This window comes from Anastrepha ludens, chromosome 3 (assembly GCF_028408465.1).
Source record: "Anastrepha ludens isolate Willacy chromosome 3, idAnaLude1.1, whole genome shotgun sequence".
In the NCBI taxonomy this organism is placed as follows: domain Eukaryota; kingdom Metazoa; phylum Arthropoda; class Insecta; order Diptera; family Tephritidae; genus Anastrepha; species Anastrepha ludens.
The window spans coordinates 68746285-68890463 of record NC_071499.1 but is presented as its reverse complement, the minus strand read 5'-3'; the positions used below and the strand labels follow the sequence as shown (position 1 = coordinate 68890463).

At 35.6% G+C, this 144179-nt stretch overlaps 1 protein-coding gene across 2 annotated transcripts; it reads right to left on the bottom strand.

The window, feature by feature from the left end:
• Positions 1-61906: 61906 nt before the first annotated feature.
• On the bottom strand, positions 61907-126740 carry LOC128858178 (putative cyclin-dependent serine/threonine-protein kinase DDB_G0272797/DDB_G0274007). 2 transcript variants are annotated; one of them, XM_054094232.1, is made up of 5 exons: positions 126028-126740; positions 108038-108121; positions 65931-66028; positions 65323-65688; positions 61907-64909 (listed from the first exon to the last, which is right to left on the bottom strand). In XM_054094232.1, exons 1-5 carry the CDS (start codon positions 126095-126097, stop codon positions 64685-64687), a joined length of 843 nt encoding a protein of 280 aa, XP_053950207.1. In that variant the 5' UTR covers positions 126098-126740; the 3' UTR covers positions 61907-64684. The 2 variants fall into 2 exon arrangements, with proteins under 2 accessions (XP_053950207.1, XP_053950206.1); XM_054094231.1 differs by lacking the exons at positions 108038-108121; positions 126028-126740 and adding an exon at positions 80201-80960.
• Positions 126741-144179: the final 17439 nt, after the last annotated feature.

The following is a 144179-nucleotide window of genomic DNA, read 5'->3' as shown; positions in this document are numbered from 1 at the left end:
GACAGCCAAAAATATAATACAATATAATATAAAAATTTGCACATACATACGTTTCGTAAGCTTATGAAATATACATCATAAATATATTTTAGGAAAAAGGGGAAATGAAATAAGTACTACAATTTAGGCAGAAAATGGTTTACCGAAAAAATTTGTATTAAAAATAATTAATAACTCTGTCTTTATATCTGTCAGATATTTTTTAATATGCAAAAATAATACTTTATAAAGCTTCGATTACAAAGTATTTTTTTTTTTTTTTTTGGGAAAGACAAACAAATTGTTCAAAGTGAAACTCATTTGGGGACTCACCACACGTATTTGGATGTTTGTAAAATTTTTAATATAAATATATGCACTTGAGAATACTTTTATAAAAATTTAAATTTTAGTCCTTAGTTTTTAAGAATAATGCACGCTTCGAAAGCTCTTATCCTGCCGAACTCACACAGGGAGCGCTGCCGGCTTCACAAAAGGTAATTTTTGTTTTGTTGCCGGGCCAAGGAAAGATAGAGTCTGTTAAACGTCGAGATTTAAAAATATTCAGCAATAGAAAATATTCATTGGCTCAATGAAAATTTAGAGATACATCAACGTCAATCATCTATTTAAGGAGGATAGTATCTTTGTTTTCGGTGAAAATCGCGTTTGATGTATCAAGAATGAGTGTTTAAATTTTGATATAAGGTCCGAAATGGTCCGCTAAGTTCGTAATTTGTTTTCCATTGTCTTCAAAAAAGAGGTCTAAAGGGATTTGTTGATACACGAGAGTAAGTATTAAAGTTAATTTTTTTTCAGAAGAAACGACCTTGAAATCGACTTTGTAAGTCGCTTAGCCATAAAATCTTGTGCTAGCATTTTTCGAAGGGCGGCAAGATTGGAAACAGTACTCTGTTTTACACGACAAAAACATATCGAAAACCAGATAAGCTATTGTAGATTTGGAAAAACGTAGTCTAGTTCAAATTTTGTACCGGTCTGTGTCGTGCTCTCTGTAAAAGAAGAATCAACGGCCAGAAAAGGAGAAAGCTGTATCTGATATCGTTTTTAACAATAATAATTATAGTAATTATTTATATGGGGGTCCAGCATCCACCTAAGCTTTTGGATTTTCAACGTAGCAAAATATTCTTTTGAATTTTTATCCAGGTATACTTTTTACAAAATGTATTTACGATGGCAAATTTAATTCGCCCGAGCTAATCGGACTGAGAGTTTCGGGCTACAAGCTAGACTGAAGCACTCCACTATCCATAGAAACTGTGAGTTCATTCCCGTGGTGACTGATCAATTCACACCCACATGACGACTCTTAATTCGATGCAATAGTTGGTGGAGCAGTATTCTGTGAGGAGCTCGCTATCCATCGCAAATTCAGTTTATCACACCATAACACTATGTTCCAAGCAGATGTAGTCGTTGATTTACTATTGTTTGTGATTCCCTTTAAAATATGTGGTATGCTCCTATAAAGATGGATTTCGTCTCAACTCATCAAGCAAGTACACCCAAAACTACGAGCACCAAATATTTTACCGTTGACGTATTTCAGACAGAAAAAAATAATTTGGGTAATAGCTCATATGAAGGTTGTTTTATTCCATTTCGACTCATTGAAAAACTCTAAAATGCACGCTTTTTTCTCTAAATGATTTATATTTTCGCAACTCACATAAATTTTAGATATGTATGAGCAAATTCAGAACAAATTAATTTGTTTACAAGTATATTGACTACAGCGCCACTTAGTGGGTAAATTTTGGTCAAAAATGCTTTCTTTTTAGGCAGTTCAGATCCACTTCGGACATGAACCACATTGATTTATTTATTCATTTAATGAGCAAGAAGCAAGGATACACCTTATAATTATTCGTGCTAGTCCCAATACGTTACAATTTTCAAGGTGAAATTTACAAAAAAAAAAACAATAAACAATTAACATTAAATATGAATTAGTCATGATTACATTTAAAATTATCTTTCTTAGTACTAATACATCTCTGAAGTTTCGTCTGGCTCATAGCTGGTATCTTCGGACACGCCTTTCTAAAAGTACGAATTGTGTATGGACTGAATTTTAAAATTTACGAAGATCAGAAATCCAAACAGAGTTGCTAAGTAATAAAATATGATTTGATATTCAATTTCTGCTTGCTGTTACGTTCTAGACTGAGGCGATTTTAATTTTCCAGTAACAGTATAATAAGTAACAAAAAGATAAATCTTGCAGAAAGTAATACCAAATGAAAGAAATGACAAACTATGAAATTATGTAATAACACAAAGGCACTTGTGCACACAAATACATACACGCTTGTAGTCATAAGTGCACATACAGCTTTAAAAGCTGAAAAGTAAAGGCAAACAAGCACCAGCTCGACTACCACCTTATTTCTACACCCTTTTTTTACTACTACTTTTTGGCATTTGGATGGCAGCTGTTCGAAGAAAAAGAAAGTATATGGCCTTTTTCTAACACATATACATATATAGAGAAAAATAAATATTATGACAACAAAAGTATCTTAAGTATGCAGTATATGTTTTGAAACTGAATGAAAGCCAAGCTATAAATATATAAAAATTTAAAAGAAACGAAAATAATGTGAAAGTCGTCAAAATGGCACAGATGCAGTGCTATAAATATGTAATATAATATATAATATAAATGTGTACTTTTGTATCTGCACTCTTAGAGTACATTTGAGCGCAATAATTATAGACAATATACGTACACCTGTGTGCACAATAATAGCAGCGCGACGTTTTGCAAAGTTTTGACTTTTTATTTTATTAAAATTTATTTTTTGTTATGAAATATGGTTCACACATCAACAACAACAATCACAGCAACGGGATGTATTGCAAAGTTTTGATTATTTATTTAGGTTTTTATTTTATTTTTTATTAACAAATTTTTTATTGACAAAAACAACAAAGTTTCAAATTTTATACAAAATTAAAAAAAAAAAAACTAAAAAGAAAGAATTTCGAACTTATTAGACAGAATTTTTAGTAGAAGCAGCTTGGCAACTCATTCAATTTTGTACAATATAATATTGTATCCCTGATTTTTAATGATTTTCTTAATTGACGGTTCTATGCATTTCCTTCCATTTAACGAATGCTCAGCAATTTTTATATTGGAGAAAATTCACCGCCCGAAAAAGCTGGTCAAAAATCAACGCGATCTTAAGGTATTTCAAACTTGAACTTTATAATGCCAAAATTCAATAAGCTATAAACAGCATCCTCGAAATTATTATCAAAATCTTGATGATAGCGTTTCAATATTGAATTTTATGAAAATTTGTTAAATGTTTTACAATTTTGTACAAAGTTCGAAACTTGAAGTTCTATAGATTTTGTCGTCGTATAAACCATTTTTTTATACAAAACAAATTAAAAAAAAAAAATAATAAAAAAAATTAAAAATAAAAAAACTGTCCAATATGTCGCGCTGCTATTATTGTGAACACAGATGTATGTGTGCATATATCTATCAAATAAGTTATATACATATACAATAATAAAGACATATGCACACATAAGTATTGCATAAGAGAAAAGTACTTTAAAAAATCTTTCATTTAGTAAAGTCCACTCACTGTCTTTTTGTAGCTCTGCCAGCAAATGTTACGTATACGCCTAATGGTACCACTTGGACTGATGACACATTAAAGTGTTACTATTTTTGTGCTTTCTGTTTTAACAGAGAAGTACATCTTAGAAATACATAGAAAGGCTACATCAGAGAAGCTATCGTACAAGTGGTACGCATGTGCGCAATTTAAAATGTCGCCACTTCGTGTTGCACTGTTTGAATCAGAGAAATGTTTTTTTTACACTTCCTTTTGTTCTAAGGAAAATTTAGCACATATTAAGCTGGCGTTTCAGTGCTGACAGATAAGAATGTCTTTAATAAATAATCTTTAGTTCGACCCGCAGAAGTGTGGACGCTGCGACACATCATATACATATATATAGCTGGTGCATGTTTTTAACAGACTTTTAATAATTTTTTAAAGTTCTTATGGACAGCAAGAGGCAGGCTTAGACAATGCATTCGCTCTATCACTTTCTATAATTTTCCCTTATTCAAGAGCATAATCAATTATGGCATATCGATTTCTGAGAATTTCTGGTATCCTCGTATGTTATTTGGGTATCATAGCAGAGCTACTGCAGAACTGGGCCGTTCAAAACCAAAAGCAAATATATCAGAATACTCATCTACCAATGACTTGTTTGGCTCTCATAAAGAAGACGGAAGATATCATTGGCCACCAGTATTAGGGACGGAGTACGGGAACACAAAATACGTTTTTATCTCACTGCTACACCCTAATTATATTCTTCTTCTCCTTGATTGGCGCGATAACCGGTTACGCGATTTTGGCCAAGTTTAACAAGGCTCTTTCTTTCTCGTGCTGACCGGCGTCTGTTGGAAACTCCAAGTGAAACCAAGTCCTTATGTACCTGATCTTTCCAGTACAGTGAAGGCCATCCTTTTCCTGCTAGCTCTAACTGGTAACGCATCGAATACTTTCAAAGGCGGAACGTTTGTTTTTTATCTCCGGATTTCAATGTACACCACGGCTAATATGCAGACGATGTAACCATGAGCTGTATAAGCTTTACAGAAAATTCTGAGAATCCCGCGCTCACATAATTACGTCATTCAGCCATTTACAATACTTGTAATATTTTTCATGCCCATTATTTTCATTACATTTTTATAAAAATATACATACATTGTACAAGTATAACAAAAACTTTCCAGATCAATACTCTCAACTATATACAAAAATCACAAAAATGTAATAAATTAAAATAAAAAAACAAGAAGTGATCATCATAATTTAAAATTTGTAAATCAGAAATTTTAGAATCTTCTGGGTATGCAATTTTTTAGCCTTTTCAATTTCAATTTAATAAAGAGTAATTGCGTATTCGCTCAAAAATCGTGATGATTTTTGACAGGATTTTGCATACGACGTTGAACATTTCGAAAGATATGAACGAGTATCTGTCATTTATGGCATTTGCATTTGCTCCTTTCTGCAACAGATATGACATAATGTCATTTCAAAGAATTTGCTTGCTATTTGATATAGTTAAATAGCTGGAGCATACAGTACAATGCTAATGTAAAATTAACCTTCTCCTCTTTGGTCCGTAATTATGAACGAAATGATTTGGTATCCTTTCGACAGTCGCGTAGAAACTGGAGTTCCGAAGCCTCCTTGGTAGTGCTGAATGCATGAATTCACAGCAAACCAAATACATGTTCTTCATTGGTAGGCTGCTGCTTCATGTTATCTTTATCGTGACACTCAAAGTGCATCTCTGTCATGAACAAATTTCTCATACGAACGCTGCAGCCTAATGTAACGCTGACTGCATTTGACGTGGTACCTATTAACGGTAGCGGCGGCCGCCATAGTCGAATGGATTGGTGCGTGACTGCCATTACGAAGCGCGTATATTTGAATCTCCATGTATGAAACACGAAAATGTTAAGAAAAAAGAAAGGAAAAAAGAAAAATAAGAAGAACTAGCCGTCGAGCCCATACTTTAAATGGCATACCATACTTTAAATGCCATAAGTAATAACAAGTAAAACCTCTGCTAAACCTATGCAAAATAATACTAAACAATTTTACAATAAAAAAAAACTATTTTACAAAAAATTGTAATTGCAAGCGAAAAGTAATTATTGTAAAATAAGATGAGAAGTTTCAATGGCTATATCTTTGGTTTTCTCCCGTCACGGCATACTATTTTATACTTATCATGCGCGTATTAAGCAAACATTTGTAGAGCCAGATTAATTTTCGTATACTCATCAACATTCTTTTCAAAATTACTATCATGGTTTCAATATTTCATTTTTTGAATTATTTTTTATGCTTTTGCTGCCATTTTCACACACTTTCATATTTCACATTTCGCTCTGCTATTCATTACTTTACTGGCTATGAACTTTATGTGCCAGCTTAATGAATGTTGACACGCGAATGCGATGAAATTTAATCACTGCAAAAATTTATGATGTAGCACAAAATCGACAGAAAAAATGTAATTCAAACCAGGGTGATGATAAATGGTTGATTGCTCGACATATTTTGTGAAAGAAAATACACAAGACACCAATAAAATTAAAAAAATCAACGCTAATTTAAGCCAATGGACTCTAAATCGCATACTGGAAATCTTTCTTAAAACATTGTTTGAAAAATGTAAAATTTTGATAAAAATTTTTTTAGAATTATATTTAAATTCGCAAAAAGTTTGAAATTTTAATTTGTATAAATTTTCTTATAGAGTTTTATTTCCATAAAAAAATTACGCTATACGGTAAAATCAACTTTTTTTCTGAGTTTTGGACCAGATATTGGGTTAAATGTAAGTAAAAAGTAATTTCTACGAGTTTCGAAGTCGACATATGCTTGTTCGACCTATTTTGAAATCTGTCAAATTCATACATTGATTTCAAGCTAAGGCAGTTCCCCAAACTGCCCAATCTGCACGGTGAGAGAAAAAGATGTTAATCACGTCTTATTCCAAAGCCCACGCTATGCTCATGAAACTTTTAAAATCTTAAACCGAGAAAATATTGTGGATCTTATGCTGAAATCAGCTGATAATTAGAGGGGAAGTCATAATGATTTACAGCGCGAGGAGCTTCGTACACGTCATGACAGCATGTTAGCTAACCAGTAAAATGAGGTAGTAACTTCTTAGGAAGTGCCACGTGGAGAGGTGTTTAGTATGGAGGTCTAGCTGAAGGCTGCAAATCCTGCCGCAGTACTCATGACAGTTTCCTTTTCATGTAAGTGAATGTCATTCAGGAAAAAAAGCTGAGGAATTATAACTGCATACTTTAAAACCAGCAGAAGTAATACATATATTTAATTTGTTGTATACTGGTTATAGTTCATTTACCGTGAGAGAGAAAGAAAAAACAACAGCTGCTTCTAAATCTAGAGTGTGGAAAATGGCAAACCAAAGCGCCTTTAAGTCCCACTGTTGCGTTAGTTTTTACATTCGCAGCGCTTTGTGTGTGAAATTGCCTTTAACTTTTCACAACTGTCACGCAACTGAATGCGTGCTAGTAATCCTTATATTTCCTTATCCTCCTGCAGCTAATCATCATTGTCATATCCTGCACAAAATGTGTGCAATTTTTAATAAATTTTTGTTTATATTTTATTTATAAGTTTTTTATTTATTCACTCGCTGGGTTGTTATATGACGTGGCAGAATCATCATTGACGACTGCAGCCCTGAACATGTGAAAAGGCCAAAGAAAATCGTTAAAGCAACAAAAACAGGTTGACGATGTGGTCGTTGGTTCTCAAAGAAGCAGTTATGGACAGAGTTGTGGCCTCACATTCTACTAAGTAAATATGTAAATATAGATGTATACTCATATGTATCCGTATTATAATTGTTTGAGTATGTGTGAGTGTATCTATGTGTAGTAAAATCGTTTGCATGCATGCTTATTGATTTTTCTGTAACTTTTGCGCCACTTTCCGGTTTTATGTTTTCTTTCCACTGTTGTTGAGGTGAAGTTGACCATCCCCATCACGATGCGTGTTTTACCTGTTTTCACGAAACCTTCATTTGATACTTAACATAAAACTCCTGCATAATACTGGCGCCTATAAATGAAATGTTTAGTGCTATGCCTATTTAAGCCTATTTTTTGTTTGTTTATTTCTCATTCATATTGCCCTGCAGCGATTTTGAAAGGTGTCGATGAGTCGTTTCTGTATAGAAAGTTTATTCTTTTTCTTTATTTATTTATTTATTTATTTACTACCAAATATGAATAATCATATTACAAAATTAAGGCTGGCAGCAAGGCTATCGGAGTGGATACACAGTTTAATTGAGGAATGTTTGCCTTTATATTTAGACGATCCACTCTGATTGCCGCAATGAGTATAAGCTGAACTGGAGCATAGAATTAGATTTGTCTTTCCTCTACTTTTATTTTAGCGTTGCTATGTCTTCCAACTCTGCTGCTGAGATTAGAGATTGGGCCATAAAAACTCTCAACAAGGGACGTGCATCATTTATGTTCTAGCAGTTTTGTTCTTTCCACCACTCAGACTTGCTGAAGGTGTGTTTTCCACAAACTCCAAAAAATTTATATATTTTACCAAAAAACTAAAAAAACAATTCAACCAAAATCCAAAAAAAAAAAACAATTACCAAGTAATTATCAGAAAAAAATTTCCCAAAACAATTTGATTTAAAAAGTGTATTTTATCCTAAAAAAGTAACAAAGATAATATTAAATACTATATGTTAAAAGAACTGAAGATATTTACTTCACTTAAATAGTTTTTTTAACATTAAACAAATTTCAAGATTCTAATTCTTTTTTTTAATTTTTTCCAACATATATATATATATATATTATAATTGGCGCGTACACCCTTTTTGGGTGTTTGGCCGAGCTCCTCCTCCTATTTGTGGTGTGCGTCTTCATGTTGTTCCGCAAATGGAGGGACCTACGTTTCAAGCCAGTTTCCAACATACCTCTTATTATTATATTCAAGTCAACAAATAAACTAATATTTGGAATAATTTACAATGTCCAAAATACTTGGATCTCACTTCACATGAAGCGCTCCCAGGTGTTACTTGCACTAATTTCGTTTTAATGATTGTATCGATTTTATTCGTATGCTGCTTTATTTTATTGCCTTGCCTTTAAATTTAAGTATTAATCATTGCCTTTGCACGTTTTGCTAATAAAACAGATTCCCATATCTTATTGCACTAATATTTACATTTTTATTTGTGTTCCTTGAGTATATCACACAAATTTGCATTGGGTACAACAAATATAGTCAGCTCTCAAATCTCTTTTGTATTTTACACGATTTTATTGTTACCAGTCCTTTCGTTACCCTTTTTCATGGTTAATTTTTGATATGAAATACTTTATGAAATATTGCCAACGCTTGAATGGCATGGCATTGTGGCGTGACATGGTCAAGTATGCGAAAAACAGAAAAACAAAAACCAAAAAAAAATTGTTACATTGTATGTTGTGTTTTTTTTTTTGCCTCCGCGCCTTTCATCGGAGCGCAGTCTCGACATTTAAAGTCAAAATTTAATTAAGAAGAAAGTCCAAAGTGGCAACAACACACAAAACACAATAGCGCCATAATGAGTAGCACGCTATATTATATTTGTATGTAGTAGTGGAGAAAGGTACGTTGGCAAACACAACAAAAAAACCAAAATAGTGAAAAAGACGCAGCCATATTTTAGGCGCTTTAATTGTGACCAGGTGCGGCCGTCAACAAAACTATTGTTTCTAATGCCCCTTTTGCCCTTTGGGTTTTTTCCCCCACTACCACAAATTGTTCCTTTGGCAATCGCACGAAATATCGCGAGATTGCGGACATAGCGTTTTGTCATTTGTCATTTGCATTGTTCGTTTTCATTGCTCTACTTGCAGCATGACACACACACAATTACAATAACAATTACAACATTACAATAACATCAGTTAACAAGCCCAGTGCATCAGTTTTATACCAGTTAAGCAACTAGTTCATAATCGACAAAAGAAAACTAGTCCGAGTTTGGACGAAAATCACCAGTTTTGGACGAGTTGAAAAAGTAAACAATAATCGATAAATAAAATATTAGTAAATACATATATTGCTCGCCTTAATATGATGAAAAAAATTATAATTGTAAAAAAAAATATAAATTATACAATATTTTATAAATTAAAATTTTTTTTCTGTTCTGAAACTAAATTAAACCAATTTCAAATACTTATTGTTAAATATCGCTATCTAAAAACATTGCAGCAATAAAAGCAACGTCATGTGTTGAGCTCATCTCTAATTGCACATTTTAGAACTGGTCCACTTCAAACCACTCTCCAACTAGTATGATTTTCAGTCAAATACCATTTTATGAACTGGAATGTCTGCCAAGAAGTTAGTCTTTTCAATGAAGGAGAAATGGTGAACAATATTTATTTTGAACACAGGACTAATTGGTCTTTTTCCAGCTGGTCCACTTCTAGGCTCTCTCGAACTAGTACGACTTCATCCATCAATTACCAGTTATTGAACTAGAATGTTTGCTGAGCAGTGCGAGTTCTCCCTGCAACGTAATCGCATGACATTTACTCACGCACACACACATACATTTAACCAAACTATTTAGTAGCCTGCATATGGCGCATTGCAGCCACATCCATTGCCGTTACCATTAAGGCTGTCATTATCGTTACCACTACCGCTACAAACATTGTTGTTTGTCTTTGTCCGCGTACACGGTTGTGCTCTACATATAAATGCATGTTTTGTACATGTTTGTTATGTGTGTATGTATGTATGTATTGCTCTATATGCTCTTGGCAGCACGTGACTGCTTTGAGTAACTTTTTCACAAGCCTACTTTTCGTTATTTTCCCGGGCGCCTTACTTTCGCGATCTTTTGTTGCTTTTCCATTTTTTTTTTTTTTGTTGTTAGTTTTTGGTTTCACAGTCATTGTACTTTTGTTCGATCTGCTGGTTTAGTAGCAAACCATTTCTTCCTTTCTGAAAGAACTTGTGATTACTTTTATGCTCAGCAGTTTATTTTAATCGAATGGCAAGTAAACAATGGAAAACTGGCGGTGTCTTGACCTCTTGTCAATTCTTTGCAGCAACATACTACTTGAGATATTGCGCATAGATTTTCCACGCGTACTTTAATTTATATGGATTGCACGTATTGGCCTAGTTCTTATTTCTTGTTTCTTAATTTGATTGGAAGTCAAAGAACAAAGAGACTTGTACAAAAATCAAGTAATTTACATCAATTCGGAGATGATTTGATGGTTTCCTTAGTGCTTGGTACTAATGGACTCACTTTGTGGTGGAATAGGCCGCTCATGTTAAATAGAGAGTTGACAGTTTGCAGGAATTTTTGTTCCTTTAATTAATTTTGCTTGCTATCTGTTTGTATCTTCCTGATGCTGTATAAGATAGTTAGGGCTGCGGAAATAAATCGCAGAGAATAAAGCGTGTAATTTACTAGCACTAACTGATGCTGAGGATCTCATAGGCATCAGCAACTGCATCATTGATCTTGCCTTTTTCCGATTAATAAAACGAAACAAAAGAGTCCAGGTGTGAACGAGGTACTCCCGCTATTCCTAACAGTTATAATCTTGTAGCTTAACCATTTACTTGCGAACCATCATCAGCATCCTAATAATGTCAGCTTTGAAATCCAATTGGGAACCTCTCTAGCCAACAAAGGCCGCTTTGAACTAACAGCCATTTTCGAGAAAAATTCGCTATGGGCGAACAAACTCCACAATTTGTAAGTCATTCATCATACCCGTCCAAATGAATGACACAAAAGTATGACAACATCTCCAGAGGTGGTTCTTGAATGCTCGAGATCATGTTTCTGAGGAAGATTTCTAAACCTTTACATTTTGGCGACGGGGAATATCAGAGACCATGAATCCATGAGTTATAATAACTTTATGGTGACATAGACGTAGTGTAGGAAACTCTGCTGCCTAGGTTATGTCGAGATCTTGAAAATATTCAATGCGGTACCTGCTGATGGTGGTAGAAGAAATTTCAGCCCATTGTAGAATTTTTAATCAAAAACAGGACATTGGAAGAGCATAGAATTTATTTGAAGCCGGAACTTTTAGGTTGGGCCCAATCCATACAAAAAATTAAGTACTTAGAGAAAAAATTAAGTACTTATGAAAAATGAAGTACTTATAGATCCGATCCCGAGGTGCCGCTGACACCGACAGCACTAAAAATAAAAAGTTAAGCGTAGAACCTACTGATTTGAATGCTGTACAGTCGAAAATTCCTCTCCTTTTTTGTTTTGAAAAAATGTAGTGGAAAAGAACTTGGCTTTGCTTGATATTCTTCATTTTTGCCAGTTATCAAGAGGAAGAAATGATAGTCGCGCTTTGCTGAGCTCGGTCAAAATCGCTTAGCCGAGTCAATCCGTACGCAGTAATTACTTTCACTCTGATGTCATTCATTCTGCGTGCATTGGGAGATTGATGTAATAAACTAAATTGCTTGCGCGCCCTTCCTCAAGATCTAATGAATAGATTCCTAAATGTCTCTCGGACCGCTTTTAAGCTTTTGGCTCTGCAGGATAAAATTCTAAAAAGTTTTGAAGTTATTACATCTGACAAACTAGCAACATAACATTTTTTTATTGTAACTCACATCAGCTGTTTTTATTTCATCATGGTTTAGAGTTATTAATGCAAAAATTGCGCATCGGTTTTATAGACAAGGGAAAAAACAGAAAGTTTAATTGTGCTGCAGTGTCTCCCACTGTTGGATATTCCATTTTTTTCCTCAAAGTTTGTCAATGGGAGTTAAGTCCGGGCTGCAAGCTAGAAGGAAGCAGAGTGAATTACAGCAATGTCCTGTTGGAAAATCCACTAATTTCCACCCATTTTCGGTAATTTATGTGTCAGAACTCTACTAAAAAGTACATCATACAATTTTGCGTATATTTTTGTTACAACTCTGAGAGCCGAAGGCCATGCCACGGGCATATTTTTTATCCAGAGTGTCCTTAAATTCGGGTAGTGAAATTGGCAATCATCAAGTCCAGCTAAATTACATTTGTGTTATTTCGTTCACACTCACCTCTACTAGCGCTAAACAATGATTGTGAGTGAGAAAGGAAATTGTCAAAGTGAATATGTTGCATGAGAGGAAATTGCCAGTGGCACTTAAATATCAATTAACGGGTTCGCTACGTTTTGTTCATATATTAAACGCAGTTTTTATGTTTGTTTTTTGTCATTAAGCTCATAGAGTGGTACAGAGATATTTCGGTGGTAGAGAGATATTACACAGTGGTCGAATTTGATGATGTAATCAAAATAGAAACTTAAAAAGTCTCCAAAGTACTTCCAAAATGAGCTACAATCCAATGAGCTAAGACCTAATGTTGCCAAAAGATTGTTTAGAGATTTTGGCTTTACATCTTACTTTGTGCGCACAGTTTCAGAAAATCTAATTAGTAAATTATTCATATCCAGATCCAAATGAATCCTTCAATGAGGTGAAGAATGTAAAATCAAGCCGGGTGGGTTTCTGGTCTTTGTGACATGGTGACATGGTGATACAGGTGACATTATTCTCATTACATGCCATGCAGTACGTACTGAATTGTATGTGACGAATATAATTGCTAGCTGCCACACTTTATATCATTACTGTACTGTTGAAATATGGATGTATACATAAGTAATAAAAATAATTAAAAGTCCTTTTTTTGCTAGCAAATCGTACGAAGAATACGATAATTCTAGTCAAAACCCGCTACAAAGTGGAGCAATTGGCGAAAATCGATTTAAATTTATTAATAACTTTTACTAAAAATATAATTTTTTACTTACTTTTCCTACCCTCAAATGAAATATATAGAAAATGAAGAAGAGATTCTCTAACTTTTGATACTCTTAACTTTCCAAAAAGGCCAAACCAAAAATTTGTATGAAACTTTTGATGGCTCTCTGGAGTGAAAGATATCACACAGGCTCCTCATTTTTGTTTTACGAAACCTATTAGACTTAAATCAAACATTTCCTGTGCAACGTAATATAACAAACTATTGTTAACTCTCCCCATACACTACACCCACTTCATTTTTTAAAAGATTCCAAGTGTAACGATATAGAAATTAGTATCTCAAATTTAGTTGGAAACTAAGTATGAAGTAAATCTAGGTCTTCAAAGTCAAGCTAATTTTACGTGCTACCATATTTTGAGTTATCAGAGATTGCTACGAAGGTAAAGAAGAGCAAAATAAATAAATGTCTGGGCGCTGACCAAAACTAAGTGACAGAACCACATAAGCTCTGATGGCAAGTGCAAAAATCAACTTGGGCCAATCAACGAGGTGATTAGCATGACCATTTAGTATTTGCTGTACTTTGAAAATGGCACCGAATTTTAAAGGAAAAACAAACATTTCGCATCGGCTTCGTAAGTAAAAATTAACACATATCGCTACACAGGGTGATATAATACCAAAATGCTGCCGAGCAAGAATAATTAATCGGAGGAATTAAGCTAAAGTTCAAAGTAGTCGAAAAATCGTTAGATGATAAGAAAGCTTCGATACACACTGCGAAAAGTTTAAGAAAATGGTTCAACGAGTGATCTATAAATGTATTATTATATAGTTTTAAAATAAAATAAACTACTATTCAAAGAAGTTTTGTTTTTAATGGAATGGAATGGAATGGAATTGCCTGTTCTTCATCGGACACGTCCTCAGGCGGTGGATCGAGGAAGACTCGGCATCATACACGGTAAAGTAAAACTAGTGGACCACGTAGGTAGGTGAAATGGTGGAAGTGCGAGTATGGTACTCCTCAAGTAGCAAGAAGCGCCGTTTTGATACCATTATAAGACCTTCAACAGGCAGATATCTACAGCCAGCCAGAGCTGTTGACATAATGGAGAAGATTGATGGGATTTAGGTTGGCGCACTGCCCCAGGCTGTCGAAGAAAGAAGCACCCAGTGACCTTAGTCGTCTAGCTGCCAAACCCGGACATTTACAGAGAAAGTGCTAAACAGTCTCATTCTCTGAGTGAGCCTCACACCTTCTGCAATGGCCGTTAAATGGTAACCCTAGCTTTTCCGCGTGTGTGCCGATCGTCCAGTGACCGGTAAACACAGCTACGAGTTTGGAAATTGAGTGGCGAGGAGTCCAAAGGACTTTCTGAGTCCTCCGTATATTGTACTGGGGCCAAAGGGTTTTCGAAATAACACATGAAGAAATGGAGCTCCATCTTTTCTACGATTTCCTGAGAAATAATTTGTGCAGTTCCCCTTTAACAACTGTCAGGGGGATGCCGATGACCGGATAGGTAGTCTCTGATTCCAATTCAATCCCCTTCCTGGCAAGCATCAAAATTGTCATCTAAATCGAGAAAATCTTGTTAAAGAGTTATTTCGCTTAATGAATTTTCTCGCTTTTGTTGCAGCTTATCTAGTAAATCTACAGATAAATTCCTTCCCATGAAGAAGCCCCTCACGAAAACGATTCGCCGTTCCGAGGCGACATAGAACTCTAGGTTCCTCAATATGTGAAACGGAGCAGCAGCTCGGCCAAGCACCCAACCAAGGGGTGTAATTGTCAATTATATAATACATATATATGTATATGTATGTATATCCTAGCTATCTCAAGCCATGAACTACAGAATTCCTAGCTGCGTATTTACTTTTCATAGATTGACTAGAATGTGTACCACATCTGCACATCTAAAAGATAGATCAATGTCATTTAATGCAAAGCATTTGCCAAACTATAGTAAGTAAACCCTGATGCAACAAGGCGGCACGAGTACACACTAATACACTCATATATTATGCTGACGAATTCACATCTTGAAAAAACGATTTTAACTTTTATAAATGGTGCAATACAAATGCAAATGCAATGACCATAAATTTGCAGTCAAGAAATGAATTTTCGAGAACGAGTTTTATTTTCTAAATTAAAAAAAAAAAAGAATTAAAAAGTACATACATTATCCAGGGTCCAGCACTCGAAGTGTAACCAACTTCACACCGCTCGCGATTGTTCGTGAGCTCGAGCAACTTAAAGTAAATAAAGTTTTTGTTTATCGCACAATTATTCGTTACAATGATACTGGTAGCATCGCGAAACGTCATGGAGGTGGTTATCAAAAGACTGCAACGTCACGTGAATTGGTTCAGAAGTGACTTGAGCGAAATCCCCAACGATGTGCCAGTCAAATGGCGAAAGAACTGCAAATGCCTGACGGTAGCATCCGCCGCATACTGAAAAATTATTCCAAAGTCAAATCTTACAAGATCCAAAAGGCGCATGATCTCACACCAAAGCAGCAACAAGTCAGACTTGAGAGAGCGAAGAAGTTACTTCGCTTGGCCGAAAGCGGTAAAATTCCGAATATTGTATTTTCTGACAAAAATTTTTTCAAATTGAGCAATTCGTAAACTCCCAAAACGAAAGGGTTTATTTGACCCACCGTTCATAAGAGAATTTGATTCATCAATTAGCCACCAGGAGGCAGCACCCGCCACAGGTAATGATTTGGGGCGCTCGCCAATCGTTTTCTTCGAGCCTGGCGTCCAGGAAAATGCGACATATTATCGGGAAAGGGGTTGCTCTGAGGCCGTGGGCAGACAAACATTTCGGTGACAGACCATGGACGTTTCAACAGAAGAATGGCTCAAAAACAACGTTCTAATGTCCACACAATGACTCTCAAATTCACCAGACGCGAATCCGATGGATTATTCTCTTTGGGCCGTTTTGGAGAGCAAGATCCGAACTAAAAGATTCACCAGTCTCGGGGCACTGAAAAAAGCCATTGTCCGCATTCGGTTAGTTTGTGATTAGTTTCTGAACCGTTTTAAGGCCATAGTGAAGGCAAAAGGTGGTCATATCGAGCAATTTGATTCTTAATTTTGCATTATTTTCACACATTTTTTACTTTGAATTGAATAAAAGAAATTTTTGAAACTAAGTCCATAGTCTTTTTAATTCGTTACACTTCGACTGCCGGACCCTGTATGTAAAAACAAACATGTGTCTATTATTATATGCTCAGAAATATGTTTAATAAACAAATGGATATTGAAAAATACATTCATTATTTTGAATCAGAAGGGTTATATAAGTAATTGGTTAGGTAAGAAAGGATTTTAATTTACCAAGTAAATCAATTAATATACACACAAATTTGCATAGCGTATAAGTACATCGAATACTTAAAAAGTATTTCGAAATCCCAAGTTTGGTCTCGGAAAGCAAAATACTATTCAAGACTTGCTTGCATTTCGACTCCTTAAGAATAAAATAGGGATCCCGAATTCGTTATAGGAACTAACTTTTTTTTTTAGACTAATATATAAGTTGTAACAAGACACTATTCTGCGTTTTGAATCCGGGAAGTGTGCATTTATAGCGAAATACGGAAATTATTTGCTCTGCATTATTCAGAACTCAATAAATCTGTAGGAATAGTAGTACATAGTACTCATTAATTCCTACAGAAGATGTAAAAAATAAGTTTTCAAAATAATTCTAAAAATGACGATGGAAAGATTTTTCTGTTACCAACTATACAATACATTTTCCACATTGGCTTACGCTGTCTCTCGGTGTATCACAGTTAAAATACATTCTTAAAAAATGTAATTCTACAATGAGTAATGTGAAGCAGAAGTTTATCCCAGCACTCATTGACGCCGTTCATAACATTAATCACAATATTCTGATTCTTCTAATATGGATTTTCCAAAAATTTTTATTCTATACTCTCTTAGTACTGGGTAGCGCGCCAAAAAGTGTACTATATATTCAAGCTCTCCAGTATTGAACATTGTGAAAGTTTTGTTTCCCATTTCGAACTTATTATTATTGAAGATAAGTAGATAACTACTAGCTCTTATTATCAATAAGCGTAAGCACATAGCACATTTTTTTAAATAAATTTGTCTAACTTCTTGTATATTTTGGTGGTATTAGCAGCTGTTTGTTTATAATATATAGTGTAATATTCACTCTGACTTGCTGAAAACACATTTTTATGTCATCTATCCACATTTATGGAAAAATATCAAGATGCATACCAAAAATTGGAGGGGTATATATATACATATATATCCACATTTTGGATATCATGCTGTCTATTCGCCAGTTCATATTAGCATTATTCAATAATTTTCTTAGTTCTTTAACCCCCTAATACGCCTTTCCTTATTACCATTTGTGCCAAATAGTTAGGAAGCCGGTTTTCTAAAAAATCAAATAATGTTCTATAAATGTAGAGATGCAGTTCTATTGTGTACAAATGGCTATCTTGTATTCCTGTCTCAAGTTGGAGTAAATGTGGGCATATGGGCAGGCCATTTTCATAAGCGTTTTACAAAATCCTTTTGCAGAATGTCGACTTCGTCGAAGAACCCATAGCTCCACATTTGTGTAACATACGATTGTATCACACTGTTGAAATAGCCATTATATCGCTTTTACTAATATTTCCTTCTTGTTGTAAAAAGCGGTTCACGAAGCATGTACAGCATTCTTACACGTAATTCCTCTCTTTTCTAAATGGTTCCTAAAATTGAGCTGTGGCGTCACTTCAACGTCTAAATAAGAAAATTGTGATAAAATCTTTATTTCTTCACTACCACAACATCACTTCTCAGATTAACTAATTTTCTCCCCTCTTCTAAAAACCATTATTTAGGACTTAGCGCATTTATCTTCAAGGTTTTACAATTTGCAATACTTTCCAAGTTTATTTATCATTTACTCTAACCTGATAGGGCCATTCACCAGCAAGTTAATAACGTACGCGTACGTAAGAAGTCTGTTTTTTTTTCTTTCTATGCTTCAACTATCTTTCAGTCATTAAGGTCGCCACGGCCGCCGTAGCCCGGTTGGTAAGTGACTACCATTCAGAATTCAGAGAGAATATGGGTTCGAATCTCGGTGAAAGACCAAAATGAAGAAAACGTTTTTTCTAATAGCGCTCGCCCCTCGGCATACCATGGCAAACTTCCGAGTGTATTTCTGCCATGAAAAAACTCCTCATTCGGAGTCGCCTTGAAACTGTAGGTCCATTTGTGGAACAACATCAAGACGCACGCCACAAATAAGACGAGGAGCTCGGCCTAACACCCAAAAAGAGTGTACGCGCCAGTTATATGTATATATAACAGGTGGCGCAAAATTAATCAATTATGGAAAGATTTGTAATATTTGCAAATATCGTCCCACGGCAATCATATTTGACACTTGTGAGCTAGACAGCTGCTGCATAAAGATTTCCGTCATTCAAAATATTTTTTTTTTAGTAAAAAGTTGAATGGTTAATTTTGCGTCACCCATATATATATAGATGAAAGTCGTTTAAATACAACGTAAATAATATCGGCGATAGTAAACATCCCTGCTTAACTTCTGAGTAAGTCTTAAACACATCCGGAATTTCACTCCCATTCCATATGACTGAATTCGTATCACGGTAGATATTTTCTAAAACTCGTATAAGTTTTGTTGAAAGCTTAAATATTAACTTTTTAGCTTTTAATTAACTTTTTTGTTCCAGGAAATGTATGCTTATCACAAAACGACTTCGTTTCCAGAGTACTGTTGTTGATTAGAGTGAAAATAATCGATTTGGTTTTATTCAAAATTAGGAAAACCCAAAGCACTGGTAGTTGCAGTAGAGCAAAAACAGTGAGGGCAATGTATTTTGTTTTTGCTTTGGCCTCTAAAATGTTAAAATTCATAAGCAAAAATTTACAGTTTAAAGTGATTTAAACAAAATTTTACAAATCAAACCAGCTGCTCTACTGCGATTAGCTTTTAAATGTGCCTTCGGCAACCTTGCACATTTCTATTTTTCAAACCAAATGTCGTACAGGACTTTATTGTATTCCGATTACTATCAAAACAAGTGCGGGATTCCGAAGTTGTTGACGGGATTCACCATTTTTTTATTCTGTGAAATGAGTGACGCTCATTATGCATAAGATAAAATGTTTTGCTTTCAAAAAGATAAGACTTAGAGCTTTGGATGAAAATAATCGTTTCGGTTTTATTCGCAATTAGAAAAGCCAATACAAAAAGGCGGCAGATCTGTATTTTTACTTTTGAACCCAAGTTAGATTGCAGAAAAACCCGAATGTAGCAAAGTAATATGATTTCGTGAAAGCTTACATTTCCTCAAACACAAAAAGCCCTTGAATATGCAAGGAATCATTTGTTGTCAATAAAAGACATTTTTCTTACTGTAGCAAAATTAGTATTAAAAACAGCAGCACTAAAAGCAATAAACACAATTGATTGTGCAAAATAATGTATTGCTTTTACATAATAGAGTGGTACTTAAAACGCAAATTTGCGCATAAAGGCATGCCATTTTGCTGCTGTCATAGCCAAACATGTGGCCTACCACTTAATTTTTCGTAGATCTCCAGTTTTTATTGCTAGACATGTAGTCGTGCAAAGAGCTAAGAGAGACTTGCAAAAGGCAAAAATGAAAAAAAAAAAATTAATTGTGTTTTTGTAATATCAAACACGTCAATGTGATAGCCAACAAAGCGTACGACAACACACATACAAAAGGCACACCAAAGCACGTTGTGCACTTGTATTTTCAATGTAATACAAGTGTATATGTGTGCTCATAAAACAACTACTAATACTTTTTGTTTGTATACCATCTATACAAACACACCAACTATTCCGTCTATGACCTCTCAACGGCTATGCAAAAAATAAAAATAAAAAAGACCAAAAAAAGCAAACAAGGCATAAAGGACAAAGTGGCGTGGCGTGAATAAACATTTGACACACTTACACATGTACTTAAAATCAGAGAACAAATACTATAATAACAGCAAACACTTTTTGCCAGTAGTCGTTGCCAGACGTGCAATGAGATCGCGTAACGCTTTGTTTGTACAAACACTCGAGCCTGATGCGATAGCGATTATTTGAATTGATTTTCGATTTTTTTCCTTAATTTTGTTTTGTGCTTCTTTTAAAAATTCATATACAGAATACAAATGCAAATACAAATACTTATGCAAAAACATTTGTTAGTAGTATAAAAAGCACTACAAATACAATACACGTCAGTGCTGTGCCACTTAAAGGCCAAGTGAGTCACACATAAAGTGCGCGCTTAGAGAAATGCAAAAAAAGGTAGAAAATAACCGAAACACATCCTGCAATCTAGAAATAACAAATACATACATATATACGCAACCAACAACTTTTCGGCATGAAATGAAATATTTTGCTTTTTTTTTCTTTTCCTTTTTTTCTTTTTGTTTTTGTTAAGGCAAAGTAAGCACGCATCGTTGCCCTCCAAAGACGAGTATCCTGGCAAACGGCGTGGAAAACACAAACAACAAACTGCAGACGCTTAAATTTCCTACGTGTGTGTGTGCTTGATTTCCTTTTTTCTGCTTTGTAACGATTTAACGATTTTCCCATGCGTTTGAACGGCGCTTATTTGACGTTGAGTTGCGCTTTTATTGCAATAATTATGCCGAAATATTTATTATATGTTTTTTTTTTGCTTTTGAAGCACTTATTTTAATATTTTGCAAAATTTTGCGAATTGTAGAAACGTGCAGCTTTGGGCGAACTATTGCTTAGTTTTTTAGAAAATTTTTGATTGCTGATTTTATTAAAATTTCTTAATTTTTATAATTTTCAATTTTTTTTTTTTCATCATAAAGTTCAACATTTTATTTACATATCGCATTTGATTTCAAGTCACTGATTTTGAATTAACATTCTAGTTTTACCCCTTTCCAGGTTATAAATTTAATAATTATTTTATTTTTATACTATTTTATTTAAATCACAAAACACTGTTTGTTTTGCTGCTCTACGACGCCGCCACAACGTCTGACACACAAAACACGTAACACCGCAATGAGGCAGCGACGAGCCAGTTATAGTTGGCTCGGGCCAGTCCGCCAAACAGTCTCTGCAGTAGCAGCAGAGGCAGCAGCCGTGAAAAGACAAAATAGAACGAAAATGGAAAACAGAAAACGGCGAACGGCGAACAACAGAACACAACACAGCAAACCGCATGCTGACACATGCCAACACATACGCACATACCGAGAAGAAAATAGCGGCAGTCGGTCACACGCATACGAACGGCGACACTAATACTCTTACAAAGTAAGCGCGATTGCTCGAAAGGCGGCCAAGTTAGCTCCTTAATCGGTTAGTAGTGTTGGGTGCATCAGCGTGCACGTGCTTTTGCACTTTTCATTGTTGTTGTACAAGCGCGCGCGCGCATGTCCAAGCAGCGAAGAGCATGAGAAATTCAAAAGAGAGCGATTAAAAGAAAGGCGCAAAAATACAAAACCGAAACTGAAAGTCAAAGCAAAGTTTGAAATGGAATGTCGAATAGAATGCCGAAAATGGGGAGCGTGTGGAGAGTACGAGCGTGAAAGCGAAAGTCTCAGCAATGGTGAATCCAATGCCTTTGCGTAGAATGTTGAATAGTGGGCAACAGTGTTGAATAATATTAACAAGAGGCAATCGCTTCTATGTCGAATTCTAACATGTTGCAGCAAATAAAAGAACTGCCGACTGCTAAAAACGCCTGGATTTGTTTTTAGTTTTCAATGCAAATGCAAATGGAATGTGGACGCAGAAGCGGCAACCCGTGGCGCTGTATTACAGATTTTTCGCCAAATTTGTGTGTATTGTTGTTGGCACATTTCGCCACGTGGGAATTGACTAACATGTCGACTGTGTGCCGGAATAACAAAATAACAAATAACAAAAGCACACACATACACTCACAAGTATGTGTATATACAATATGTGTTTGCAAATGTGGCTACTAATTTACGCAAACTTACATATGTTGCCGCTGGGGGAGAGAGGGGCTCACTGACTGACTAAATGAATATAGATGCTATAATGAATGAGCTAAAATGAACCAAAAAGGGATTTAGTGCTATGAGCCGCGAGCTAAACCTTGGTTATGGGCTTGTTCATTACCCTTTACGTTAAGTATCTGCAAAAGCACATGAAAGTGTGGAGTTAAGTAGATAGGGGCATTTAAAATCTATTGGTACTTTGTTTTTGTAAAATATGTTTGTATAATTTATGGAAACATTACTTAGGCACATATTACTACTCTAAGCCTATATTTATATTGAACTGTACTGAAATTGGATAATTACTCATACGCAGTGGAGATCAATAATCGAAAATGGCTAAGCATTTCTTTAGTAGCGCGAGGTACAATGGTATTTTTTATATGTTTGGCTTGATTTCATAAATACTTCACTTACATTTTTTCAAATACTTGATTTAATGATTTTTTACTATTCACACATTTTTCTGCTTCTTACCATCAATTTCCTGTAATTTCCTTATTTTATGTATGTCCTTTCTTAAGACTTATAATAACTAATTAATGTAGTCTGGCAGGGAAATTTGTATCTTATTTGGTTCAGACCATGAAAGTGTATAGTTTGATGAAGATTTGAGACCGCAAAAAATATGCATAAAAAATTGATCTTTAAAAAAAGTAAAGACTGTAACTTGTTAGACATCCTTCCGCGAATTTTTATTATTATTATTTTTTAAATGCTAATTATAATTGAAAAACCACCAATTATACTACATAATATTCTGCATATATTTTATTTTGAACACTCAACAGATCAAATCATAATATTTTATATTTCCAAAGTGGTGAGTCTTCCACTCAAACTGTGAGAAATTTAAAAAAAAAAAATTCAAAAAAAAGATTTGCCAACAAGACAGTTTGTGGATCAATTTGTTAATCGTGTTCGTGAAAGTGGATCGTTAATAGATGAAACAACAACTAAACGTGCTCCTACAGTGCGTACACCCGAAAACATTGCTGCTGTAGCCGAAAATGTGCGTGAACATCCAACAACCTCACTCGTCATTGTTCTCAACAATTGAACATTTCACGCACTTCTTTGAGGAGTATTTTGCATAAAGACCTCGGTATGAAGACTTACAAAGTTCAACTGGTGCAAGAGCTGAAGCCTAATGACCATCCTATGCGTTTTCGGTTCGCTCAATAGGCAAAAAATCGGTTGGCCGAAGATGAGCATTTTTACCGAAAAATCATCTTTTCTGATGAAGCTAATTTTCACATCGGTTCAAACCCGTCGGACTATTTTCTGTGGGGAGCCGTTATGGACAAATGCTATGCAAACCATCCAGAGACGATTGATGCTTTAAAACACGAAATCGAAGTTGCCATTCGTGAAATTGGAGCCCAAACAATCGAAAATGTGCTTAAAAATTGGGTTGATCGAATGGCCTAGTGTAGAGCCAGTCGTGGCAGTCATTTGAACGATATTATTTTTCATTCATAAATGACAATGTTCAATCTTCAAAATTTAAAAAAAGTTTGAAAAAATATTGATTCGTTTTTTTTTTTGTTTATAGCCGATTCAAAAAGCAAATTTTACATGGCCCACCCTATACCAGAGGAGGAAATAAAACTCAATCATCATAGAAAAATACTAAACCTTATTGGGAAAGCCGGGCTCAAAGGGAGGGAGCACAATAGATCTTTCAGATCGCATTGCTTGATCTCCTATATGTATATATATACCGGTACCAGGTCAGGTACCAACTCATTTGGCTACGGCGACTGCCAAATTATAAAAGCACCACATATTGACAAATTTTGACGATGTATTTATTTATTAATTAATTTATATTATTTTTTTATAAAACTGTGGTTCATTCTATAATAAAAACTATAGTAGTCTAAGTTTCAAGCTTAGTATAGGGATTACAAAAATTCATTCAACATTTTTATCGAAATTTTTAATATTTTAATCAAAGTTAACAAACATATAAATACTCAGTTTCATACCCGTTTTTAGTATAATTAAGCCTCTATTTGAAGAATTTTTGACCCTGCCTTGGTAGCAGATGTTCTTCATATAAACAAAAACATGTCGTTCATTCGTTGTATGAAAGAAAATACATACCAGTAAGTAAAAAAATTGCCAAAAATTAACGTTAATTGAAATTTCTGAGCCAATCGAAATAAACTTGCACTTTGTTTGAATGGACTATAAAACTGCATAACTAAAATTAAAAAAAAAAATCAGAATAATCAGTGTGAAATTCTGATGGAGACTGGTTGATTGTTTAAAAACTTTACATAAAATTTCAACCTTGGTACCATGCGTTTTTTATAGAATTAAATAGTTTTTTATAAAAAAAATTACTAAAATTAATCAGAAAGAAAAAATTTTGTCAGAAATTATTAGTATGTAAAGATCTTATTGTTAGGTCCGCACCTATTTTATTGTAAAAAAGTGATATTTTCATTTTAATAATCAATTATGAATCGACTTCCATGAAACAGTCCAATATCATTTTTTGAATATTTTTGTTCTAATTAAAAACGGCAATTTGCTAAGCAGTTATTTTTTGTTAGTAAATCGATCATATTTTTTAAAATTTATTTAACAAAAGCATAAAGGCTTATAAAGCATAAAAATAAGAAAAACTACAAGTACAATATTTTGGCAGGTTTTAGTTAAAATAATATTTTTCATCAACATTTTTCTGATACAAGTCCAAAGTACGTCTTCAAAGACATTGAAAGATAAAAATCTAAAAAGACATTTTTCACATGCTCCAGTTTTTTATGGAATTTTATTTTGGAAATCAAAAAGAAAAGCAAAGTCGTAAGGGTAGCAACACCTTTGGCGCCTAGTGGTAGAGAGGACTACTGTGTAACCAAGCCTTGTTCTTCCTTGTCTTATGAGCAAGTGCGGTGTCATATTGAAGCACAAATTCTCTGTCATCAGCTTTGATAATGTTACAAGCTTGTAACTTATTGTTACGAAATCACTTTGTCTGCTTTGTCTGCGACCGCTGTTAGAAAAAAATGTTTATATTTACAATTTTATTTCCTGACTAGACTTTAAACCAGGCGAATGATAGTCCAGCACACGATCACTCAGCTACTTCACACTTCTCAATAAAAGTTGTACCAAAATTAAATTGGCAGACCTGTAACTTGAATTTATGAAAATTATTGCGTATTTCGTGAAATAAATGCTTTGTATACCTATTGCATGACCTATTTCGCTAGTTTCTTGCAGCGAAGGCGAGTCCATTAAAGTCATTCAATTGGCGATCAAAAACGTCAGCATTTACGCATCTATAACACTTTGCACTGGATGTAGCATTTTGGCCAGTATAAATTAAAAAAAATATATATTATATATTTATATATCTGGGAGTTTACCAGCCCATGAAACTTACAAAGCAGCTGGTTTCTGTGCATGTAACGGCATTTCAATAATGGTTTCTAGATTTTCGCCAGTCTGGATCTGACCATTTTATTTTTTTATCTAACCATTTCTGCAAAGATGATTCTAGTAGATGAACAACATTTTTTTAAACGAAATGAGGATTAAAAATAACCTACCATTCGAAATAAATTTCCTGAGTTTTTAAATGTTATTAAACACACAAAGCACAAACCAGCTGAAGATTCGTTATTTGGAAGGAAATTCATAATACCACCACGACAAATTACCAAATATCAAGGCATTTTTTTCCACTTTAAACTTTGACTATATTATATCAAACTTGAATGAGCTACAAATTCCATACCCAAAATTTTTCTAAAAAAATTAATGATGCAATTTTTTTTATTTCTCACTGCAAGTTTGTAGATTAGTGTGTACTATATTGTCATAAATGTGTTAAAAACAAAAACAAAATTGAGTACATAAAAAATAAATAAACAATGAGGACCTTTCTTATGCTGCACTTACATTATTGTGACCGCCACTGTACTCGTACATGCATACGTTCCTCTATATTTTTGTTAAGTAAACTATTTGAGTTCCAAAATACATACATATGCACAAATGTATGTATTTTTAAATAACTTCTGTATAAACATAAATTTTAAACTTGCTCCTACATTATCAAAGGTATTGCAGGAGTATAAGGGAGGCATGCTTGTAGTTCATCGGGCATTAATTTAATCAGACCTTTCTGGTTGCCAAAAGATGTGCGTAAAATATTTTTCCCAAACAAGTTCTTTTTAAGTTTATATTAATTGATAAATTTAACATTAAGCTATGAGTCCTGTAATATAAGAATATAAAAGGGAATACAGGTATCCCTTGTATAACGCGGTCTTATACAACGCGGTTTCGATATAACGCGATTTGTAAAAATTAGGTTTCAGTACAACGCGAAATTTAGGCTTATATAACGCGAAGGGGAAAATACATAATTATAAAATCTGGTAACACTAATTTGCGTACCACATATATATAATATGTAATGTATTTTTAATGTAAACCGGGAATTACCCTTTTTTGCCTTCACAACATGTGAGTATACCAGAAAAGGAGCTTAAAAAAACCACCCACCAAAAACTGATAACATATTTTGCAATTATAAAACCAGTAGAAGAACCACAAGGTCCCACAACTAGTTTCTTATCCAATAGCGAAAACTATGTTGAAGAAATATCTTCTGATGAAGCTATTGCTCCCCCAAAACGCCCACGTGCAAAGATCTTTGAAGACAGTGAAACAGATTAATTACCATAAGAAGTTTGAAGAATAACAAGTTTTTAATAAACCTTTAATTTGTTTTAGTTTGTTTTTAAATTTTTTAATGTGCACATAATTAGTTAAATTTTGTTTTTTGAATTTTGAAATATGTATGTACATATGTATTATTATTCATATCTTGTGTTTTTAATTGTATAAGAAAGTGTGAACTTTAGTATTGAGTTGAAATATATGTGCATCTGTTATTTTGTATGTATTTGATTTAAAAAAAAAACCTATTGGAACATAACCCCCAAATTTATATGAAAACTATGTTTTAGATAACGCGGAATTACATAACGCGCAATTCTTCTGGAACGTAACTATCGCGTTATACGAGAGATACCTGTATAATATATTCACTTTTAAAAGGGCTATTTTTCCAAGCTTTTAGAACTTTGTTCATAAGTTACTCATACGACACGGTGATGCTAATGTACCTATCTTCTATTTACAATATATATTTACTACAATAAAACTATAAGACCGTGCATTGAAAATATGTATAATGTAATAAGTGTGGCCGAAGTAGGGAGTGTAGTAGAATATATTGAAGTCATTTGCAAAGGGTTTGCCACTCTGTGAAGAAAGTTGAAGGGCTTTTCTAAGCATATTATAGACTTCATTTCACCAAAATTGGTTAGCCAAAAAAAGTTGCAGCTTAAAATAAGACTTAGCTGTTTAGCATGCTGTATTTCTAGATTTTTATTAAATAAATAATATAAATAATAAAAATATTACTTGCTACTAATCCTCTTTCTAGCACTGGTACTTGCCATACGAAATGAAATACTCTGAGCTGCTAGCTTCGATACTTTTCCGTTGAATTGGCAGAAATGATAGTTTAGATTAGATTTATTCCATTTGTGCACAAAAACCGAGACTTTTTTCATTTAAAATGTCAAATTTTTCAAAGTATCAGCGTCACTGCGTTGTTTTGTGCTGTTTTTTCGTTTTTGGTACAGGGAAAATTTCATTTAAAGAGCAATTCGGAGCAATTCATCAAAAACAAAAAAAATAAAAAAATAAAAAAAAAATAACAAAAAAAATAAACAAAACAAAAACAAAAAAAAATCAACCATAACAATGCTCACTGTACATATATAATAAGTTTAGAAAAATTGCACCTTGTGAACTGAAAACTAAACCGGAAAAACATTTTGGATACATATACCCGTATCCACTCAGACTTCAAATTATGTACGGATATTTTATTGTGATATTCCAAACAATTCGTTTTAGTAAATAAATGTTTAGATAATCTTAATTTCTTTTTAAGTGCTGCGTAATTTTACAACTTACAGGCTATTAATTTTATTGACTTAAGCGCTCAAATGTGACTTTCCAAACTTTTCGTCTGTTAAGTAACAGAATATTGCATTTTTCGCAGCTTTCTGTACTGCTGCAGAAACTTTGCGGATGCTGCAATTATACTTGCCACCGCTGCAATTGCCAGACTTCTGAGATGCATCTATTAAGCATCTAAAATAGACACAAACCCGCTATGTAGTGAGGACGCTTAGTTGCTCAGGTATCAAGAGGAAGCACCCTGTGCTGCAATTTAAAATAAGAAGCTTTGTGCACCTACTGAATATAACGCATTTATGTATATATGTATGTATGTACGCTTGTATGTATGCACAATTTTAAACTCATTTATTGAATAATTTGTGAACTTGTATATTTTTTATAATAATTTTCCGTAGCAAATACTTTCCATGTCTTATCATTTCACTTTACGAATGCAAATTTTGCTAGTCTGAATTTTTGCTTAAAATCGCATATCAATGCACTTAATTGCATTTGCATAAATGCTGACAATTGAGGCGTAAATTTATTTATGATTACAAGTTACATTTTTGAACTTCTGCAAAGCAGAGTTACTCATGCATACACGCACTACTTTGAACCAAAGTGAGCTGAAGTGAAAATGTACTTTGATTTAATTGAAATGACATTAGCTGAATATTCTGAATGCTAAATAATGCGTGAAAAGTGTCATACAAAAGAGAAAAGATAAAAAAATGTTAAGTGAAATGCGATGAATTTGATCGAAATTAATGTGATAAGTGCAGTGAACTTTAAAAAATTCGAATTTTAAAATGTAAGATATTCGGAGTGGAGTGCTTAAACTCAAAAACCAAACAAAAAGAGTAAAGAGTAAAAAGCAGAGAGCAAGGAACAAAGAAGTGCCAATATTCTATTACATGTAGAAGTCAAATTAATGGAGAAGTAATGGGTGTTTTCCTGTCAGTCTCAAAAGTCCAACCTATCATCACACTTCGCTGCGCTTTCTCAATAGTTTCGGACCTTATTTCAACAAGAATGTGTCAATAACACTGTCAAATAATTAAGGTCAGGTACTTATGCAAATTCGGACATAAAGAAAATTCTGAATAAGTAGTTAAAAGCAATCAAATCCTATTCTAAACCACAAAAAACTGCCATTAAGCTTTGTGTATTAGCAACGCAAATACCTATAAAAGAAAGAATAAACATTCTTGCATATTTTAAGATGAAATGGGTATTAGTTCCCATTTTAGTTCCCCTATACTTTTTTTTATATCGATTTTGTCTCAGAAGACTCGTAGTGAAATCTTCTGAAGAATAATTTACTTGAGCATTTTAACACTCTAGCGAACTTACAAATGAATTTTTTTATTTCAAACTCATCCATAGAAAAGTCATTTTAAGGAGGACAGTGGGTCTACGAGCGACTGCCGTAGGCGAATGGGTTTGTACGCCATTACCCAAGTTAGGGCCCGTTTTCGAAAACTACAGTGCAACAAACGCTAGAAAAGGGATTCTCGTAAAAGCGGTAGTGCCTCACATAAAAAATGATCTGCAACTCGCAGGCGGCTTTAAACAGTGCGTCCCTCCGTTGGGGAAACACATCCGGATAAATATCTCAAAGGTTTAGAGGAGCTCGTCAAAATAACTAATAAAGGGTGTGCGCGCTAATTATGTACCGAAAAAAAGGTCGTCGTACTCAGCTAGATTTAAATTACTTTTACAAGGTGATTTCGAATTGTTTACAATGTTTGACCTGTTTTGGGTGTGTGGCCGAGCTCCTTCTTCTATTTGTGACGTGTGTCTTGATGTTGTTCCAGAAATGGTGAGACCTACAGTTTCCAGCCGACTCCGAACGGCAGATTTTTTTATGAGGAGCTTTTCCATGGTCATTGCCTGCCGAGGGGCGACAGCTATTATAAAAAACTTTTTCTTCATTTTGATCTTTCATCGAGATTCGAACCTACGTTCTCTCTGAATTCCGCATGGTAGTCGCAACACATTCGGCTACGGCGGCCACCGTTATCGCTAGCATCCCGCCATCCCTACATTCGGCTATAAAAAAATTGTTTAACACACATCAGACCCAAGAAATCAAATTTAAACAATAAAAAAGAGGAAATTAAGGGGAGTATATACCTTTATTTATAGAAAAGAAATTTCAATACAGTGGAAAGTAAATATCCTCTGTGACTGTCCCGCTATTGCAGGAACGTGATGTAACTCTCTAAACTATTAGCTCATTGGATTTTTAGCAGACTTGGAATCAGCAACCATCCACGGTATTTTATAGTTTATCCGAGATACGAAGTCGTTTCACTACATTGAGAATTAGAGGAGGAACTTGAGTCCGAACCAATGGTATCACAATGGACATCATAAGCCTTAGGAGGCCCCACTATGTACTTATGGAGAGTGGCAGGGCCCGTAACCTAACCTAACCTTAATACAAAATAAAGAAATCTTCATTGGGCTTCTCATATTTCACACAAAATAAAGTGATGTTTTGGTCAAATTGGCATCAGTCGTGTTAAAACAGTTTTAGTGGATTAATCAAAATGCTTCCTTAGAAAAATGTTAATGATTTTTGGTGAGTTTTAATTCACTGACATCAGAGTGATGCGTTAAGATGATAGGAATGGTACGGTTTAATATTATTTTAGAAATATTATAATTAATTAAAAAGATTATAAAATTAATGTTCATGAAGGTTAAATTTGGTCTATTACAGTCTATCATGGCAGCCAAAATTCTTCTTCCAATTGTTTCGGATCCTATTTTAACAATATTGCATTCCAGTGTTTCAATAGTTTTTGGTTCGCTCCACAATATCGATCATTATCTGCGGGCCTTAAGCACAAGCCTAATTGTGTCAAAACGCAGCTTCCTCGAGTCAAACTGGATTTACCAAAACAGTTTGCTTCAAGATTATCGAACTACAAAAGTGTTCAATAAAGCAAATTTTTATGGGCAGAGTGGCGCACCATCCTGCTAAAATTAAAGATCGTCGAAGCTGCTGTATTATATTTTAACCCTACATTGCCTTCTGGAAAATATTCACAAAAAAATTTTATGGATTGCGTAGTCGCTCTTGATTCGATGAAGGCTATTTTTTCAGTCTGTCGGTGGTTGCCAGGGCTTAAAATATCGAGAGCCATTTTAGCTGCATGGGAACTATTGTTAACAATAACATTGGCTTGACAGCTGAGAATGGCAACCTGTGCTGACATTTCTATTCAGTAAAGTTAGGCAAGTCATCATGAATCGTTTACCGCCACAACAGCACTTCCCAATTGTGGAAATTTACTTCGAAAAAAATAGATCTGTTCACGAAGTTCATAGAGCAAAGTGTTGAGGAAGACGCCAAAATTTCGATACGCCGTCGCTTTCAACTTGATGGCTTTTGTCCTACGACTACGTGGAAAATTATATGTAAGGATCTTGACCTACGTGCCTATAAAATACAGCTCGTCGGCGTCGCATTTTTGTTGCAGGTTTCATTTAGATTTATTCTCAATTTTACTAGAGAATGTAGTCGAAAATTGGACTGATCGAATGGACGATGTAACTCGTTGTTAGGTTTAAAAGTTTTGTTTAAAATTTTTTTATTTTCTACATTATTTTTAGTATGATTATGGTGCTGTCTTATTTTGTCTTCTTCACCTCACTTTTTGACATATCTTACGTGATTCGAGGCAATAGTGCGAAGTGGATCGCGAAGCACGAAGAGAGCTGAATCTTTTCAAATCACAACAAAACAGGAATTTGTGTCAAGTTAGGTAATACTCTGTGTTTGGTGGAATTGGAATCAGGCCATTTATTAGGAGGCGATCAAAGCGAATCAATTGAAGGGGTCAGTGGGGACCAACAGAAAAAGCCTCATACGTCATTAAGTCAGACGACATATTTACGTTTTTGATAACCCTGCAGGAAGAAAGGTATAGCTTGCCTGGAATGGGCCGAATACACAGGACCTTGCAGCATCCGAAGATCAGAATTATCGATCGTTGTAAAATTAAATTACAGAAAACCGAATTTAATAGACATCTACACTAAACACCTATAACCAAAAAACTCAGAAATATTGAGCTGATAGCCTGTGATCGATATATTTCTACCGATGTAAATGGCACTTGTGCCCACTTTTAATTTTTGATAATAAGCATTGGCGCTCACATCCACCCGAACTTTTTGCATTACCCAATAGAACAACTGCGAAAACAACAACAACTACTTGTAGTAGCCATTGTATAACAAAGCCTTATGCTGAGCATTAATTCGACTTACAGTAACCAAGCGGCATGCTTGTTTGCCGAGCTATGTGCGTGTGCGTGAATGCGATTTCAACTTGCTTTCAGCTGCTCGACATCGGACGCGTTGTTTGTTACTCCCTTGTTTATTGTCATTTGCGATTTTCTTTGATTTCTTTTCACTTTTTTCTTTTTCATGGTATTTGATACTTTTTTCGTTTTTTTTTCATACTCGCTTTTGCTTTTACTTTTTGAGTATGCCTAGCGGCTATAGCGAGACATAGTTTCCCCATTTCAATGGACAAAATGCAATAACGTCGAGTTTACGCTCATAACGTGGAAAACAAAAATTAAAACAACAACAATACCAGCAAGTACAATAAGACATAGCAGAGGTGCATTAACGCCAGAGGAAAATTGTAGTCGTATTTTGGCAAGGGGGAAAGTAACTGTTCTAGTAGTACCAGTACTCTGTAGTGGTAGTGGTAACAATCCTCTACTGCAAGTTGCTGTTCGAAAAAAGTGGCAATATTTGTTGTTGCTTAGAGAACTAGAAAAATGCACTTGTCTACACGCTGCTATATACTTATACACGCATACATATGTATGTACATAACTAAATCCATGAGTACCAATAAGCTGTGGTAGTGACGTTTTCGCGTCTATATTCGCCTTAATGGCAAAAATATGTTTGAGTGGCAAAAACGTCGTGTTACTGCACACACTCAAACAAAGTCCCGGTCTAAGGAAAATGCGAAATACTAAAATGCTGTTGTTGAGAAAAAAGTATTTCTCTGGCCACGGTCTGCGCCGCTGTAGTTGCAGTGGCAAATGCTTTAAAAATAGTTTGTAGGCAGCAAGCGGAATTCGCACGAAGGTCGGCGTGCAAAATGCAACAACGAAAAACGAGAAAAAAAATCTACCAACAACACAAAACTGCAAAATTATGGAATGCAACCGCTGCCACAGTTAAACTGCGAACAGCTGCGCTATATACATACAACTGTGTTCAAAATAATAGGAGTGCACCGAAATGCCAAGTTTAACCTATTTATTTTTTGATTTTATATTATTATTACACGTTTTTATAAAAACATAAACACAATTAAGTTAGTCAAAGAAGAAAATTGTCAAAAATCAATGCCAATTTTGAGCCACTTGGACATTATACAAGGTTGTTCAATAAGTTTTGCGGCTCGATAAGAACAGCACAATTTTATGGTTCGAAATGCATTTTCAGTTCAATACACATAGAGTCCCTGAACAACGAGATTCCAATTTATGAATTTTATCCCTGAAGTGAGAATCTGGAAGGGCTACAAAAAACTCTTCCACAGCTGTTATAACCTCATCATTTGACGAAAAACGCGTACAACGCATACATTTTTTTAAATCTGGAAACAGATGGAAGTCTCTAGGAGCCAAATCTGATGAATACGGTGAATGCTCCAACAATTCAAACTTCAATTCATAGATTTCAGCCATTGTCAAAATGTTCTAGTGACACAGTGCATTGTGCTGATGAAAAAGATTTTTTTCTTTTCCAAACTAGGTATTTTTTCACAAATTTTTTCCATCAGCTGGCCTAAAAGTTTCCAATAATGTTCAGAATTTATTGTTTTACCAGCTTGCAAGTAATACACAAACAAAATTCCTTTCGCATACCAAAAGGCTGACACCTGCTTGGCCGGCTTCTGGACAGGAACTTGTTTCGGAGCCGAAGAACCAGGCTCACACCACTCTCTTGTTTTGATTTAAGATCATAGAGATGGACCCAAGCCTCATCCATAGTGGTGAATTGACGCACAAAATTCTCTTTATTCTTTCAAAAACACTCTAACTTTAACTTAGAAGTTGAGTTATTTGGTTTTTGTTGTAGAATACACTATGCAAATACAAAAAAAGAAGTTAAAACCTAGTAATTCGTCGCGCTCCTATTATTTTGTAAACATGTGTATACCAACAAAGATCTCTCGGTGTGGGAGAGTACAGCAGGCAGTGTTTTTGTTCATTTGGGTTCTATTCAAAGGCGCTGCATTACTGTCGCCACCTTCATCCTCATCGTCCATTGCAATTGTTTTTTTTTTTTTGTTAATTAGAAGAGTAGAAAATGCAAGCAAAGCAAAAATGCTGATTTCTCGAAGCACATTTGCGTTATTTATTTGTTTCAATGCGCTTAGTTGGTTGGCATAATTGTGCTGTTTAATTCATTGTTTCTACTTGTGTGCTTCTGTTTTGTCAGTACATTGCTCTTAGTTAATAATTTTTGCACTTCTGATTGCCTACAATTTGAGAAGAAATCATTTTCTAATCATGCCCATGTGCCATTAGGAAACAGCAGGATAAGTCAAGTTAGCAACGAAACTAGAACTTTAAGCGTGGACTGATTTTTCAATTGGTTTCAGCAAAGCTGAAGTAAAAATATATTCAAATTACATAATAATTTATACAAATAATACAAACAAATAGATTTGATACTCTCGTCTTTTCGATTTTAATGCTTGGTTGGTTGTGCATAAAATCTTCGTGTCGCCTCCGGCAAGTAGATGTTTTTTATGAGATTTTTTGAGGAAGCTTGTCATTGCCTGCCGCGGAATGAACGCTATTAAAACCAACCTCTTCCATCATTTTGTTTTCCTGTCCGGGCTTCGAACCTGGGCGCAACCGAATGGTAGTCGCGCTATAACGAGGTTGGCTATAATGGCCCGAAAATCGCAATAGCGAATAATTTATTAATAGCGAAATATTTTAAACAAAGCCTTTTTTAAATTCGAAATCATTTGTTTTATCGATTAGGTCTTCATTTGGCCGAGTAATTTCTTCCTGTTTGGAATCCGAAACTAGATAGTGATAATATTATATAATACGAGTATATTGGTTGGGGGAACTATTCGTAACCTTATTCATACCATTGTGACAGCACCTGGTATTTCAATGAGGTGCCTTAGTATATTACAACTTTTCCCCTTGTAAAATGCTCTGGTGTTTGCAATATTTTTTTTAGGCAAGCGATGTGAGTGACACAATGTCCTTAAAATTGCCATGAATTGCCTTCATGACGTTTTTGCCTAATGCATCTCTCTCGGCTTTGCAACACTTATTTCTTGGTTTTCGGCATGCTATTACGCATTCAAAGTGCCAAAATATGCACTTGAATCCTTGCAGCACAAATTGAACACCTCACTGCACTTGGGGAACTAGTCCTAAAAGAATAATAATACACCAAAAGGTTTTGAGATCGAGATGAATCTTTATATAAATCAAAGCGTTGATTTATATAAGTAAGGGACTACAATAGGTTTTAAAAAAATCACAATATCGGAATTTTAATTTTAATATCGAAATTTTTATTATTTTTTAAATATCCAAATTATGACTTCCCAAAACGTAAGATATCGAAATTGTATTCTGACAAATTGAGAAAAGAGGACAAAAACTTCAAAATTTAAAAAAAAAATTGGAACCTTGGTAGCACTTATTACAATATCGGTGGCATTGGCAGGTACCTAATAAAGTATCAGTTTTAATATTTTACAAAAATACATTATATTGTCAATCAGTTCAAACAATTTCCCGGCCTTGGATAGTTAATGCAGTTTTAAAGAAAAATGTCATATCTGAACAGTCAGTTATATGGTAGCTATAAATTATAGTGATCCGCTTTTGTAGTAATAAAATTCAAGTCCTAAAGTCAACTCCTATGCATATTATGAGTTGTGACATACTAAAGGGTTTCCAATAAGAGGTGTTATTGGAGGTGATTTCCCGTAAAATATCAATGGTTTCGTTGCTTGTGTGGCACGTAGCGCCGTCTTGTTGAAAATAAACGTTGTCTAGAGCAATACTATCCAATTCCACGGGGCGGTCGGTATACACATTGTCGTCTTCAAAACCCTTTCTTCAAATAAAAACTTCAAATTAGGTGATGAGGATAAGAGGCTGATGTTGAATAAAAAAAAAAATGTAAAAAAAAATGTTAAAAAAAATTTACCCTTGACAAACTTCAGTTTATTGCCGGAATGCGCTTGGCTTAAACATCTTTTAATTGTAACAAACACAGGTCTGCAATGTTGGGTAGTTTACAAAGTCTGTCTTATAAGCGTTAATGATGCCAATTAAGCTAATTTCAATAACATTAAACGAATGAAAGTGAAGATGTCGTGCATTCTGAAATTAGATTCGATTAAAGGATCAGCGCAGTGCTGATAGTTAAGAACTTTGTATTTGGGAAGGGAAGTACTTTATATAATTCCAAGTGTTGCAATATTTTGGGCTGAATAGGAATTTCACCTCATATTTTCCTTACATCCCATTTACGGTCGAAGCTATCTTTCGAATTTTCAAAAAATTATGCATCATGTGATAGGCATTTTGATACTGAAGTAATTTAAGAATAATATTTAGATTCAGGTTAATTCAAAGCTGAACTAAAAGAAGAAAACAAAGACAATATAGACACGTGGAAGGCAAAGATGAAATAAATTTAAATACTTAGTATAAGGACTGAGATAGGGGTGAATATGTAGATAAAAAAAAGGATAACGAGGAGGATAAAGTTGAAGATGGAGATATATAAAAAGCAGAAAAGATAAAGGTAAAGAGCAAGACAGCAATAGAGGTAAAAAGACGACAGAGATAAAGATAAGGAGACGAATATTATTGAACAGCAATATCTGCAAAATCACGTAATCGAAATATATATATATATATATATATATTATATATATAATTGGCGCTTGGACCCTTTTTGCGTGTTTGGTCGAGCTCCTTCTCCTAATGGAAAGGTCTACAGTTTTCAACCGATTTCGAATGGCAGGTATTATTTATGAGGAGCTTTTTTATGGCATAAATACTAATAGAGGTTTGCCGAGCGGCGATCGCTATTAGAAACAATTTTTTCTATTGTATTATTTGGTGTTTCATGTACCTACGCACCAACCGATTGAACTACAGCGGCCGCCTCAAAGCATCAAGGTGGGAAAAATTCTTGAATACATCTGTTTGAATTTCGGCACAAATAGTTTCTGATGTTATTGTAGAGAAAGCTTGAAATGTAAAAATTTTGTTTACCTTTTGTCGAAATAACATTTGCCAAATCGGGGTGACTCACAACTCAAAGAAATATTGACTGATTGACTTGAAATTTTCACTTCATATTGAAAATCAAACATTTTTCATTGAAGTAGACTTTTGTCAAGTGCCCGCATTACTGTAATTATTACTCATCATGTTGGTCTCTTTGCCGCGAAGATGAGGCTTAAGTGGTGGTTTGACCCCATATCATGGGGACCAACTCAACATGAACTAAGAGAGAAGATATGGGAATTGGCTAGCCATCCATCCGCTTTACGGCGAAATTGGTGCCCATCCAATCACCATACGAAGATCATTATTATTACTACTATGCTTTAGATACATCAAAAGTGCTTATGTATCAAAATACAAACAAAGAGCACCAGCTGGTATGGTTCAGGACTCTGTTTTCTTTTAATTTTAAAGTACTTTTTAAAATTGTGCCGTTTCTGTCCAAATCGATACATAGAAAATATACTAATTATATACTTCTATAGATGTTCATGAATAAAATCTAAAAAAAAATTGGTTAACTTTGTTATTTTTGCAATGAAAAATGGCGAGCGCTGTTAAAAAAAAATTTAATATATTGTATTAAAACTCTTTATAAGGAAAGCTGCGCAGGCGCCAGTTCTTTTCTATTACCTTTTATTTTTTATTACTTTAGATAGTCACTGAGGCTAGACTGTGTAGATTTAGAAAGTGGCGCAAAACTAATCACCTTATCGGAAGATACATAGCGGCCGCCGTAGGCCAATGGGTTGGCACGTAACTACCATTCGGAAATGCACAGTCGAAACCACGTGCACGAAACGCCAACTGATAGAAAAAGTAATTTTAATGATGATCGCCCCTCGGCAGATAATGGTAAACCTCTAAGTATATTTCTTCTACCCAAAAAGCTAATCATAAAACTCCATTTCCCGTTCGGAGTATTAAATTCATTTTTTTTTATTTACTAAAAACGTAAAAAAAATTGGATGATTAATTTTGTGCCACCCTGTTTGTACAATAAAAAAATACCCTTTTGTAGAATTTTAATTTATTTCATTGCACTCATGAACACAGTTCTCAAAATATTGCTTCCTACAAAGCAGCTAATCTACCCTAACCTAAACTTCTTCTAACCTAAACCTTCGAACGACTGATAGTTTTTTATAAAAAGTTGTTTCCTATCAGAAATATTCGTACACTCAGTGATTTGTCTTTGAAGGGCAGCTGCTGATAGAAAAACAAATTTTGATCCCATTGAGCACTGAGCCCTGGATGGACTTATTCTATGTGTGTTTATATGCATATATTCCGAACAGAAAGCAAAATCTGCCGTGCCACAATTTTATATCGGCGAATCCTCTAATTTATCACACCTAACTGCAGTTTCAATTTACACTTTCCCAATTTACAACAAGTGCACAGGGTTGCCATAGCTGCTGCTGCTGCTGCGGCTACTGCTTGTGTTCCTTGTATCTGAGATAACAAGCAACAACTGTTGTTCAATATTACACCTAGGGCCAGCCACTCTACTACCAAGCATTTGCCAAGAATGTTGCATGGTTATAGGTGTATCAGCAATTGGTGGAGCGCAGAGACAGGCGTTCCAATATCCTCCAAAAACGCTTCTATTGCGCAAACATTTCAAAGGCACTTTGCCAAAAAGTTCAAGCCACACAAGCGCAATGTGGCCAAAAATGCTGGAAGCCGTTTACGCCATTACTATTTTGTACATACACTACTATAATACATGTGTATAGGCAGCATTTCTCGGTCCTTGTTTTGTTACATTCCTTTCAAAAGCAAAGCTTTCGGTTTATTTCCTGTTTTTTCCTTTCGATTTTTATGTTAGCCATTTCTCGTTATTTACACATGATAACAAAACGAGCAGCATTCTTGTGCTGCTGCATGTGTGCGTGTAGCAAACAGTGCTGCTACATGGTAATGATTGTTGTTCCATTCAAATTGATTTCAACAAGCAAATAAAATAGTTGAGTGGTATAGCTAGTAAAATTGGTAAAACCAACCAACCAACACCAGCGACAGAGAGAGTGGGGCAGCAGCAGCCAAAGGAGCTCGTGCAGCGCCAGTCAAGCGCCCTTCGCCGTTCTGCGTCTCTACGAAACGGCCTGCAGCCATGGCAAGCAGTAACAGTTAAATTCGCTTTCACTAGCTTGACACTTGGTTTCACGGTCGGCTGGATGGCTGCTTGGCTGCCTGCTTATACACTATCTCTGGCTTTGGCACACGCTGGCGTATGCGTAACATTTACGTGTATTTGCATTGAGTTTTTAATTGATTGAGTTTGCGTGTTGCTGGCTTAAATGTTGCTGCGCTCAAATGTCTGTGTGTTTTTTCAATTTCTATTTACCCCTTTTACATATTTCTTGGAATATTTTTTCAATTTAATGTTTGAATGTAAACAGATATGACATGCGTATGTACGTATGTTAGCAGACTCTTGTATATTCGCACGTGTTGGAATTGTTGTTCAACATATTTGGCCCCTAGCGACTTGCATCTGTTTCTAGAACTAAAACAATTCAAAAAATTGTCTTACAGAACCCCAAAACTTATTGAATAACCTTCTATATACTGAGCTGAATACCAATATTACCGAGGCTTAATTTTAATTATTATTTTAGGGAAGTATAGTTCATTCTCTGTTGCCGCCGTAGCCGAATGGGTTGGGGCGTGACTACAATTCGGAATTCACAGAGTGAACGTTGGTTCGAATCTCGGTGAAAACACCAAAATTAAGCAAAACATTTTTCTAATAGCGGTCGCTCCTCGGCAGGTAATGGCAAACCTCCGAGTGTATTTCTGCCATGAAAAATCTCCTCATAAAAATATCCGCCGTTCGGAGTCGGCTTGAAACTGTAGGTCCCTCCATTTGTGGAACAACATCAAGACGCACACCAAAAATTGGAGGAGGAGCTCGGCCAAGCACACAAAAAGGGAGTACGCGCCAATTATATATGTATATATATAAATATAGTTCATTCTCTTCCACAAATCATCCATATCCAAGTTTTAAACTTTGATCAAATGAAAAAAATATATATAAAAATGTTCATAAAAATTTGAAATTTTTTATTTGAACTTTTAGAAAAATTTCGAGTACGCTGTTTAGCAAAGCATTAAATTTTGGTGGAATAAAATGCAAGTTCCAAGTGGCTCAAGAATTGAAGGTTGATTTTGGGATTTTTGTTTTTTTTTTGGGGACTTTGGTTATTTTCTTCCGCCTAAAAATATATCGAGCATTCGTTTTCTGGAGAAAATGCAAAAGACTACCAGAAAACAAAATATCAAAACTCAACGCGACCTTTAGATCATTTGAATTTTCGGCTTTATGATCTCGAAATGCAATGGGATATAAATATGCATACTCGAAAATTTTCTAAAAGTTCTGATAAAAAAGTTTGAAATTTTGATGAATATTGGTTGAGCGTTTTTTTTTTATTTACAGAAAGTTTGAAACTTGGGTTTATACGTTTTTTTATTTAAAAAAATACACAAATAAAATTGAAAATAAATTTTGCTAGATAAAAATAAATAAGTTCTTAAAACTTGACAATAAGTCCCGATGCTAGAATTATAATTATTATTACAATATAAGGTGTTCCACAAATGCAAGGACCTACAATTTTATGCCGTCTTCGCACGTCAGAGGAGCTTTTTTTTATAATACTATTTTGGTGTGGAGCGTGGGGCCTTAATTTGGTGAAGCTCATCGCAAAAGACCACGTTGGATAAAGAGCTGCACTGTGGGGTCGTGGACGATTTTTAGCGTCAACAAATCATGGAGCTAACGTGGAGCTATACAATTTTTCACTATAATTTGTAATAAAATTATAACAAGACTTTCCTAATTTTAGGTCAGACAGGGTATCCCTTCCTTAAGAGTTTCCCTTGCCTTTTGGGTGAAGCCTTTGTTAAAATGAGATCGGGGATTTCTAGATGATTTGGAAAATTAAAAATTCAAGAAATTCGAGATTAAATAAATATAAGATGCCCAATTTTTTTATCCCAGACCCTCCAAAAGGTGAAAATTGGCTGCTTTTGAGCAAAGGAAATCATCTGGCTCTTGTAGGTAATTCCTATTTTCCTAGTTATTTCCTGTAAGAACATAGACGGCGATCTGGTGGCTGACGTTCAGAACATACTTAAGGTATGAGGGGAACATTTCTCGCACATGCTGAATAGTGGCAACAGTAGATGTCACAGGAAATGCGAAGATCTCCATCCCCAAACGCTAACGACGGGACTATCGTTCCGTTATCCGCCCATGATGAGGTGAAAAAAGAGCAACAAAGTCGCTGGAGCCGATGGACTGCCGACTAAGCTATTAAACCATGGCAACGGAGAGCTGCTAAGCTGCATATATCAACTTCTATGCAAAATTGGAATTGAAGTGTAATCTGCCCAATGCATAGAAAGAGTGACCCTGTAATCTGTGCCAACTACCGCGGACTTTTTATTGTAAATATTGCGTATAAGGTTCTAGCGAGCGTATTGTACAAAATGCTCAAGTACCATCAACCAACTAATCCGACTTTAATCCACAATTGACCAGATATTTACAATCCACCAGGCTTTGGAAAATACCTATGAAAGGAGGATCGATACACGCCATCTTTTCGTCGATTATAAAGTCGCTTCGACAGTGCAAAACGGAGTTGCTTATATGCCGCAATGTCAGAATTTGGTTTCATGGTAAAACTAATACGGTTATGCAAAATGACGCTGCGGAATACCAGTAGCGCCGTCAGAAATTCAAAGGACCTTTTCGAGCCATTTGATGCCAAGTTTCAGTATGAGTGGCCATCTGCCGTGTAACTTTTTTGACCTGATGCTAGAAAAGATTATTCGAGCCACAAAACTTCAAAATCGCCCAGGCTTCATTAAGAGAACGTACAATTGGTGTAGTATGAAAATTTTTTTATTTTATAACTAGCATTAACATAAATAATAATATCATCCTTGAAATTCAATGCCAACAAGTACTTCTTTGGAGCCAATTAGTGGAGTGAACAATTGAGTAGTAGATTCCTCTCACAACGAAGAAAAATTATATTTATTTTTACTAGGGGAACTTACCCTATACATACATGCATTTAAGAAAATGCATATATGGCTCTTTGGGGCTTAGATTTTTTTGGGAATCTTAATGCTGGAAATAATTTTAGGGAACATATTTTTATTCTAGAGCCACTTCCAAATGAGATAACTATACCAAAAAGCTTTTACCTTCCTTCGAATTTTGATATACATATTTTAGAATCAGACCTATAACACCCAATAAATTTTTCGACAAATTGCGACAGAATATTTCTCATAGGTTTGTGAGAAATTTTCCAGCTTTTGTATTCTGTAAGCGGACGTCCGGTAATCCGGTTTTTTCAGTATTCAGAGAAAAATGTGCAACACTTTAACATCACTAATCTCGCAAAAGAAGAATTTATTTCAAAACTCATTAATGCAGTTTTGCTTAGATGATATTGCATTTAAAATCCCTATTAAATATACATAAAAGGCCATAGAGAATATTTGTGCAAATTCGCCTCTTAGTCTTTGTCTGTTTTTCCAACAAAAAGCGTAAATAATTGGTTTATGTAAAGCACCTACTGCGGGTTCTGTGAGAATAATTAGGAAGTTTTCCCAAAACTTTCATTTTTTTCTCTTAGATATTGTAACAAGAATACTTTTCAAATTCTAAAAACTTCAAACCTACGCCTCGATAAATCATGAACTTTCATATGCCGCCCAGTGCAGATGTACTCGAATGGAAATAATATCACATCTGATTGAAATTCACCCGAGCACATTTACTCTGCGTGCTTACGTATGTGCATGAGAGTGTACACTTCGCACAGTATAAACGTCAGCAACAATAAATATTTTATCGATTTCAAGTAGCGTTGAGAAGCACACATAAGTAATTTTCTTTGCTCTTATGAAGTATGGATTGAGTATAAAGTTATTGTTTATTTTTGCAACAGATGGTGTTAGAAGAGTTCTGGAAGCAATAAAACCATTTGGAAGTGCATATATCTGTCATATGCCATTTAATAGCTGAGTAGAGTATCAGATATTTTACAACAACTTTAACAACATTTTCACTATACGGGTATTCACTGTTTGTAGTAAGCCTTGCCAAATTAGCAACTAAACAAAGAGTAAGAAACCCACAGCTTAATACTTAGTAAATTAACAACCAACAGCCAGCTGATCTTTGTTTACGTTCTGGGATAGTGCTGCTACGTTTTATATGAGAGTAGCGGCAACAAAAACGTTATTACATCACATATTAAATTTTTGAAATTGAAAATTATGGAAAAGTTATTGGTTCTATCCCGTATTGCTTGAACTAAATCTAGTAAATCTGTAAAAACTGGTAAGTTCTGACAAGAACAATACAACGTCCAAGTCCACCTGATACAAAAAAGATTTTTTTTTGTTGCAATGATCTATCAAATCTATATTTTTTTAATTGAATATTGCTGTATAATGTTTACAAGATAATAATTGCGTTTAGAAATATTGGGTAAGGGAATAAGTTTCCGTCCTTTCCGATGGTACAATGTCTGGGGGGGCAAGGTTTCCCAATTCAGTTCCTCTAAATATATCCTGACCGATGCATCTGGCCGATTAGCAACGTGTGGCCTGGCGTTGTCATGCAGCAAAATCAGTTTGTCATGTCTACCGTCCCATTCCGGCCGTTTTTCTTTCAGAGCTCGATTTAAACGCATTAGCTGCAGTCGGTAACTATCGCCAGTGATAGTTTCAGATGGTTTAAAGAGTTCATAGTAGAAGACACCTTGCAGGCTCTAACATTTTCGACGCTTAGGGTTATCATAATAGATCCATTTTTCATCACCAGTGACGATGCGATGCAGAAAACCTTTTCTTTTCTGCCGTTCAAGAAGCATCTCACACTTCACCAAACGTCTCTCGATATCCCTCTCCTTCAATTGATGTGGCACCCAGTTACTTGCTTTCTGGACCATTCACATCACGTGCAAACGTTTAACGTAGGTTGATCTGACAACATCCAACTCTTTAGACATATCATCGAACCCTTGATGCGACTTCATCCAATAATTGTTTTCGTTGAGTATCTTCGAATTTTTTCGGTGCCCCTTCCCGAGGTTTTCACTCACGTCGAAAGTCCCTTTAGAAGCGTCGAAGCCAATCTTTACAAGTTGTACAGGGTGCGCCATCTTTTATGTCGGTATGAAAAATTGAATAACTTTGAACAAAAAACAACTGATTTGTATAAGTGAGGTATTTTTATTTTGTTTGGTTATTTACAATTTATTAAAACTATTTTTTAAATACAATATCAATAAAGTGGCCACCTTTATTAGCAATCACAAACTACGAACTTTTTTCTGCGTTTGTCATCACCTTGTCAAGCATTTCGGGTTTTATAGCATCAATTTCGCGTTGTTTCGGTGTAAGGCGATCCATGGTTGAAATTGTACTGAGTTGACTTATCGAAAACATGAATGTTGAAGTCGATCGGTTGGTAAATAACAAAGTTATTCACCGTTTACATTCCGACATAAAAGATGGCGCACCCTGTATGTATTTGATGGAGCGTGATCCCCATAAATATTGATCAATATACGACACGTTTCAGTCGCACTTTTCTTTAAAAGGTAATAATGAAGCATGATTTGCGGGAAATGCTGTTTTTCGAGACGAACGTAGATATTTGTGACGACAAATAAAAGGATCTTTACGCTTCAAACGAATATCAACTACTGCGATCGAGACCTCACATATACACCCTCAAACCAACAGTATATTATTAGAGCGAACGCAAAAATAGTATTAGCAGCGACATATCATTTACAACGGCGGAAACTTATTCCCATACCCAATAAAAGTACTATTTTTTTATTTTTTTTGCACATTACTGTATGTATGTATATCAATTTGATACACCTCGCCCAGTCGGGATAAAAAAAAACACTCTAACGAAAGGTCAAAGAAAATTTTTTGAATAATTTATCAGTTTAAAGGCCAAAATATTTTAGACATTTATTATCTTCAAATTTAATAAAATCTATCCAATAGTTCTATAGTTGTTTTCAAATGCAAACTACTTACTGCGATGTGACGATTGACGATTGCATTGCCCACTTCATTATTCACTATTGGCTATTGTGATCACCATATTAAATTTCAAGAAGCTCAAATACAGCGAAAAATGTAAAACCGTGAAATTTTGGATTGAAAATACAATTAACGAAACTAATTTCCACAAATGTGAATATTACTGAACGCAAATAGTGGCAGCATTAAAATTTGATTTGACATTTGGTTTTTTACACCATAACTGAAAATATTTACGACAGGGTTTCAGTGTACAAAATTTGTTCTAGCAGGCGTTTTGTTGTTGGAAAAGGCACTGGAGTCTAAGCAGGTCATATTAAAACGAATGTCAAACTTTTGTAAACCTTAAAACCACACTGGCTCAAAAAATTCCTCTCGGTTATTTTAATATCAGATATTCTGCTCGGTAAGCCTACCGAGATTGATGACTACCTCACTTCCTTAAGAGTCTCTACTACGTTATCAAAATGGCCTTCGGGCTTACATCTGGTTAAGGACTGTCATTTCAGCAGCGTTCCTTAAACTTTGATGAGATATGTTTGCGCTATTATATCAAAAATACATATACATTCCTGCAAATTGTACTACGGATGCGCTGGGTAGATGGGGAACTGATCTTAAATCAATAAATAATGCCCAATATGTGCACTCTTTGATCCTCAAGCAAGCTCTGGATCAGGTCGGTCTACTTCGAGCAAGTCAACAGTAGATAGGCCACGAGCCTACTTGTAAAGTTTAGCCATTCTGGCCTACATAGAAGAGACGAACAAGAATTTGGCTCCTCACCAAGCTAGACCGGCCTTCCATTAGTATAGTGTTTGGAATCATCACTGAACACTGCCTAATGGAACACATGTGAAACATATGTAGTCTTCTGTCACAGATGAAGAAACGAATCAGTAGTGGAGAGAGCTCAATACTTTCTCTACCACTGTCCCGCTCTTACGACATCCCTGTCTTAATTCTTACTTTATTTGATCTCTGGTAGACTTTGAATCCGTAACCATCTACAATTTTTCATCGTTTATCAGATGGACAAATTATTAGCTCCTACTAATGTATCGAATAATCAATTCGTATGACTATTTTTATTGACTGGATAGTTTAAACGAGTCTAGAAACATCCAAAGTTTGTTAACAATTCACCACATCCATAATACCCGCCTAACCTTGCGCCGCTAGAATATTGCTTTTTTACTAGTTACTTTCAAAGCTTCTTACTTTCAGATGAGCCAGTAAGTCGTCACCTTAAACAAATAAAAACAGACCCTTGTGTGAGTACTGCGAAGCTTACCAAAAGATACTCGATGATTTTTTTGATGGGGAGCTGAATATAAGTTCGATAACATAGAACTCACCACTGAAGTCAAATCTCATTCAGCTAATTTATACGTCTCACACTCCAAATTCTCGTCGGTTTTATTAATTTTAATTAACACTTATTTTAATTAATTATGGAGCCATCCTATAAAGGTGAGTCAAAATAAAGTGAGATGTTACAGAACTTTTATTTATTTGAAAAGTCTATGTATGTATATCATTATTTATTTATATCATTTATTTATTTAAGCCATCTTTCAAATCTCTGTCAAGGCTATCTGGTTTTTAAGGCATTGAGCTATTGTGACTTATTGACAGTTTCCTCCGATTTCAGAAAACACTAATTAAGAAAATTCGAGTCAATTCACATCACCTCCGCAGGCGTTAATCATACCTACAAGCCGTTCATAATGAAGTGTCTGAAGGTGCCGTTTGAACAACATGGCTGCCAAAGCCTGTCAAAATCGTCCCGTCCCTATAAGAAACCCTAGTATTTTGAATTTCGTATTTATTTATTTATTTATTCAAATAAACAATAGCTCCTTACTGCGTGCTGAACAAGTATGCTTGGAGTAGAGTTCAAGTAATTCAATAAGATGTTACGGACTGTTGCATAGGGTGGTGCCGGATCAATATTATAAGAAAGATTATTTAGTTCTAAGAGGGCTCTCAACAGTAGAACAACTCAACTCGCCGCAGTTTCCAAAAAGGGGCATTGAAAGCTGAGATTTCTTAGAGCGCAAGGCATTTGACAGAGCTGTTCATAAGATTAGCAGGAAAATATATATTGGGTATGGCTTCGTAGCCGAATGGGCGGCCGCCGTAGCCGAATGGGTTGGTGCGTGACTACCATTCGCAATTCACAGAGAGAACGTCGGTTCGAATCTCGATGAAACACCAAAAATTAAGAAAAACATTTTTCTAATAGCGGTCGCCCCTCGGCAGGCAATGGCAAACCTCCGAGTGTATTTCTGCCATTTGTTGAACAACATCTAGACGCACACCACAAATAGGAGGAGGAGCTCGGCCAAACACCCAAAAAGGGTGTACGCGCCAATTACATATATATATACCTATCAAATAGAATCTCAGTTTTTGAAATTGGGAATACTAATACACAACTTCTGGAGGACCAAAAGACAGCATTCTTGTTTACATTTTTCCTTTATGACGTTGATCTTCGTTTCAAGTATTCTAATCATTTACTCTATGCAGATTTGAAATTTTTTCGCAGAATCTCCCGTCTATCGGATACAAGAACAGTTGAATACTCTGAATGATTAGGCTCTGCAAAACAAACTATGCTTCAACACGTTCCCGCCGACATGTACCACTAGTGGTACATTGAGTCCTGTCCCATTGGGTGGCTTGTGCCATTGGTGGTACATACGCAATTGTCTCATCGGGTGGTTTTCTGAGAATGCTGGTAACGGTTTTCTGAGCAAAAAGGAGAGAAATAGTTTACATTTAACGCAGGCATAGTCAGCAGCTCTCACTGAGCGATATGCAATTACGGTTACAACAGCGCCGTCTGATGAAACAACCTTGGAGTTACAGAGCCGCCAGATGCCGCGAACAACAAATTCGGTGTTCATGCTAGTAGGAATTATTACATGACCTTTTCCAAGTCCACCAGTCCGCTTTTTCAACTTATTACGTTTCAAATGCAAGTCGGGTCTCAGTCAATGAAATTCGTGATCTTGGTGTTATTTTTGTCTCTCCCTTTACGTTCGCTATTCATATTAACTGTATTCTTCCGAAGGCATATGCTAACTTAGCTTTATTGCGAGGCTATGCCACTAGCATTCAGAGGCCCATACACTAAACAAATCTAATATAATGCTGAAGTCCGATCGAAGTAGGAGTATGCCTCCGTCGCCTGGAATCCGATGTATTCCTCCCTTTCACATAGAATTGAAAGAGTTTAACGCAAGTTTCTACGCTTTGCCTCAACCTCTTCACTTTGATAATCGCTAGTGCCAGCCTGCAGTGCCAGGTGGTTGCTTATCAATGTTTTATTACTGGAGATCCAAAGACTTGTTCAAAGCTTAATATGTACCATATAATATCCGGGACCATTGACTGTTTAGGTTTACTCTGACAATTACGTTTTAATGTGAGTAGTAGAGTGTTTTGCTCTTATGTAATTACCTCACTTTCGCCCCTCTTACAAGAGGACTTGAAGAGTTTAATCAGTTTTATATAAATTTTGATCTTGTCCCTACGATGCCAAGGTCTCTGATTAAGTAACTTATTGAGTCTAATTATTTATCAAATAAATTATCTATTTAATTTTAGTCCCTACGTTTTTGTTAAGTAATCCTATAAAACAAGCCAGTAAGCTGTTACCATTGACTTGAATAAAGTAATACAGAAATAAAGACATTTCATCAGGAGCTCAACCCAAAAATCATAGTCTTCCCATGAAGGCGACCCAGAGTCTTCCAGGCCACAAGCCTCAATAAATTTATCAAAAAGTGTTTTATGTCCGAATAGGCAATATTTCTTCTCCATAAATAAATTTAATTAGCATGACCTCTACTTGGTTCTACTTCAAGTCTGATCCAATATATTTCGCCATGCACAATTCAAGGCACTTCAATCAGTCTCAGCAAACAGCTAAACACATACAAACATTGCTCTTAAGTAATGAATTCTTTCTCGCTAAAAATCACTAAAAGGAAAATGCAAGAGTAGCAACAAAAGACTGCCGCAGCACTGTAACTATCCGAGAAGCATTGTGTCACCGTTGCAAATGAAAATTTTCATTGCAACTCAGCTGCAGTGCGGCATAATGCACGTAGATGTAATACATTTTTAATTTTTAATTAGCGAGCTTTAAATATAAATTATTAGAGATTAAACTCCTCGCTGAAATCATGAAACAATTACCTTTTATTTTATTAAAGGAAATTCCGTAGGAAAAGTTCGCTGCTGCTGCTGCTGCTGCTGTTCAGATGCGCCTGTAATCGAGAATGGCTATGAAAAGTGAAAGAGCGCTGAACTTTGTTTTAATGACACTCGCTGACAAAGTGCACCACAGCTGGAGGCGATTTATAACAAACAAAAAAGTCTAATAACGTCGTTGCAAAAGTGTGAAGTGCAAAAGACACACATTTATATTTTTGCATGCGGACATTAAATGACCGCAGGCCACAGGAATTGCATGTATGGCATTACGTAGTTTCTCAATTGGTCTGCATATAATACTTTTTCACTTCATTGCAACGCACATAACTCATTTAGTACTTCAAAGAAGATACTTTGCATTTTTTTTTTTGTTATTAATTTATTAATTCCTTCTTGACTTTGTATTCAAAATTCAGTTAACTAATTTACGTTCATTCCTTTCTAATTCGAAAATTATCACAAAATTACAGACACTAGCACTATCACGGCTATCAGCGCGTCTACACGCCAACGAAATGCCTCCGAAAATGGCGGCGACGCAACTAGATCAAAACTAAACACTCAACGTGCTGCCAACGAACAGGAAAACAGTGAAGGCACAAAAGTGAAAATGTAAAGGCAGAAGTGGAAAAGGACACGTGCATTATGTCTACCAGCTACTACACAACGCCAGTGTAGGCGTATAGTACCATGCATAATACTCGTATTTCAGTAATGTAAGTGAGCGAAGTGCAAATGTAAGTGCATATGTGTTTGTGTGTTGGAAAAGTGTGAGCTTGCCACCACAGCGGAGTGCAGCCGCAAAGCGTCATGTTGTCAGCCGCCAACAGACATCATAAGTTACCATCAAATGTCAGGGGGATGAAAAAAAAAGTTGCGAAAGCGACAGCGGCACGCATACAAGGCACACACACACAGGCGTTGTTTCTCCTTTATTATTACGCCCCATACACTGAGTATGTGTGCCCGTATTTTTTGTATCTCTTTAGCTTCTTCTTCTTCTTGTTCAACTGCATTCGCTCCAGTTCGTGCATTCGCATTTTTATTTGTTCTTGCATGCCTGACATTCGTTATAGCAGCAGCCTCTTCATCTTTTGTTTTGCGCAACACAACTTCAGTTCACATGCATGAACGCACTCAAATAAAAACAACAAAATAAAGTTTGCTGCTTTCATGTACGAGAAAGTGTTATTACAAACAACTATGTGTGAATAAAGGTTAGCAACAACTCAACAAAAAGTTTTATTTTTTATAAGAAAATGTGAACCAGACAAGTTTTGCAAATTGTTTTTAGTGGGGTCGAGTGCGCGCCCAAATGTCTGTCGCATATCCTAGTCAATAGCTGTGTACATAGCTTGGCGCTCATATTCGGTTATGGCAGAGCGCACTGTTAAAGCAGTCATTATGTTAGAAGAGCTTTCTGTTAAGTATTTGAAGGAGAGTTTTTCTTACTTTTCAAGCTTTTACTACCTGCATATTCTAAACAACAGAGGGTTCACTTTACGAATTTTAATTTTTTTAATTCACTTATTTTTTTATTTTTCATATTAACGTATTAACGGAAATCTGGAATTTTTACAGCGTGGTCCCAAAGAATGTGCATGATATCTCAAATTTAAAAAAATACACCAGTCAACCCAGATGTGCAACAATCAGCGCGATTTTAAGGTCTTATAACCGAAAATACTTTAAAGAATGCATACGCTTACACAATAACAATAACCAGTGAATTACTACGAGAATTCTGAAAGCACTTAGAAGGCGCATTATTGCCTGATTCTGCAGATTCTTTAATATGGAAAAGAAAAGTTCAAGGTATGCATTAATGTACTAATATAAAGGTAATCCTGTTGCCTATCTCCGCAATAATGGACGACACAAATAATTCCGAGGACTTGGAGTATATACTTAAGCTACTCTGGGAAGCAGCTCTTAGTTCCATTACCTGAATCCTTAAGAGGGGTACAATCTAATGTGTACTCTATCTCCAACAATAATAATAGAATAGCAGTACTAATTATAGGTGTAAAGCTAGATATTTTGCGAAGTTAGCAGATAATATGGTTTACATCACAGGCGAGTCTCATTAGTGAGTAATTTTTAGCTCAAAATGTAACGGCCAGCGTTTAAGATAATAGGACATTGGCCGGGCGACATTTGCTCCAACAAGAGTTAAAGGGAAAATATATGTACAAAACGATTACGCTTCAATATTTTGAATTCTATGATTTTTAATTAAAATTTCTAAAAAAAGTGTTTGGTATGCAGTTTTATAGCTTATACTAAGAATCTTTCTAAAAGTACTAATTTTTCTAGAAACTCTAATTTTTCTAGAAATTCTAATTTTTCTAGAAACGTTTCTTCTTAAAAACCATGGAATTGAGATGAAGAGTTTGCTGAATTGCTCTACTTTTTTTATATAGTACGAAACTTTTAACGCTTTGTACGGTTTTTGTTAGACAATGATTTAACTGTTATATGACAATAACGAGCAACCAAGTTAGTCTTTTCTGTTAATGTTGTTGGTTAGTATCTTTTTAGGATTGATGTTTACTCGCAGTTGTCCACGTTCGGGCTCATAGGCCATTGTTATGTTGCACGAGAATCGTTTCTTTATCTCTCCCGAAACCAGTACGTACTTTTCAAACAATTCAGAATATCCCTTATTTCTGTCTAGCATCTAATTATCTGAATAGAATAGAATAATGGCACAGGAGGTGCGAGATCGTGTCTTCTTCTTATTCATCCTGACTGCTTGTGCACAAGTCATATATTTGCACACCCATCCACTGGGTGTGTATTCCTATTAGGTGATGCCCTAGGTGCAACTAAAAATAAATATTTATCGAAAATGGTTTAATTGTCCTCCAAAATATTGCCCCTGAAGATGAATATATTGTTGCAAGCAAAACATGGTCGACGCTCTTTTTCCCCCTCTGATCGTGATAAATAAATTAAATTTGGCTTGAAAGACATTTACTGCTTCTTCGGGCGCCGAAAAACGTTGGCCTTGCGTTTTATTTTTGATTTGCGATAAAAAGCAATCCTTGGTTTCAAATCAGTATTCCCATAAATTCGATGTTTTAATGCTCAAAAATTCTTTTGTTTGAACTGTTGTCTGGGAGCTCGCGGCGTCTGGTGAAGAATAATTCGGCGTCTGCAATTAGCTTGGCATATTTTTTCGAACACTTTTGAGCATTAAAATATGGCACACTATTCAGAATTGACCGTTCTATATACGTCAGGTAGCTATTTACTTTGAAATGCTTCGTGGGCGAGTAATTTTCATTTAGTTTGACTTGTCTATGACTATGGATTAGTTGAGGGTTGATATGCATATATCCCATGCGATTTAATTGTGTTAAAATATGTTTGCACCTATCAACACAATCATACTTTTCCACATTATATTTGGACTAATGCAGCTTAATTTTGAAAATAATTGAAATCTTTCAAAAATTTTCTCCATCGCCCATATGATTAAAGATTTGCTTTTTGTACGCCCAACAGTTTGCGTAGTATATATGTATATATTTACTAATAATTATATATAATTACATTATGTATATGTATATATGTATGATATGCGTCTTGATGTTTTTCCACAAATGGAGGGACCTACAGTTTTATGCCGCATCTTGTTCTACCATTTGGTGTTTCATGCCCGAGGTTTCGAACCAGGGCACCACCGAATTGCAGTCACACATCAACCTATACGACCACGGTGGCCGAATAACTCAAGTTAGTCAACAACCTAGTGTATGATATTATTTTTTAGCAATTTAGATTTATAAAGGACTATGCCCACCCTAATATTTCTATTAAATGTCCTTAAAAAAGCTGACTAGCAGCTTTTCTCTGCCAGTTTTCGAGCTCTTCAGTTCACATTGACTGTTCATGCCCTCATACTCTCCAATTTCATAGTGCCGCTCTCTTACGCGAGTCTCAGCAAGCAACTGCAGCACGTGGTATGCAGCAGTCAAGTGAAATGCAAACAAAAAGTAAAAACGATTTTGCAGCTTTCGCAACAGTAGCAGACGGAAAGCTCAAATCTTCAACGTCGCAAAGCCCTTTGACAACATTTTTTAACTTGACTGCCACACGAAATGACAAGCGGCTTATGAGTCGAATTTTTAGCGGAAAAATTGCGAAATACTGGCAGCAGCGTCTGAGTATGCAATAATGTTGTTGTTATTGGCATTTGTGCCGACCATCAGCATTTTTTTGAGCTTTAACGCTTTTTACATCAATGTTGCACAATTAGGAATTCTTGATGTTTTGTTTTTTGTATTAGTGATTGCCATGATTTTCATTTTAAACACTTTTTTCTTTCACATTAAGTTTTTATGTAATATGTTTTTTCGCGAATTCGCTTCAAATCAGCAATGAACATTGAATTTGCATGCATTGCACATATTTACGTGTTCTTTTCCTAATGACGGCAGCCACAAAAGTGAATGAAAACAAAGATAAGCCTGAGCTGCCGCTGACAAATATCCTACATTTGTCTGCAAACCTGTGTGCGAAAGTATGTGTGCATACATGTGAATGCATACTCGCTGCGAAGCTGAGCTGTGACGTAGTTACTGACACTGCAGCTGCTTTTGTTTATGCTATCTTTGTTGTTGTTGTTTTTTTTTTCTTCTTTTCATTTGTTTGTCTTCTTGCTTTTCAATGGTGAATAGCAAAAGGAAAACAAGGTATGAATACAAAAGTTAAAATAGATGAAAGCAAGGTAAAAGTTGATAAGGGGCGCAAGCCCTACATGTCAACCATTAACCTCTTACATTCCTCTTTTGGCACTTGTATATTTGTAGAATTGTTGATTTCGTTGGAATATAGGGGAAATTTGTGTAACTTGCGGAAATAAGTACATATAAAATATGGAATATTTATTTAGTCTTGCCTTTAGGTCTGTTATAGATACTAAATTATAATACTTTTTCAATGAAGTTAGTTTTATTTAATCGTGTAAATGTTAACGAAAAAAGTATTCAATTTTCATTCGAAATAGTCACGATTTGCTTTACACAAGTCTTCAAACGATTAGGCCATTCAGCTATTGCAGTACGCACGGTTTCCATGGATATTGACATCGCTGCTCGAACCAAAGATTATTTGAGACTTTCCAAATTTCTGTGAGGCCTTCGACAGGCCATGTTCTCCAATTCTGACCACAAACTGTAGTCCAATGGATAAAGATCTGAAAGTCCAGACGGCCCATTTCCTGCGGCTATGAACCCAGGCATATTGTTTTTAGCTACTGCTGGGTGATTATTGCCTTATGGGCTGGCGCGGAATCTTGCTGAAAGATCAAACGATCTCTAATGAAGAGAGTACTGCTCAACTGCCTTCTAAGACCTCCAACTGCTACACCTTTGCCCCGATCTTAACCTCTTTTTCGCAGAAATCAAGAGATGTAATGCCTCTACAAGACACTCCCCACCAAGCCATTACGGAGGTTGGATGGTGGTCAGGTTTAACCCTTGGAGCAACATTTTTTGAGTCTTTAGAAGTTTTAGCATAGATTTTGTCATTTGGTTTATTATAAACTTTTTCAAGAGTAAAACTTTCTTATCTGTGAAAAGAATACTTTCATGGTCATTGACCGCGTGCCACCGGAAAAGCTACTTGCATCTGTCGAGCCTAATTTTCTTCAAGCGCGATGTCATAAGATAACCAGTTGAGCGCGGAAGGCTTTCATCGGGAGATCATCTCTAATTAGTCTTGCCATGGATCTGGTCGTTACATTCTTTTCCCTAAACATGATTTTCTGCGAGTTCTTTCTCGAACGGCTTTTATGGCTGCGCTGATTCAAACCACGCGTGGACGACCACTTCTTTTTCTGCTTGTCACTTCAGACGTTTGCGAAAACGATTGATCGTGCGGTAAACAAACATTCTCAAAATATTAAATTTTTCAGCAATTCGTAAAACTCTCTTGCACTTTCACCCCACTTTTGTTTTGCAATCACTGCAATGCGATTTTCTTTAGCTCCCCACTCCATTGTTAACAAGCGAAAATTTGCCACGAAGCTGAGTATAGTTTATGAGTAGACAATGCATACGAACAAAAGCAAAAAGAACAGAACTTTTTTCTGCGAATTTGTTCTCGCCCTATGCTTTTTAAAATTTGTCACCGAATTTATGGCAAGACAAATATACACCCGTATAAAAATGAGTTAATAGGTAATAGTTCGGAGACAAAGCAGAGTCGCGAACACCTTCCTATGTTTGCCATAGTTGAATAAGTTTAAGCACGATTAAACGGATGCAGGCCTTGGGTTTGAGAACTACTCTAGAAAAAAACCCACAATATTTTTTTTTAATAGTTTCCCCTCTTCGGCAGGTAAACCTCCGTTATGCCAGGTGCGCAAAATTAATCACCCTTCCTACTTCTTTGTATTACCAAATTCAGTCTTGAAGTGTTTGATAAATTTGAAATTCGATAAAATCATGTCCTATACCATTGAAATCTCAGGGGATGGTTCAGCAAGTAAATCGAATGATCACTTTGGTTGTTCCTGGAATAGCGCTCCTCGCTGCGTATTGGATATAAATATAAAGTGGTATGAGTTCTAGAACAAGCTTCAAGGATATTTAAGAGTAATTGCTTTAAAGGACATTATTGTTCTGTATTTATTCTGGCGCAAAGGAAACAAAAAATTGTTCTTAATCGCTGGCCGTATTCCTTTTCGTTTGTTATTCATAATAATAACATATTAGAAATTTCAAGGATATATCAGTTTAAAATTTTAAAAGGGCATTATTTTACAACAAATATTTGTAATAGCGAAAAGTAAACAAATTCTTTTTAAGAGCTGGATATACCCTCCTTTCCATATAGGTATATCCATATTAATATCTAAGATTGATTATAAGTTTTCAAAACTATTTTTTGGAAAATTGGTCCTTTGAAACTTTAAAGTCCTTTAAAAAATTTTATTCATGAAACAATATAGAATTCAGTATGGGAGACAGTAAAAATGCTATAGTATAGCCTTGAGGATCAGGCAAGTGAACTATCACAAAAAATTCAGCCGCTATAAGAAAGAAGATAGTTCGCTGCAAATTGCTGTTAAAAAATAATAAAAGATTCACAGAACAGTTTTTCCAACATTGTTACAAATTTTGTAAAAACAAATTAATTTGGGTGTGCAGTGTAAAAAAAAATTATAGTTTTTCTGAAAAAGTGAATAACTAATATATTGGAAACTTTAAAAAACTTCTTCTTCTTCAAAACCTAATCCAAGTTCAGAGAAAGACTTTAAGAGCAACCACACAAACTGTTTTTCTTCAGTTTGTTAGAATGTTAGTTACCCTTTCATTGTATTCACATATGTACAATATGCCAAAACCAATCAACCGTATGAGTAAAAATTCTTTGCAAAGAACTCACCTTCTAATTCAGCAAATGCTCTTAGTTAGATTATTAAAAAACTTTACGTGAAAAAATTTCAAAATGGTTTTGGCTTTAAAATAGAATTTTCTACTTTGGTAGGAGGTTATCCTTAGCAGTGAATAGAATCAGGGACACAAGTCAAGCAAGTGGGATACAATTTTTCAATATATTTGATATATTTTATAAACTGGGCTCGATTTTATAGTTTTGAGTTTTCACGTTATTTTACGAGGGTCATTTGAAAAGTCGGGGCAATTTTTAGTTAGTAGCATCTCTTGAAAGAACACACTCCAAGTTTTAGCCAGATCAGTATATTTGCTTGTGTTTGGCTGCGTTTGAATCGAGGAAGTCGAGTGATTTTACTTTTCCATTATGACAACGCACCAGCTCACGCACCAGCAGTTGTTGCGGCAAAATTAATACAAATAGACTTCCAACTCGTTTCAGATTCCTATTATATTATTATACTCGTTTCATATATCCTCTTCTCCAGACTTGGCTCCCTCGGATCCCTCAGACTAATATTTGTACAAATCACTGGCGGGAAAAAGATTTTATTCAAACGAGGTGGTGATTGTAGAAACGAAAAGATATTTTTCAGACTTAAAGAAATCCTATTATTCGGAAGGGGTCAATAAACCAGAACAGAGTTGGACGAAGTGTAGAGAGAGACTATGTTGAAAAATAAAAAAGGTTTACCCAAGCACTTACAATTACAATTTGCAACAAACGAATTTTTCAAACGACCCTCGTTCATCGATTATATCAGATCAGTGCAGGGAATTTACAAAGTAAGTTGAAAATTTTCGTATTTTAATTTTTTTAATATTTTAACTTTAACCTTTAATCGTAAATGCCTAGCCCAAAATTTTTAATTTTATTGTAACTTTGGACATCTAGCCAAATGGTACTCGCTAACCATTGGGTTGGGGAATAAGTTCAAAGCGTTTTTATATTTTCTTTTATTTTACAACGTTTTGTTTGCTGTTTGCCAAAGGCTAAGTATTCACTAGATAGAAACCTTTCTACAAAACTAATATGTTAATTGTATTTTTGAGTTTTTTTATTTTGTATTAGTTTTGAGGCTTAGAAATAGAATACCCGAGAAGCAAAAATTAAGATTTTCGACACCTGCTCTTCTTTGCTTTTCATCGAAGTTTTTTTGACCGAAGCAGCCTGGGACATTTGGGACGTGCATTGAAAAGGTGTGACAAGCGAGTCTACAGCACGCTTTTTGTACCGAATCGTCACGGCAGATGAGAAATGGTGCCAAATATCCATATAAAACAAAGAAAGAAGGAATGGGTGGATCCAGAAAATACGCCATGGCCGAGAGTCAAGCCGGATCTTCATACAAAGAATGTGTTTGGTGGGACTGTGAGGGCATGGTGCACTGGGCAATGCTCGAAAAGAATACCACAGTCAACAAGGGGCTCTACATTGCCCAGCTACACTGCATGAATGAGGCTATGCGACTGAAAAGACCTAATCGATATGGTCAAACCATACTCCTTCACCACAACGCCAGGCCTCATGTTGCATAAGCCCCACTCCAAGAGCTCGAATGGGGGGTCCTTCTGCATCCGCTGTGTTCTCCGGGCCTTGCACTCCCTGTCAAACCATATGAAGGGCATTTACTATAAAAACTGGCTTAACAACTTCTTTGACACCAGACCAGGCGATTTTTTGCCGAACGGCATCAACAAACTAGTCGAAAGTGGGAAGAAATTGTAAATAGCAAAGGCGATTAACTTGTTGATATAATTAGTGTTTTTGTTTAAATAAAAGTCTTCGGTAAAAACGTTACGAACTTATTCCCCTACCCAATACTTCTTACGTATTTACAAAGCTGAAAAATAGATACCGTGTAAAAACAGCAAGTTTCTTGTTTTTATTTCTTTAAATAAAAATTTCAAGTCGCCAGGAGCAAAATTTAATAGGTTATGAGTGTTGGAGCATATGTTGCTTCAGATCGTGTTGATATACCTACTCGACATTAAAGCGTTTTTCTGAAAGTTCTTTGTTTTAGGTATTTCTACGTCATAACTCAAAATATACCTAACAAATCGATATGAAATTTTACGCAGTACTTCGTCACATAATTTGTCACGTATCTCTGAGAGCTAAGTTCCCAAAACCGAATATGACATTTTTTTAGCGATAATCTGATTTTTTGGTTCTAATTGCTACTAAAAATTAAAAATTAAAGAAATCCGTCCATCTATCTCCAGAAACATTCCCTTTAACAATGGTTCTGTTGCGAGTTGTTACGTACAATTTTATTCTTCTTTTCGAGGTGGCCCCAAGATTCACTGCCAGTCACCCAATTTTCAATATTTTGCGATGAAGATTTAAGAAAATATTTTCCACATGCAATATTATATTATATTAAACTAGCACTATTTGTGTCACAAAAAAAAATTATAAAAGCATTAATTTTTTTGACCTTTGATATTAATAGTAATTCTAACGATTTTTTCGAAAACAAATTTTTCTTCAGTTTTTTAACGTTTTAGAGATTATTGGTCCAATGACTTTTGAGGAGAAGTTAAATGATATTTAAATATTATTAAACTTAATAAATGCTGGTATAAAAAAAATTCCGAATACTCTAAAAAAATTTTAGGGGATGCTGCCGAGGTGACAGTCCGTGGGTTTTTATACAATAAATTTAGCTGCTATCGCTTAAAAAGTAGGCTTCAGTTGTTGACACTATCCTTCATTAAAACAGCAGCAGAAGAAAATTAATGAAATTCGCATGTAAACAAAAAATATGCCAATAATAATAAATAGAATTTTCCACTGCAGCGGAACTCACATTAAATTTCTTACTCAAGTTTCCCGCCCAACGAGACTTCATTGCAATGTAGGAGTCAAGCCCTTACACAACAAACCGACGCGTAAAACACTGAGATGTAAGAGAGTGCCTTGAAGAAAAACCAAACAAATGCACAGCAACCATGTATATGCATGTGTATATGCACTCGAGTTGATACATACTTAGGTGGGTAGCTGCGTAAACGAGCTCGCATGCTCTAGTGATTTTTCCAGTAAATACGCGCACACGTATGTTTGTAAGTTGCATTTATTGCTGTGCACACTTGCGGGCAGCGACGGAAGCTGCACTCGAGCAACAGCAACACCCGCAAAAAGGCTAACCAAACAGCGTCAAACTAACCAACTATCCCACCAAAGTCAACCGTGTGAGCAACTTGCTGTCGACCAAAAGCAGCCAGCCAGCCAACTAGCCATCCAGGCTGTATGAGTACACAACCTCACGCGCTCCGCTTCACTCCTTGGCAACGTGATTGCATTTAAAATGCAATCCAATTTACGTTTGCCACGCTACTGCCGGCTGCTGGGGCGTGAAGGCACATACCAGTTGCTGCCCCTATTGCGGCAGTTGCCCTCTCAGTTGCAACGAATAATTGAGTGAATTTGCAAAACGAAAAGAACGAAAATTTCCACAATCTCATACAAAAAATACAAGAAAAAATCGATACACTGGTCGTTTGTTAGTGTGTGCGAATGTGTAACTGTGTACGAGCATTTGCAATACAAAATCAAGAATCGATTATTTCATTAGTTCTGCAATGTTGGCCTCTGGGGACCACTTCAAGCAACAGCGGACAAATAAATGCAAGCTGCTTCTTTTTTGTACCCTAAACGCGAGTAGTAGACTTTGAATGCGGATGAACATAGAATTTTCTTAACTTAATTTAGATACCTTGGAATGCAACTAAATGCGAATGTTACAAAATTAACGGCGCAAAATTAATCACCCTCTAGGAAAATTTTTAATTTTTGCAAATCGCGTCGTACATAAAAAATATTTGACACTTGGAAACTAGACTGCAGTATACAAGTAGAGCAGCAATGGAGCGCGTAAAAGGCAAAATAAAGATTTTTAGTTGTTCAAAAACATCATTGAATGTAAAACAGACACATATCTGCAATTGTTTCTTAACCCTTAAATGTCTAAGTTTTATTTTTTAACAAAATAAATATATTTGGATTTTTTTCAATTCTAAATCTTGTGCATTTTCTCCATGTAACGAATGTGCAACGTGTGGGAAAAACTGCACAAAATTGTCATCAAAAAATTGACAAAACTCAACTCGATTTAAGAACCACTCGAAACTCACACTTCATTTAATTCAAGGGACAATAAAATTACAAACCCGAAATTTTTCTAAAAAATCGAATTAAAAAGTTTGAAATTGTAATAAAAATTGAAAGAAAATGAATTATTTTCTTATAAAAAAATTATTAAAATTAAATAAGAAACTTTTAAATAAGGAAGCAATCATAGTAAATTGAAAGCTAACTTTCTTTAGAAATTTTTGAGTTATGAGATTGCTCCAACAATTGCACGATTTATTGCACGATTTAACTGATAACTGAGTTTTGAATGCTTTATAGCGAGTTTTGTTGGTTGGTCCCTTATAAAGGCGAGGGCGTTTAAGAAGCTCAAAATGCTTGGTAATGGAAATGTATACTTTTAAGGCAAATTGTTCGCATACTCCACAGTGACCAATAGTTATTGACATAATATTGATCGAAAGCTATCAATAGAATATGAAAATACAGACTGTGATTCGTGAAAACGAACTTCCTGATCACACCGCCAAGTTAGCACCTCTTACTGCTCTGACTGCAGCAGAAAGACACCCCACATGACACTATCGACAAATCCATAGAAACTTGTTTCTGTAAACTTCCTTTTAGTACCACCAAGCCATCAGCAGCAACCAATTGCTCATATAAACCTTATTCAACAGGTTGAACATTGCACACCTAGACTAAGTTTAAAAAATCTAAACTAAAGACGAGTATAGTAGTTTAAGAGTATAAGGACCGGAGAACGCTGAACAATTACGGCACTCTCTACATGCTGTTCGTAGACTTTAAGAAGGCGTTGGACACTATCAAACGAGACGCAATATGGGTGGCACTGAGTAGAAAGGGAGTTCGCCCCAAAATAATCATTAAAGCCCTCTACGAGAACTCCGAATTGGTAGTGCTTCACAAAGGAGATATGAGCGATCCATTCACTACCAACGCATGCGTAAGGCAAAGTTGTCCCCTGTCGCCCCTTCTCTTCGCCTTTAAACTACGAATATTCGGCTCATGCGTGAAGTCCGTATTGTTGTACTGAAGCGAAACATGGCTCGTCTCTAACACCATCAAACAGAGGGTACAATACTTCATCAACAAATGCCTCCGCATCATCTGCAGAATATTTTGGTCAAACACCATCAGTAACGAGGCATTGTGAAGATTAACGAACAAAGAACCCATCCTTAGGCAAATCAAACGCAGAAAGTGGCGATGGATAGGTCACACATTGAGAAACCACCAAATATCACCATGAGAATGGCACTGGCACGACAATGGAATCCGCAAGGGAGCAGGGTCCCGGTCGACCAAAAAAAAAACTTGGGGAAGGTCGATGTTGCGCGAACTAGCAGATGCCGACATTTCATGGGACAGTGCAAAAACAACATCACAGAACCGTGTGCGATGGAAAAGTCTTGTCGATGCCCTAGGCAAAAAAACAAAAATAAAAAATCGTTATTCAAAAACAAAATGGGATGATTGGTTATGCGCCTCCTTGTAGAAGGGCAATTTCCTTTCATTTCATTTCATTGACCTCCAGAAGTATATCGCCACAAACGTTGGTTAGTGGTTCTAATTCGTCTAATTTTAGTTTCGTTATAAATGTCTATTAGAGAAATCCATACTTTTCTAGTAGAGAGTGTATTTGTAGCCCATGAAACATCTGGGAGCACAGATTACTGCCAAGGCGGAAAAAGTGCATCTGGGATGCCATTCTCTTTTCTTCAGCTTTTGATAAAATAAGAAATAAAGTAACTGACATGCGAAGCAGTGATTTTCCATTACTTTCATTGCTTATGTTCCCCTTCGTTGTTTTTACTAAAAAATTTAATTGCTGAACTTTGGCTTGAGCATCCAATGCTGCGTAGAACTATTGCAAAATTTGTCTCTTTTTTCCAATTTTCAATTTTAATTTGTTTTGTACTTATGAATTGAATTTTCACTGTACACCAGTTTAAATTTTTTTAATAAAAATGAACTGTTTTTGTTTATATTTATATAATATGGATTTCATTATTACTTCTTTTGCACTGGTTTTTGGGAAAATATTTTGAAATTATACGATTTTTTAAAGTTGTGGTACCTATCCCCTAATTTACCATGTGTCACAAGTATTTTGGTTCTTTTTATTTGTGGGCCTTTGGTTTTCCCTCGAACCATAAGAAATAAAAAGTAATATTTTTTTTCACGATTTTTTTCTGTCGCTTTTCTGAAGAACGTATCTGCGTGAAAAACAAAGTTGGGTGTATTTCGAACATTTTTCTGCATAGCGTTACTGCGAAATTTTTTCAACCTCCTTCTTCTTCTAGGGTTCAGCGACCTGTAAAGCAACGGTAATTTTTTCAAATGATATATATCTAGACATCGAACTGAAAACAACCGTTATTATATATTTGTATATTTTGCAATCGTAATTGTTTACAATGTTTTCAGTTTACGTCTCACGAGTATACCTACCCAAATGCTATAAAAATTGTGGGCAATGCCCAAAAAAGAACACAAAGAGAAAAGGCACTTTCTTTTCAAGCGAAATTAGTAAATGAATCTCAAATTAAAATACGCCATAAATATCATCCGCTACCCTTCATAATAACCAAATCATAGTAGCTTTTTGTGATAAAGGTGGTTGTGATCGCGCTAGTTGGCCTTCAGATAGCGAATACAACAACAGCACCTTAGCTTCCTGCAAAATAGGTTCCATCATAATAGCGTAGCTCACATTGGTGCTATTATTTTTACCGGCACTGTACATATGCAAGTATTGCAAAATTAAAAACAAATACTCATATATTTAAGAGCATAGATGTATAAATATAAACATATTTTTTATCTCATCAATAATAAAATTTTTCTTCATTTATTATCAATTCCGCTTTTGGTTTTATTTTCAATAATTTATTTTTTATCCACTTCTGCCAAAAATAAGCAATTTCCCGTTTTCTGTCTTTTTTTAATATCCGCTACGAATTTAAGTGGCTTCAAACTCATTGCAAGGTTCTAAATATAAAAATATTTGTTTTTACTTACATAATGCGATGATACGCATCTGGCTGGGCCTGCGTACACGTCACGGATTGTTCTGATTCCGTGGAGTCATCACGCAGCGTGGCAACTCCAAGCGGTAATATGGGTATTATAGCAGCTGTAGCAGCTGCTGCTGTTGCCGGAGGGCCCGCCACCACCGAATGATGTGTGGCTGGCGGCGGTCCAGTGATTGCCTGCGGTGATGGTGTCGTGCTTACACCCTCCTGCAAAATGTATTTACAGAACGAAAAAATTAATAAAAAATACAAAGAAATGAAATAATGTTATAAATTGACTTGATGACGAAAGGATACGGTGAAGAATGCAGTGAAATAAAGGGAAATGAAAACGGAAAACTCAATTTGCCTGGCTGCCGAACTAAATTAAAAAGTAAACGTACACACCATATGTACGAATGTCTGCTAGTAAGTGTGTACGTATATGTGCATATATATATATGTGAGGAGCTGAGCAAAATTAAAACCAATGATGCCAACACTTTAATGAGCTGTCCAAATTGCGACGAGCGAACGGAAATTGCAATCGCCTACACACACACACGCACACACACATGCCCCCTATACATATATACTTAGGCATACATATATTTCAACACACATTGCCGCTTGGCACTCACCTTGATTTCGGCTGTTTCCGGCGCCGAATACCTTTTGCGCTCGTAATGTAGCTCACGCTCGATGGAACGACTCCGAAACGCTGGCGGACACGAACGATCTGGCGGTGTTTGTATACGGGGCGCTGTAGTCCCGCTGCTGCTGCTGCCACCAGTCACGTGTTGTTGTTGTTGTTGTTGCTGATGTTGCTGTTGCTGCTGTTGTTGTTGTTGTGACTGGCCTGATGTTGTAGGTGGACTCTTCTCGCTTGGTCCTCCCTGTGCCTGCTGTTGTTGCTGCAGCTGATGTTGTTGCTTATGCTCTTCGCGCTTCTGTTGTCGACGTATTTCCAAATCAAGCAAACGCGCCTCACGTGCCTCTTTATCGCGCTGCGTAGTGTATATGGAGGAGGGGAGGAAGGGAAATTATAAATATACACATAAGTGAGTGACTGGCAAAAGGTTTGCGTGTGAAAATAAATCCGGCTTTAAAAAATCTGCGTTGACATACTTTTACTGTCCACATATACCGTTAATTTCTTTTTCAAACTTTTTTATCTGTTTATTTTTTATCATTTTCTTATTTCTTTCCTTTTCCGAGTGTCAATATTTTTTATTTAATATTTACTCACCTTGTAGTTGATGGCGTCCTGTTCCTCTTTTTTCGCTTCACGTTCGCTGCGTTGTCGGTCGCGTTGCTTCTCTTCGTCCGTTTGCGATGTTTTGCTGTCTGCAATTCAATTACAATCAAGTTTGTATCGATCTAATTATACCAATTAAATGTTTAATGAATTTTTTTTAAACATCATTCACGTAAATGGAACATAGTCGAAATGCTTTTGTTAAAAAAATTGCATGCAAATGCAGTCAAGACAAGGATTGGAAAGTCAACATGCTATTTACTATGCAAAAATTCCAAAAACAAAAAAAATAGAAATGAAAAAATATCATAATATATATACAAAATTTACAGCTACATTCCAAAAAATTTGTTTGAGTTATTTTTTGCCTTACAACTATCACGCTTTGTTTTGCTAAATGCCGTTATTCATACGTATTACATACACACACATACAAATGCGGGGACTAAATGGAGCCAACATGCTCTTTTGCGCCTCTGATTACATGTTTTATTTTATTCTATTAGACTACCTACATATACCTATATACATTTTTTTTTCAGTTATAGCAACTGGCAATGTACGCGTGGCGGTTTTCATAAAATGTTAATATAATCCTTCAAGAATATGTCAAAAAAATTTTAGAACTTAAATTTAAGAATTTCTTATATTATAGATCGTCAACCGTGACTACTCTATTCTTTGCGTTCGAGCGGTGGGAGATGTACATTGTGTAAAATAAGTACCCGGAATTTAAAAACAAAACACATTTTTTCATATTATTCATCATTATTTGTTGGATCGCCTTCAAAATAGGCTCCTTTTGAGCCGATACAAATATTCCAACGAACAACCCAGTCATCCATGGCCCGCTGGTAGGCCGGCGCCGGGATGGCCTTCAGCTCCTTTAGCGAATTTTTTTTAATGTCTTCAATCGACTCAAAACGCCTTCCCCGAAGTGGCAATTTTAGTTTTGGGAAGAGAAAAAAGTCACAGGGTGCGAGATCTGGCGAATACGGTGGCTGTTCGATAGTATTTATTAAGTTTTTGGTCTTGTATTCGCGTACAATCAAGGCTCGGTGCGATGGCGCGTTGTCGTCGTGCAGAATCCACGAATTGTCCTTCCACAATTCGGGCCGTTTACGGCGAATGGCTTCACGTAAACGCCTTAAAACGGATAAATAATAGGAATATGAATAAGTTCGTGCGTTTTTTTTCGAAATTTGAAACTTTATTGACGTAAAATGGTTACAAATTTAATATTCAAAATATTGTCCATCGCTTACTACTACTTTTTCCCATCTTTCTGGCAATTCACGGATTCCCTTTGTGAAAAATTCGGTCGGTTTTGCCGCAATCCACGAATCGATCCATTTTTTGACTTCATCGTAATTACGGAAGTGCTGGTCAGCCAGGCCATGTTGCATCGATCGGAAGAGATAGTAATCGGATGGCGCAAGGTCTGGACTATACGGCGGGTGGGGTAGGACATCCCAGTTGAGCGTTTCTAAGTATGTTTTGACCACTTGTGCAACATGTGGCCGAGCATTGTCATGTTGCAAAATAACTTTGTCGTGTCTATCGGCGTATTGCGGCCGTTTTTCTCGCAGTGCTCGGCTCAAACGCATCAATTGTCGTCGGTAGACATCCCCCGTAATCGTTTCATTCGGTTTCAGTAGCTCATAATACACAACACCCAGCTGGTCCCACCAGATACACAGCATAACCTTCAGGCCATGAATATTCTGCGCCGACGTCGATGTTGAAGCATGGCCAGGGTATCCATACGTTGCCCGACGTTTTGGATTGTCGTAATGGACCCACTTTTCATCGCCAGTCACAATTCGATGCAAAAAACCCTTTCTTTTGTGCCGTTGAAGCAGTTGTTCGCATGCCATAAAACGGCGTTCAACGTCTCTTGGCTTCAATTCATACGGCACCCAATGGCCTACCTTTCGGATCATTCCCATGGCTTTTAAACGTTTGGAAATGGTTGATTGATCAACTCCCAAAGTTTTTGCAACCTCTTCTTGCGTTTGAGCCGGATCTTGATCGAGCAATTCCTCCAATTCGGTATCCATGAACTTTGGCGGCGCACCCTCGCGTTCTTCGTCTTCCAAGCCAAAATCACCACTTTTAAAGCGTGCAAACCACTTCTGGCACGTTCGCTCAGATAGAGCATGCTCACCATAAACTTCCACCAAGATACGATGACTTTCGGCTGCTTTTTTCTTCATATTAAAATAATGAAGAAGAATTCCCCGCAAAAACACATTATTTGGCACGAAATTCGACATTTTCAAGTGTGGTAAAAATATTGTTGTTTACGCTTCAAATAAAAAACTTATACTGACGTTTGTGCCTTACGACAGTAGCTCTCCAATGCATGTTTGGAAATGTGGATCGATGGAATAATAATCAAGTTACGCCATCTGTTGTAAAACCGCACGAACTTATTCATAGTCCTATTAATATTCCTTATTAACCGTTTGGCCCTCTGGAAGGAACTCAGAGTGCACCACGCCTTGGTAATCAAAGAAAACCGTGAGCATAACCTTCACTTTTGACCGGCTTTGGCGTGGTTTTTTTGGATACGGTTCGTTCTCGAAGCGCCATTCAGACGATTGCTGACTGGTTTGCATATCGTACTCGTAGACCCATGTCTCATCACCAGTTATTATGCGTTTCATGAACGTAGGGTCCGTATTAGCTCGGGAAACCATGTCTTCAGAGACCTCCTTCCGATGCTCTTTTTGCAAAAATCCATAGTAAAATTCGCCAAGTAAACAAAAGATCAACTCACTTTGACTGCAGAATAAAACACACTAAGTAATAGATCCCGTTCTAATAAGGCTTGTGCATTCAAGGACATGTGTACCAACATGAAAAAGCCAAATTTGAAGTGTCAGGTATTCCCGGGAGAGTTTAAATTATAAATTCCGGGTACTTATTTTACACAATGTATAGTTACGTTGTATTGAAACCTTAGACGCGTTTTTCTCAAAACGATAACTCGAAAAGTTATTGACCGATGTCCCTGAAATTTTGCACACATATTATGATATTACTTTCTATGTGAATTTACAAGTTTTCGAACATTTTTCGAAGCAAAAATAGTAGGAAAATTCGCCCCAAAATTCATATTTTTTTAAGCATTTTATTCCGCGATTCCGAGGGTTGTTTGAAAAGCCGGTGCAAAGTCAGAGTGATGGCTCTACTGACACGTGTGGAGGATATTTTTATTTAGTAGCACCTCTTCAAAGAACACTTATTAAGTTTCAGCTAGATCGATTTATTTCCTTGTGTTTAGCATTCATTTAAATCGAGGAAGTCGAGTGATTTTCATATTCCATCACGACAACGTATCAGCTCATGCGTAAGCAGTTGTGGAGGTAAAATTAATGGAAATAAGATTCCAACTCGTTTCACATCACACCTATTCTCCAGACTTGGATCCCTCGGACTATTATTAGTTCACCACTTTAAAGAAATGGGTGGGGGAAAAGATTTTATTCAAACAAGGAGGTGATTGCAGAAACTAATAGTTATTTTCCAGACTTGAACAAATTTTATTATTCGGTAGAGATCAACAATATGGAAAATAAAAAGGTTTACCCGAAACAATTAAGTAGTTTTTATTTTAGCACCGACTTTTCCAGCGACGCTCGCATTTAATTATAATCATCTTCCATATGCAGCTCTTCTTCATCATTACAATACCCCATGCGTGTATTTCACTGTTCGAAACATTGATGAGGCGCGCGATTTTTCTTACAAAGCACCTTTTAATGCAGATTTCATCCGAAGTGTATTTGTTTATTTACATATAAAGAGAAATCGCACAGTGCCAAAAACCTCATAAAGCAAATCGTCTAACACTGAGATGCTTTACAGTAGCGAACACTGAACTCCGGACACAATTAAAAAAAAACACAAAATTTGTGTTGTATTTTTGCACCTCTTAACTTATGACGAAATTAATTTTGAGAACAGTTATATTTATGAACAAAATCATAACTTTACCACTAATTTTACGAAGGCTGTATTTTTCAGAATGTAAATTTAAAATTTTAATATACTTTTCTCACATTCGCTCATTTTTTATGGTTCGTAATTTTTACACTTTTTCACGGCTTACCAATTACACATTCAAATGATGAAAAAAAAATGTATTTGAACTCAGTGTCACAAACAAATTTCAAGCCTATTAGACTCCGTTAAAACACCACATGATATATAGACCTCCGGGTATATTTCTGCCATGAAAAAATTCCTAATAAGACTGTAGATCCTTCTATTCATGGAAAAATGTCGGGACGAACACCACAAATAGAAGGAGGAGCTCGGTCACCCAAAAGAGGGTGTAAGCGCCAACTATTATTTTTACGAGTATTATTATTATAGTTCATGTTATAAAAAGAGCGCCCCTGCCCTACAACTGCGATGGAGATGGTGCTCGAGCTGACAACGTTTCATAGAATTATTCAGTAGTTAGCCAAACGTACGCTGTTTAATAGGACCAGGCAAAGGTTGAGAAAGAAAAAGTGGCCTCATCCACGCAATGTCACGCATTTTAATCAAGGTAATTTTTTCTTCGAACAGCAGAGCGTTTGGGTATCTTTTTATTAAATTAACCAAACTTTCAGCTATTAATCGAGCATCTTTGAGGTAGTAGTCTATATTTTCAAGATGCATAAAACTGTCACATCTCTAGATTTTTGTTATATTTTTATTATTTATATCGTGAATCACATCTAACGATAGGCTCAGCAAACATACTGCTTCGACGGGGTGGGTCCAAAGAGAAAGACGTGTTGAATGAGTACGTTCAATGGGGCACGTTAATTTATTGTTGGTATCATGCGGTGTACTTTCACATGCACGACATTTGTTGAGTATGCAGTGGTCGATTCTGGGTAGGTAGGTGTTTAACTTCCTACAGTGTCCATTACGTAATTGCTTTGGCAACGCGGATCTTATGAGGTAGCTGAAAGTTTTCGACTGCAATAGTGGTTAGGAACTCCCGATAAATATCGTTTATAATCTGTCTGTATACTGGCAGATCCAGTGGTTGTCAAATATAGTCGTGGATCCCGCCAGTCAAGGAATGGAGATGTTTCTGACGCGCCTAGGAGAAGGCTCAACCTCCATTAGAAACTCCTTGCTGAGCACAGTATGCCGCTCCTTAACTGAGAGCGCAGATGCCTTACTATACAGATGTTGACGGAGAAGTTCAGGAAACATTCTTATCCGTTCTGAGAGTAATATTTTTGCAGTACTGTCGGTTCGTGGCCATCTTGTTGCGACTTTGCACTTTAGCGGCAAACGCGGTGTTAACGCCGAGAAGGAGAGCAAACTGTCAAAAGTCACATCCAGTCGGTATTGGTATGCCATCGACTTTAACCATCAGTTGAATTTTGATTACCTTCATTCAGGCCGTAGATAGGGTCGCGTGGGTTTAGTAGTGAAAAATTGGAGATTCCTTGTAACTTTTGAACACAAGCCATAGATATTATTTGGCTCTTAAGGTACGATTAGCTAAAACATTATTTAACTTAAGATCTTAAGAAACTGTAGATTTTAGTTTCTAAAGTTTCTGTTTTACGTAAAATGAAAACAGCGAGTGGGGTTGCTATGCCTTCGAATTCATAATTCTTACAAAGAAATTTATGCAGTAATTATTTTTGAAAATAATTTAGTCGATGTTTCATTATAGGACTCAAACTATTAAGCAGATATAATAGAAAATATAAAAACCAAACATTGGCATGTTGGGTAATCGTTCCCAATTTCTTAAGTGTAGTAATGTCTTCACTAACGGAGTTTTTGGGGCATACAAATCGATTTATGTTATTCTTTCGCAGCCGAAAGCTTAATTTTTTGGTTTCATCTAAAGAAACTTGCAGCGGAAAGCCATTGTATGACTCACAAGGCTTTTGGAGAATGTGAACCATCTTTTTCAATTTGAGAATTTCGATTGAAACCGTTGTGAGGGAAGGCCAATAATGTTTGCCTTATTGAGCGAAAGGCCGAAGGGACTTGCTGATTTTTTGGAGTGGTGCGACAAGTCATTTCATTGCATTTAAAGAACTGGGTATGATCCGGGGTAGGGGAAATCGAAAGAATTATTAATATTTTAAATCCGGGGCAGATGACTTTTCGCCACCTCATCGTTAAGAAGAATAAACTAAGATGTGATTGCATTCAATTTTATTCTATCATATTTATTTTGCTAAATTATCGATAACTTATTAATGCGATGCAAACTAATTCGGTTTCAAATTAAAAGCATAACAAAGTTAATTCGCTTAAATAATTATATTTAATATTATTATCGTGCCTGTAAAGTACTTAGGTACAAGTACAAAGTAGGCTTTTCAAAAACAGTGCAGCACTGACTTTTATTATACTTCGGTTAGTAATTAATTTTCATTCATTAATAAAATCAATTAATGGTTGATTAGAAATTAAATCAAATAAATATCAAATAAATGTCAAGAGTATAAAATTCATAAATTTCACCAAAAATAATACCCTGCCCTCCCCCATTAAGCCACACTAACAAACACCCCAGAGACGCTGCAATTAATTGCATTTGGTTTGACACCCAAAGGAATGTGGGTGCAAGTAGAGTTGGGCGCGGCTTGTGCGAGTGTATGTGCATGTGTGTGCAAGTAAGTGGCTACTTGTTCACATATGTTTGTGCGGTATGCATGTGCGCCATTGTGGTCAATTGAACGTGACAGCCAAAGTAATGGCTATAAATGAATTGCAGCCAACACGCGCGCGCTCACTCAGTAAATGATAAATAAGTATGTAGGACGTAGAGTAAATGCATAATTAATGAAAAATCATTACTTATTCAAAGCGATGCGTTTAAAATAGTACGAGTGCATTCGCAAAGCGGAGTGAGGCTAATTCACAACAGTACGGGTACAAATTGATTTGTGGTCGGGAAGCGTGGAAGAGTGCACCTCCAAAATTTTAAAAAGGAAGACTTCAAGTACAAAACATACACTGGTGCAGCAAAAATTTATGTGAACTTGAGCCATGTTTTGCGATGCACATTGCATTAGATTCTACTGTAGGTGTCAATATTCGTCAAAAAAAAGTTCATTGACAGCCACGGATTTGGTGAAGATAATTGAGTGTTACAGATTATCAAAATTAAGGTAAAATGGATAAAATTCTCTGCCCTCTTTCGTTCTACTGGGCCAATGTGGAAAGTATGATGTGCTGTTTCTGATCCAACGAGCGCTTTCATGTCAATTGTTTTAAGTGTTCTGGATATTGCTGTAAATTCTTCTAATTTTTTTATACATTTTTAGCTTTAAATAAAACAAGAAGTACAATAAAAAAATTTTTAAAAATTTAATAATTTTGAGATCTATAGTATTCCATGTTAAAAATTATGGCATAGAGTTTATTGAATTTAAATATCTCCGATTCATTTCCATTGTTTTATATACATTTTTTTTTAATTTACTACCACGAATTATACTTAAAAAAAATTTTTTTTTGGAACAAAGTAAAATTTTTTTTTTTAAATTTTTAAAACAGAAATTTGCAATTTAAGAAAATCAAAAACCCCGGATTGTTTTCTTATTTTTTTGTTAAAAGCTGAGACTATGTTCAGTAGTTCCTGTATGTTTGATAGTGGAATTCCCATAACTTTTCGAAATACAGCAAACCAGTGAATAATACCATGTATCTGTATACTAGTTTACGTGGCGACGCTTCGATCGATTTGCGAACGAAGTTCGGGATCGGGAGTTTAGTTGCATAACTATGGTTTGACAGCTTAGATTGACTAACTGTGTTGATCTTTCTGTTCTGTGGAAGCCCACTTTGAAAAAAAAGAACAATCTGTTTCCATAGTTCATAGAGCACTCCGTCCATTTATATGCCGGCGGCATATGGCGAGTGCTATCGACATATGCTGACTGAATTTTTGTTTTCAAAAATTAATCAGGGAAACATCGACCACATGCGATTACAACAAGACGGCGCAACTTGCCATACAGCGGGTGTAACAATCGATTTATTGCAATAATCAAGCAACCATTGACGCCATACGGCCAGATTTATTGGAAAAAATAGTCAAACATTTGACTGATCGATTGAACCATGTAACTCGTAGCCACGGTGGACATATGCCGGATGTTGCATATATTCAAAAAATAAATGAAATTAAATTATCTACCAGACTAAAATGAAAAAAATGTATTCCAACAATATTTCTGGTTTGTATTATAATTTTAAGCTTTCAAAGATTCAAGAAAAACACCCGATACTATTACGTATGCTATTGCTTGGTAAGAGCAGTATTTTACACAAATTTTTTATTGGTACGCTGCACGTATTTGAATAAAAATCAAAAACTGAAGGGCATGCCATTGTAAAAGTTTCAGGGATTAATGAGCATAGCCTCAGCTATTAATGATAAAAACAAGAAAAAAAAATATTTTTATTTAATCCAAAAAAAAAAAATATGTTCCTTTAATTTCTATTAATTATTTATATTAGTTTTTTTTTTTGTCTTAATATATTTTTTCTATTTCTTTGAAAAGTTGAAATTTATCCTAATAATTTAAAAAGCAAAAATTATGAAAATTGTAAAAAGAACAGAGGATATTTCATTGTAAAAAAAATACTTATATACATTTTTATTTTTCCAAAGTTTTGTCAATTTACTTCTTATTATACTCAAGCCTACAGGAGCCATTCCAATACATAACTTTTTAATGAATTTACAATGTGGTTTTATTGATTGGTTGAATTTCTTTTGTCATTGCAAGTACGATTGCATTAATTTGTTGTACAACAAAAGTGCTTAACACAAATTCAAAACTTGAAAAGACGTAAGAACTATATACACGTATGCATATATACTTTTCATTCGTAAATGCATATGTATGTATTGATTCATATAAATGCACGTAATTGTCTCTTGGCAATATTATTGTCCATTATAATTTCCTCAGCAACGACCACATCCAAACCGGACAAATACCACGAACACAAATACTGCACCAAAACCGCAATCATAATGAATTAATTAGATGTCGGAAATTGACATTTAGTGGGACGTAGTTTCTTACGCATTTTAATTTACGTAAGACTAAGTGCACATTTTATAGGGTGCGCAATCTTTTATGCCGGTGTGTGAATATTCTATAAAAAGTATATTCTTAATAATTAAAAAACAACAAAAAAACCGATTTTCATGTATGAGTAATTTTTTTTTATTTTGGGCCAGTTTATTCGGATCAGCTTTTAAATACAGCAGCAATGTACTGGCCGCCGTTGCTGGTCAAATGAAAAATGTGCCCTTTTCGCTGGGTTTTCCATCACTTTTTCGAGCATCTCCGGTGGTACAGCAATTATTTCGGCACGAATGTTCGTCTTCATTTCACATTTCATAATCCCACAAAAAGTAGTCCGGTGAGAATAAATCTGAAGGTATGGTTGGCCAGTTATTGTCGCGATTTATTGACCGTATGTCCATCGGTAATATGCACGTTGAGCTAATATAATTTGATGACTATTTTCAATGTGCAACAACACTATTTTTACGCAGTGTTTCGGTGTGATTCATGGTAAAAATTGGACTGTATCAATGTATAAAAAATAGTGCACCCGTTAAAAAAAAAACAAAAAGTGTGTATAGCGTAGTACACATATCAGAAGTGAAACTTTCAAGGCAGACAAAGAAAGAGGGAGAGCCCCGAGAGAGAATGAGAGAGAGATCGACTATATATCGAAATAAATTCACAACATTTGCAGAGAATACAAATACACAAAATTTACCAGAAACGGAGAAGGGTCGACCGGTGTTGGTAAACGCCGGACACAAACTATGGCAACAACGCGCACTACTCCGAGCGTTTATCACCCGCGCAAACTCAGCGATTCCAGGACCCCAGCAACAGCACAAATTACAGGAAGGCAATACCAATAAATCCGACGCCGAAATGGATAGCTCTTTGTGGTACGCACAAGCGCTAGCCAGGACACGCCAAAAAGTAGGCTCCAAAAAAATTCGAAAAATATTGGGACCAGAAAATGCCCAAACAGTAGGCACCAAGGAAATATACCGCCAAAAAGTAGGCACCAAAAATATATTTCCTACAAGTTTGCACCAATAAACAAGCGCCAAATAGTAGGCAGTGTTATTTCTCACTAGAAATTAGCAACCACAAGGAAAAATAGCCTAAAGTGTATCTAAGATATAGTATATAAGGTATAGCTCTTTCTCTCCTTTTCCTCTACGTTATATCTTTTTTCTCTCTCGTGGAACGAAAATGTTCAAAGCATTGGATAGCCTTGAAATTTTACTCTCCATTCTCGCTCGTCCATCAACGCCTAAGAAGTTTCACTTCAATAATGTAAAATACTTAAAGAGATATAGGCATAAGAAGCAAACTGTTTTAGTAAGTATAGGTCCAGAAACTAACGGATTGCATATTTATTTCCAATCATTTGTTTATTCTTTAGGTACAAGCAAACAAAACAAACAAACAAAGTTGCTTAAGGTGTTCAAAGCCACCTCCTTCCATTCCCAAAATAAGCACTACACAGCACTAGGATATTTGAACTCTTTCTAAAACTCCTCAATGACTTGGATTTGTTGTATTTTCAATTAAATCGTAGATGCAGTTCTTCAAAACTATAAAAGGAAATTTTGAAAGCTTAAATCAGGAGATCTACGTAGACAAATTTGATTTTAATGGTATCTAACGGCAAACGAAAAATGAACTAGAACCACATTGTTTGTCTTTGGTTAAAAATAATATCCTTCAAAAGATCAACCATTGCGTTTGGCAGAAATACTCGTAAAAGGAAGGCAGCACCTAGTAATCAATTTGATAAAACATCCGGAAAGCATTAAAGCATTAAAGGAAAAAGAGTCTTATGCCCAGACTTCATAAGGGTACAAGCCTTATCGTCGGCCAAAACATGCGTATTATGAAATAATAGCACCGTTTCAAGAGTAAGAAGGCGTGATGAAGTCATCTCATGGAGGATTCTCTGAACAAAAGGAGCATTATTGTTATTTCCGCTGATATTCTCCGCGTAGGCGTTTCTAGATTATGATCTACCCGTGCTAAAATTCCATTTTCTGCTCCAGGAGTAGATACCGACCTTGATCTTCCGGATAAATGCAACTGTTTGGTCACGTAATTTTTGATTGTCTGTCAGCTAGTAACTGGAATATAATCTGTGCGCGTATCAAACATATTTATAATGATCTACACCCATCCCTCGATTTGCATGGTAAACACCTTCTTGGAGAAATCATGCAAAACAAAACTTAGAGTTCATACAAAGCAGAGTGATATGTTCAATAAACCTGAAAACAGTGTAAATCAATTTAAAAAAGGCAAACAAAAGTCGAAAATATGTTCATTATAACCGTGCAAAATGACATAAGAATTAATTCAGATTGTGTCTTTTTTTAAGTTTTCAAACCATCCCTTGCTTGCACTAAATCCTGTAGATGGGGTTTGTTGCTTTTCTTTTAAAGAGCTAAAAATGTTAAGCACTTTGTATATTATCGAATGGCAATCAACCGGTGCTTTTTTTACTATTCTCCTCTATCAAAAATACATAAAGTTTTTTCTACTGCTTCTATTAAATCATCTCGATGCTATGTGGAAAATTAAAGTGGTTCCCCTGGCTACACTTTTCCGTATAGAAGCTTCCATTCACTTTATTATCTTACAAGTCGCCTCATTCATTTCATATTCTTTTGCTACGGATCTTGAGCCTTCTTCAGATTGTAGTTTGTGTAAAATTTCTTTGGGTTTTCTTTTTGTTGACGTTATAGGGCTCTAATAAAGTTGAAGCACTATTACGAAGTAAATTTTTAAAACTTAAAACAGCCTATTTTCATCTGTTATTAGAATTCAATCAGGACAAGTGTTTTTAAAGTTTCTTATTCTTCACTCCCTTGTGATTTAAAAACGTTGTCAAACCGAAATCGTGTAATTCGAGTACCGTGCAAATCGAGGCAATAATAATTAGCAACCTTTGAGCGAAGCAACCCCGTTACGTAAAACCTTTTTGGCAGTTCCGTTGGGAGAGAGGTAGAAAGTGGAGAGGTGTTTAGTCCTTAGGTGTAGGTGAGAGGCTTGAAGTCATGCATACAACTATGTCGGTATAGCAGTACTAATGAGAATTTCGTCCTCATGGGAGGCATCCCAAAAACAAAACAAAACAAATTCGGGGGTTTGGATATGTTGCAACATAAAACGGGAACAGTAAACAGAAAGTAACAAAGGAACTAAAACGCGATAAAAATTTGCTATATCTCTATAATGACTTTTGTGCTTATTTTTGTCCATCCTATTATCTCCTTAAATATTTTATATTTTTTCGGCTCATGATTTTCGGTTGCGAGTTATTTAGAAATCCGGTACCTTCACATCATAGTTGCAATAGATTTCGTTCAATGGACATCTTACGTAAGCCTGTTCTTCGCATCTCTTGGTTAATATATTTATATTTTTTTGAAGACTCCCACTAACTCTAACGCTCGCTATAAAAGAACCGGATGACACTCCAAGTTTTTAGGCAGAAATGGTCATAATCAGAAGATTTTCTTTTCCGAAACTTTTTTTTTTTTTGCTTTTTCTTTAGAAGTTCTTTTTAAGTGGTGTATTCCAAGCTCAGCTCTTAACCAGACCTCAATCTTATCCAGGATTTTTCCTCATGCATCCTTCAGCTTTTTCCGTTCTTCCGCACAAATTAAACTTAGGCTATTCTGCATAATTTTTCACCCAGAACTCTGTCAAAATACTCTGAATTGAGATTAAAATTATTATAATTTTTATTGTACTAGACTGATTAAGTTTTTAAATGAAAACTTATATTGGTGGGTATATTTCGTTAATCACGTCACGGATTTTGACGTTTTGAAGCTACAATCGATTTGTTTAACACAAATAAATTCCAGTGTTGTTTATTCTCATGATCGGGACGTATAATTAACAACTGAATTTATTGAAATTATGTGGTCAGGAAATTCTTTTGCAAAAAGCTCATTGTTTCGATAGCTTGATGTTGTTCCACAAATGGAGGGACCTACAGTTTCAAGCCATTTCCGAACGGCAAATATTTTTTATGAGGAGCTTTTTCATTGCAGAAATACACTCGGAGGTTTGCCATTGCCAGCCGAGGGGTGACCGCTATTAGAAAAAACTTTTTCCTCATTTTGGTGTTTCACCGAGATTCGAACCTACGTTCTCTCTGAATTCCGAATGGTAGTTACGCACCAACTCATTCGGTCATGGCGGCCGCCCTAAAAATAAAAAAAATCCTAAAATACTCAAGCTAAAAAGGTCATTGTATTCAAGGCTCTGGGAAGCGAAAGAGTAGACAGTCAACAGGGAAAAGCGTATCAGTATCAGAAAGAAAGAAATAGAATAGAATAGAGACAGCGTCGGTTATAGCTAGTCCTGTCAGAACTTTCCAGATACTTTGGCAAATCAGAAAATATTCCCCAGTTGGAAAGAACGACAAATTCGTAACCCAAAATTCGTAGCGTTGCTCTAGCAAAGACATGACACTCACAGAAGAAATGCTCAGTGTTATCCGCCTTCTCTAAGTAAAACAAGCAAATCGTGACCTGTAATAGCGACCATTAACAAACGTCTTTTCTTCCAAGTTTTAGAAGAAAACTTAAAATTTTTTTCTTCGGGCTTGTCACAAAACACTTTGCAGTTCTGCAGCATTCTAGACTGGACCAACGCTCCTTTTGTATTACATAATCGCTGATCCAATTCATAATTCCTGTAAAACTAATTCCGATTATTGCCTCTGGTTCCTGTGGGGTAACCGCTGATCCGCAGTTGGCCAATTTATGGCAATTTCATTTCCTAATAGTCCATAATTCCGTTGGTAGCATTATTCGATGGTGGAATCTATTGAGAACATCTAGGATTTGACGAATTCGGGCATTTTTCAACACCGCGGCTTACGGCAGTTGTGTCTCAGAAGTGCAATTATGTTGACCGCAAATATCATGAATTTTACGCGGTTTTGACGCAATTTGGCAGTCATCAAGGAAGCAAATTTAGAAGAAGTAATGCTCGTTTTGCACACCGGTGAAGTGCTAAACTGGCACAAGTCTTTCCTACATCTTGACGCAATATTAGGTTCATTAAACAAACAAAAATTTAGCTAAAGTTTTATTGATTTTACATACTAATATAATAGTTTCAAAAACTGGTAAAAAAAATCGTCCTGTTGTGGCTTTTTTTGCTCCTCTATCTACTTACATTCATAAGCGCTGCGATGTTGTTTATGCACTTGTTGTTGTTGTTGTTGCCTATATTGTTGCTGTTGTTGCTGCATGGGTTGCATGGGTTGCTGTGGCGCGCCTAGTTGATTTTTACGTTGCGACGAACGGACATTCATTAAATATTTCGAGAGGTTTGGTGGTGGCACCATTTTGTGCCAATGAAAATGAAATTTATTTTTATTTTTTTCTATTTCAAAAACAGTCAATCTTTTACACGCATGTTACTATAAATATGTATATATAGATCTTTCCACACGCATGCCCTTTGAAAAGTTATCAAATAGACGAAACAAATGTATTATATTTATTTGCCACTTGCATGTTGCATGCCACAACTATCAAACACGCACCTCAAATATTTATTTTTCTTTAACTTTCCTGCTTCAACGGCAACAATTTGTTTCATTTACACTTCGATTGTTATTTTTATTTACTGATACAACAACCACCACCGTTCATTTAATGTCCTTCGCTTGAAATGTGTCCCTATTCGCGACAGGAAATCAAATAAAGTGGCCACCAAAACTAACAATTTTCTGTCGACTACATTTGTAACTGCAACTGTGTTATTATTTGTACCGTTACATGTAATTGCGAACTGTAATTGTAATTGTAATGAGGAATATACGCGCCAACACTACAGGTTAGTTGCTTCCGCCGTTGCTGTGTCAGTTAAAAGCTGTCGAGTCGGCGAAGCGCGTGCTTTGCAGCCACACAACCTCGATTCGCCAACGCAACACAAAGGCTGAGAACTACAATGAATATTTGCCACTGTCAGTTTGAATAGTAGAGTCACAATACTCGGCTACATACTAGCTTTGACCCACTCAAAATGTTTAGTTGCCTGGCTAGTGGCCACCACAATCGGCAGTCGTCACGCTTTCGCTAGATTAGCGGTGAATGCGAAGCCAAGTTAGCCGGCATTTTCCAGAAGGAGTGGTGTGTTGCAAGAGCGACTGCCTGCCCTGTTTGATTAGCTGTGCTCATATGCTAGTTATGCTATTTTTATCATCAGTTGTGCACACATACATTTATTTGAGTATATTTGGAAGAGGTAGAGCATGAGTGCAAAAGTGTGCAGTGCACAGTGTGTCATTTCAATAATTCAGCGCTTAATATTGTGTATTTCCTATATTTCGGGTATTGAGACTGCCCACTATGAATGTGCTTGTATTTCTCTAAGAGAGTAAAATATGATAAGGTGTAACAGTAACAGCTATTCATGTGAAACTACAGCTATTACATAGTAATTCTACATACTAGGTTTTAAAGTATCTTATCAGTTGAAGTTTTGAAATGACTTTATAGTTTCAAAGAAGTTTTATTTTAATGCGTTTTATATAACGCGTTTGTTTGCGTTGAGTAACCACTATTGGACAGTGTATTTAAATATATAATATGGAGCTGAGAATGTTTGTTGTAATATTAGCTAGACTGGACTGAAAAATCTCATTGATTTCAAATCTGGCATACCTTTTCGGGAGCCAAATAATTTTCCAGATATTGCAAGGCCTCTGAGTAATACGTGCTCTTCTAAAGCCTTAGGGATCATCTAAAATACGAGTTCGCTCGATTTCGTAATTAATGCCTTTATTCCTAAACGTCAATAGTAGTTATTAAAAACCCAACTAGCTGGTCATATTTTTTAAATATTATATTAGAACAACCTCCCGCAAATCCTGTACTTGCCAACAGCACCAACGACTACCTTTCACCAAGCGTTCACTTCATTAAATATTTCGCTGTGATATTTCCATATAGAGCAGATAGGAGAATGAGGCGAATCCTTTGAGATTTTGATGCAAAAATCCACACCTGCGGGTTCAAGACGAACCGCGAGGCCAAGGCAGGTTTCTAATCTAAATTCCTATAACAATTCATTGACTATAAAAGCTAGCCCCTTCCGGCACACCGCTAAGTAAGCCTGCAAAACCATCACCGACATTATGCAAGCTGGGGCCAACATAGCTTTCTTCAAGAATAGCAGGCTGCTATAAAACTGGAAAACTCAAACACCATAACCTTCAAACTAGTAATGCAGTATATGGAGGAACTCAATTCGTACAGTCAATGGCTCAATATCACTCTAGTTCGGTTTGCAGGCCATAGAAACATCAATGGCAATGACAGGGTGAATAAGCTAGCTTGGCTAGGATCCTTCTTAAGCTAGACCGACGCAAAACCAGTAGAAGTTTCCTTCAGCTGTATTAAGACCGAAATATAATCTCACTCCTACAGCATTGCAAGTAGGCAATGGAAGGGAATACCAACCTATGCCATGTCCAGGAAGATATGGTATAGCTATAATATATCAAAGATGAAACCACTGCTTGGATATGGTTGACCCAACATCTCAAGATTAACCGCGGCTCTCACTGAACACTGGAAGATAGGAGAGCACGGGCGAGGTTAAACATGCCACACAACACTATTCGCCGTAGTTCTGACGCAGTGGTGGAGAAGAAAGCTCCTTTACCGCGCTTTCGACAAACCATTCCTTAACAACACTGAAGTTCAAATCACCTTAGATATACTTCTTGGCTTTCAAAAACTTTTCCCCGATAATACCTCAAATCCTGATGATAATGCTATACTAAATTTCAAAAAAATTCTTATTTTTTATAGTGATGAATTAAAATGAGATTTTGAGAAAGTTCATGCACTTAATCTTTGGCATAAAATAATTTTTAATATGAAGTCCCAAGAAAAGCCAAACACGGTTTTCGAAACCATTGATGTATAAGTATAACTAACAGTAACTAACTATAACCATAACAACTTTACTAAAATGAATGATAATTTTCATGACTTTGTCGACTTTATGCATATTTAAGACGTACGATATCACAAGAGCGGTTGAGTGAGGTAGCACATCATAGAGGCTCAAAGTGTTTTAGAAAAAATTGCTAAAGACAAGCAGCGGGTTGGAATCAAATTATTGATAATAATTGATACGATTGTTCCACTGTGATGAAGATTTAATTCATAAAACAAATTATGTCTTATTATAAGTTTTTTTTAGAATTTTTTTAGAGCGTAGACAATAAGAGGTCTCTCCTCCGCGTGCACCTATCAAAATTGTATAGACTGTCTTCATAATTAAAACAAAAATTTTTGTGAAGGAGAATTTTTAGAGAACATATCGCTCATTTGCTGCAAGAGTGTCATGAGCAAAAACAAACCACATCGAGAAAATGTGTGAGTTCCTCCCTAAGAAAAAGTAAAGAAATGTTTTCAAGTAATGAATTTTCTGCACAACATAAAAGAAGAGCTGGTGATAATTTCTGCATATTTATTAACGAACATACTTTGTTTGGATTATTACACTCTTGTCGCAAAATGAGCGATAGGTGTACAAATATTTTCCTCTAACTTAATTCCAAATATGAGAAACCGTTCAATAACATGGCTAAGTCCAAAACAACAGTGGTCAAAATAATATGGCGCCACTTGTTAGCAGAAAAATTTTCAAAAGTGACCATCAACGACGACTATACGAGCACATGTATGTACATATGTATGTATGTACCTTTCTACACCTAAACCATATCCGCATACAGCAAAACGTAGAAAAGACGTTGAACTGAAATTACGGTATATCTTTTCAACATTTTAAACCTTGTTGTATATATTTAGTACATACACACATGCATATTTAGCTGTAAGTAAAAGAGCACAATAGGAAAGTAGCTCAGAATTGCAGTGGAATAAAAAAAATAAAAACAGTGGAATATGAAAAATGTACAAGTACTTATAGCTATCATACATACATATGTCCACCTCTCATTTCAAATGAAACTTACGTAATGGGTGATTTTCGACGTATGGAACTTTTGATCAGAGTATCTCTGAAGCCACCAATCAGTACTTCGTGTTTCGGAATAGAGGTTGTGTATGCCTTATGGGCTCATTTACACTGTGACAGTTCAAAATTTGGACAAATTTGGATCGTACTCAATTGGCGCCTTCTAAATTCAATCGCATGCCTCGTTTTCTTCGGTTATGCCATGCCTATTAATGTGTATTAATTTTTTTAGCAATTTTTCTTAAATTTTACTACTTTTGTGGATTACGCCCTCAGTTTTAAAGCAATTCTGCCAAAAATTTCCACAGGAGTGTTTTTAATATAACCTCAATGATTTCTCATGAAGAAAAATAAAATTTTCATTAAGATCAGATCACTTATACTTATAATGTAAAGTTATTTCTAAATGATATCTCAGCAGTCCTAAGGAAAATTTCAAATACCATTATCTCGAAAACTGGATAAAGAAGCAAAGGAAAGGGGTTTGGTGATGAACGAGGACAAAACAAAGTACCTCCTGTCATCAAACAAACAGTCGGCGAACTCGCGTCACTGTTCACAATTATGATTTCGAGGTTCGTTTCGAGGCTTCGTTTATTCAGGAACCAACATTAACAGATTAAAGATTCTGCGGAAGATTATTGGCCTTTGCACGTTAGCAACGGTGAGTATCGTAGGCAATGGAACAATGCCTTACAACGACATAATACAGCTAATAAAGATCCAGCGGCTTTGTTGGCTGGGTCATGTCGGCCGAATGGATACAAACGCTCTGGGTCTGAAAATATTCAATGCTGTACCAGCTGGTGGAAACAGAAGAAGAGGAAGGCTTAAACTCGGCCAAAATCGCATAAGCGGTTTTTGTGCGATTCAAGAAGAAAAAGAGGAAAATGAAATCAATTATTAAAACCTTTGCCAAAAAAAGTTGAAAGTCTAAAGACAGTTTTATCACTGTGGGCATTATACCAAGGAGAAGTATTTTCTAGATACTTTTCAGAGCTTTTCTGGCATGAAAATCCATATTCAGATAATTCGTCTACCTTTCCTGGTTGGCTTGAAACAGTAATGCTATACATTTGTGGTACAGAATAAACTGGAAGAGAAACTTGGCTTCAAAGCCATCAAAGTAGATTTACGTAGCCTATCACGCCTGATAAATCACCCTCTACAAAGACTGTCACTAAAACAGCCTTTATGAATTGGTGAAATTTATTTCCCAAGTTGAAGCCACACTCAGTCTACGTTACAGTTTCGGGCTTAATAGATCTATGAATAGGTGAAATTGAAATAGGTGAATTTGCAGTGAGTAAAGTACTCACGAGACACTACAGACACAAAATCTTTGAAAAGTCGCTGTTGGATGTGGTTTGCAAGCCAAAAGCATCTTTGGTCAATACCTTTTTCAAATTTGAGAAAGGAGCCATGGTGATTTGGTTGCGGGGTACAGCTTAACCCCTTGGGTACATATGAAGTCTCAGACATGTCGTGCACTTGTTTACCCTAGGAGCGGATGGCGTGTGTTATTTTTATTTGTGTTTATGTTGTTTATTATTGCTTTGCAATTCTATTGTAATTACCTGAAGTTATCTTAATACTATATATATATGTCGCTGGTTTTTTTTGGAAATCAATGAATTCTTACGTAAAATGTACTCCTTTACATACAACTCCAAGCAACCGAAAAATATTTTCTCAAATAATTCCGTACCCAAAGAGGTTCTCCACATCTATCCATCACCTATCATCTAAGTGCTAAAGGTTTCAGCAAGGCTTTACAAAACGCCATAAATGCCTTGAAGCAATCACTTTTTGGAGACAAAATTTTAATGACCACATTATTTCAAGAAACGGATCCGTGGCTCGGCTGTTTCGTTGATGTGATATGACTGTTTTTTACTACTATTTGTAGGTTAATTTCGAATCACGTGGGCCTTCTTTTAAGTCAGTTGAAGTAGTACATTGAGGTATGCTCGAAACCATTTATAGACATTAAATTCCTTAAAATTTATAAACTAATTTATAAAAATTTCCAAAAGTTAGTAATTTGAGTAATTCTTTCCTGTATTGTTTTGTATAAGTTGAGCCGAAGACTGAAATGTAAATAAAACCCACAATTTTATAATGATTTACGAATTTGCTCGTTCGATATTTCGACTTCAGTCTAAAGTCATCTTCAGGACCATAACCCTATGTCTGGCATGTCTTTCAAAAAAATGCCATGCTTCTGCAAAAACACCCTTTAGATATGTTTGTATTAATATACAATTTATTTCTGTACACATACGTATGTATCTATTGTTGCCTTAATATTTCAAGCGGTGGGTGCAAGCGTGTATAAAAATAGACAAACAAGAATAAAAAATAAAATTTCCTGCATTGTTATTGCGACACTCGCAAATCGGTGTATTTTAAATGTTTTCACACCCAACGAAACGTGTATGTGTATGCGAAAATATAAAAGTCTTCAAATGCACAAGTAAATGTATCGAAATACTTTAATTTTCTTGTCATACAAATATGTATGTGTATGTACAGTATATTCTCTATAATATGAACGAACATGCTCCAGTAATTCCACAAACAAACAAAGAGAATTAGAAGCTATAATCCGAACAACGAAAAGTTTTCTTGCCTTAAAGAAACGAAAGTATCCCTAATTTTAATATTTTAATAGTTTCGTTTACTTTTGATTGTCCTGTGGGCCTTTGATACTCCATACTTTTAACTTAGCACTGAAACCGCTATTTTACTGTAATTTTCAATAAATCTTTGACTCAAATGTAGGGTGTACCAAATGTATTTTTTAATTTCTTTCACCACTGTGCGAAAATATCAGACGAAGGAGAGGCTCAGGCTAGGCCGATTGCTAACTCCGTCTTTCTGCCTTTACTCGCTATGAAGCATTTCTCAGGAGCCAAATGTGCGCGCTTGGAACGCGAGAATTATAAAAACCGTGATGCGTGAAATAAATGAAGAACTGAGTACTTTGCTCATCAAAACATGACACCGAAATTTGAACGGGCAAGTTCGACAATGAACGCACCTTGGGGGAAACAAGCAAGACCATCAGGAAACGAGTAAAACGGGAAGAGAGAGAAACATTTAGTTTCCGAGGTTTCCGCTATGCCTTCTCGCAAATCTGCAGATGTCTTGAATGTTCATAAAAGTTCCTTGCTTAGCATTATTCCCCAAAGCTTATGTCTCCACCCCTACAAGATGCAGTTGGTTCAAGAATTGAAACCCATCGACGATGCTTAAAGAATTTCCTCTTTCAAAGCATTGCATTTTCAGATGAGCAAGCAAAACTGCCGACACTGAAGTTTCCCAAATACGAAATATAATCATCAGAGGTTCACTTCATAAGCAGTAACAGTGTGCAACGCCGAATATTTCCTTCAAAAGGTGCAGATACTTCGGTGCACGAAATCCGGTTTCTGCAAGACAAGGCTTAACATCATTCAGGTGATGAGGGATGTCTTAAAAGCTGCGGAGTTCGCCCAATAGTTGGGACATGGCTGCCTTCCTTTACAGATTTTTCTTTTAAGCGCTACGGTGATGAAGATTTTTGGGCGACAGTGTGTTCAGGGCGACCGTAAAAACCTATTCTGAGGAAAAATCTAAAGAATCATTTTTCTGTGAAAACTCTATTTCACTTGAGGCGGATCATACTGAAAAATAAAAATGAATATAAAACTATAATTTCCATTCGTTAAGTACCTCAGAGTGCAAGCTTATTGCCGCTCCTTCTTTTTAGGATGGACTGAAAAAGGTTTACGTCTAAAAAGATGTTGTAGTTAGGTAAGGAAATATGTGGCTAAATGTGGGCGCCGCAATAATTGGTAAATCTTCGAGCATCCTCTTTGATGGCACAAAATTAATCATCCATATTCATTTTTGAATAACAGTTTTACTAAATAAAAAAATGTTTCTGAGTAATGGAGATCTTTATTTTGTCCTTTACGCACTCATTGTCTTTCTAGTTCAGAATTGTCAAATATTATTGACGTTCGACGCCATTTCCAAAAACTATACATCATCAGATAGAGTGATTAATTTTGTGCCACCTTCTATTAGAATAGTGAAGTAAAAAAAAAACTATCTCAGTGGGTAGAGCAAATGTCCGCGTTGACTAACAAAGTTAGAAGACTACTGGACTACCTTCGCAAAGACGTAACAAGGCAAGGCGGACAAAGAGAATCACGGGAATGCCCAAATGATATGGACATTTTGAAGCCTATTCCAAATGAGCAAAGCACCATGGAAGAGAAAGAAGTAACACCAGAATTTGTAGACCGCTCAGCTGAGATTCAGGTAGAATATTTAAGAAATGCTTAAAATAGGCCAACGGAAAGCTAAGACAGAAAAGCACATCTAATTTCACCTGAAAGGAAAAAAGTATCCGAAGAAAGGCACCGCTGAACAAAGCTAAATAACATAATTCCTAATAATTCATTATATATTTGAGTAATGGATTTTTTCATGTTTCAATGATTCGAAAATGTAGTTAGTTCAAGTCAATTGGTGAAACTATTAGTTCATATTAAGGACGTTATACTGTATATGCATATGACTTGCACATCTGAAATGCAAACAGAAATGTATGTATACTCGTCATGTATACTTCGCCTTTTCATTTAAAAACTATGTACTTAGAGTCTGGCGGCAATGACATGCCAATAGTTTCTAGATGTACCGTTGAGTGTTGTGAACGTAGGTAAATAATAAATATTCAAGCATTCCAAGAAAATTGGATTTAAATGAAAGCCCATAAAAAATCGATAAATTCTCATTGTAAAAGGAATTTATGGAAGCGTTTTGGAGGCAATTAGATAACCGAATGCGCGTATGCATACATATATACTATTAAATATAATTGTAGATGTGCATGTATGAATGTGCATATGGTTGTACACATATTTACACAGCCCAACTTCTTATTCCCAGCGGCCATTTTATTATACTCAATCTGTTACACCCAACCTACTACGAGTACTACGAATGTTAAAGTTTGTGATGCGGCCTAAACGGCTTAAGGCTAAAGAGCCAGCACGTTTTGTATTGTTATACAAATACATGTAATATATGTATATGTGTATGTGTGTGTATTCCAAAAAGCTGGTTAAATCTGATATGCTAAATGCCATGCCTACTTTTATTCAACAAAATTTCCAATGATAGTCATAACTTAATATTTTTTTATAAATTTTAGCTTAGGGACTTTCTTTATCGGTTACATACCGTAAATCACTGAAATTTAATATAAGGGTCCTCCAACTTTAAAAAAAAAAATAAAGAATTTAAGTGATATGCATATGCATTCGAAGGCATTGTGTGTCGCAAATAATTTCATGAAAATCGCCGCCACGTGTCCGCTGTGGGGAATGCCTTCCAGTAGATCACTCTTAGAAACCATATTTGCTCAAAACTGGCTTAATTTCATTTTAGTTTCGAAGAAAAATTTATCCTTTCCAAACTCTCATATCGAATTTCGAAGCAGTTAATTTGATTGAAAATTATTTTTGTTTTTTGTTTGGTAGTGTATCTTTAGGCAGTCACAACTTCTGAAACCTGTGAGAATCTATTTTGTAAAATATCTTATTTAAAAGGTATTTTTTAATAGTTTAAATATTTATAGTTAGTCAAAAAGTTTCGAGGAATAGAATATAATAGAAAAAAATAGCTCTTCATTTATATTTATTATCGCAAATCCCCATTCTATTGTTATTTAATAATAATCGATACTACCAGTATTTCTATAATTTTATTGCACCTTCGTGTACGCGCTTAACCTTCCTCCAGTCAAAACACATTTTGTTTCTAAATGTGAGCAGCTCGTGTAAGTAAAGCAGTTTGTTGAGAGTCTATAGAGAATATATAAACAAACAAGCAGGGGCAAACGTCTGCCTTTTGATAAATCAAGACGAAAATACTATTTTTCCAATCCATGTCCGTAAGCATAGTTGCTAGTCGTTCTGTGCTAATGTACATACATAAGTGTACGGACATACATATGTATGTATATTTAGTTACATTGCCTTTAGAAATGTTACAGTAATCCTCTTATCCCCTAAAGTATAAAAATTAAATACGAAATATGTAACTCAATATTTCTAATTTTTCTTTTTTCTTTATACCTTAGATTTAGATTGCAATTCCATTTAATGCATTTTTACTTTTTGCAAAAGCGATGCTATGTTTTGCCTTTAGAAAATTTTTCTTCCGCTTCATCTGTGTTAATCACAAAATCTCTTTGCACTTTGTGGATTTCACCTTCACCCTGGTTAGGTGTATACAAATACATACACAAATATAAATACTACTTGCCTTTGTTTGTGCCGATTTACAGTTGCACAGCTATACAAAGAGCCCACATTTGAAACGGCCACCTTCTTTACTTTAGCTTTAACTTTTTTACGAGTTGTAGAATATTTCTTCGGCATTGGTTTTTAATTTGTTTGTTTTTCTACACAAACAAACAAGGACGGCGATGGTATCTTAGTTGAAATTTTTAGGAAAATATCAATGGTAGAGCAAACAGTTTACCATGACCATGAAATTGTGCACTCGTAATGCCACAAAAGTATTGAAAGAAATGCCTTCTGATTACAAACAAATAATAGATTTTCTTAATTTCTCAGATTGTTTGGCATTGTTTTACCAAATACTACTTACAAATTGCTGGAAGAAATTACAATCTGAGATAAATTTTTCAAAAGCGTATTTTATATTTGTTTGCAATGGAAAAACACTGGTATGTTATTATGTAACTGGTAAGTTTGTGTAGAGGAAAAACAGACTAGTTGCAATATCACTAGTTAAACGAGAAAGATACAGGTAAAGTAAGTGAGAGAGGCGGCCGCCGTATCCGAATGGGTTGGTACGTGTCTACCATTCGGAATTCACAGAGAGAACGTCGGTTCGAATCTCGATGAAACACCAAAATTAAGAAAAAAAAACATTTTTCTAATAGCGGTCGCCACCCTTATATATATAGATGATATAAGAGAGAGCTATAGATAGAGTTCGCCACCTTGTACCAGCCTCCTGGAAGGCGTATTCCACGACGATTGGAAAAACCAGCCATTAGTGCTTTTGGATACCATATGTACATATAATAATGAGCATTACTCAAAAAGCCACAAGATGGAGGAACGGAAGATCTGGCAATTACTTTGCTATGGTGACACTAGACATTAAAAATCCATTCAAATCTGCATCTGAAGCCAGATAATGGGCGGGCTCGCAGCTTTTAAAGTTCCGGCGTACTTACAGCTCATTATTGGCGACTATTTCAACAATAGGCTGGAGCTCTACGACACGCAGGTTGGCGTTAGACAATATAAGGTGACCGGTGGTGTGCCGCAAGGCTCGGTACTTGGTCCAACACTATGGAACGCAATGTACGACGGCGTGCTTAAAATAGCCATTCTTGCAGGAGCAACACGTGTTGTGTACGCTGATTACATGGCGCTGGTGAAAGTAGACAAACGTCTCGAGCCACTGACGGCCATATGAAATGACGCAATTTCACGTATACAAAAATGCTCGATAGCAGTTCCAGTTTTGAACTTGCAACGCAAAAGATGGAAGTAGTTTTGCTTAGCAAATCGAGGGCACTCAAGGAGATCGTGATCACGGTAGGCGAGCACTCCATAAGGTTTGAACCGTACTTGAAATGCCTAGAAGCCATCATTGACTCAAGAATAACGTGCAAGTATCATTGTGAGGCAGTCAGGAAAAAAGCGCAGCTAGTACACATCGCGCTGTCAAGGCTGATGCCAAATATAGGAGGTTCTTGGGAAGAAAACCGACAGCTGCTTTCAATTGTCGCCACATGTATAATAACATACGCGTCGCCGATCTGAGCAAATACGAACGAATCGCGTACGAAAGAAATAAAAACTACACATAGACTAGGCACGCTTAGAGTGGCGAACACTTATCGCACTGTTTCAGACGATGCCATAGCAGTCATATCGAGGAAAATCCCTATAGATCTCTCGGTCAAAGAGCTGCAGAGGCTGTATAATCTACCGCTAGGTATTATTAAAGAAGAAAAGAGACAGCAAACTATAAAAAAGTGGCAGCAACGCTGGGTCCTTTCAAAAAATGGTCATTGGATGCTCAAACTGATACCAGACAAAGCGAAATGTTATCGAAAGAAACACGGGGAAGTTGACTTCTACGTGACGCAACTGCTGAGCGGTCACGCATGTTTTAAAGAGTATCTACACCGCTTTAATTAGAAAACGACCCTTCTGCCCGGTCCGCCCTGGACGAACCAGAGAGTGCAAAGCATGTGCTATTCCGGTACCCACGTTTCAACACCGCAAAAATACCTTTGCAGGTTTTTTGGCGAGCATCCCACAAAGTCAACCCATACGATGCAAATGTGTGATAAACCTGCAAGGTGACGAGCATTAATTGGTGTAGCAGCGCTTGTAATGAAAACGCTGCGTGATGAAGGAAGGCGAACCGGCGCACAGTGCGGCCGATTCCCGAAAAGCTGGCCAAAACTCAAAAAATTAAGTAATTGATTCAAAATTTCTTACTCGGGGGTTGTCGGGGTCGCTGATTACGAATTTGATCTTAAAATTTTGAAAATCCACCCCCTTCCACCCCTATTGGCCACCCCCTCACGTGAAATAGCGTATATTCTAGAACATAATCAAGATGCATGTAAATTTATATGTTTTCGGGGTCGCAAGGTAGCAAGTGGTAGCAGCTGAATCTTGTTTTATTCAGTAACCATTACTTTTTTGAGTAACATTTAATAGGTTTCAAAGGAGCATATGACGGCGTTGTATTACTATACAGTTTGAAAACTCAAATTTTATAAAAAAAATTGCAAAAAATGTATCTACGTATTAAAAAAATAAATAAATAATTGGCGCGTACACTTCTGTTAGGTGTTTGGCCGAGCTCCTCCTCCTATTTGTGGTGTGCGTTTTTGATGTTGTTCCACAAATGGAGGGACCTACAGTTTCAAGCCGACTCCGAACGGCAAATATTTTTATGAGGAGCTTTTTCATGGCAGGAATACACTCGGAGGTTTGCCATTGCCTGCCGAGGGGCGACCGCTATTAGAAAAATGTTTTTATAAATTTTGCTTTCACCGAGATTCGAACCAACGACCTCTCTGTGAATTCCGAATGGTAATCACGCACCAACCCATTCGGCTACGGCGGCCGCATTACTGCAGCTAAAAATTTGGTGTCGAGGTATTGATATGTACTAAAGATTTCTCGTATTTTACTAACCTTCCGAAGATGATTCCATTGGGTTTTGTTCAATTTACTCCATTACAAAATCTTTCAAATGTGTACAACTTTCACTATTCATCGACAGTAAACGATGCTCAAACGAAGGCCACGTTGCGACTGAAAATGCTGAGGATACTTAGGGTACAGGACGTTGCTATGAACGGTTTTCACTACTCAAGGCATTACTGTAGCCAACCCAAAGACAAAAAAACTCTATCTAGAAACTTTTTTTTTCGACTTTTGGCCAGCTTTTTGGGAATCGGCCGCACTGTGCGGCGCCATCTACAGCTTGATCTCCAGGCTGATAGAAATGCTGAAGAGTCGTTGCAGGTCGAACACCACACAGATTTTCATACTGACAGGGACTGACTGATTTGAGTTAATATAAAAAATATATAGAGATAGAAATAGAAATAGAGATAGATATAGAAGGAAAGGCGAAAAGGGAGAGAAAGGCACTTACCGTCTTTAAACAAAAAGTTAACACCAAAGAATCTTAAATGATATTCAGTCTAGCAGTATTTCTGCCGAATAGAAGCTGCGAAAGCCAGGAAAGCTAGTTGCATTTCATGCCCTAAAGTTTGTCCACCGCTTATTTAACTGTCATCTGATCAAGAGCGGGAAACAGTTAGCTTAAGGATTATCTTAAGTTTAAATAACTTATACTTAAACAAAGCGAAGCACTTGATGTACCCAGCTTACATGTTTCAACTGGCAAACAATTTCCTTTAATATCTCTGCGTTCTGATACGCTTAACAATTTGATAAGAAAGTACTCACAAGTGCCATTGAGAGAAGGAGAGACAGGGAAAGAAGTCAGGAATTTGCAATCTAATTTTGAACACATTTCCAATTCAAAGAAGTAGGTGTTCCTTTTTGCTTGTCTATCGCAGGAAATATTGTAATTCTTAAAGGATACTACATACAGTGCTAAATAATCAATTTTAATAGAAATAAGTCATCAAAGAAGAAAGAAGCCTAAATTTATAATATGTGGAGAGTTCTCAGCAAAAGCAAGCTATTCCATTAATGAATAATTTAATCGACTATTGAAAATATGACCTTGCAATCACATACCATGACCACTCAAGCATGTTGCGCCACCCTGTTTGGAGAAATTCCATTTACACTCAATTAATCTTATTGAATTATGCAAACGTATGCAAACTTATGCAAAAGTACTAAGTGAAATCATTAGATCGAAATAATTCCACTTAAAATTTTATTGCCGCATAAATTTATTCATATTTCTTCAAGTCAGCAAACGAATAAGGCAATTTCAATAAAAACCAAAAACCTACTTTAAATATGTATATGTATGTATATATAAGTATGTATGTGGCACACTTTTAGTTTGCGTACATTACATACTGCCTACTCAGAGAGTAAATTGCAATTGACCCAATTTTAACGCTATTGATATTTGAATACTTAAAATCTTAGTATGTAAGTTAAGCAGCAGTTTTATTCTGCATAGTAGAAGAATTTTACATTTCCTTTACCTGGAAATGCTCCTGATCAGCATTACCTATTACAAACCGCGCAAAAAAACGAGAGCACCCAAATATATTTTGGCCAGTTGCGACTACTGTTTTGTTTTTAACGCTCATTATTTTTGTATAAAAGTATAGCTCCTTGTTTTGTAAAAACCATATAAATCCAATTTTGAAATCTTATATAAAAATTTAAAAATATCCATAACCTTTCATGGTTTTTAATTAGCATTTCTAGACATTTGATTTTTTATCATTTTTCCCCCCTCGTGCATTTGTTATATGAATAAAATGCGAAACAGTGTCAAAGAAAAAAATTATAAAAAATCAAAGTAGCTTTTTAGCAATCTGAAACTTACACTTTATTATAATCCTAAAGTTTAATAAGCTTCAAAAATGCATACCAAAAATTGTTCCGAGATTTTCGAATTGAAGCCCACGGAATGGAGATGAAAAGTTTCTGCCATTTTTGTATAAAGTTTGAAACTTTGATTCGAGTTATAATTTTATAAAAATATAATATAATGTACTTTAACAAAAAAATAAAAATAATAATATTCAAATGTGTTTCCGCTTGTTACGGGCGTCGCACAGTGGGTATTTTTTTACAAATTTTGTTCAAAAATGGCTACAGGATCCAAGTATTGACCGATTTTAATACTTTTTATCTTAAAATGCTCGCAAATTATTTTGAAAGAGATTTTCTAGACCCGAATTTCCTTCTTTTTTAATATGTCAAAACACACTCTTGAATAGAGGTGTCTTTGTGAAAAATTCGGAAAAACTTTAAAAATAAAAAATTGGCATTTTTTATTGTAGTTCTAATCAACAGGAATACATCCCGGCAAGTACACAAATTTCTAGCACCCCTTAAGACAACTACCTAAACACTTATACGCTAATATTTTTCAAGGACAAACCTAGAATATGCACCGGAAAAATATCAAAAAAACTATGTATTCGTTATTGGGGTTGTTGAGTCCGAATTCGTTGTCCATTTGTGCTTTCGGGGTCAAATTGAAGGTCAATTCAAAGTCAAACCCAGTATATTCACCGGAAAACCTGGAAAGTAATCATGTTGGCTTTGATTTACTCATCTGGCCTGAATTGTTTTGATTTTGTTTGTGAAAATTTGTTGACATGACATTTCGTTTAGTTTGCTTTCTAACTTTTATTAATGATTCTTCTTGCAATTATTGCGTGAATCTTGATATAATCATCTGCCCTGAATTGCGAAACATTGTGAGTTAAAATTGATTTTGTTTGTGGCTGAAACGTAAAAACTTTTGAATTATTTGTTAACTTTTTCTTTATTTAAGTTTTAGGAATAATCATGAATGTGTTAAAGTTAGTAAGTCCTATTTATGCGTCAAATTATTTGAATTAGAAAATCATGATAGAAATGGAAGTTCCTTCTTAGCCTTAAGGGGTTAGGTGGGTTTCAGAGGTTGAAAAAAAGGAGATTTTGACTATTTTTTTTTTAGTATATAAAATCATATATTTCATTTAAACAATTCACTATATCTAAGATACATATATAAAGAATATTTTGTGAAATTTTTATTTAAAAATTTCGAAAACTCAGCCGTTGGTACCTCATCTTCCTTGACGTCTCAAAAAAAAATACTCTTGCCGTGCACAGCATAGCTCATTATTGGTTCATCTAAAATCGGATTTCGTTAGAGCATGGATAAATCTCGTTGTTGGACGAAGGAAACAAAAAAAAATTAAAATTTGAATTTTTGACAGGCTTTGAACCAGAAAACACATTTTTTAGTGAAATTTTCGACATACATTGGCTCAAAAAAAATAGTTGTAATTAATGAAAAAAAAAATCCTTCGTTGAATAACTAGATAATGTTATTTCAAAGATTTGTACAAAATTTGAACTAAATCGCTTTATAACTTTTCGAGATATCGTGTCCACCGACTTAAAAAATGGAGTTTTGAGATAAACACGTATACCAGCGAAGCGCTCAACTGACGTGGCCTAATGGGCGGAACTTCTGAAGGGTCTATCTCTTAGAATTTTACTCGGATTGACTTAAAATTTTAGGAGAGTATTTTAAACATACTGTACTATTTAAAGAGACAAAAAAACAAAAATCAATTTTTTGAAATTTTCAAACCCACCTAACCCCTTAATAAAAAATTAGCCTTCTATAGATGCCGATGATGAAACATTAATAAATAAACAGTTAGAAAATGCCTTCATACAGATTTTTAAGTAAAAGCTAAATAAAGCTTGCAATAATATTAGTAATTTTCGAGAAAAATATTAAAAATGGCTAACAAAGGATTTTGTTTTAATCAATTTTGGTAAACGTGGAAGACCAAGATATGCAAGTTTTGCAGAATGCTCCCGAAGTACAAACAATCGAAAAGTAAATAACATTATTGAAAATGATGCTATTCAGAATTTATTTATTTATTTGAAAATATGGTTTTTACTGAGGATGAAAGCTTAGCGCTCATAGAGGATCTAAAGCTATCAAAATGGCAATATGAAACGTTAAGAAAATATACAGAGGTAAAGGAAGTTTGCATATTTCTATTGCATAAATCTTTATATTCACCAAAATATTCTTGTTATACTCCAAAGGCGATTATTAACGTTAGCTAAAAAACAGTTCAGATCAAATTGCAATCATTACTGAACCATACTTCCTCACGTATATTAAAAATAAAGAAGCTTCTTTGTGTCGTATTAATATTTAAAAAAAATTTTTTTTTCCAAATTTAAACTTTTTTGTACGCAGATTAAAGTCCCAAAATAAATTTTGATTAATGGAAAAATTTCCAACATCGTAATAAGTAAAATTTCTATAAATGAAAAAATTTTCAAAAATGTTTAATACTGTTTGCGATATTCAAATAATAATGGAACTTCCTCTTAGTTTTATATTTCGTTAAGTCGCCGCGAGGATAACATTGAGTAAAATTGTCAATTATATGATCAACCGTTGTTACTTAAGTTTTGAGAAAAATATGTAAAAATAAGTTTAACATTTAAATACAATATATAAACATACAATAGAAAATTTTTAATACAGATGATATCAGTCTTGTATACTTTTAAACAATTTTTCGAAGCACTTTTCCCATTCCGACTGAAATAACTCCACGTAAGTGAATTGAATGCATCAAACCTCACTTTCTAAAGGTATGGCTTCAAGAGCACTCATTCTATAAAGAGCTTCTAAATATAATATAATGTGTTTGCTTTAAAAGTTTCAAGTACATAGATTTTAGTGCATCTATCGTAGTTATATTTATGTATGTAATCACTTCACTTATCAATTTCTTAGTTACTAAATATAGATTTATACTAATTGCGCATGCATATGTAGGTAACATAACTGTGTATAGGTATCATCACATCAGCGAACGTACCACTCGTCACTGAAAAGTGCTTATTTCGTACTATTACATATGTGAACGATCGAGTTTAACCAAAGATATAAGTAAATTGTAAAAATATATAATTACATATGGTTTTTGTAATAAATTTATTACAGGACAAATTTTAATAAACTCAACCCCATCCAAAAAGATGTCAGGGTGATGTATATAGCCAGCAAAGAGTGCAATTGGATGCCCTAAAACACTCAGGGAAATAAGAACCTGCAAATTTGAATTTTAGTTTTAAGTATTTAGTGAAGGATTTTTGATTTCATAAGTTGTTTTGAATTTTATTTTATTTTATGAATAAAGTACAATACATTCTGTAAAATAAATATCGGGAATTGTTCATTTAAAAAGCGCGGTTTCCACACATGTCAAATTTTTTTTTTGCTGGAATGTTGGTACAACTGTCCTTTATAATGTCGCAGAGTTTGACCATGATCTGTCAATTAGCTCGTTTCTGGCATTTAATTATATCAGTCAACCGCAGGTGTGCTGTGCGATTTTCACTACCGATAAAAATATCGAACAAAGAATTTGTCTTAAATTTTGTGTTTTGAACGGGATTTTATGTACCGAATGTGTGCTTTATCGAAAACTCGGGCCTACGAGTGGTATAAGGCTTTTGCAGAGGATCGAGAAGATTTGCCCCGATCTGGTCGCCCATCAACGTCTTCAATGAATGAAACGTCGACAAAGTCAAGAAAATGGTGCTGGAAAACCATATGACAAATAAAGAATTTGATTTGGAAGTTATGCGACGTTTGAGGCCCAATTTCTGGAAAGAAAACTCAGGAATCTAGCACCATGATAACGCACCGTCTCACAAGGATCATATTGAGAACATTTTGTATTGCTTCGAATGGAGCCTATTTTGAAGGCGACGTTTTGCGCATGCATGTTAATTCCTAAGAGATCAACGATCTGCCTTGCTGATTATTTTGAATTTTTATGCCGCTGGTTTTGGTTTTTTTGTACAACATGGCGCTGTATAACAGGATTAGAATCGTGCAACTCATCAAAACGAAATGAAAATTGGACCAAATTTTTTTTCCATTCTGAAAACATAAAAAATCCTTGGAAAGCGCATGTATGATAAGTTCCAATGTGAAATAAATCCTGTGGTGGTCATTCATGTAAAAAAAACAGTTATGCTGGTATCGGCGATTTGAAAGTTTGTTTCTGAATTTTATTTTAGTGGAGGCAAGATTTTCACGCATTTACGCTTTTTGTGGCACATCGGTATAAGAAACTAGGTGAACGCTGCGTTTTGGATATAAGATATCTATGACCAGCAGTTCCATGTAAAAAATAGCGGCAAATATTTTTGTGGAATATGTTAACCACCTAACTCTTCAATAAATTGATATTTTTTGTCTCTTATGGGGGAAAGTGCAAATACAATAGCAATACAAAGCGCAATACAAAGGGATCTAACGGTTTAAAATGCACCACAAATATATTTGTCTTAGAATTCTATTATAAGTGTCCTAATATCACAAAGCAAAAATTCCAACTTAAACGTTAGAATTAGGTCAAAACTCAAAATGTGTAGGTGTTTCGTTAGGGTGCGTTTTCTGATTTTATAATAATTATTGTTGTAAACTTTACTAATTTAGATATTTTTAATTTATTTTATATTATCGTATTTTATTAATTTAGTGAACATAAAGTTAATAATTGTATGCATGCTTTTGTATATTTAAATATATTGTACTTATTATTCAATATAATTTTTTTTATTACGATTTTATTTTAATTATTTTGGTTAATATTTCGATTTTTTAGCGTGTGCACAAAATTATCTTTTATGCGTTTTTTGTTCACTGCTTCTTTTTGGCAGTGGCCGCCGATGCCTAACAGCGCTCAAGAGAGTGTCCCGTTGACCTTTTAGCTGCCAGTTGTTAAACCTACCTGGTGTGAATGGTGAGTACCCAGCATTAAGTTAAGTACATTTATCAGATATATGTCTCATCTCCTCCACAAAAAAAACTGTTGGTTTTATTTCTGCAATGGTCTAAATCTTAAGCTGACGGAGTTTTGAAGGTTCTCAGGAACTCCAATTTAGGCGCAATAATTAAGGTAATATTTCGCACAGCTTGAATGCCATACATTTTTTCGAATTTTTTTTTGTTTTGTTTATATAATTTTTTGCTTTTTATTATTTTTTTTTGTTTTTTTGCTTTTTATTAATTTTTTTTTTTTTTTGGTAAACGAAAAGAAATCGATTTCTCTTAGAAAAAACTCCACAGATGGCGAGATTTGTGCCGAAATAGCTGTCACTCTGGCGTATACGGCAAATATGAAAGTTTGTTAGTATTTCAAATGGCATAAAACCAAAGTAAAGCTTTAATAAAAACAATAATAATAAAGGTTTAATAAAAACAAAAAACTATTTAACCCCTTGGATGAGAAACTCATGTCTACGTTAAAAGGCAGATAAGTAGATACTAAATGAAGAGAAAGTTTGTTTGGCATTATAAAAAAATACAATGAGTGATGTTCGCGGGCTCATTTATAAATGTCAAAGTACGCTTTTCATACATTTGTGTATACTTTATGTAATTTTTTTATACATTTGTAGAATTTTTATTAACTGCACTACCAATAAAAATATTATATTGTACATAAAACAAGAAAAAATATAGATATTAGCAACCATTAGCAAATTTTTAACAAAATTATTACAAAACAAGAAAAAAACTATATAATGAACGCACTAAAGTTTCGCACAAAATACATTTGTATGTATGTGTGTATGTATCTTGCTTTGCAAAAATGTGGCAAATAAAACTAGACGAAAATTGAAATGTTCGCTAATCAAAACACAGCAAACTAAGTAGTAGACCAAAAATGCTGAACTCAAACAACAAACTAGATTTTTATTTTTTTTTTTATTTTTTGTATGGTTACAGTTTTCAAGCCTTACCTCTAAGTTAGTGTTTAAAAATTGTTTGTTCTATGGGTACGATTACGATTACGTGAACGATTGATTACGTTTTTACTTTAACGTTTAAGTTGTACGATTTTGTTTTGTTATTGTACATACACTTGTACACTTTCTACACGTGTTTTTTTATACAATTTTTTACTTGGTGGTTGTGACTTAAGTGGACTAAAAGTGGAAGAACCCTAAATTGAAAGAACACATATTTAAATACAAAATACGTTAAAAATGTTTGGTTTTTATTTATTCAATTTTAATATAAATGTTGCGTAAACAAACAAACAATATTTCTTTTTCGAAAAGCAAAATTAAAGATGATCAACATTTAAATTCAAAGATATACATACGTACAATCAACTAATGTGAAGATTTAAGTACAATACATATATTACATATACTATATAATGTTAAGCAGTGTGAATAAATGCAATGTATGTGTGTGTATGTGACTGGTAACATTGTTGAATTAACTGCGCAACAATATGGAGTTATTGTCTTGAGGTGGAATGAAATCAAGTTTGGATGAAAGTTCTAAAGCCATACAGGAAAATCTCCAAAGCTTTTCGCATTCCCAGGTAATATTTTCTTTTATAGTTCAATTAATTTTTAAATTATGTACCTGGGTGCTTTTCAAAAATGTGAAAACCCCGGTTAAAATACTTTTCTGAGCGAAATGACTAGTTTAAATAGTAAAATAGTAAGGTAAGTAGATGAAATGGTTGAAGTACCAGTGTTGGGGAGTGTCACAGCATTAAAATGCCGTTTTTATACCATTATGAAACTTCCAACAGGCATATATCTACAACCAAACGGAGCTATTAATGTAACGGGGCAGGTTAATAGATTTTAAGTAGGAGCAATGCTCCAGGAAGTCGTAGAAAGAAGCACCAAGTGACTTTAATCGACTAGCAGCCAAACTCGAACATTTACAGAGAAAGTGCTAAAGAGTCATCTTCTCTGAAAGATCCCCACAGCTTCTGTATATAGCTTTTCTTTCATCCAATGACCCGTAAAAACCGCTACGAGTTGGAAAGTTGAATAGCGTGGAGTCTTCAGAACTTACGCTTTTCTGAGAAATATTATAGGTTTTTCAATTCCCAGATGAATGCCGATTACCGGCTAAGAGACCTCTGAGACCAATTCAATCTTCTCTCTGTGTTCTTATGCCGTGGAACCAAGTTCAGAGACATGTTTTTTGCGCACCCAAAAGATTTGATCTCCTCCTTACAGGAGCTTACCACTTTGGGTCTGCACCATGGCATCGACAGTGCCTTAATCGCAACTCTATTATCGTCAGCTTGTTCATATCTCCCTTTCTCCCGCGGTCCCTAGGCATTCTGCACTCCAGCAAAATCGAAAAGACTTGTGCCTAGAAAACACTAGCAGTATTCCGTAGTTTTAAGGAAATTTATAAATTTGCTTATTTAGGAAAACCTCTGCTTCGAGAAGTATTTTTGTTAAATATTTCAACGCATTAGCTTTCTCGAAATAAGGTCATTTTGACCTATTTTCTGAAAAGGTCTAAAAAAAATGCATTTGTAAGGCTACCCTATGAACAGTATGTTTTAAAAACTTATTCATGCAAAATTTCACAAGGGGTATTTTCAGTGTGTGTAAATGAAAGTCTACAGAAACTAAAATAGCAAATAGTTCCCCAGTACCCCGCAAAATATTAAAGAACTTTTACGCTTTATTTTCAAGACATTTGTATTGGGAATACAAAAAGCTACTATCTGCATCAGTAATTTAATTTTTAGCGCCTTACAAATGGGCCAAACTAGGTGCATATTTTAGGTAAACAAGGTATATATTCAGATTAGTATTTGAACAATTTTTTCCACTTTAAAAATTTTTTAAGCTATAACAAACCCCACCTGGCCTGAGTATTAAAAAAGGTTTGGGGATTTGACTATTCATTTATCTATTACTTTCATTCTGAGTTGGAGTTGTTGCGCCCACTCAATGGATGTTGCACTGTGTTATCCGATTTCAAAGAGGCTGGCAAAATTATTCCTAAAACATACCTAAATTTCTTTAATTTCGGCAAAAGACATGAATAGCAGAATCTTGTGCGTCCCAAGGAACCTCTCTAAAATGAATTTATTATTATTTACATATGCAATCGTCTTCAAGAAAAGGGACCTCCGTAGTCGAGTGTGCTTGCACTGTACGATCTTGTCTCAAAGAAGCCTTGCCTACTTATGAAGTCTATGATTGTGTCTGCGTGTCTGAAAATAAAAAGACTAACCCTCAACGGCTTCCTTTATTTCAACCCATGTACTACAATATTCGAGTAGGTGGAAGGGCTTATTTATTCCTAGCTGTTCTGAGAAAATAGTCTTGCCAACTTTAACTCTTGAATAACGAAGATATTTAGAAGAAGAAGAACCTCTATCTTTCACTTGGCCAAAATGTGCAGGGTTTCAAAGTTATTACAATTACAAAGTTTTTTTTCTGGTCGGTAGGAATATTTGTTGCACTAGTTACCCAAGTATTATAAATAATTCTATTAGGCCCAAATATTCTGTCAATTTCGAATTAAATTTGTGGAAACTATATGCTACAATTCTCCTTCCAATAACATAGGTGAGGTCCAAACACTGGTATAACTTTTTTCTAAAGGTTATTGATCATGTAACAAGTGCTGAGAGTTCTCACCGCTTCATCTCAATAATGATCAAATATGTGTCGTTTTGTTCAATAATTTTTGTCAGTTTCGTCCGTAATTTCGTGATTTCACAATTAAAGCAATCCTAGTCTCTATTAATAAAAAAAAACCTAGCCTGCTTATTTCCTCAAGATACACTTGAGACCAATTTTGTAACGTTGAGAAAATTTTAAAAATATTTGTCAAAGTGATGGGTGCCAAGTCTCCACTTTATAGCTAATGCTAGCAGTGTCTTAATGTAAAACAGAGGAACGATTCCATTTCAGGTGCTCCAAATACTTTTGACATTGTCGTAAGTTCTCCCGAAAATTGGATCGTTCGTTGGCTCGAGCATAATAAGAAGCGAACTGAAAAAATAAAATAAAATTTTATAAAATTGAGATTAATTCAAAGTTATAAATGTTGATAGTGTTTTTCGGTTCTTTTCAAATTTTTTAGGAATTTTGTGTTTTCTTAATATCTAAGGTATACAAAAAAAAATTTTTTTGGAGAAACATTTTTTTTGTAATTTTTGAGAAAAATTCTGAATCAAAATAAAAGCTTTAAAAAGAGGTTTTATTATTCCTCAAAAAGTTTTAACACAAAAATAAAGTTTTTAACGAAAACATTAAACTTTTTTCAAGAAAATGAAATGAAAGAAAAAAAAATATATTTTATCGTAAAAATTTTAAAATATTGATAAAAATTTTAAAAGGAACCGGATATATTTTACTTTAGAAACCAAAACTTTAAATTTTGAATGAATTGCAAAGTTATTCATTTTTTTCAAATCCACTTCTTATTATACTCGAGCCCACAAATAAACGAATATTCAGAAAATACTTGTATCACTTGGCAGGGAATCACTCAATACCCTTTTTATCCGCGAATTCTGGCTGCTACCGTTTGATCGCCTTTTTGAAATCTGGTCAGTTGTTGTCCGAAATGTTGAGTGTTAGGGCCGAAGTTTGGGCCGATGGAAACATATCACAGAGAATGATTCCCTTAAAATCCTACCAAGCACACAACCTAATGCCCTATTATCGTTGGCCTTTAATTCGGGCGTGGCGATCACTTGAAATGGCGCATAGCGATCTTGGTCTCGTAGGTGGCCCATTTTTCATCTTCAATTACCATTCGCATCAAAATTGAACGAACTTCTTTAATTCCAGCCTTGTGAAATTAATCATACAAGGACTTTGTGAGACATGGCACACCAAAGTCAAGGCACGTACAATATACAAGTACCACTTTAGATGATAGGTTACTGTCTATTTTGCAGGAATTGTCAATTTTTTTGTTTTCAAAATTGCTGCTGATTGTTACGTACATATCTTCACTCTTTTGAATAATCAGCCTCTTCTCATCCGCTGCACGGACCACAAAGATCTTTAGCTGCCCTGAAGAAACCACAGATTTGCAAATAATTAATAATTTTTTACCTAAGAACCAGATCGAGTCCGATGTAAAACCTTGAGTTCGAAAATCTAAATAATTTATTTTCTGCAATATAGTTTTTGAAATACCGGCAAATAGCAATTTTGGGTTAAAGAAAAAACTTTCCAATATCTGGAGAACCCATTAAGCGATCAAAACATGGTATACATGAAACCTTTAATTTATAATATTAAACACTTTTTATTAAACCTTTTCCGTTTTTCTTTCTTTACCTTTTCAGTTTTGTTTTAAATTTATGTATTTATTTTCTTAACCATTATTATACCTTGCTAGCGTATAATTTTTTGATAAAAACTGAATAGAAAATAATTTCGAACATTTTTGATTTATGTTGTAAGAAATATAAAGGATCTTTGAAAAGCGGGCGCAGATATTGTTTTAATATAAAACATGTAAAAATGTAAATTCTTTCAGGCTTGACTATCTTTATTCCAAATATGGCTCTTAACAATTATATGTGAATAATGACATCATATAAATATCCACCCCGAGCTCATCTACAGGTGACATCCGCACAACAGTCGGCTTATAAATGCCTAATTGATGTGATCGTCGTGTTCAGCAACTCTTTCCGCTACATCCACAATATTCTCAACAGAACCTTTAGTTTTTAGTCTATCTGTCCTTTTTGTTTATCATCGACAAAACCAGCTTGTTGAAATTTGTTCGTCAAACTATGAATTGTTCACTCATTCGGAAGATTACTTCCACCAAAAAAATTACTTCCACCAAAAAAATTACAAATCTTGCGAATGTTGTTTTTGAAGATCGAAAATTTTCATAAGAAGTTTCAATAACCTTAACGCGTTCTTCTGTTGTGTAAAATTGTACATCTGTCTACTTGACAAATGCCAAATATCGTATAAAAAACGTACCGTCTAGGAATTGTTCGCGACTGGCATCTAGGCATCCTTTTGAAAGACCTTTTATAAGAAACAGATTTTTTAATTTTTCTTGCTATTATTTATGCCTAATATATCTAGAAAAAGTTTGAGATATGTACATATAAACGAAAATCCTCGAATAAATATCAAAGTTATTCGCATGAGAATAAAGAAAAAAAATTTAAGTAAGTAAAATTTAGCAAATGGCCAGCGCAGCATCGAGTTTTGTAGAATCTTTCGTAAGTTTCTCTAGTAAGGATGGCAAGAAATTAGAAATATAAAACTACTTACTTAGAAAACCTTTAAACCATATTTGAATTTACATCACGAGTGCAGTTATTCAACTCGGAATTTGTCTTGCGATCTAATATCCCTGGAAAATTTTAATTCCAAATAAACGGCGTCCATTTATTGATAGCATTGGAAATTTCCGAAATAATCGGCAGACTTTTCATAGGAATTAGATGGTCTGGTCCTAGGGATCTTTTTTTTTATTTGTTTTTTTTTTGTTTGTTTTTTGTTTTTTGCTATAAACTAGTATACCTTCTGTATAAGCTTCTGATCCTGTCTTTCTTTAGCTTTCTTCTGATTCTGTCTTTCTTAAGGGGGTAGTATGGTTAATTCGGTGTAAAACAAGCATATTTTTCGAAATTTTTTTTGTCGACACAGTTGATTTATTCAAAATTTTAAAATTACTTCATTATAAAGTCATATTTAAAGAATATTGTGTGAAATTTTCATTGATTTTTATGAAGAAATGAGTTGGTGGCAGCGAATCTTCGCGGACGTCTCATAAAAAAGTTTTATTGCGGTGTCCCTCAGAACTCATTACTGGATCAACTAAAATCAAAAAACCAAATTGATTTCATCAGCTAATAAAGTTTCGCAGGTAACAACGTCGAATTTTTTTTTTTTTTTTTTTTTTTTTTAATTTTTTAAAGCGCTTTGAAGTCAAAACACCGATTTTTCATAAAAAAAACTTGAAAACTTTGCAGCAGCTAAAGACCGAAGTTAAACTATTGGTCTGCTTGAGCACTCAGAAAATCAACTTGTGCGCACATTGACTACGGTTCGGGCTTAAAATTCTCATATGGTCCCATAGCTCATTTGAGAGAAAATAATATAAAGTTGCATAAGATATTTAGCTATTCCATGTAGCTTATTAAAGAGCTCCAGGCAGCAATCTCACTACTGTCACTAACGAATCAATTCCTTATATTTATGTAGTGCCTAATGATATGCAATCATTAATTAGAGAACATTTTCGCTTTACTCGAAGAATTTACCCGACTTGGAGTTACAGGTTTAGACGATAAAAGTGTATGAATGCGATGAATGGTACAATGATATGTTAGAGTGATACAATAGCAAGCTTGACAATTTTTATTGCATATAATATAACGTAATTTATAAAAATCGCAAAAATAATACAGTTATATATTAAACAAAATTAAACATTATGATTATCATAAAATATGTTTAAATAAAATGTTTATTAAATATTTTTAATAGTTAATTAATGATTTTTATTAGTAATTTCTGCTTTTTTCCAATCCATTGCACTTGCACGACAATTTTCACATGTCCAAAATCACAAATACAAAATACAAATACAATACAACACCAATACACGAGTATGTGAGTAGAAATTATGCAAATACATATATAAATACAAATACGAATATGATTTGGACAAAAATAAACATTTAGTGATTACAGCAAACTCAATACGTTACAACAAAAAATATATTGTAGTAGGCACGAAATTTGGCGAAGAAAAATTATTTATGAATTTTTGAACATTTTTTATACAATTTTTTTAATAAACCTTTTTTGTTTTTCATAAAATAGGACAAAAATAACAACAAAATATATAAACGATCATAAATATTAAATAGATTGTTTAACTCACTGGAAGAGCCTCCGCCAGCGCCCGGTGGCGGATATGAGAACCAAAATTGATGTGCCAGTTTGGTGGGGGTGCCCTGAGGGCTATCTGCAATATTAAATTCGGAAAAAGCGAAAATATTATTTGAAGATATCCTTCAAATATTGCATTCAATAGAAAATTAAAAAATATATATTCTATTTTTTGTATTTATTATAAATATCAAGAACATTTATTGAAAAACAAAAAAAAACAATTTTCTATTTGATAAACTCTCGTGCGAAAAACTGTGTGCTGACCACAACAGCAAAATACACACTTGCGCACACAAATACCATATGCATGGATGTCAACAGCGCCAATCATAATAAATAACCAACAACAACAACAATTGCACCAGCAGCACAACTCAACAGAAGTGTCAGCAGTAACTACAAAATTCACACAATCATCATCGACCAAGCCAAGTAGTGCCAACAAATACTTTGTTTTTGTGGTTATTGTTGTTATTGCTTGTGTGTTGCTTTCAGCCGTCAATTTGGCTGGCTGGCTAGCTCGCACTCGTATACGTTTGAACGCTTGCCAAAACTCGGTGATATTAATTTTTAAATTTCACGACTGTCAAACGCGTCAAATTGAGATGGGCTGGTTGTGAGCCCGCCTATATGGGCGTTCCAATTTAAGGCGAAGAGGAGTTGCTGTGGGCCTTAAGCCACTAAGAGTGGCAAAAATTCATGATGCTATTTTAACTTTCAATCGAGGACAAGCAATCTCACAGACGATATGAGGAGTGATCTCATGTCGAAAAATACCGAAAAATCTATGTGACAACATTTTTTGATTGCTTAGAATAAAAATGAATTATTTCAATATTAAATCTATGCCTTTAAGACCTATTTCTTTATTTTCGATTCCCAATGCGAAGAGCTGAAAACAAAATGCTAGAAGAAGTTATTCTCTAATGGCGATAACTCACTCGGCCGTCAGCCCTCCGTTCATGCCTGATTTCTGACTTAAATATGAAACAAGAATTATACAATATTTAATGAAAGCTTAGGTATTGAATCTCTCAAAGTATCAGAAACTTCATAACGGCGGTCACTTAATTCAAATATTTATAACTTCCAAAGATACAAATCCAGCGCTATAGCGTGGAAAAGGTTGCTGCAACTGCAGCCAGAAGAAAGGCGCTTACGCCAAATCCAACCAAGCTCCATCCCGAGTTTAATAAGGAAACTGGGTCTGGATAAGGAACTGTGAGGAGTAGATGCCACAAAAGACTATGAGTTCGAAGTGCAACTTCACAATTGAAATCTCTTAAGATATAAATCAGTGCTGATTGTTTTCTAATCTTCCAATCGAGCGGACATTTGTATTTGAAGACCAATTCTTATCTGAGTGTATTTGGAAGAAAATGTTGAAGTACGAACTAAAAGTTGTCCGCAGCTCATTCGCCTGATGCAAAAATCTTTAAAATCAGTTCAAGATATCATCGTAGTATACAATGATCAAATGTTGCTGGAGCCATTAGCCCACAATTGATGCGTTAAGATGCGGAATCAAGTTTGATCATAAATTTGCAGTGTCACAAATGTAGCTTAGGTATGTGAAAAAACAAAGATGAGAGCATTAAAATCGCGAAAATTAAAAAAAAACATTAAACTTAGGTAAGATTATATAATATATACATAACGGAAAAAAATATTTATATGCGTTTTCTTTGTGGAGCATAGGGCGTCCAAGAACAAGGGCCATGCGGAGTTGCCTGTCTCCCATCGGTCGCGTCCCCAGGTGGCGGATAGGGGAACGCTCGGCAGATATGCAGAATAGGTGGGAAATAAAATACCACTCGCGGACCAAAACAGCAACACTTGCTTGGAGGTGTAGATAGGTGTATGGTATCACCAAGCTAGGATAGGCGAGCTAGCAACCGCAACTAGCAACTAGCAAACATACATTTATGACAGCTCAACATTCTGTTAATTTCGCTGACAACAACCTTCTTTATTCCTTCAACCGTGGTTTAGAATCACTTGAAATCAAGCTCAGCGTGCCTTAACTGGTGGTATTCTATACAATTTCATGACGAATATCACTTAAGAAGTTTATTAAATCGTTAAGTTTCAAAAAAAAATTTTGAAGTGAACCTTTTCTACAAAAAGGACTTGTCAAGAGCTAAACTAAATGAGTAGGATTGTACCTATTATCGCCATTGCTTGGCATTTATAAAAGTTACGCCATCTTGAGTAAATCTACCTCTGCAAGAGTTTACGATTCTTACAGTTTTAAAAATGGATTTGATTTGCCATAACGAGTTTAAAATGCGTTAACGCAAAATTTAATACAAAGTCGTTATTGCAAAATTAAATCCATTTTTAAACTGTAAAAGATTCAATGGCATGAACGTGGTTCTGATGCTCATGGTTTTTATTGATTACAACAACATTTTACACCACGAATATTTGCCAGAAAGTCAGAAAGTTAGCACATGGTGGACCGGCCATCTTCCGCAACTCGCGGATTTTGCACCATGACGACTGTCGCGCAAATAGAGAGAGAAATATATCCAGAATTGGATCAAACGCTGATGGGGAGTACTTTGAAGAGGATAATATCACTTTGAGGACTAAAATTCTAAATACAAGAATTTTCTAAATATATTCTGGGAACTTTTTGATCAAAATGGTATAACAGCAAAATGATTTTGAGATATGGCAAATTTTATATTGACCTTCACGCGTTCCATTGCTTATCTGTTTGTACACTGTAGCTGTCTGAGGGAATCTCTAGTGAAATTTTATAGCAAATAATTTTCTATAAAATTTTAACCCTCTAGCGAATTTCAAAGTGCCATTTTATTCCGACTTTCTAAAAAGGTGACAAAATGACTATTTCGTGGGAGAGCTAATGGGTTGATATGATCTACAAAATTATTCCTCTTTCTTCACTTCTGCCTATAGTGCACTAAATACTTAGTGAAACAAGCGGATTTAGTGAATTGAAGATTTAGGGATAGTGAAACCCTTATTTTAACTACCACCAAAAAAGGAGTGATAGTACAATTAAGTGGTAGTGCAAAATGTCCAACCCTGTTCCTCGTAAAATTTGACTATATGTACCTTGACAACATATTGCTCTCTGATATGAATTTTAACTTTTTTTCATTTTTCATTTATTCTAAAAACACCTAGGCAAAATATTGCATATTTAAAGTGACCATAGCAAAGAAATTTTAGTAAAAAATGCTATACGGGTCTAGGCCTTTTATTCTGCTTTGGAATTATCGCACTCCATAAACGCTGTTTCACAGTGTAATTTAAAGTTGCATGTGGCCCGGTGAGTGCCGGAAATAGGCTCTACTGAATAGTAGTTGCGCACAAACCCATTCGGCTACTGCGGTCGAATTAATGGTCGTGCGGTTGTTTCATTTTATTTTATTTTTATTTTTTTGATAAAGGTTAACTTTTTTATTATTATTCTTTACGTGAACTTTAAATTTCTTGCTTCAAATATTATGGATTTTTAGCTGTTATTAAATTTTATAGAAATTAAGAGAAACTGGTCGTATGACATACTACACCGAGTAGCAACTGTAAAATTGTGATGCAGATTATGAGCCAACGGCGTCAAGTCGAAAAACAGAAGAGTTCTTAGGAAAGTTAAAAAGAAGTATTTTCAAGCTAGCTGCCATAATACCAAGAGATTAGGCAGTTGCGGCTAAAATAGGCCTTCTCTCCGATACTGCGAGAATAGTAATATAATAGGACGGTTCTTTACCATCTCCGCGAGATGTCAGATACTAGGCTGGTTATTAAAGCAAAATCTAATGGAGATCTTTAAGTGTTATCTGAATAACAGAAGTAGAATCAGCGTCATATTGAAGACTGTGAAGATAACTGTGAATCTTTACAACACACGATGTCGGAGGTTCCACGAGAAAGTGTAGCAAAATTGACATTCATGCGCTAATTGGATCCTGGGATTACACGCAGGCGATGCTGCTAACGACCAAGAAATGCCATAACGCGTAGATACGTGGATAAACCTGAATAAATGCTTCGATAATAAAACGTAAGCACTGATAAATGGTCCGACAGGTCTCCTAAAAACTGAGAAATATTTTTATTTTTTATGATAAAAAGTTTTTCATAAATTGAGAAAAATAAATATTGAATGTCGTTATTGAATGTTGGAAATGATAATTGAATATTTGTATCCATTTAAGATAAGTACAAACGAACTTGGTATTTCTAGTAACAAAATTAATGATTGGCATCTCACTTAAAAAGTTTTGCAAATCATATGCCACCAGAAATTATTAAACAAGTCCCCCTCTCCCCCGAATAATTTTCCGCAACATGTTCGAAAACATTCTCGTTCATATGAATGTTTACTTGTTTGTACGCGATTATAGTTTCATGACCGTTCGCCAGCGCTAAGCAGATGCCTACAAGTGAAGGCGAGCTGTTACGGTGCTCAATATGTGATTGTGGGCATATTAGGATTATTTAGTGCACTCTTCTCCACTTCTCGCACTGCTTCTCAGAGGAATTTTTGGCTTCGACAGCTTTATTGTCGCCACTATTGCCCACCCGACCTTTTCGAACCAGTAGGCTGCATGCCAAAAACCACTTGCTTCACATTACTTCTTATAACGTACGCCCCCTTTGATGTGCCTAGTAGCTGTCAAGCAATTGCTGCTGTTGATTGAGCATTTGTGGATTACTGAAACTTTGTTGTGTCATAGTGGGAGGTGGTGCGGTCTGGGAAAGCACTTATGCTTTGCAATTGGAATACCAAATGTGTATGTGTGTGTGTGTATTCTAATGCGGATCTATGAATATTTACCCTGTAGGAAAATTTACTGCTGCGCTTCTAGTAAATTTAGAATCCTAATTGAAATGTCAATTGACCCGCCCCAATTTGATCACATTGTCTCCGGAATATATTCAGAAAATTCAAAATACACGTTTATTTCTCAAAATTAGTGTTATCGCCTTCAAAGTACCCCCCATCAACTGAACGCCCTCATGCCAGCGTTTGATTCAGCTCTGGAAACATTTTTGGTACTCTATTTTCGGTATAGCCATCAGATTCGCCTTCGATATTTGTTAAAATGCTTTGCTTGTAGTGGTTTTTTGATTTGAATAAGCAGAAAAAAATCGCAAGGAGCCATGTCATTTGAATTCGATGACTGCTGGAAGTCATTCGTTCCGCTCTTGCGGCCTCTTTTTTGCCTGAAATTCAGGTAATAGGAATTCAAACGATTCAAATCCTCTGCCAGCTTTTTGATGGTGAATTTGCGATTATGGATTAACTTTGCATTAATGTTTTCAGCAGTTATCGATGTTGACGGTCTGCAACTACGTTCGTCATCCTTGACGAGTTCACGATCTCTTCTGAAGCGTTCATGCCACTTGTAAGCGGATGTTTTCATTAGAGTAGCATTACCGAAACGGTTCCAATACATTTCAAAGGTTTTGCACCATTGAATCCATTTTTAATGCAAAATTTAATACAAACTTGTTCTTGTAAACTGAAATCCATTTTTAAAACTGTTAAAAATCGAAAACACGTGCAGAGGTAGATTTACTCAAGGCGACGTAACTTTTGCAAATATCAATCAATGGCGACACTATTTTGGTAGAAATGTTAATCATAGATATGGCAACCGAACAAAAAACACAGAACTCAAATCAGTTGATTTACGAGTGTCATCTGGCGGTTGTTCCGGCAACTTTTTGATCAAGTGGGTATTCCTGTCGGCAAGTCGGGACTAGTTGCAGCAATTGAGATATATTATTTTTCCTATTATTATTTCAATAATTTCTTAAAGTGTCAAATTTTACGAATTATATATATCGCACCCTAAATACAAAAGGGTCACAACTCAAAATTTTCCACACTCGAGCTTGACTTGTTTACGGTAGCACAGAAAACAAACTATGTGACATATCACGCTGAAATTTGCCATGTAAGCTTATAACAGTCCTACCAAAAAACAAAAAATTTATTTTTGCCATATGTCATCCACGGACCGTTTTATTGATAACGTCTCATTCATATTTGAGCAGAAGTACATTTTGAGTTGTGACCCTTTTGTATTTAGGGTGCGATATGTCTCGAAACTGTAATCTTGTTCTGAATCAGGCGTTGTCATGATAATCAATTGTTTCAGTTTTTATTTTTATGATATTGTATTTACATCTCTACAACGACTATGATAAGGTGTAAAAAATGTGTTTCGAAAAAAAATCCCTTTTTTTATATAATTATGCTGTGAAACAGGCAAGAGAAGAGAACAGTGCAGTACACATAGCAATTTGAAAGGGGGAGATATGTACAATATTGAACCTCCTGTCGTTACATTCAAGTTTTTTTATTTTATCTCAAGCTGATCTAAATTAAATCTGTCTTTTTAACGCAATATTTCTTACTTGTGTGTGCCATTTCGACCATTATTTTTAAAAAGGTGAAATATATTATATTAAGTTTGTAAGGTCGATGTAGGGTTAAAATTTTCCACAAAAATATTCCGTGAAAAATTGCATCGCAAGAGAACAATAACAATAACAGACAAAAATACGCCATAAATATTCGAAATTTGGGGGATTTATAAAACTTTGGAAGTTTAGTGTTGATACCGCCAAAAACCCTAAAATTCTTCAAGGTATCGGGTATTTTTTAAGAACTGAAGAAATAAAATTATAATAACTTCATGGGATTTCTTTTATTAATATGATATCCAGGCATGTCCGCTGCGTCTACGAGTTACATACTTCACTCCATCAACACAATTTTTGACAGCTTTTTCCAATAAATCTGAATTATATATCTAGATAAGTCGAATCAACAAAAATGCGACAAAAGCGATGGTCATTTGGATTCAATTCTTGCACGAGCTATATTTCATAGACACTTAAGCAAAAACTCTTACGTAAAATTTTCCACGTAGTTGAAGGATAAAGACCAAGGCAAGTTGGGAACATCGACGGATCGACATTTCGACGTATTTTTCCACACTTCGTTCTATGAACTTCGCCAACAGGCTATTTTTTTTTTCGAAGTTAATTTCCACAATTTGGAAGCGTTGCTCTGGCGTTAAATGATTTACGATAGCTGGACAAACCTAACTACTTCCTTACTTACTTAGATGGCACTAGAACCGTATGCCAGTTTTAGCCGAATCTAAAACATTGTGCCATCTAGCTCGGTTCGCTACTTGCTGGCGCCAATTGGTGACACCGAGTGCTGCCAGGTTATGCCTCACTTGGTCTCCCCAACATTTTATAGAGGCATGACTAAGCCATCGCAGCATTTTAATATGCTTCACTATGTCCAAATCTCGGTATAGTTCATACAATTCGCTGTACCGTCGGAACTCATTCTCACCTACGCGAAGAGGATCAAAGATTTTTCGGAGAATTTTTCTCTCGAACGCTCCCAGCGATCTCATCAGTTACAAGGGTGGTGATGATTAGGCTTATGGCGCACAGCGTTGTTTTCGTTTCTTGAGAGAGGATTCTACTTCTCAATTTCCTACTAAGCCCAAAGTAACACCTGTTAGCAAGAGTTATCCTTTCTTTAATCTATAGGCTGACATCGTTCTGGCTGTTAATGCTGGTATCTAGATAAACAAAGTCTTTTACCGCAGCAAATTCGCGGTTGCGAACAGTGAAGTGTTGTCCAAGATGCGAGGACTCTTTGTATGTTGACAGCAGGTACTTCGTTTTACTTTCGTTCACCGTAAGATCCTCTCTTTCTGCTTTCTTCTGTTGTTATGGCCGAGAATATCCATATTGTCAGCTTTCGCCAAACCATTCTGAACAGAAATGTCATCACAATTTACCATTCTCAGGTGTCAAACCATAGTAATCGATATCGTTAGTTCTCATACAGCTAAGAAAACACTTGATACATACATCCCTTGAGCGTCGCCGCAATTTTCCTATGGTGGTGCCTTTTGAGTTAGGATTATGCGTTTGGTAATAGGCAAAAGTCTGTGGAAACCGCGTGGGTAGGAAAATGTGTCTGATATATAGCTTTTCGACAGTTCCGCGAACTTTGAGCTTGCCCTGAGTGACGCGATAGACGTTCTCTAAAAAAATCGATCCAGCCCAATACATAGTAACTTTAAGAAAAAAATATTCTCGTTACCTTTAAATGTTCTTCTTTATTATAGGATTAAATCCTGTTCTTCAACAATTTTTGTAAAGGAGATACAATTTGTTTGTTCTGTATGTAAAAAATGTTAGTTATCTACCTATTTAAATCTAATTGGTCAAAAACAACATTTGAAGAAGGACAACATTTCTCTGTTGTCCGCAGTCAATTCCATAGACGACGAATTCTCACATTTTCTCATTTAAAACTCTCACTACTCGCGTTTTGGCTGGGAAGTGGTTTGCAATAACTCAAATAATACTAAGATAGAACTAAAGAATTGTACCCACTATCTCACATTTTCCCTACAGGGTACTTTCTTATGTGTGCTTATGGGTCTGGCTAGTGTAAATAAACACGATAATTGTAAACAGTTGGCATTCCGTTGAGATTTGGTTTATGATATTTTTTCTCATCATATTTAATGCAGTGTTATATTTGTTGGCACGGATTTCTACGTGATTTAAATTTATTTCGTCAATTGTGGCTAATGCCACTCATCTACGAGAGCTTTGCTGAGTGATTTGAAATGCTAATTGATGAGTGCTTTCATTTCATTTAATTTTTTGGTTTTAATTTTTGGCAAAAAAAACAAGAGTCTGTAAGTGTGGACGGCATTGAATTTTTGCATAAAAAACGAATTCTGGGATCTCCATGTTGTCAGTGACGCTAAAGTGATTTAAATGATAGCAGCGGTCAATACTAATCAGGAGAGATTGGGGATATAACCACTCTATTAGCAGTATTAGCGGCATTAGTACAGTTTTAACTGAATTTTGTTAGCTTTTGGTATTGGCCTATATGAGAATTGGCTTTTATATGTTATGCTTTTACGACACTAATATTTGCAAATATTTTTGCATGCACTATTTGCAAACGTTCACACAACAAGCTACAAAAACAACATCATCTGTATGTATTAGGCAAGAAGAGAGAGACAAATAGAACTATAGAAAAATTATGAACGCACTTTGGGGATTCTTTCAAAATATTATTTATTTGTTCTACCTAGTAATGTGTGGTATTCCCATGAATGAAGAAGGACATCTTTCAATTCATCCGTTTTAGAGTACCGCTTATTTCCTCCTTAAGCTACTCGAACGAATGCACCCCACACGTTCTCCGTGAAGATGAGATCTGGAGAAATTGATGGCCACTCAAGAAAGGGAATGCATTGCTCAGCAAACCAACTCAAAGGGCGATGCGAATAATGGCATTCTGCATCATCTTGCTGGAAAATTTTCGCCAGAATGCATATTGAGAAATGACAGTAATTTAGCCGAAAATAATCTTATGTACACTTCGGAATTCGTGTGTGTTGATGAGAAGCGGATATGGATATTTTCTAGAGTACGCACAACTCCCCATACCATGAGAGATCCCCCGCCAATGTTTCTTTTTGCAAAATATCTTGCCTCTAAACGCAAATCTCTCCAATACTTACTAAATCCACGCAATCCGAAATGCAAAGTTGTTTTATTTATTTTAAACGATTCGTATTATTGTAATGAGTGATGGCTCATTTTGTGGTCAGCGGTAAGTTTTGGAGTTGACTTCGCTTAATATGTGTCACTTTAATATAAAATGACAAAACACCTTCAGATGTATACATTTTTGAATAACTGTGCTATGATTTTTTTTTTTTAATTTTCCAGCAGTTGGATTTGTCTACTCTTTTATTGGCTAACACAAATGTTGTTGTATTTGTTGCTTGTAATGTGATCTTGTTTCCCTTAACCTGCATGTGCAAGAGGGGCATATAATAATATTTTCTATAAGACACAATAAAAAATATAAAAAATTATGGTGCACTTATAATTATGCAACGGGGTGTATAGAGAAAGCTATGAGATACCTATAAGTTTCAAAGCAGACATACATAGCGATTGTCCTTGTTAACTGCGAACGGAAACGTGAAAACACTGGAAATTACTGTATAGTTGCTGGAAAATCAATACGAAATAGGCGGGACTCATTGAAATGTGCAGGATCTCAACATTTTCTCCTTTCCTTTTATTGCCATTTGCTTCGACAGTCTTGAAGGTAGAATGTGAACCGATTGAGAAGAGGTATGTAGCATATATATGTACAGTAGAAACTCGATTCTGGCACGTAATGAAACCCAAGATCGGTGCAAGTTTCGAGGTTGTCGCAAGTACTGAGGATTTTTTCCATTTTGTACGCTATCGCTTGTTCAGCACCACACTGCTTCTGAGCCTCTGCAGTGTCATAACATTGTCAAAGCAATCTGCTCAAATCCAAGTACATATTGAATGCTGACATTGCCTCCTACGATGTAATTTTATTCGTATATAGCATCACGTCGTTAGTTCCTTCACCGACTTTTTCGTTGTTTTCATTAAAGTATTTTTCCTTTTAAGCTGTGGATTCCGAATGAGCTTCAACAATCCATTGCTCGATTTGGTGCTGCAATGACTCTACTTCCCGAAGCAGAGGTGCAATGAATTGATTATTGGATGCATCATCACCTATCTGTAGTCCTAACTCCCAAACAAGAATGATATCGTCACAGTCCCAGTAAGATGCCCTTTCAAACACTGATTGAAACAATGACTGAATTTAAGTTACAGCAACAGCATCCCATGCATTAGCTAAAACGTATATTGCATTTTTCGCAGTAATTCGTTGATAGTTTCTCCACGAGCAACAACGCGACTTAAGAGGGATTTTTTATAGTTCAGTTTATAGAGCCGCACAGTTTGAAGGGCAGCACATTAGCAATAGCTCTTTAACTCGTCTTCTTTGGGATCGAATGGAGCATTATCAATAAAAAAGTGCTTTTCCGGAAGATTTTACGTTCAAAGGAACCCATTTGCCTGTTTATTTAAGGAAATCTGAAACAAATGTTCTAACCACTCTTCAAATACAGCTAAGTTCAGCCAAGCACTTTTATTTCTCTTCCAGACAACAGGCATATCAGTAAACCCGTAACATAACTGTTATTTTTATTATATGACTGCTAGCAGCATTTGTACAAACAAGGAACGTAGTTCTCTTCTTACTGATTTTTGGCCCCGGAGGCGATGTGTCCTCTGAGCGCACCTTAAACCCATAAATATTTTGTTCAATTTGTCTAAAAATTGGTTGATTGAGTCAGTCTTATTTGATAATACATATTTCTCCTCAAATTTTTAGCCATCGTATTCCATGCCTCTTTTTAAAGGCAACCATAGCTTTTCCTGAATTTTGGCTTTCTCTTTATCTATTTTGCACCTGTCATTTATAATCAGCAAATCAGCAAACCAACTGGAAAACTTTTTTTATTTTTGGAAATTCAGAAATCTTAAGAGAAATCTTTTACCTGGACCGTATTCACATCGCGTAACAAACTTATTTATGGACTGTTTACTTTTTTTAATACGAGTTATTGTTACTTTATTCCCCTGAATTCATTCAACTGATTCAACTCAAAAAATGTCATTACCAGAATGTCATAGACGGTACTTCCCCGAACTTTATTCTCAAAAATACATCGTAAAAAGAGCAAACGAAGAGAAACAACAAACAATATTGCAAAATTCAATATGTGCTAGTATCCACCGTGTTTTCCATCAACTCTTCCAGGAAAAATTTGCACATTCACCTGAATCACTGGATTCTATGGAATAATAACTCATCATCAATTTTACATCTTCTCATTAAAATGATTTTTTACAAGACTTTGAAACTACTAAGGGAAAGCATAAACAGAGGTGTACATTGCGTATACTTTATTTCATAGGAGGAAAAATCGATTTTTTTTATTTTTATACAATAGTGGTATTTATTACTGCATATAAATACCTTTAGATTATTATTATTATTGATTGGCTGTTTGTGCACTGCGACCTGAAGAGATCAATTATGCAGCCATTTAGCCTACTTCCACAGTTTTAGGCTGTTAATAAATCCTAAAACTGCTGTAGAATTAATTTCTGCCGCAATTTCATTCCCTTCATGCCCCTCATAGCCGGAACCCACATCAAGGTAACAGAGTTTCTTGATGCTATGGTGTTGAGGATTTTGAAACATTCCCAGACCAACCCTGATTGGAATGAGAAGCTATCTGGTGATTTCAGAGTTGCTTCACTGTCAGAGAGAATGTTAATATTGGCACCGCGCGTGCGTCTCCGTAGACATACTTTGACCTACAGCTTTAAGGCGTGGACCTCCGCCTGGAAAATGAAAGTGGTTTTCCCTATTGCTACTGCTGTTTTGAAATGTGGTCCGACAATTCCAGCACTGGCACTCCATTTTGGACCCATCAGCGTCCTGCTTTAAGGATAATTCATTCGTGTTTTTCCACGCTGAGCGGTCACTAATGACCACAATGACGAAATTGCCGACGAATTGGCCAACCGTGGATCAGCGGTGCCCCCACAGGGGCCAGAGCAAATAATCGGAATCAGTCCCGCAGGAATCAAGAACTGGATCAACGATTATGTAGGCAATCTACATAAAGAGCGATGGTCCGGTCTAGAACGCTGCAGAACTGCAAAGTGTTTTGTGACAAGTCCGAACAGAAAACTGTCAAACTTTCTACTAAAACTTAGAAGGAAAGACATCCGGTTGATTGTCGGCATCATTACAGGACACAACCCATGGGGTCAGCATATGACCACCATTGGAATCATCGAGGACCCGGTATGCCTGTCATGCTTGGAGGAGGCGGATAGCACTGAGCACTTTCTCTGTGAGTGTCCTGCCTTTGCTAGAGCGCGACTACGAGTATTGGGTTCCGATGTCATGAGAATGAGTAATATTCGTTCTCTAAAACTGAAGGATATTTACAGATTTGCCAAAGAATCTGGAAAATTCTCACAGGCCTAACTATCTCTATCTCTGTCTCTATTCTTTCCTATCTCTTTCTCCTGATACTTTTCTCCCTCCCTCCTTGACTATCTACGCCCTTTCCAGAGCTTTAAATACAATGGGCTCTTTAGCCTGAATGTTTTACAATAGAAGCCACCAAATCTCTTGGTGCCTCTTGGCTCGACCTTTTCAAATTTCAATTTCAATGACCACTTACTTGATTTTATTTGATTTTATTCGATTTTATTTGGTTTTAGTTGATTTTTGTTGATTTTAATTGATTTTATTTGGTTTTATTTGGTTTTATTTGATTTTACTTGGTTTTCCTTGATTTTATTTGATTTTATTTGCTTTTACTTGATTTTATTCGATTTTATTTGATTTTAGTTGTTTTTTTTTTTATTTTAGTTAATTTTATTTGGTTATAGTTGGTTTTATTTGATTTTATGTTATTTGATTTTATTTTATTTGATTTTATTTTATTTTATTTGATTTTATTTCATTTCACTTGATTTTATTTGATTTCATTTGAATTTAGTTGATTTTATAAGATTTTATTTGATTGATTTTATTTGAATTTCTTGGAGAATTCTACTTTCCTTTCCGTCTTGTCGTGGGCTGTCAGGCACGGAGAATTCAGGATTGAACCCAGATTTCTTACATGCCCTGTAAGATTCCCTTCTTTGAGATGGAGTAGATTAGGAAGCCTTAGAGCTGCACTGACTGCCGACCCTTTGCCTACAAGATAGAGTGGAATGAGTCCAATGATCATTTCTAAAGCCGCTGTGGGGCAGGTTCGTATGGCTCCCGTTACGCTCAGACAGGCTATTCTGTATACATTTCCTTTAACATATATTTTTTTCAAAATAATTCATTGGGAAATTTCAAGGATATTTACGGATACATTTTTCAAAGTACATTATTGTACTGTATTTGGTCTGGCGGCAAGTAAACAACAATTTATTTTTGATAGATTGAGCATAAATAATAAAAACCATTTTTTTTTTATTTTGTCCTTTGGAACTTTAAATTACTTTAAAAGATTAAATTGATAAGAAAATGAAAAATGTCCTACTCCATAAGATCTACTCTACTGTATAAGATCTATAGGTTTCACTTGCTATATGTGGGAAAGATTTGTTAGATTTTTATATACTTTTCATGTGGTGCTCTTATTGCAATGCTTTGTTTATATTTTTAATATATGTATATTTGTGCATTGCAAATGGTGGCAACTCACCCTTAAGTAAATCTAAACGTATTCTATTAAACTTTGAATTTTATATTGTAGTTTAATACAATGCTCTGTAATTTATTGATATTTTACTAAATAACAATGGTTAACATTAGCTAACGCCGTAGTCGATTGCGTTGGTATGTAACTACTATTCTGTAGTCCAGGTCCGAAACCTCGGATGTGAAACATCAAATGACAGAAAAAAAAATTCTGATAGCGGCCGTCTAGGCTTATGCCATAAAAAGTACATGTCCTAGGCGGGCATGTATTTCTATTTTCGACGCGGTTGTAAGGTACCAAGTTTAAGTAAAAAGTCGTCAAGGCAGAAATTTTTAGTACAAGGGCAAATTGAGTTCATAATGGGAAATTGAAAAAGTTACTTTATTAAGAAATTTATTTATCAAGATATGACCTGTATTCTAGATTACAATAATTGGCATTTAAATGGCAGGTTGCTCAGACAGATGATATATGTAAAGCTTTAGCAAGAGATATGGCTCGTTTGTCTGCCGAAGGAGTTTCATGACATATTATCTTAGAGCTCTGTTAGCCAAGACTTAAACATAATTGTACATAAGTTAGACCAGCCCACCATACCAGCATCACGGTTAGCTTAAACTCCACTTAACTTAAAAAACAAACAGAGCTGTAGGTTTTTCATTTCTAAGCTATGTAAAGCGTTTTTCAGTAAGAGCGCTTCAACTTTTTTTTTAATAAAACACAAACGGTTTGACTTTTTTAATTAATTTTTTTTTTATTATCCAGTTTGAACATGTACATTTAAGTATAAAATTCGATTTCTTTTGCATGACCACCGCGTGCACGTTTTACGAAGTCCAATCGTTGAACCCAATTTTCGACCACTCTTTTGCATAAACCCGCCGAAATTCCAGCAATTTCGCGTTCAATATTGCCTCTGAGCTCACAAATCGTCGCCGGCTTGTTACTGTAGACCAATGACTTCACATAACCCCAAAGAAAATAGTCTAGAGGCGTCAAATCACACGAGCGCGGCGGCCGTTCGACCGGTCCATTTCTGGAAATAATGCGCTCATCGAACTAACTCTTCAACTAATCAATTGTAGCGTGTGCTGTGTGGCTTGTGGCCCCGTCCTGTTGAAACCACATGTCGTCTTAGTCCATACCATTCAATTGCTGCCAAAAATAATCGTTTATCATGTCGCGGTATCGATTTCCATTCACAGTAACGTGGCGATCGTTCTCGTCAACGAAAAAATATGGGCCAATTACGCCGCCGTCATGTAAACCGCACCAAACAGTGATTTTTTCGGGATGCAACGGTGCCTCATGAATCACGTGTGGATTGCTTTCTGCCCAGTAACGCATATTTTGCTTATTGACAAAGCCATTGAGCCAAAAGTGAGCTTCATCACTGAAGATGATTTTTCGACTTTAAACTTTCTTAACAGAACACGCATTTTTATAATAAAATTCAATGATTTGCAATCGTTGCTCAAGTGTGTAGCGTTCCATGATGAAATGTATACTAATGAAGTTTACAAATGACAAGCGAAAAATAAAAAATATTGCGTCGTTCGCCCTCCCTATCGGAAAAAAGTTGAAGCGCACCTATTGAAAAACGCCTTATTTTACGTAAATTGAGAGGCGTGAGAAAGTTTTATTTTGCCATATAATTTTTTTTACCTATTTTGAATGAAATTCCTCCAAATATGCCATACAAAATGGATTTTTCGTGCCATTGTAATTTTGTAATATACATATGAGCGAAGTAAACAAGCAAAGCAATGTAAGCATGTACAACAAAAATGAATATGGCTGGTGCAATCGTGATGGCGCGCTGAGAAACAACCTCTATGCTTATGAGAGAACTAAGTTAAACGAATCAGGGAGAATCGGTACTCAGGAGATTGATGAGTAGACCTCAAGGCGAAGTCCTCTCACCGTTTTTGTGAATAAACTTCTGTTAATACTAGAATCGGTGGTTTGCAAGGTGATAGTTTACGCCGATGATGTTGTTTTTGTGGTATCTAATAATTTTGTATCTAAATTAAATTAATACAAAATGCTCTAGATATACTTTCTAGGTGGGAAGAAAAGTGTGGTCTAGGAGTCAACCCAGGCAAACCACAACTCATATTGTTCACTAGGAAACATAGAATTCCTCAGTTAAGTCCAATTATGCTCAAGGGGGAAGCTCTTGTAATATCGGAAGAAACCAAGTCTTGCGACTATTGGGTAATTGACTTGGAAGTCAAACATCTTAGCCAGCTTTTTGTGCCTGTAAGACAGCTTTAGGTAAGGCCTGTGGAATTAAGCCTAAGGCTCATTGGCTTTTTACTGCAGTAGTCAGACCCATTATTCTACATGGAAATGTTGTCTGGTGGTGAGCTATGCAGAAAAAGGCCTATTCTAATTTATTGAGTAAGGTGCAAAGATAAGCGGAACTAGCAATATGTGACGTCATGAAAATCACGTGTCCATGGCTTTGGACATCATGTTACATCTGCCACCCCTTAATGCCTTCTGCGTTTTGATATTCAGCGACCTGTTCCGCTTTACCGCTCAAAGCGAGCTCACAATGGATGACTGTACCATGTGGATGACTGTACCTATGCGGATATACACAATGATAGTGATTATGACCCTCCTATTTTCTGCTTCGAAAGGGAAATCATTTCTCAGTGAAAATCACTTCTAAATTGAATGGGCTTGAAGAAGATTCATTACCCAACACACCCATTAAGATCTACACGGATGCCGGTGTAGGATCAGTGTTATATTGCGAAGAGCTTTTTATCAGTGACTCTTTTAAACTACCAGATCACTGTAGTGTTTTTCAATCAGAAATAAACGCAATTCATGAAGCCCTAATATGGTTAGAGACAAACAGAATATCATCGAAAGTTATCAGACAGCTAAGCTGCTCTACGGGCTCTGGATGCATTCCAAATAAAGTCAAGGAGTATCTTACATTGTTGCCAATCTCTTAATGAGATGGCTAATCTCATGTTGGGTTCCAGGTTACAGGGATATACCAGAGAACGGTAGGGCTGACCAACTTGCAAGGGAAGGTACCAGTATGCCGAACATACATAATTTCATGGGGGTACCTGTCGCAACTTGTAAGCATCTTGTTAGGGGCGCACTAATCAATTCTATAAATCAATGATGGATTAGTGCCAATACCTGTGAAATTGCTAGGCAAACACGGCCAAGGCTAAATTTAGGTATATCCAAAAATATTATAGAATTGAGTAGACTTCATATGAGGACCTTAGTAGGGGTCCTCACGGGGCATTGTCTCCTAAGAAATCACGCAAGGAGATTAGGCGTTTACATGCACGACTTCTTCCTGCAGTTATAGTAATGAGGAGGAATTGGAAACAATTCAACACCTTTTTTGCACGTGCCCTGCCCCAGCTAGAAGCAGGAACCGATATTTAAGATACCACTTCTTAAAGAATATGAATAATCTATACACTTAAGGTATCTCCAACCTTTTACGCTTTGTTCAAAGCTCAGGATGGTTCAATCTGGAAGGGGAAATGTAGCCCAGCCCCTGCGACTCACTACAGTCCCATTTCGTAGTCTAAGTGGCATCGCTGTTCTTATGTGCAATTCGGCTACCAAACCTAAATTAAGTTAAGGACAGGTCTTGGCTAATAGAGCTCTTAATGTATGAAATGGGCGAGTCCTTCAATCCGATTCTTATCCCAAGTGGCACATTTTTTCTTTTATTTTTATTTTCATTTTCTTTTTTTTTTCTTTTTTGGTATTAATTTTGGTATTTTTATTTTTATACTCTCCCGTTTTCACATACCTTTCTTATTCACAGTCATCACCGGCGGCTGCTGCTGCTGCAAAAAGTCATTAGATGAATCGCACATCATAAAAGTATACGAAAGGAATCGTACACACACACACACTATACTTCGCTTGTTCAAAGTTGGTAAGAAAGAAAATACTCAAATAGGTATTTTATAGTCATTTGCAATCAATAAAGAATTCTCTGACTAAACAAAGCAAATGTTTGTTTACAAAATTTAATCTCTCACAAATATTTGTTTACACAACCTGAATATAAAAAAATTTTAAAAATCATCTACACTTTCCACCCAATTAAATCCGCTCGCACATAATTAACGCTTAACACAGCCGATTTTTGTTTGTTTTCAAATGCAATTTTCGACGGTTTTTTATTACAAATTAGTAACAAAAAAATAAAGTAGAAGTTCAATTCTTATTTGCTTAAATTAGCTTTAAATTTTGCAGAATTTTTATACGAAAAATTTTCCATCCAGCCGTTAATTACCAAACTGTCGTCAGGCACTTTTGCAACTTAATAAACTTTTTAAGCATTTTTCGTGTTCGAATTTTTGAACGCGTGTGCGATGCGCACAGCCGCGAAAACCCTCATGGCGTGTATTGGCAGCGCGAATCAATTGGAACGGCGACAATATTATTTTAAGTTTTCTATTTTATTTTACATTCGCACATATGTATACACACTTCCACACACACAACTACACCTTCACAGCGGCTATTAAGCGCAACGCTGACCCAAAGGTATTGGCCACTTTGCATATCATTTGTTTTTGCTTTCGATGCGCTCTCTTCGCATGTCTTGCTTTAGGCCCCCATGCATCGTGGCTGTGTTTACTTCTTACTTATTTTGAGATATTAAATCTCATAAATTCTCACAATTGGCTGGTTATTGCAATGAGTGTGGCTGACGTCAAACAAGTGGTAATTTTTATATTTTCCTCCATTTTTGCTTCAAAGTCATTTTCCAACAAAATAATTTGCAGGTTTGTGAGGAAGGCAATGGAGCGGCATTCACAACGAATTTATAAATATTTTACCTACATTCGTTGTGCAATTTGTTGACTAGTTTACTTTTAGTTTATTTAGTGCAATAAGAGAATCACTTCACTAAATATTCGTGGATTTTAAAATATCGCTTTTTATTTTTTTCTTTTCAATCCCAAAGTTTCTCTTATATAAATATTATACTACTTATGTAGTTCCCAAAACTTTACCGCTTTAAAGTATTGGAAGTCTATGGAGAGCAAGAATTCCACTTTATGGATAAACGAAGCGTAAGGCATTGAATGGCTGGCATTTATTTTAATATTTTATGCTTTCCAATTTTACGCTGCTTAGTTCCCTTTCATATAGCTTTAACTTTAAAGTCACTTCAACAAATATGCAGAAGCTTAGAAAGTCTTCGCTCAGGATAATGGTAACTATTCGCAATGAAAAATTTCGTGCTCGTAAAAATAGGAAAGCATAATGGGATAATCCAGTGTATTTGCTGTTGAGGAGAGTGAGCTATTCTCAAGGCATTTTTCGATATTCGAAACCTTAAGAGGTTGAAGTACAGTAGATATAATGAAATGGGTATATCGTATCCAATTACGACTGATTTAAGATAGAGTGAAATAGCGATATATGAATCATCGAAAGCTTCACGGAATCAAAATTTCCTTTTCTAACATTAAATTTAGTAAAGAGTTCATGAAATTATTTTAGCGATGAAATTTATATATTCAGTTATAATTATTCACATGCAAAATTTCTTCCAAACAGTTTTCTAAATAATCTTCAAATCCTGGCCAATAAAAATGAATGCTCAAATGTCTATCCACCTAAACGATCTCCATGATTTTATTAGCATGTGGCTCACTCGAATGGAATCGTTGGAATCAACGCTTTGATGCTGCATTTGATACTCTATTGGGACTAAGAAAAAATATATTCGCCTTCCTACTTCAACTTTTCACTTTGCACGTAATGGTGCTGAAGACTGTGCCTCTTTTTTACCTTTATTTTGGAACGATTTCATGCACAACAAACTTCTCGAATCGTAACCAGTGAAAAAACTTTTTTGAAACCTAAAAGTGCCTTTGAATCCACAATGCAATGTATCCGTAGTGAGATATGGCTCACTATAGGCAGGCTCTATGTCTCACCGGCGATAATAAGAACTGAGCAGAGAAGATAGACATCTAGAAAAACATTCAAATCTTTGTACTTCATTTGATATAAAAATATATGAACGTTTAGTGTTCACGAAGATATGATGGCAAGTATTGGTTGTCGCCCCTCGGCAAGCAATGGCAAACTTCCGAGTGATTTTTTTTTTTTTTTGCAACACGAAAGTTCTTCATAAAAAACCGTCTGCCGTTCGCATTCGGCTTAAAACTGTAGTTTTTGCATTTTGTAGAAAAACAACCTGAGGCACACCACCAATAAGGGGGAAATTCGGCGAACGCAAAGTAACAAGTGCAACCTCCATATATATTAATATATATATTTATACTCGTATATATTATAGCAACTTGTTAGGATCGGATCGGTGGTGCCACAACTTATTCCAAATAACTCAGCATCCCGCTCTTCGCCATCCAACCATCGGCCTTAGTTTACTTCTATTTCTAGTTATAAGTACCCACTTCTAGTTCTGTAAGTACCCAGTAGGATATTCTTCGGTGGGTCGTCTGCCCTTATAATATGACCTGCCCGTCGTAGTCGGTTAAGCTTTACTATTCTGACAATATTCGGATATTTATGCAGACTTTAAAGCTCGTGATTAAATCGTACTCCCCAACTGCCGTCTTCGCAATCAGCACGAAATATTTTTGATAGGATTTTACGCTCAAACGCATTGAGTGTTTGCTAATCGGCCTTGTTTAGTGTCCAAGTTTTACCAGGGTATATATAGTCAATATATTTCTAAAAATTGCACTTAAGGCCTGATTATTTTTATATATTACATGTACATTCTGATTTTTAAAAACTTGTTTCCAACAAGACCGCGCAACTTGCCATACAGCCGCTTAACAATCGATTTATTGGACTAATCAAATGGACTATGTATGAAATGGAAATCAAATTCAAAAAGTAGTGCCACGAAATTATCTACCAGATTATGGTAAAAAAATTCATTCCAATGATATTTCTGTTTTCTATTATCATTTTAAGCTCTCAAGCTCTTAAAAAACATCCGATATGTGCAATGCATACAATGATATCCAAACAAATGGCTTTATATGTTAAATATACAGGGTGTTTATTTCCAACTACAAAGATTTAAAATTGAGGTTGAACGCTCTAGCAATTGACTGACTAGAATTAGCGGCTTAACACCACAATTTTAGATAATTTCTTTGGGCCGCCGTTATGAATAAAACTTACGCCAACCATCAGAAACGATTTAAGAAAAACTGAACATCAAATCAAAGTTGCAACTGGTGAAAAAAATTTCGAAACTCACGAAATCATTTAAAAGTAAAAAAAAAAGAAATAGTCATGCATCTTTTATGCATAGCCGGATGGCTCGTAACTAGACGGAAGAGTTGGTGGGGGAGTATACTGCGAGGAGCCCATATTTAGCCTTCCGGGCCACTGCAGCGTTTTACAGGCGGAGGTAGCTGCAATTAAGGAGGCTGTGAATTGATTGCTTACTTCTGTTATTACTGTAAATTACGTAAATATTCGTTATTTGTGCGTTCGAAATTAGTCGGGGAATGCCTGACTTCTCTCTCAATTGCATCCGAATACTTCGATCTAACGCTCATTTGGGCTCCCGATCACACTGGCATAGAGGGAAGCTGCTGGCCTAATGAGCTGACTAGACAGGGGACCTTGCGGATAGTTTTATTACAAAATGAGAGGATTGGAGTTCCCTTGAGAGCCTGTGGAATACTCCTGGAAAGATGGCCCTCGCTTCAATTCAACGAACGCTGAATTAGTGCGCAAAAGTGCAAAGTCGCGAGGTCCTTCTGGCCACAGGTGAATCGGGTGCGCGTGAGTCAACTTCTAAAGCTAACAAAGCAGCAGCTATCGAATTTAGTATGTATCCTTACCGGACATTGTAAGTTATGTGTCCATGCGATGAGACTTGGGATTCATTGAAATCCTTACTGCAGAAGCTGCCTGGAGAATGTGGTGGAATCATCTCAGCACCTTCTTCTCAGCTGCCCTGCTTTCATCGGGCTGCTTTCGTCTGATTTAGACATCTAAAACATCTGTATTTCCGGCTTAATAATAGTTGAAAACGGTTTTATTGTTTCTCCATGATGATCAGTAACCTTTTGCATTCATTTGAACATATTTTCGACGTACTTTGGTCAGCAACGTTCCAGTGCTTTTTAAATTGTGTGGAATCACACACCTTTTTACCACAGGGCTATCATGTAAAATATTAGTGATGCTCATCAAACTGATGTTCAAGAATGCTTCAATCTCACGTTATATGACATGACGATCTTACTCAATCATTTCGCGCACAGCATCGATATTTTCTGGCACAGCAACTCAGCTCGGACGACCTGCTCGGAAATCATTGGTGACGGAACAACGGCCATGAGAAAATTCATTGTACCAGTTTTTCTAATACTATAATGATTTTTTTTAGAACATCGATGTAATCTTTTCTTGTTAACCCACGAATTTTTGAAGCCACTGTAAACAATAGTTATATGGCTCACACATCAAAACAAGCTGAATGCGTTTATGGTAAAATTTGTCAAACTTTAAAATGGAATTATCATATGGCGCTTGACAACACTAGAAATACTAAAAGCCAGAAATATAAATAGCGGCATTAGTATTATTGTTGTGGTATTTTATTTAATGATTAAATAATTTAAACAATAAACGCTTTTTGAGACTCGCTTACCGATGTACTGGAAATATATAGGTAAGAAAGTATGAAAAGTGTGTTTATTACTTCGAAAAAGTTGTGCGAAACAATTTTCATCCTTTCGTTTGCTTATTTTCCAAAACAACAAAAGGAAACACAGCTCCCACACTCATTGTCCATAAATAAGTTTGTATGTGTGTTGTCCTTGCACATGTTCATATTGTTCTGATTTCAAAGTGCCCGAGGTCATGGTTACCGCAATGCGCTTACTCAAACGAGCTCGATTGTGTTTCGTGATAAAAGCATACATTTGTGCCTTTATTATATAAACTATATCCCATATATATTTTTTAATAAATTTTTTATCTTTCTCATTTTTATTTTGTACGTTCGCTATAGCAAAAGCAGCAAAACAAAAAATCTGCAAAACAATATTAACAAAAAAATTTTAATAAGTTTAAGGGGGTCTTCTGGTCTCGAGGCCCTGAAATGAAGGGTTTCTTTGGGGATTGATTGTGACAAATCCTGTGAATATTTAAAAAAAATTTTTTTTTTATTTTAAAGGTATATGTCTTGGCTTTTAAAAAATGGTTTTGACTTTGAAAAAAATTAACACCCGCGACCTTGAAATGGCGCTGAAGACGTCCACCTCCAAACGAAACAGGTCTCCATTTTGGTCACGGTTTTTCCACCTGGGTAATCAGAAAGCAAAAATTAGATATGCGTTGTCTTCAGAGTTGCCCTGGTTAAGTTTTCCCGTGACAGATTTTTTTTTAAAAACTTTTTTCAAAAGTTATGCAACAATTTGCAAAAAAAATTTTTTTTTGCTCATTTTTTGAACTTTAAAAGGTTATAAAAATGGAATGAAAAAAAATTTCAAAAATCGTAACGGGGAAACTTAGCGGTAAGTTTTCCGAACCTTTTAAGGCCAAAACCATTGAAATCGGAGTATAACTACTATGAAAAGTGTGACCAAAATGCTTAAAAAACACGATTTTCGGGGAAACGCGTTTAAAGATAAAGTTTATGATGAAAACGGCCGGAGGAGGGTACACTTCGGTGCCCAGAAAAATGTGAAAAAATGCGATTTTCAAAAAATCCTTTCTGTGGCGTATTCTCGCATACACATACAACAAAATTATGCAAAAAAAAAAATCGATTTTTTTTTCGCTGGAGACCAGAAGACCCCCTTAAAATGGCTTAGCTTCTGTTTTGGGTTCTATGCATTTACTTCCTGGAATAAAATGAAAAAGCAGAAAATGTTATATCAAAGCAAATCCTTCCTACAAATTCACCATTTTATAAAAAACGTACAGTTGCAGTGCATTAGTGCTTAATCTTATGTAGAGCAGTTTCTTATGCTTAGCAGTTTTTTACACCACCAAACGAGTCACTCCAACGTTGATAAATTGAAAAGAAAGTATGTTCAATTTAAAATTAAACGCCTTCTTCAAACACTCTCAGTATAACCAAGCACCACAGAGACCAACCAACTAACAAGAATTGTAATTTAAATTATGACTTTTAATAGGGAAAAAAACGGGTTGATTAATGAGAAAAGACAAAAGAAGGGAAAAAGAAACTGAGAGCTAATTGAACACCGCACTCTCCAAATGCAATCAACTACGAAGCAGAGAAAATAAATTGAAAAAATTAGGAACAAAGTTCAACATGCGCGTCCTGATCGAGGGCAAACTAACCTTAGCGCTAACACTAGAGAGTAGTGACAACATACAAGCGAAGAAGAAAAATGAAAAATTCATGATAAAAAGGCAAAAGATTTACGCCGCCGCTGAATGGGCCTACTAGTGAAGCTGCAGGACAAGCGGTAATAGGGAACACGTGTGAGATGAAGTGAAAAACGATGAGGGTGTACAAGATGCATGGGCCATGATTGAGGGTAAACTAATATACTCTACCAAGTATGTGTATGTATGGATATGTGCGCAAGTGCAGCTTGCAACGAGTGATGTAGCAAAAATGAAAACGATAAAAATCGAAGCAGCAACATTAAACATCAACTGGCAAAAGGAAATAGACTGTAAAAAATTAAAGTGCATGGCACCCGACAGTTGGCAGAGGCAGCCATGATTCTGGGGGTGCGTACAGCTCGCATGACATACTCATACATGCTCGTACATATTTACATACGGGTATGTATGCATTTACACAACAAAGCAGCCGTCGCAGGCACTGTGTGGTTGTAAAAGCCAGCCATGTGGGTATTTGAATGCTAATGCGCCAGTGTAATCAAGGCGTAAAAAGGATGTGACATTAATAGCACACAACAGTATTGCACTTCAGTAATAAAAATGATGTCAAATGCTGGGGAACTGATGGTGATAAAAAATGTACGCATAAAAGGACGCAAAGGGCAGCGACAAGGGTACGATCTCTCATCAATATACAAGCTAGCATATGAATTATGCATTGTGATTTTCAATTTAGAAGCATTTGTCGTTAATTTGGAGGTTTTATAGAATTTATATCCTATTGAGAATTTATGTCTAACTGAAAATGGGGATTTTACACGAGCTCGGACACTGATTAGCATAAAGAAATTGAAGATTTTAAGGAACTAAAAATGTATTATAACTTTGTTCAGGCAACGTACGTATGTGTAAAAATTCAATTTCCGGATATTTTTAATATAGTCCCGGGCTTCCGGGACTTAACTTACTCATAGGCATAGTTTTTTTAGTACTGTAACTGAAAGCATATAAACAAATAATAGTATAAAATTTTGGGATTACGGGGCTATCTTTGCTTAGTCCCGAAATAGCGGGATCCGAATAATATTTTCTTAGTTTAGGAAATATAATATAATATTTTCTTACTTTTTCAACAGTATCACAAAGAAATAGTTTGCTTTTTCATCCGAGTAGGTCTTCTCCGTGCAACCATTTAACTTTTAACATTTAAGCCCGGCCTAAGAAAAAAGTAGATCACAACTTTTTTTAAGCTCTTCCGAGCGATGTGAAAAGAGTACTGACAAGAATTGCTCAATACTACCGCAGGAATCATCCTATTATTTCCCCACTGGATAAGAATTTAAGCTTTAAAGGCCTACATAAAAATGTTTAAAAATTTCATCAGCGGAATCAAAGAATAAGATTATTGGCGTTATTTTTGCCTTTTTTGACGATAGGTTTATAGCAGATTTATACGTTAATATGACATCAACTATAACGAAAGCGATCACATGCAGCCGCCTTGCCAGTTGTAAAAGAAAGAGGTTGTAGAACGTTAAAAGCGGAAAGATGTAGTTGACATTTGAAGTATCAATTTGGGATTTAATTCAACTTAGTATCAATCTGACATTCGATTTAGATGCCTATTATATTATTCGAAAGGTATTTTCTCATCATTTATTATTTTTCCCAAAATTAACCCAATCACTTTCCAAATACACTGTTTTCATTCTGTTGATAAAACTTTTTATTATTTTTATGCTGACTTTTTAAGCTTTAACTCTTCTAGCAACTGAAGTGATTTTCTGGAAAAAATATCTTTAAATCTTCATAATTATACAATTATTTTATTTTATTATGAAACAGTGATCAATTTAGAGGTATTTAATTTTAAATTGAACTAAAACCGCGAAAATTCAAATTGATTTGGCAATCTTTGTTATTTTTGTGTAACACCATTCATTTATTTTTAAAGATAATCCTTTTCAAATTTGGCCACAACTGCGTCGTAATTCGACCATCCGTAAGCACTAATTTTGAATTACTCGCTGGAGGAGTTTGGTCGGTATCTCGTGAATAACTTTAGAAACGTTGGCTTCCAATCTCTCAATCGAAACTGGCTTGTCCACAAATCATTTAGACTTTACACACCTCCACAAATAAAAGTTCAAAGGTGTGATATCACACGACCTTGTTGGGCAATCCACTGGTCCGAGACGACAGATAAATTGCTCGCAGTCTTGTTGGAACCAAAAGTTGTGGAGATGGCGGGCTTCAATTTCCGGTATCAAAAATGTATTTATAATGGCCCGACAGCTTTCGCCATTCACTGTTACATTAAGGCCAGCTTTTTCTTTGAAAAAATATGGGCCGGTGATTCCTCCAGCCCATAAGTCGCACCCAACGGTGTGTATTACGTTTGACAGTAGTCACACTGGAGTTGTCCTTATTGGAAAAAGTACCTCCAACTGATAACCTTTTATTAAAAAACTAGGTTTTTTTAAGTATTTTGAACTAGGTCTAGCTCCCGTAAATCGTAATAAATATTTTTCCAAAATATTTTGGTTGAAGTTTTAAAATGTAGTAAATTTTATATTTCAATAGAAAACATCCATTTTTTATTTTTTAGGAAGGAATGATCAACCACCGGATATCAAAAAACAGTAAGCAAATTAACTTTATTTAACAACAGAACAAAGTGGGCCGGTTTTTTGCTAATATTGAATAAGATAAAATTGTGAACTCATTAAAATCGTTTCTAACTTTTCAAATTCAGGCAGTGCAAAGAAGAACTTAATACTTTAGCGCGCACGACAGGCATCACTCTCATCTGGGTACCTGGCCATGGGAACATAGAAGGAAAAGAGAAAGCTGATGTACTGGCAAGACAGAAGGCATCCTATAACGAATTCGGAGCGGTAAAAATAGGATGTTCCCAAGGCGTGTGCATAAGGGAGATCTTCTCGATATTCCAGAAACAGGCCTTTGACAAATGGACTAACAGAACAAAAGAGTTGTTAAGAAAGCCACGAGCAGACACATTTAAAATTACGTCAAAAATAATCGGTCACTGGCCTTTGGGAGACCATGCTGGGATAGGGTGGATGTACAACAACAGATGTAGAAGCTGCAATAAAGAAGAATCTAAGGAAACAGACTTGCACTATGTGTGTGAGTGCCAGAAGCCTGGATGATCTGCGACATAGAATGACGGGGAATTCTCGATGGTTAACTTGAAAGAAATTGCAGAAAAGAAAATAAACGGCATAGGCAGATTCATAGTCAAATCAGGATGGTTCAACTAATACAAAGTAGTGGTGCTAATCATGATGGTTCGATTAATAAAAAGAAGTGGTGCATCATAATGGCATCTTTTGTGCTAGCTGGGTCTGGGCTGTGTTACTCAAAAAATTTTGCATTTTAGCTTATAAAGCCTCCGAAAACCGATGTCAGCGGGTGTTTTTTGATACAAAAATTTTTTCACGTACATATAAAATTCACCATTTTACGCACGCATCCCTTTTTCACAACTAAATCGCATTTATGTGTGGGTCGGTAAACTGCCAGCTAAAAACAAGCCAAAACGATCCTAATCCTTTAGTAATCCTGTAAACATTTAAAGCGTGAGAAAAAGTGAAGTGAAGGTTTACAAAGCAATGAATAAATTGCATTTCCCATGCAACTTTGAAATAAATATTTAAAAATATATATCTGAACTCAAATACGCTAGTCAAAGCAATGAAAAAATTCTATTGCTTTTTCTTCTTCATTGACGCAGTATTCGCCTAAGCGATTTTTGCCTAGCTACTGATTCACTATAAAAATCAAGCTGTCAGCGTCACTTTTATGGGCTTGTAAAATGGGAAATGTGTTAGTATAGCGCAAAGAAGAATAAATATTTGATGAGGTGTAAGCACAGATAGAGTCATATAGATGCATATGTGTGTGTATAAATATTCATACAAGCTTTTTGGGTGATTTGAATGTATGTTCTGGTATATGTGTATGTATTTGTACATTCGCCCACAAATGTTCACCCTCAAAGGATCTTTTCTAACACTGCCATAAATGTATTCATTCATTGATGTCACAGATGTCATGTAGCTAATGAAGATGTAGTTGCGTTCGTATACCCCCACTCACACATAGAAGACAAATGACCCAGAAAAGGATGTCCGGTAAATTGACACACATGCAGAAGCTTTTACTTTAATATTTCGGCCGTATCGTTAGACAAACTACAAAATTGAGCTAGTGTTCATAGAAAACGGACACTTTGCCTTAAGTGTGACCTAGAAAAATGAAGTTGGCGAAAGAACTTCTTTATATTGATGAGATTTGTTTTTGCGCGCTCGAACGTATTGAGCTCAGAAACTTGACAGTTTATTGAATTCTCCCATTTTCTATCAAATGTAGGTTACATAAGTGGTAAAAGAATTTCTTTGTATTTTATTTGAAGAATTTATTTTGCTGAAAGTATGTAACTCAATTTGTCTCCCTCTTAGGACTATGAATAAGTTCGTGCGGTTTTTTTTCGAAATTTGAAACTTTATTGACGTAAAATGGTTACAAATTTAATATTCAAAATATTGTCCATCGCTTACTACTACTTTTTCCCATCTTTCTGGCAATTCACGGATTCCCTTTGTGAAAAATTCGGTCGGTTTTGCCGCAATCCACGAATCGATCCATTTTTTGACTTCATCGTAATTACGGAAGTGCTGGTCAGCCAGGCCATGTTGCATCGATCGGAAGAGATAGTAATCGGATGGCGCAAGGTCTGGACTATACGGCGGGTGGGGTAGGACATCCCATTTGAGCGTTTCTAAGTATGTTTTGACCACTTGTGCAACATGTGGCCGAGCATTGTCATGTTGCAAAATAACTTTGTCGTGTCTATCGGCGTATTGCGGCCGTTTTTCTCGCAGTGCTCGGCTCAAACGCATCAATTGTCGTCGGTAGACATCCCCCGTAATCGTTTCATTCGGTTTCAGTAGCTCATAATACACAACACCCAGCTGGTCCCACCAGATACACAGCATAACCTTCAGGCCATGAATATTCTGCGCCGACGTCGATGTTGAAGCATGGCCAGGGTATCCATACGTTGCCCGACGTTTTGGATTGTCGTAATGGACCCACTTTTCATCGCCAGTCACAATTCGATGCAAAAAACCCTTTCTTTTGTGCCGTTGAAGCAGTTGTTCGCATGCCATAAAACGGCGTTCAACGTCTCTTGGCTTCAATTCATACGGCACCCAATGGCCTACCTTTCGGATCATTCCCATGGCTTTTAAACGTTTGGAAATGGTTGATTGATCAACTCCCAAAGTTTTTGCAACCTCTTCTTGCGTTTGAGCCGGATCTTGATCGAGCAATTCCTCCAATTCGGTATCCATGAACTTTGGCGGCGCACCCTCGCGTTCTTCGTCTTCCAAGCCAAAATCACCACTTTTAAAGCGTGCAAACCACTTCTGGCACGTTCGCTCAGATAGAGCATGCTCACCATAAACTTCCACCAAGATACGATGACTTTCGGCTGCTTTTTTCTTCATATTAAAATAATGAAGAAGAATTCCCCGCAAAAACACATTATTTGGCACGAAATTCGACATTTTCAAGTGTGGTAAAAATATTGTTGTTTACGCTTCAAATAAAAAACTTATACTGACGTTTGTGCCTTACGACAGTAGCTCTCCAATGAATGTTTGGAAATGTGGATCGATGGAATAATAATCAAGTTACGCCATCTGTTGTAAAACCGCACGAACTTATTCACATAAACGTAAGAGAGCAATACATATTTACTGTAATTACATAAATTTGAACTCAATCCGTTAGGCTAAGACACTATAAAAACTCGAATTTAGAAATAAATAAATCACTTGTGAAGTTACCACCGAACGCGCTCGCATTTTATTTAACAGGCAATTGTTGTGTTCGCGCATCCTTCCCACGTAAAATAATTTCTCTTAAAAACGCTTAAGAATTTTCATAGATTCGTTTTCAAATTAGTGAGTTTTGCCGCTATAAATGCTTCTTCTTTTTCTTTACTGGCGCAGTAACACAAGGGTGATAGATTACCAGGTTTAACCATCCGAAGCAAAATTGTGAGAGTAACTTCGGTTGCTACGTCACCGGGAACTCAACAGGAGAAATGCTCCACCTCATTTCACACGTATTCACACACTCGTCAAATCAGTCGATGTTCAGCAGGTATCGCAGTAATATGAGTAATGGCTTTATTTTTGTCGTACGAACATAGTCTAAGATTTTTCATAAACAAACCGTTGTCATGACCCCGCTTACGTCAGCCAATCAACTTATTCCTTTAAAATCGCTGAGAGCGTCTAATGGTCTGATGTTAGGACCACCCATTGCATTTTGTACATCATGCAGTAGCCGCCTAGCAATTTTAGCCGAGTTCAACAAAACGCACCAGTCGTTTTTTTCGCATCATAATCAACGCAAATTAAGAACGTCAAATGAAGCTAAGTCATTTCCCGTTTGATTCTTCCAACATCATAGAAGTGTTTCACACTTCGGTATCCTTTGGGCTAGTTAGCAGAGTCACTGAATCTTATTTCGCTGCACTATGTCCATGTCTGCATACTGTTCATACAACTATTCATTCCATCGTCGAAATATTTGCCCTTGCTTATGCATAATTTATAACTTCCCCTCAGCCTCTTTCTCCGAACACTCCAAGTGCCATAGCATTAAAAGTTGTTATAATTTATGCTTTTGCACCTTTAAATAGGACGGGTATGATGTGAGACCTATACATAGAATGTAGCTTTAGTTCATCGAAGGAGGATTTTAATGTTCAATTACCTACTCAGTCCAAAGCAGAATTTGTGGGCAAGAGAGATTCTCATTTGAATTTCAAGCCTGATGTTATTATCGGTGTTGATACTGATTCCCAAGTGGGCAAAGTCCTCTACTTTTTCAAATATTGACAGGCTAGTGCTAAGGCGAGTTGCACTGACTTCATTTACCCTCGTTCACTTTCACAGCCACTCACCTTGCTTCTTTAGCCGGATTGAAAAAGGCTAGAATCATTGTTAAGGCCGATGGTGTCGACATTGTATAGATTGTGTCAGCTCGGTTCAGCAGCTCTTACTACGAAGGATGCATTTATATTTTTATCCTAATAATGAAAACACATTAAAATAATACAATAGTTTAAGTGGAATTATTGTTTTTCAAAATATCTTTCTTCGAAGTCAAAACACTTCGGCAACCGCTTGCACATATTTTACCACCCAGAAGTTGGTACCTCAAAAACGAGCTACATATTTAAAATCTTCAACAGCTTCTTCAAGCGTTGAAAAACGTTGACCTCGGATTTTATTTTTGATGCTCGGTGACTGAATGCCATTGTAAAGGTACTTTCCTGAGTAACATCCAAGAGTGATTTTTCTTAAACATTCATTCAAAATAATGACTGATTGCGTAATTTTTAATTAATGAATATTTAATGAAATATAAATTGTTTTCCTAGAAGTTCAGACTAATTACGTAACTCTAGTAGTTGTGTTTTTTCATTGGTGTAAAATTTCTTTGAGTGGCGCTTTTTGGACAGATGAATAGTAAAAAGTTCTTATTTTATTTTTTAATAAAAAAAATATATTTATTAATTTATTTATTATAATTATTACAAAGATGCAGTAAAAAGTTTAGGACTAAGACTGAGTTGCAAAGACAAAGAATTGATAACAATTCAAGTCTTTTATTGAGAAAAAATGTCGCTCTGGGCATTTTCGTTAATTAACTATTTTGGTAAACAATTGAACTAGGTAAATTCTCAGTTCTCTCAATTGAACCAGGTAATTCAGTGAAACTAGGTAAGTTCTACTGAATTCTTTACTACTTTTTCGAAATTATTTGGTAAACAGGCAACGTAAAAACCTGACTCGCAAAGAAAGTGTTAATGCACTTGCATAATTCCACATAACTGTTTACCAATTAAATAAAAATTATAAAAGTGCAACGTAATGGATTTTGCGTGTGAACTAAAAAAAAAATATGTTGCGCGTGTACGGAAAGTTAGAAAGGTGTTTATTTATATGAAAAATAGGGTGCTACTATATTACACTATAGAGATTAAAAGTGGCTATAACAATCAATCGCTCTGTGATATACAGACAGATGAATCGTTCTACGCCATATGTTGCCATAGCAGAATTTGGAGAAACAAAAAATCAAATGACACCACCTGTCAATTAGCACTTGGGTAGATATTGTAGCAGTTTACCCGAAGAGCATAGAGATTCCTGCCGCCATATAATTTTGTTTGCCTTGTTCGAAGAATATTCGTCCAAAATACATACCATACAAAATAGATTTTTCGCACAAATGCAAAACATATGGAAACGAACGAAAGCAAAAATATAGACAAAGTAAACAAACAAGCAAAACAAAAAATTTTAAATTTGGGCAATGGAAAATATCGCTAGTGCAATCCTAACGACGTGATGAGTAGCAACTTCAATGTTTCTATGAAAACTAGGTAAAAACTAAAAGCACAGATCCAAAGCAGGCTGGTTTTGTTTAATTGTAATATATAGAACAATACCGAAGTGTATGAAATGAGACCAAATCGCAGCTTTACTTTGAAGTACGACGAAATTTCAAATAGCACAGCAGCGTTTTTTACATTAGGTATTGCATACGCCTGTCGTTCATTTGTCGATCTAAATATAATTCGCGCATTCAGAACTTTCGTCGTTGGGGTGATTTGCGTTTTATCTTGTACATGTTTACTATTAAAAGAAAAAATTGCAAAATTTTTTTACAGCTTCTAGCTAACATATGAGTGAGAATTGTATTAGTAGTAGTAGTATTGAATATGGTTAATATCTCTGTTCCCTTTTTTCTTTAAGAATCATCTGATTGTTGTGACAGCTTTGAAAGCGCTCATTTGGCAATAGAAGTTTTCAAACCCACGCAAAACAAGTACAGTAATCAAAGCCAGTCTGCATTGGCCCAGTACCTTGGCTAGCAGAGCTCTAACGCTGGTTCCGAATTAGCGAAAAATGAATGCGTTTAACAAAATGTAACTTCCTTTAACATTGAGCCTTAAAAGACAAGAGATTAGATACGAAAACTGGTCAGCACGCAAAATTCACTTGCTTTGCTTCAGTTAGATACTAGTGCCTTTTCCTGCAGGGAACTCACATAGCGTCGAATCGAAAATAGAGTTTGTACAGTCAATATTTGTGCACCCACAGTAGTGCACACAAAAGCGTCACAATTGTAGACAATACCAAACAAACGCAACGCATTAAAATTGCGCGCTTGTTTTAGGCATACGTGCGAACACAAACCCATTCTCATGGGAAAAAGACAGTTAGCGAACGAGTAACAATGGCCATTATAGCAATGCACACAAACAGTACTCGTAAAACGCAAAAACAATTATAACAATAGCTGATATGCGTGTGATATTCGTGTGTTTGTAGCACAACATTGGCAGACACTTTAAATGACAAGGCAAAATCACAAAATGACAGCAAATGTCATTTGTTGTGTCTACTGAATGCTGCAATAATAAATGTTCCACATGGCACACCATTGGAGCCTGAGCGATTTTACTGCATTTTTGCATATTTACATACATACTTGTACAAGGTGGCGCAAAATTAAACAACCAATTTTGTATTTGTGTTCAAGTGTTAAATTTGATTGATGTGCGACGCCATTTGCAAAAATTATAAATCTTCTCATAAGGTGATTATTTTTGCGCCACCTTATAGTACTACATACATACATATATATAAATACACACATTTATTTCCACATGCATACCTAATTTATATTTAAATACTATATTTTCTGATTACCTTGTCAAATTTTCGAGCAAATCATCAGTCACAATTTTCAAAATTATAAGCATTCAAAGAACATATACTAAGAGAATAAAATGACTGAATATGTGTGATCGTGAATCCTAGATCCCATTGGGCGAGAATTTTGAGTTTACTTATCAGAAATTTCGAAAGGATCATCGTGCCTTCACAGTTTGGTGCCTTCAATATGTGTATCGTATTAAAATTTGCGGCCGTCGTAGCCAAATGGGTTGGTGCGTGACTACCATTCGGAATTCACAGAGAGCACCTTGCTTCGAATCTCGATGAAACACCAAAATTAAGAAAAAACTTTTTTCTAATAGCGGTCGCCCCTCGGCAGGCAATGGCAAACCTCTGAGTGTATTTCTGCCATGAAAAAGCTCCTCATAAAAATATCTGCCGTTCGGAGTCGGCTTAAAATTGTAGGTCGCTCGATTTGTGGAACAACATCAAGACGCACACCACAAATAGGAAGAGGAGCTCGGCCAAACACCCATAAAGGGTGTACGCGCCAATTATATATATATATTAGGCCGGGTCGATTTGTGGGAGGCAAAAAAATCGCCCATTGCTCTGTGAAAATCATATTCTAGGGATCAAAATAAGAAACTTTGCCGAAGGAACCATACCTCTAAAACGAATTCTGATGTCCCCCAGTTTGGGTCGAACTTTTTAGTTTATTTTCTCATGTAAAGGCCGAAAATGGTGATATTTTGAAATGATTGTATGGGAAACCCCCCAGGGGAGTTCCAGGGGGTGTGCCACTGGCATGGGTGGATCGGCCGTCCAAAGTTAGTGGAGGTCGGTCATACATTTGGACTCGATTGGAGCACTCTAAATGGGTCAAAGCGGGATTTTTCGTTCGACCCAAATTGGGGGACATCAAAATTCGTTTTAGAGGTATGGTTCCTTCGGCAAAGTTTCGATTTTCACAGAGCAATGAGCGATTTTTAAATCGACCTGCCCTAATATATATATATATATTAAAATTTGTAACAGTAATTCGATTCAATTAATCGTAAAGTTGTCAGAGCCATTCACAAATTTTTAACATTCGCTTGAAACCCTTCACGACAGAGAGACAACAACAACGAATATTAGCCAATAGACCGAGGCGAATATCTACCATCATAAATTATTCAAACTTATTATTAAAATGGTCGATTTTTAAGAACAACATATAGCAGAGTTCCTAATTTTTTTGGTGGAAATAATCGTCCGAATGAGTGAACAATTCAAAGGTTGGTGAACAATTTTCAAAAAGCTGGTCTTATAGAGGACAGAAAAAGGACTGTCAGACCAAAAATATAGAACGTGCTGTTGAGAATATTGCTGTTGTAGTACAAAGTGTTGCAGGAAAACCTAAACATCGATATATAGCCGTTCTCAACAATTAGGCATTCATGAATCTAGTGTTTGGCGGATTTTACCTTAGAGCTGGTGGGCATTGAAATTATGCTTATTTTTCACATATTGTATAATTGTTAGGAGCCCCGTATTTTGAATAGACGTAGTCAAACTTGAAAGAATCTACATTTTTAAGTGTTTAATTTTAAAGTAACATCTGTGCTAAATTAAGTTTGGATTATATTGTATATATCCCCTATAAATAATAATAATAAAAATATCTAGGCGCGCCTTCTGAAAACCCCTTTAGTTGTTTCCCCTACAAAAACCATGTAAATCTAAAACTTGTAAATTTTCATCAAAATTTTGCAGTTTTTATAAATATGTTTAGAAAATTTTCGAGTATTAAGGTTTACAGTTCATTGGATTTTGGAAT

Bases quoted from the DNA above. Each gene is read 5' to 3' on its own strand.
- LOC128858178 (XM_054094231.1), bottom strand. From the start codon at position 80,372: ATGGTGCCACCACCAAACCTCTCGAAATATTTAATGAATGTCCGTTCG. The intron at 65,689-65,930 runs GTGAGTAAATAT...TACACTACGCAG, and splicing joins AGGACGCCATCAACTACAAG to CGCGATAAAGAGGCACGTGA. The intron at 64,910-65,322 runs GTGAGTGCCAAG...TACATTTTGCAG, and splicing joins CGGAAACAGCCGAAATCAAG to GAGGGTGTAAGCACGACACC.